General features: G+C 43.4%; 1 protein-coding gene across 1 annotated transcript; it reads right to left on the reverse strand.

Annotated features, from left to right (window-relative positions):
- Positions 1 to 9,713: 9,713 nt before the first annotated feature.
- NTSR1 (neurotensin receptor 1) lies at positions 9,714 to 114,561 on the reverse strand. Its single transcript, XM_063459589.1, has 4 exons — positions 113,229 to 114,561; positions 54,270 to 54,471; positions 19,305 to 19,395; positions 9,714 to 13,018 (listed from the first exon to the last, which is right to left on the reverse strand). Exons 1-4 carry the CDS (start codon positions 113,916 to 113,918, stop codon positions 12,766 to 12,768), a joined length of 1,236 nt encoding a protein of 411 aa, XP_063315659.1. The 5' UTR covers positions 113,919 to 114,561; the 3' UTR covers positions 9,714 to 12,765.
- Positions 114,562 to 144,179: the final 29,618 nt, after the last annotated feature.

Consider the following 144,179-nt stretch of genomic DNA (forward strand, 5'->3'; position numbering starts at 1 on the left):
AGAAAGAATATTCAGCTGGTAAATGTGGATAATGCAACTCAGTACAGAAACACTGTCTGTAGAGCCGTAAAACAAAGGGTGACACTTAGCTACCTTTTATATTAAACTTTCACGGAACCAGGAAAATAATCACAGACAGAGAGATCAGAAGAACACTTATCTCTACTGCAGAAGTGCCCATTTATTACTACTTAAACGAAGTTAACTTGCTGAGAGGAATGGCTAATGGAATTATGACAGATCAGTGCTGCATATTAATAAATATTATATGTAAATTAAATACAGTGTAAATACGCATCTGGGAATAGATCTACCAGGAAAACCGTAAACCTGCTAACTGAGGTCTATTCATTCCAGGGACTGTCTCAGAGGTGAGTGCAGGGAGCGGTAATTCTGGGGGCTGTCTTAGAGGTGAGTGCAGGGAGCGGTAATTCTGGGGGCTGTCTCAGAGGTGAGTGCAGGGAGCGGTAATTCTGGGGGCTATCTCAGAGGTGAGTGCTGGGAGTGGTAATTCTGGGGGCAGTCTCAGAGGTGAGTGCATGGAGCGGTAATTCTGGGGGGTGTCTCAGAGGTGAGTGCTGGGAGCGGTAATTCTGGGGGCAGTCTCAGAGGTGAGTGCTGGGAGCGGTAATTCTGGGGGCAGTCTCAGAGGTGAGTGCAGGGAGCGGTAATTTTGGGGGCTGTCTCAGAGGTGAGTGCTGGGAGCGGTAATTCTGGGGGCTGTCTCAGAGGTGAGTGCCGGGAGCGGTAATTCTGTGGGCAGTCTCAGAGGTGAGTGCCGGGAGCGGTAATTCTGGGGGCTCTCTCAGAGGTGAGTGCTGGGAGCGGTAATTCTGGGGGCTGTCTCAGAGGTGACTGCTGGGAGCGGTAATTCTGGGGGCTGTCTCAGAGGTGAGTGCTGGGAGCGGTAATTCTGGGGGCTGTCTCAGAGGTGAGTGCTGGGAGCGGTAATTCTGGGGCTGTCTCAGAGGTGAGTGCTGGGAGCGGTAATTCTGGGGGCTGTCTCAGAGGTCCGTGCAGGGAGCGGTAATTCTGGGGGCAGTCTCAGAGGTGAGTGCAGGGAGCGGTAATTCTGGGGGCTCTCTCAGAGGTGAGTCCTGGGAGCGGTAATTCTGGGGGCTCTCTCAGAGGTGAGTGCTGGGAGCGGTAATTCTGGGGGCAGTCTCAGAGGTGAGTGCAGGGAGCCGTAATTCTGGGGGCTCTCTCAGAGGTGAGTGTTGGGAGCGGTAATTATGGGGGCAGTCTCAGAGGTGAGTGCTGGGAGCGGTAATTCTAGGGGCAGTCTCAGAGGTGAGTGCTGGGAGCAGTAATTCTGGGGGCAGTCTCAGAGATGAGTGCAGGGAGCGGTAATTCTGGGGGCTGTCTCAGAGGTCAGTTCAGGGAGCAGTAATTCTGGGGGCTGTCTCAGAGGTCAGTGCAGGGAGCAGTAATTCTGGGGGCTGTCTCAGAGGTGAGTGCTGGGAGCGGTAATTCTGGGGGCTCTCTCAGAGGTGAGTGCTGGGAGCGGTAATTCTGGGGGCAGTCTCAGAGGTGAGTGCAGGGAGCCGTAATTCTGGGGGCTCTCTCAGAGGTGAGTGCTGGGAGCGGTAATTCTGGGGGCTGTCTCAGAGGTGAGTGCTGGGAGCGGTAATTCTAGGGGCAGTCTCAGAGGTGAGTGCTGGGAGCAGTAATTCTGGGGTCAGTCTCAGAGATGAGTGCAGGGAGCGGTAATTCTGGGGGCTGTCTCAGAGGTCAGTTCAGGGAGCAGTAATTCTGGAGGCAGTCTCAGAGATGAGTGCAGGGAGCGGTAATTCTGGGGGCTGTCTCAGAGGTCAGTGCAGGGAGCAGTAATTCTGGGGGCTGTCTCAGAGGTGAGTGCTGGGAGCGGTAATTCTGGGGGCTCTCTCAGAGGTGAGTGCTGGGAGCGGTAATTCTGGGGGCAGTCTCAGAGGTGAGTGCAGGGAGCCGTAATTCTGGGGGCTCTCTCAGAGGTGAGTGCTGGGAGCGGTAATTCTGGGGGCAGTCTCAGAGGTGAGTGCTGGGAGCGGTAATTCTAGGGGCAGTCTCAGAGGTGAGTGCTGGGAGCAGTAATTCTGGTGGCAGTCTCAGAGATGAGTGCAGGGAGCGGTAATTCTGGAGGCTGTCTAAGAGGTCAGTTCAGGGAGCGGTAATTCTGGGGGCTCTCTCAGAGGTGAGTGCTGGGAGCGGTAATTCTGGGGGCTCTCTCAGAGGTGAGTGCTGGGAGCGGTAATTCTGGGGGCTGTCTCAGAGGTGAGTGCTGGGAGCGGTAATTCTGGGGGCTCTCTCAGAGGTGAGTGCTGGGAGCGGTAATTCTGGGGGCAGTCTCAGAGGTGAGTGCAGGGAGCCGTAATTCTGGGGGCTCTCTCAGAGGTGAGTGCTGGGAGCGGTAATTCTGGGGGCAGTCTCAGAGGTGAGTGCTGGGAGCGGTAATTCTAGGGGCAGTCTCAGAGGTGAGTGCTGGGAGCAGTAATTCTGGGGTCAGTCTCAGAGATGAGTGCAGGGAGCGGTAATTCTGGGGGCTGTCTCAGAGGTCAGTTCAGGGAGCAGTAATTCTGGAGGCAGTCTCAGAGATGAGTGCAGGGAGCGGTAATTCTGGGGGCTGTCTCAGAGGTCAGTTCAGGGAGCAGTAATTCTGGGGGCTGTCTCAGAGGTCAGTGCAGGGAGCAGTAATTCTGGGGGCTGTCTCAGAGGTGAGTGCTGGGAGCGGTAATTCTGGGGGCTCTCTCAGAGGTGAGTGCTGGGAGCGGTAATTCTGGGGGCAGTCTCAGAGGTCAGTTCAGGGAGCGGTAATTCTGGGGGCTCTCTCAGAGGTGAGTGCTGGGAGCGGTAATTCTGGGGGCAGTCTCAGAGGTGAGTGCTGGGAGCGGTAATTCTAGGGGCAGTCTCAGAGGTGAGTGCTGGGAGCAATAATTCTGGGGGCAGTCTCAGAGATGAGTGCAGGGAGCGGTAATTCTGGGGGCTGTCTCAGAGGTCAGTTCAGGGAGCAGTAATTCTGGGGGCTGTCTCAGAGGTCAGTGCAGGGAGCAGTAATTCTGGGGGCTGTCTCATAGGTGAGTGCTGGGAGCGGTAATTCTGGGGGCTGTCTCAATACTGGGCTGGATTTTAAAGGCTGTACAGAAGGACAGAGCTGTCTTTACACTTACTGTAAAAATTAGAGATTATTAAACTAAGTCACAGGGACAGTGAATGTAAAATGTTGCTGAATCATCGTAAAGGCTGCGAAGTTCCGAAGAGCATTCAGCTCCCATTCCTCTCGGTTTTACACAGCTGGCTTTTTAAGGATGCGTGAATCATTCCAAGTTCTCCATTCTCAGTATTTGTTTCTCGTATCAATCTGTTTGCAGGAGAGTAATTACAAAACCTACATTAAATCCTACATTTAAACCGGCATTAAAGCCTACATTAAATTTGCAAAATAAGAGACGAAGAATGGAAGTGTGTTTCAGCTAGATTACTAGGTAATAATGTCTTTATTGCGGCTTACCTGTCCATCATACTAAACGCAGTGTTTTAGCGTTATAGCGCGCACACTCACAGCAGTCGACAATGTAAAATAATGTCTGCATTGAGCGTAACGCCCACGTATGGTAAATTTAGTTTAGTTTAGTGGAAAAAAAACTTTACATCTATAAATCGTTCATGTATTCAACATTCCCCATTTTGTGGGATATTTGTTCGTGTGGAATTTGCTTTAAACGACTTACCTGACCTGTAAACACGTCGCCCGTCTCTCCGTACCATGTGACTGACGTGAACTAATGACAAGATTAAGATAATGATAGTAATTATGGTTATATCTCCCAGCGCGCCGGGCTTCTCACGCTCATCCTGCCATTTATTGCGAAGATTTAATATTTCTTTATCTCACGTAGTTATGTTTTTACACATCACTGGATTTATTAATTGCCCGTTTCCAGCAGGAAGTGGCCACGCTTGAAATATCGCTTTATTTCTTTGGTGTCAAAATGAAAAGACATAATTTGCAGCATATTATCCTGGGTTAGTGTTTCAGCACCAATTGCTCGCTATCGGAAAGTTCAGAGTTTCTGCAGATCCATCTGATCCCAGGTTTGGAGTTTTTCTGATGTCACATCCTGTTTGGTTGCCATATCCACCTTGATTTCTTGAAACACCATCAATTTTTTTACATGAATAGTGCTGCCTTGCTGTATGTAGAATTAATGTGCTGCAGGATCCCTCAGTTACATGAGCAGCATGCTTACTGTAGCTCCCCACACCTCCTATAACACACTACCTGAGCAGCATACCCGCTCCAGCTCCCCACACCTCCTATAACACACACTACCTGAGCAACACACTCACTGCAGCTCCCCACACCTCCTATAACACACACTACCTGAGCAACACACTCACTGCAGCTCCCCACACCTCCTATAACACACACTACCTGAGCAACACACTCACTGCAGCTCCCCACACCTCCTATAACACACACTACCTGAGCAGCACACTCACTGCAGCTCCCACACCTCCTATAACCCACACTACCTGAGCAACACACTCATTGCAGCTCCCCACACCTCCTATAACCCACACTACCTGAGCAGCACACTCACTGCAGCTCCCCACACCTCATATAACACACACACTACCTGAGCAGCACACTCATTGCAGCTCCCACCACCTCATATAACCCACACTACCTGAGCAGCACCATCACTGCAGCTCCCCACACCTCCTATAACCCACGCTACCTGAGCAGCACACTCACTGCAGATCCCCACACTTACGGCTGTCTTTAACGCGGGGCAAACGGGGGAGCTGCCCCAAGCTCAGTTACTCCAGGAGGGCCCAAAGCAGGGCCCAAAGCAGCCCGCATTAAAAAAAAAAAAAAAAAGATTTCCCTAATGGGCCCGCGTGCTGCTATTGCGGCTGCACCAGGGCCCGCACTCTAAGGGGGCCCACCGGGTGGCCCATACACTTAGGGCCACCCGGTGAACATGTTTCAGCAGGGGTCCGGTCGGCGCTGTGGCCCTTTAACAGTGCTACCGGTCCCCTTGCTTAACGGCTTCTTGGGAGGAAGTGACGTCCGTAAATCACTTCCTCCCACCTCAAAGATAATGAGCCGCGCGGGAAGCTGAGCCAGGATGCAGTGAGGAGGGGGAGCAAGTAGAGCCAGACCCCCAACTCCCAACCACCCCAGCCAGCACACTGGACCCCAGGGAAGGTAGCCTCTTGCAAAGGTAGGAAACTGAAGATTGTCTGTCTGTGTGTGTGTGCCAGTATGTTTGTGTGTGTGTCAGTGTGTATGTCTGTCTGTGTGTCAGTATGTTTGTCTGTGTGTCAGTATGTTTGTGTGTGTCAGTATGTATGTCTGCGTGCGTGTCAGTATGTCTTTGTGTGTGCCAGTCAGTGGGGGGCGCCTGAGGACAAAACTCAGGCGCCCCCCACTTCCCCCCCGCACCCAACCATTCCCCCCACCCTGCCTTCTAAATACACACACATTCACCGACAGATACGCATACATTAGCTAACAGAAACACACACACTAACAGAAACACACACACACACTCACTAACAGACACACACACACACAGTCAGACACACTCACTCACATTAACACTTTTTTTTTTTATTTACCCCCCCTCCCAGCCTCCTTACCTTTGGGAATGCTGGGGGTGTGAGAGGGTTCTCTATCTCCCTGGGGTCTAGTGGGGCTGCCGGTCGGGCAGCTGGCGAGGGAGCATTTCATCTGAGCTGTCTGCTCAGCTCCCTCGCGCGCCGCAGAGTGAGGCTGGGAGCCGGAATATGACGTCATATTCCGGCTCCCAGCCTCACTCTGTGGCGCGCGAGGGAGCTGAGCAGACAGCTCAGAGGAAGTGCTCCCTCGCCAGCCGCTAGCCCAGCATGTCAGTTAGCCGCAAGGCTAACAAGGCATTTGCCGGCGGCTTTTTTTGCCGCCCCCTGGAAAATGCCGCCCATGGCAAAGACCTTGTTTGCCTTGCGGCTAAAACATCCGTGGTGCCAGCATGTCTGTGTGTGTCAGTTTGTATGTCTATGTGTGTCAGTTTGTATGTGTCTGTGTGTGTCAGTTTGTATGTCTGTGTGTGTGTCAGTATGTATGTTAGTATGTCTGTGTGTGTGTCAGTATGTATGTCTGTGTGTGTGTCAGTTTGTATGTCTGTGTGTGTGTCAGTATGTCTGTGTGTGTGTCAGTATGTCTGTGTGTGTGTCAGTATGTATATCTGTGTGTGTGTCAGTATGTCTGTGTGTGTGTCAGTATGTATATCTGTGTGTGTGTCAGTATGTCTGTGTGTGTCAGTATGTATGTGTGTGTGTGTCAGTTTGTCTGTGTGTGTCAGTTTGTATGTGTCTGTGTGTGTGTCAGTTTGTATGTCTGTGTGTGTGTCAGTATGTCTGTGTGTGTGTGTGTGTCAGTTTGTCTGTGTGTGTGTGTGTATGTCAGTATGTCTGTGTGTGTGTATGTCAGTATGTATGCCAGTGTGTGTCAGTATGTCTGCATGTGTGTCAGGTTGTGTGTGTAAATGTGTCTGTATAGCTGCATCAATATGATTATGTATATCTGTGTATCTGCAAGTGTTTCTGTGTGTGTGTGTATCAGTGTGTGTATGTGTATCACAGTGTGTGTGTGTGTTTGTGGCAGTGCATGTGCATACATCTCAGCATTCAAACGCCAATACTACACGCAAATACACACCTGCACTCAAACTTCAACACTACATATAAACACACCTCTTTTTTTAAACAACAAAAGTATATATAAACACACCAGTGCATTCATAAACCAACACTACACATAAATGCGTGCTTGCATTCAAATGCCATCTCCACATACAAACACACCCCTACATTCACACAAACATACTCCATACAAAAACATGCTTTCATTTAAACACACAAATATTGCTCAGTGCTAAATACAACCCTGCATGCACGCTTACAGTGTATGTTAATTATAGGGATTCGTTTAAAGTAACACTATATGTATTCCTGACGCTATAGTGTTAAAAACACCACCAAGCCCCCCTGGCACCCACTTTCCCCCCTAAATACAATTAAATATTATCTTTATTCCAGTCTGCTGCTGCTGGCTCTGCCCCGATCTGCCTCCTTGGCTGATATCAACAGAAGTGTTGCTCAATACCTATCACAATGCTTTCCCATAGGATTGGCTGAGATGGTCAATTCTGATGATTATAGCAAAGGAGGTGAGTCTGGGGACAGGGCCAAATGCCAACCTGGCCAGTTCAGCATCTCCTCGTAGAGATGCATTGAATCAATACATTTCTATGAGGAAAGTTTAGTGTACCCATGCAGAGGGCGGAGACACTGAATGTCAATCACACTGTGCAGCACTGCCCCAGGAAGCACCTCTAGCAGCGATTGGAGGAGTGGCCACTGGAGGTATCCCTAGGCTGTAATGTAAACACTGCCTTTTCTCTGAAAAGACAGTGTTTACTGCAAAAAACCTGAAGAGAATGATTCTACTCACCAGAACAAATACAATAACCTGTAGTTGTTCTGGTGACTATAGTGTCCCTTTAAAGTTCATAACTTCTGTTCCGACAGGTAATAATCCATTAACCAGCCCTGCCTGTCCAAGCTGAATAAGAGATGCATTTTAAACATAACCTCACGAGATACAGGAGGGCCTGTGCTTTGTATTTACCCCCTGTGGTAACATCCTCTTATTTGCCCCTTGACATTTTTGAATTCCTCTTTCTTCCCTCGCTACCTTCCTCTACCTGTCTGTTTTGTGAGTATTATATGCCCGGCTGCTATTTTATTTTCTATTTATATAATTGGCCTTTTCTCTGCTTTCTTTTATATTGCATACCAGTGATTTTTTTTCCCCGCAGCCGGTTGCCAGTGACAACGATTTTATCTGTCGTATCAGAAGTTCAAAACCTTCACCGTATTTATATCTATGTCGTTTGAAGACGTGTTTTAGAAGCATTCCTGGAACAAATATATACATAAATATGCGCATCCTACGCACGCTATGCGGTAAAAATGGAGGGGTTAGTTGCCCAGGCTACTGTTTTTGCGTCTGATTTTTTTTCTATATTTATTTAACACATTAGATGCCAAACATCATTCTCTAGTGGGGTTTTTTCTGAGTGATTGACACAAAATAAGAGTTATTTAATGATACTTTGATAAATAAGGGGATACTATTTTTGCACCCCATTATGAACAGAAGCTGTATTAAAACAAAAAAGTATGCTTTAGCCCAGTACTCACCTTAAAGATTTATATAATTGCATTTGTAGTCTGCAGGCTTACTAACCGTTTTCAGTTTTAAAAACAAAACACTTAGTCTTTATTATATTAGAGGGACACTATAGTCACCAAAACAACTTTAGCTTAATAATTCAATTTTAGTGTATAGCTCATGCCCCTGTAGTCTTAATGCTCAATTCTCTGTCATTTAAGAGTCAAATCACACTGTGACACAGCCTGCATGTAAACAAAACGGTTTCACTTTCAATCAGCTGTAACTTACTTCAGAAGTTTTATCTCACGCAATGTAACTTGAGCTTTAATCACATACAGGAGGCTCCTGCAGGGTCCAGCAAGCTATTAACAGAGTAGGGGATAAGACATTCTAAATTAAATAGAATGTGCAATATAGGAAGTGTAAATGTTAGATGACTCTTTACAGGAAGTATTTATGAAAGATGTGTAAGTCACATGCAGAGAGGTGTTCCTAGGACTGCATCAACAAAGTGATTTAACTCCTAAATGGCATAGAATTGAGCAGTGAGACTGCAGGGGCATGATTTATACCCCAAAACTGCTAAAGTTGTTTTGGTGACTTTAGTGTCCCTTTAAATGCAGTGATGTGCTGGCTCTTTAACCTGTGGGTTCTATTCTATAAGCACTGAATTGTAATATTGATGGTAAAGTAGGCAAGCGGCGACGAGAGTGGAATTAAGGGATTTTCCAAAAATCTGCTATTTGCGTCTAAATTTAATAATTCAGGAGTTTGGTTAATAAACCAGTAATGTGCAGATCTCGGGCAGTAGAACATGTTCGGTAGATGGCACCACTTGCGATAAGTGCAGTGAAGTTAATTAAGTTTTATATACACGGTAGAAAAATGACACTGTTTTAACTGGTTTTACCACCACCGCTGGATGGCTATCCCACCACTATACAACCTTTTCATTAAAATGGTCATTCCACTGAAATTCCACATGCACTATGCAACTAAAAGCCACTGAAAATGTCTAATAATGAGGAGAGGGTCCTATGCTGGAGAGACTGCAGATCGGTGAAAATGGTTGAGGATAAGTTATATTTTGGGTATATAACCAGTCCTTTAGTGACACTCCTAACAGGGCTTAATATTTCAAGTCTTATATTACTAGCCAGGCCTAAAGGTTACTAGCCACTGCAAGCCTGGAATGTCCATGGCGCACTCACCATGGGTAAATATCCACTAGCCAGGGGTAAATTGTCACTCATAAATATCAAGTGGAAGAATCCTGACCATTCTCCCACCTAGATTAAAAATATAACAAGATGTATCCACTACACAGAGAATTGTGGGTAACTAACATGGCAATTCCACGTTTTAAGTGAATACAGCTGGACTGGAACTTAACGTGTGCAATTCTCTCCACAATCTCCTGTTTAGTAAATAGCTTCATGTCATTAATGTCACCAGTGATGTCAGTTTATACGTTGGGGTAATACGTCCCGCCAATCACTGCGCAGACACTGTGCAGGATCAACCCATTTAATTGAAATATTAAGAATTATATACAACAAATACTTTAACAAGAATTTCTGAACAAACATAAATTAATACCACGAAGAGTTAAAGTGCGTATGTTGGATCTTACACATCAAGGAGAAGATAGACCGAACGCAGGGTTTACACGACACAAGACCGCTTCGCACAATATACAGCAGACTATAATATCTCGCTAGAATTCAGTGCTGGCCTTGACAGGGGTGCATGTTTAGATCTGGGGGTGTCAGTGCTTAGTTTTCTAAAAACTTTAACTTTTTTAACTTTAAAATGTACATTTTTGTATTGTTTCATGAGCAGCAGTACCCCAATAAAACTCTGGGGGTTCAGGATCAGTAATTCACCATTAAAGGTGCAAGATTAGTATTATTACCCAATTAAAGGTATTGGAGTCCAAGATTAGTGGTTCCCCTGTAAACGTATTGGGGCTCAGGGTTAGTAGAAAACCCTCGGGGTTCAGGATTAGTTATACCTCATTGAACGTATTGGGGTTCAGGATTAGTAGTACTCTTTCACAAGTATTGGGGTTCCAGTTATGTATTAGTCTGATGTAAGTCTTGGGGTTCAGGAACTGCAGTACTCCCCAATTAATCTTAGGGTCCATGATATATACTTCTCTGTTGAAGTTTAGGGGTTCAGGATCTCCAGAACCCCATTAGAAGTCCAGTAAGTCTATTTTATGGTAAATATGGAAACTGGGGATTTCAAGGTTGGTAGAGGGGCTAACTGCAAAATAATTTCTGGGCACTCCCCCATTTCTCTGCACAGTACACTCACCCAGAGCAGGGACACGGTATTTGCCCATATTTTAATGAGACGTAAAGAGCCAGATTGCAATTAGTGGAGCTGACTGCACAGCAGGTGCTAGTCTGTGGACACCAAATTAGGGATAGTGTATTGGACTAGTCAATAAGTCATGATTGGCTAGTTAAAGTGTAATTAATAATCAGTAATAAAGCATGTTATTTATATTGTGCTTGTCCGTATGATGACAGCGCTGCTGAATTTGTTGCAGCTTTATAAATGCCAGTAATAATTGTAATGGTAAATTCAGATTTACAGAATAATAAAACATTTTTTCAAATTCACTGAAAATAGTTAAATTCTGACTTCTCACCCTTTTACATAACATAGTATAACATCATAAAATATTATCTACATGGTATCAAATGGCAACAAGTATGAATTATTGTCAGTATGGCACAAACTCCTCCCATTACGCCAACTTTTCAATATATGTCTACATAATGCTTCGGGAAGCTGTCCTGCTCCTCTGCTAAACTCCACTGCAGTTTGTGTCCTTCTCCTTCCCTTGTCTGTTGGATTTGATCATCGTTCTCCATGTGGCGCAGAAGGAAATCCAATCTCATGGGATATTTTGTTTCCTGGAGTTTTTTTTAGAGACAGAAGATCTGCTCCGGAGAATCCCTCCATTCTGGCGGTCAGGTTACACACAATGTATCTTACAGGGCACGAATCAGATACAATCTAACCCATCAAGTCGAATTTGGAACCAAAATACTTTGTCGGGTTATTTCCATTAATTTCCTAACTTTTAATCCATTCTATTTGTGCATTAATCAGTGTACATCTCATGCCACAGGCAATGAAGGCAACATTGCACTTAACGCAGATTGGTCCTAACACTGCCTACAAAGGTCGAAATTCCTATCTCACTAAACCAGGAAAAGAGAGAGATAGGGGAGAGATTAAGGCAATGTAATACGTACCAGGTATATATCAAGGCCCATTCTGCAGGTGTACCCCACTGAATATTTTTATTATCCACACCTAGCCCAGTGATGGCTAACACTAACACATCAAAACGGACTGAGCATCCTGGGAAATGTAGTTTAAAAACATCTGGTGTGCCATCTCTGTCGTAGGGCCACTTAGTGGTGGGCACATGAATTAAATCAGATATTAGAACTCTACACACAAGCTAACCTATCCGATGTGCTCTCACTGTTAGAACACTCTCAGTCAGCCCTGTAGAATAGGAATTGCAGTGGCCTCGCCTGGGAGAAGTCTTTGTGAGTGAAATGCTGTATCCATATATCCATATTGATTTTATACAGAGGAGCGAACAAAAACCAAAACACTATACTCAGTCATTAGCTAGCCTTTACATAGGCTTACAGTGTGTGTTAATTATAGGGATTCGTTTAGTGACACTACAGCCACAATGTTACTTATTTATGTAATCAATGATTATACAACAATTGTAAATTACATTTAATGCTGAAGTGATGGTAGTGTCTATTTAAAGGGACCCTGTGGACAAAAACCAACAGCAGTAGCGATTTTCTTTACTGAACGTCAAACTGCTGCAAACTGAAAATTGAATGAGAGGTGAGTTGGAAAAGATTTATAAATTAGAAATGGTTCCCTACATTTTGCCATTTGGATTTCCATTTCTCTATAATTTGGAGTTTGGTGAATGAATCCCTCAGAAGATTTTTAAATCTGTTTTTCCTCCATACTATTTTGACGCCAATTTACTTACACCAAGTGGGACAGTGACTCTGGTATCTTATGGACGAGTTTCACTTCGGATTATATTTGCTCTTTAGAAACTCATGGAGGGACAGAATCATTTGTGGACCATGGATGGAGTTTTGAGGACTTCAGTCAGAATGTTTCAAACTATTATCAACAGTAACTATATTTAATAACATATTTACAGTGCTTTACTACATCTTCGCAATCACTGCTACAATTCCTGCAAAATGTGAAATTTTGCAAAACAAATGTCAGTCTGTTTCTCGATGGGAAAACATGAATTCCCATCTATTTAGGAATTAATTTCACCAAAAAGATGATGTTTTATTTTGTCCTCTTAACCCATAACATCTTGAACATTGAAGACACCTGAAATGTCAGTTTTTATCACTTATGTGCAAATAATTAGGAGCCAAACACGTTTCTTGAAACAGAACGACCAGGAAGGTGTTATATGAACAGACACCAGCGATAGACAGACGATGACAGGACTGAGCGGGTGCTTATCGAGTCCCGGGAACTCAATAAGGAGTCTCCCGTGTGATCTGGGTAGAAAACGTATGGTTGGTACTGGATATGCTGTTTGATTTCCTGGTGAAAGATGGGTGGCTTTTCTTTCTTCTCCATGGTGGGCACAAAACACTCAGCGTGGAGACAAATGTCTGTCGGAAATTAGCAGAAACCAGGTTGTAAAGAATTGGGTTGATGGTGGAGCTAACGTAGAACAGAACATTGGTCAGCATGTAGAAGTAGTGGTAGAAGTCATTCAGGGCGCTGTGGAAACAGAAAATATGATTTGAGGTTCAGGTGGAAGTAAAAGCTGAATACAAACATCTTACCTCTCACACCATCCCACAAATAACACAAAATGAGAGGAAACGCTTCTTATCAACAAGATCTTTGTAGATCCAACTGGCGGAAACCAGGATCTATAAAACAAATGCGATCCCAACAAAGCACACAGGTGATGACGAGGAAAGCATTATCTCATATGGGGATTTTTTTACACTTTTTAGTAAATATGAAACAATGTATGCATTACATATAGTTACACAGTTACATAGCTGAAAAGAGACATGAATCCTGCAAGTTCAATCCAAAAGAAGGGGAAAAAACTGCTTGAAGCTCCTTCCAATTTTGCAACAAACTAGGAAAAAGATCCTTCTTGACCCCAGAATGGCAGTCAGATCTCTCCATGGACCCAGAAGCTATTAACTCACAAATTAAAAATTATATCTCTGAATATGTTTTTGCAAGTATGCATCCAGTTGCTGTTCAAACATTTGTGCAGACTCTGATTAAACCACCTCTCAAGGCAGATAATCCTTATTGTTCTTACTGTAAAAAAGCCCTTTCTGTTGCTTTAGACTAAATCTCCTTCCTTCCAGTCTAAACGTGTGGCCTTGTGTCCTATGTATAGTCCTGTTTATGAACAGATTTTCAGACAAAGGGTATTGGCCCCCAATATATTTGTATAATGCTATCATATTCCCTCTGTGATGTAATTTCTCTATGCTAAAGAGATTTAAATTTGTTAACGTTTCTTTTTTTTTATAAATTCTTTATTTTTCGTTTTCAGTAATGTGTGGGTAGGGGGTACAGAAGAAAAAGAAGGGGATGGGGTGGGTAGGGGTAACATGATGCAACCACAGTTTGTAATCCCTGCGTCTCAGGTTGGGCTAGTCTACTCGGAACCGATGTCGGGTTTGGTCGTGGGTTGGCTGCTACCTGCGCTGACCCTTACCCTACTGCTTGTATGTGTGCCTGGTTCTGGGGTCAATGTGCGGTCAGGTCTTGTTGGTTCCGGTAGGGCCCATTCTCAAGGCTTTGGTTATGTGAAGTACCCCTGGTCTTTGGGAGTGCCTGTTAGCATATTGTCGGGTGACTCCTTTGGTTAGGTAGCCTTGTCTGGTGTTCTTTGTTTGGTTCTAGGGACTAGAACTTTGTTAGATTTGTTGCATTAGTGGTTTAAAGGTCTTGCGTGTTATCTGTTTGGAGCAGGGTGGGTTCGTCTAGGGGTAGTGGGTCGAGGGTTGTGGGGTAAGGCGGATGGTGTTTGGTGTGTTGTGTGGGTCTGGGGACTGTGCCCCCTGTGGGCCTGGTTCATGTCCTGTGTTAACGTTTCTTGATAACTAAAATGTTCCATTCCTTTTATTAATTTTGTAGCCAATCTTTGCACTTTTCTAGTGCCCTAATATCAGTCTTTAGAACAGGTGCCCAACATTGCACTGCATATTCAAGGTATCTTACCATTGGTTTATAAAGAGGCAAAATTATATTTCTTGGATAAATATCATCACACTCCCTCACTTCTGGGTTTATTTAGATATAACTTTCTAACAGACTGGGGAGCTCAGAGAGGAGGGGGCTTATATCACTTGTTAATGTTTTAATTGTTTAATCACCCCACAGCGGCGTACATACCGCGGTTGCAGGGGTCGCAGCTGCGACCGGGCCTGGCACACCAGGGGGCCCGGCCGCCCTGCGGACCCCTGCGACCGGGTACCAGGCCTGCTGCCACATTTTGCGGCCCCGGCCCGTGCTGCAAACCGCCGGGGCCGCATATGGAGGGGTCCATCGGGTGGCCCATGCTGTCAGGGCCACCCGATGGATATGGATTGTGAGGGGGCCCGGTCTACACTGGGCGCTTAAAGAGCGCGACCGAGCCACCTGTGATTACATCAGAGCTGGGAGGAAGTGATTCCCCAGTCACTCCTCTCAGCATACTGAGAGCCCGCGCGGGAGGAAGGAGGAGGAGGGAGTCAGAGTGGAAACTTTGACTCCCATCAGGCTAAGCCACCACTGGACCCCAGGGAAAGTAACAAGGTCTGAAACATTTTGTGTATGTGTGTGTGTCTCTGTATGTGTCTGTGTCTCTGTATGTGTATGTGTCTGTGTCTCTGTATGTGTATGTGTGTGTGTGTTTCTCTGTATGTGTCTGTGTCTCTGTATATGTATGTGTGTGTCTCTATATGTGTGTGTCTGTGTCTCTGTATGTGTGTGTCTGTGTGTGTGTATGTCTCTGTATGTGTGTGTGTCTGTGTCTCTGTATGTGTGTGTATGTGTCTGTGTCTCTGTATGTGTATGTGTCTCTGTATGTGTATGTGTGTGTGTGTCTCTGTATGTGTATGTGTCTCTGTATGTGTATGTGTGTGTCTCTGTATGTGTATGTGTGTGTCTCTGTATGTGTGTGTCTGTGTCTCTGTATGTGTGTGTCTGTGTGTGTGTGTCTCTTTATGTGTGTGTGTCTGTGTCTCTGTATATGTATGTGTGTGTCTCTATATGTGTGTGTCTGTGTCTCTGTATGTGTGTGTCTGTGTGTGTGTATGTCTCTGTATGTGTGTGTGTCTGTGTCTCTGTATGTGTGTGTATGTGTCTGTGTCTCTGTATGTGTATGTGTCTCTGTATGTGTATGTGTGTGTGTGTCTCTGTATGTGTATGTGTCTCTGTATGTGTATGTGTGTGTCTCTGTATGTGTATGTGTGTGTCTCTGTATGTGTGTGTCTGTGTCTCTGTATGTGTGTGTCTGTGTGTGTGTGTCTCTTTATGTGTGTGTGTCTGTGTCTCTGTATGTATGTGTGTGTGTGTCTCTCTGTGTGTGTGTCTGTGTCTCTGTATGTATCTCTGTCTGTGTCTCTGTGTCTTTGTCTCTGTATGTGTGTGTGTCTGTATCTCTGTATGTGTCTCTGTGTCTGTGTCTCTGTATGTGTGTGTGTTTGTGTCTCTGTATGTGTGTCTGTGTGTGTGTGTGTCTGTGTATCTGTATGTGTGTGTGTCTCTATATGTGTGTCTGTGTCTCTGTGTGTGTGTGTCTGTCTCTGTATGTGTGTGTGTCTGTGTCTCTTTATGTGTGTGTGTGTCTCTGTATGTGTGTGTATGTGTGTCTCTCTGTATGTGTGTGTGTCTCTATATGTGTGTGTCTGTGTCTCTGTGTGTGTCTGTCTCTGTATGTGTGTGTGTCTGTGTCTCTTTATGTATGTGTGTGTGTCTCTGTATGTGTGTGTGTCTGTGTCTCTGTATGTGTGTCTCTCTGTATGTGTGTGTGTGTGTGTCTCCGTATGTACGTGTGTGTCTATGTATGCAGTGGCGTACACACAATCCATAGAGCCCCGTATGTATGTGTCTGTGTCTATGTGTGTGTGTGTGTCTCTCTGTCTATGTGTGTGTGTGTGTGTGTATGTTTGTGTGTGTGTCTCTATGTATGTATGTGTCAGGGGGAATGGGGGAGCAAGGATCGGGGGAGAGAGGGGAACACGGATCGGGGGAGAGAGAGGAGGGGGGCCCACGGATCAGTTTCGCACCGGGGCCCCATGGATTGTGTGTACACCACTGTCACCCCAGTTTGTCCGTAGAAAAAGAAAATTACGATAAGTATTTAATCAATGTTCTGCTTTTCATCCTGAGAATGAAGGCCCTTTTTTATACATGACAATACCATTCTGATCTTAGCAACTGAATTTGATTCCTAAAATAGCTTTCATCATGAAACAAAATTACACATTAACAGATCCGTAGCTGGGAACTGACTTCCAAAATACTGATAAAACCAAATAATCTGAAAAAGACGTGAATGTATGTTTAGAAAACCTTTTTACAAGTTGGGTGTTAACTGACTGCTTAGTAAATAGATTCTCAGGTCAATGAAGTGAACACTTCATTTTAATCAGAAAATGGAAATAAAAAGCCATATTTTGGACAGGTTGCAACCACGTCTGTCACAGAAAAGAGTATTTAAATAAACAAAGGACAACTAATAGTCACATCAACCCTACAATAACGGACGACTGAGCATCCTCAAAATAATGAAAACCTTTTAAAAAATGAAAATAAATGACATAAAGCCTACACAAATATGTAGTCATAGTTGGAAAAGCCATTGTTTCCTCTTAGCTAGCTGCAGATGACATTGAATCTGTAATTAACTGTGCTGTTAAACAGACTCAATAAACACCGACAGATAGGGTAATGACTCGCCCCACCTGGGGATTGCTGACCTTGGCAGAGAGTAATAGAAAAGTTACATTCACAGTAAAACATCCAAATAATCGAAATTTAAGGGCCAAAAGGTGCATTTTTAATGTGTGCTCATTTCATGGGCCCTGGCACAGTGATCAAACGAACACAGAGAAGGAAATGCGTTATTTAATAATTCAGCAAACAGCGTATGATTAGTGTTTGCTATATTGCCGATGCATGGGGGGCTTCAATGTCACACCTGAAGATTTAACACATGAAGTTCTCACATTTAGCAAATTACAAAGAAAAAAGCAATATTTGCAGGTTTAGCAGAGTAAATCCTTACATTTTGGGCTTTATATCTATTTTAACAGTTTCACTGACAGCAAAAACAGAAATATGTAATATGCAAATCCTCTACATATAACAAAAGGATGTGAGGGAATGTGGTGACAATCATATATGTTCAGTCTGTCGATGTGAGGGAATGGGGTCATAATCAGGAATAGGTGACAATCTTACATGTTGTGTCTGTCGATGTGAGGGAGTAGGGTGACAATCATACATGCTCAGTGACAGACCACCTGGTCACCTAGGACATGTCTCTCCAACCACCACCCCTCTATTTATAGACTATATTCACTTCCAACTGAACCTCCACCCCGGGCCTCCCAGCCCAGTGCCCCTTCCTAGCAGCTCAAGAGTCTTCATGCACTGGCCAGGGGTCTACTGAGGCATGGCGTGCCTCACTGGGAGCAACCCTAGAATTCTCTGGAACTCTGAACCGGATCGGGGAATTGGCGCAACTTGCTAAAACTTCAACAAGGGGGCGCTCTCCGTCTCAGCACCAGTAATCAGTACGCTTTCTGGAAGGATACTAGAGGGATTGGCGAGGCAGTCAATAACACCAAGGACTTGGGGGAGCTCCATGTACCAACAGAAAGCAATGTCATTTTAGGTGACCAAGCACTCTGGAACTCTGCGCCAGATTGGTGGTTAGTCGCGGACAGCTGAAATGTCATTTTCCAGTTACATCGGGCTAGATCCGAGCACTTTTAGACAGAATGGGTGCTCCAAAGATACCTTTCCGGGGATGGCACTGTTATGAGCATGTGGGCATGAAAACCATGTATTATGACTGTTTTGTTAACCCAGTGCCAAGGTCTATGGTTGCTAATTAAATTACCAGCTCGGGTGCAGACACCAAGGTGCTGGGTATGTTACAATGCCATTGTTCTCCCTGGGGGCCACCTGTTGAGACCCCAGGTTTAAAAGTGTGAACTGAATGCCAATAAAACAGTTCTTATTCACTCTTAACGAAGTCTCGGGTGAGAAATCTCTGCACTCTGCAGGAGAGTTTAATCACGCTGGGGCTATGAGCACAAGGTAAAGGGCAACCTATGTGGTGGCAACCCAACTACTCGTAGGCCTATCGCCACAATCAGTCTGTCAGTGTGAGGGAATGGGGTGACAATCATACATGTTCAGTCTGTCAATGTAAGGGAATGGGGTGACAATCATACATGTTCAGTCTGTCAATGTAAGGGAATGGGGTGACAATCATACTTGTTCAGTCTGTCGAAGTGAGGGAATGGGGTGCAATTATACAAGTTCAGCCTGACAATGTGAGGGAATGAAGTGAGAATCATACATGTTCAGTCTGTTGATGTGAGGGAATGGAGATTTGGGGTGACAATCATACATGTTCAGTCTGTCAATGTAAGGGAATGGGGTGACAATCATACTTGTTCAGTCTGTCGAAGTGAGGGAATGGGGTGCAATTATACATGTTCAGTCTGCCAATGTGAGGGAATGAAGTGAGAATCATACATGTTCAGTCTGTTGATGTGAGGGAATGGAGATTTGGGGTGACAATCATACATGTTCAGTCTTTCGATGTGAGGGAATGGGGTGATAATCATACATGTTCAGTCTGTCAATGTGAGGGAATGGGGTGCAATAATACATGTTCAGTCTGTCGAGGTGAAGGAATGCAGATTTGGGGTGACAATCATACATGTTCAGTCTGTCAATGTAGGGGAATTAAGATTTGGAGTGACAATCTTTTGGTCAGATCTTTGCATAGTTCTAATCTGTTACTTACTCTGTCCACATCTCTGATGGAACGTAACAAAACATCAACCTCCGGACATGGTATGGCAGCCAGCACACGACGAACGCAATAACCACCACTCCTAGGATTGAGAGTTGGAAAAATAAAGAAAGAAAGATCAATGACGAGTAGAGAGAAAGCAAAAAGCATGGGTGGGGACAAGACAGAATGGAGAAGATGAACCTCATGTCAGATAGTTAAAGGATTTATAATGGGAGATGGTAAGAAAGGGGTGGAGGGTGTTAAAGGAGCATTGGGAATAAATAATTAAATTATCGATAATAGAGCCGAACATCAGAAATAATAAAATAATAATAGCAGACTCACAGATACAGAGTTTGTAAAAGCATAACATCCTTTAACTTTGAACTTTAACTTTGATCCTTTAACTTTGAAAGTTTTGGGTATTCTTTTACAGAATAGATAGTGATTTAAAATAATTGTGAGCAGCCAGAAATCGCAGTCTGGAGTCGGATCCCCTGGGTTATCTGTCTAGTTTATCTGTGATGGCTGATACGAACACTGGTTCAATGAATCAGGACTTCACTGACTACATTACTGCACATTTACGTACAGACCGTGCACATTCCCTCACTCGGTCAGCATCACGATCTGCACAGTATTCCACCCGCTCTGACAAAATCTACTTATCTGTTTGTGTTCAAGTTAATTTTTGGAGAATTGTGCTGTAAAACCTGTCTCAGTTGTGGTGAGATTGGTTTCTTAGTGTGAGTTATGGTATCACTTGTACCAAACAGTGCTAACTCTGGGAAGTGGGGATATGTGTAATTGGGGAAAACACTATGGGAGGCACTCCCAGAGTGAGCTGTGTCTAGATTACCAAATGTAACTAGATTAACAAATGATCACCTATACCTGAGGTTTTAACGTTGGTTCTGAAGTTGTTATGGTCAGCAATGTTCCAGCGAGTACCCCTTGTTTCAATGCGATGTGACCAATAATGTAGCCCCATGTAACAAAAAGCACAGCTTACTGGAAAGGGGCCTTGACAGGGCTAGGAGGGGGTCATAGGCTGAAGGTATGTAGGGATTGGTTGGCTAAAAGTTAGGGGCTGAGCTATATAAGTAGACAGCCATATTAGAAAAATCACTTTAACTTGCCTACCTGGCTGAGTGTATCCCTCCCTCCCTCCGTTGGGTAAGTTTGTGTTATGTTGTCCCGTTATGTCTCGAATGATAGGAAAATAGGTTTTTCTTTATGATGGGTTTGGAAATGGTTAATATGGTTCTTGGTAAGTTTGATACATTTCGAACTTGTCGGTGGCGCAGAACCTGGTGGGGTAGGGGTATCCAGGTATACCCCTACCTTGTTTACTTATAACATTGACACTTTAATTTATGTTCATGTTGAAAACATTATTATATGTTTATGTGTTTACATACGGGTCAGTGCCTTTTATATATAACTGTGGAGATGTGGTATGGCAGAGTGGGGGCCGTGATTTTTTCAATGTTAATTTATTACAAATATTATTGATAAAAGGACAATTGTGGACAATTTTTACGCATATACCTTAGTCTCTGTGTCTTGTTGGGTTAGGTATGTGTTTATTTTTTTATATGGCGACTATGCACCTGTCATGTAAATGTTCAGGAGAAAACTCATTGTAGAACAGTTATATTTATGCATTTATTTGTGGCCATTCCACTTTAAATGAAAACATGTCAATTTTACCATGCTGAATATAAAGAATGAATCCCCACTTATCCTGAGCCAGATTAGGGCCTCAATTTAATTTATAGAATAAGCTTTCAAAATAAATGACGGTAATATATTTTTGGTAAACTTTTAAAATTATGTTTTCAACATATTAAAAATATCAAAAATACACCATATATCAAAATATATATATATATATATATATATCAATATATTAACACATATCAGAATATACCCTTTGTGTCACTTTACCCCATTCCCTCTAGCATAGAGCAGGGACCTCAACCCCTCTGTTCCTGTGCGTCCATTTGTCTGGTTACAATTACATGTCTATTAGTCCACCCATTGCACAGCGCTGCGGAATCTGATGGCGCTATATAAATAAATAACTTATTAAGTTTATCCAAACAAATTAAATCATTTTGAAAATTTATCCAACAATATTAAATCGAGGCCAAGTGAACCTCATTTTTAATTAATAATGCGAGTAATGCATTAAAAAAAACTTTACAAAAAAAGACACACTCTTCCCATACCCAGAAAACTCTCCACCAATCAGGAGCCTTTCATTGCGGCCCATGAATGCATATATTCTCTCATAAATCCTTGTAGCTCCAGCCATTATAATCCAATGCTCGTACTGAGCAAGTTGTTATGCTGCCATTTAACTAATAGATCCAGATTTAGGATCATTAAAGGAATACTCCAAGCTCGCTGTAGTGGTTATGGTGCCAGGAGTGCTATGTTGGCCCCTACCCCAATGTAAGTAGTCAAACCATTTGGTAAGGGTTTGACTTCTCACCTGGTATTCGCTAGTTGACGCTCCCTGCTTGTTTCAGAGCCTGACTCTCTCTGCCTTTGCTAAGCCCGCCGAGCAGTACTTAGCGCACTGACTGAGAATACCTTACACCCAACTGACACTCTCAGCCAATGAGTTAGCCCTAAAGTGCCAGAGAGCTAACACAAGCTTGTAACAGGCGCTTCCCACCTCCTAGACCCTGCAGAGCATCGGGGAGCAACGTCTGCCAAATCTCAGATAAGTATCAACTGTCACCAAACAGTTTACCTACTAAGTACTTACTAGCACACTGTAGTGGTTATGGTTTTTGTAAATATACGTTAATGGCGTAGTTTAGATGGGTTGGTGTTTTTTTAAGGCTGGTTATTGTACATATCTAAGAATATTTTTGCTTGGCTACGTTGGCTATAGTTTTATGAAATAAACATATTTAGGTATATTTTCATCATCATGCCCTTAAATTCCATGGAGTTATTTATTTTTCAGTTTTTTTTGTTATCTGCTTATATTACCACAACAAAGCGAACGCTGCAAATGTCATTCATGAATAATGTGGAAAGGATGCCAACTGCATGACTTTTCATAAAAGACTTTCTCCCCAAATATGCAAATATTTATCCACCGTGTCTTTTCACAGCGGCGAGTATTTCACGCTTAATAAATCATATTAACACTTAGAATGCAAATTACAGCTTTCTCTTCTGGCCATCAGTGTGTAACCATGACTTGCCGAATTTGTAAGAGAGAAATTTAGATTATTTTAGCCGTATTCACACCTCTATTAGGCTAACGTTTGGCTAGCGGTTTCAACCATCGGAATCTCTCGACGCACCTGCTAATTTGCGTATTCACAAATGTTAGGTTCACAAGTCAATCCTTTGAATTAGTAAATCGCTGCGGAATTTGTTGGCGCTATATAAATAATAACATAATAATAAGAATAATTTAAACACCTTGGTACATATCAGGGGGAATTGTACCTGTAAAGTTATGCCCCACTAAACCGAAGTCCTCCTAATGCTACCGCAATTCTAATCTTTTCACATAAATTTCAGATCTCTAGGGCGGCATGTGAGGCAGTTAGATGGTGTCTAATATTCGATGCGAAGCAGCTGGGACTATATCAGGTTATGCTGGATTTAAATCAAATTATTGGAATATGACATTTGCTCATAGACTAGTTCATGGGAAAATTGAATTCTCAGTTACTCTGCGCGACATAAAAACAGTTCAATCCCGAGCACAGGTGGTCTGGAACGATAAGATCTTCCCATCTAAATATATTGACTGGAACACAGTCACAGACTGACTACTATAAAGGTCTGCTAACAGCGAGACAGGTCACTGCCCAAACAAAGCGCATCAGAATATCATGCTTGTTACAGTAAAAAACGATTGAAGTGATGAATTGCTTTTAGCTGCATGCGTCCCTAGAAGCCTTTAAGAAGGGATGGTCCGTAAAATGAAAACGTCCCACTGTGTCTATTTAAATATCAGGGCAGGTAACTATAGATGGCAGTGAAAATATTGCAGGGATGGGGATCAGAGAAAGAGTTAAGGGGTTTTATTGAAATAAGCCATTTATACCTGCATTAAAATCAGGAAATAAACTCTGTTCCGAGACTAAGAAAATGAGATGTCTAAATTAGAATTGATTATGGAAATGACAGCAGTAAACCCTCACACGGAAAATCACCATAAAATATTAAAAAGAAAAAAGGGCGAAGTTTAAATCTGACAATCGAGTAAATGGATAAAAGGTAGAAAAGATGGAGGTGTCAGATTGTGCGGTATTGTTCAATCTGTGTTAAATTGGGAACTAGATACATCAGTAAATTAAGGAATGATTGCCATTTAAATCCCATCAACCTTCTCGTCGCTTACAGATTAAATCTCCTTTAAATATTATAAACTAGAATTGGACACTACATTAATGGGAGGTTATACATAATGCACTTTACCGGTAATGGAGTGAGTGAGGCTTTCTCCCTAATAATGAGTGTGTGTCCTAGTGAGTGAGTGAGGATGTCTCCCTATGAATGAGTGTGTCTCCTAGTGAGTGAGTGAGGCTTTCTCCCTATGAATGAGTGTCTCCTAGTGAGTGAGTGAGGCTTTCTCCCTATGAATGAGTGTGTCTCCTAGTGAGTGAGTGAGTCTTTCTCCCTATGAATGAGTGTGTCTCCTAGTGAGTGAGTGAGTCTTTCTCCCTATGAATGAGTGTGTCTCCTAGTGAGTGAGTGAGGCTTTCTCCCTATGAATGAGTGTGTCTCCTAGTGAGTGATTGAGGCTGTCTCCCTATGAATGAGTGTGTGTCCTAGTGAGTGAGGCTGTCCCCCTGTTAAAGAGTGTGTCTCCTAGTGAGTGAGGCTCTCTCCCTATTAATGAGTGTGTGTCCTAGTGAGTGAGTGAGGCTTTCTCCCTATGAATGAGTGTGTGTCCTAGTGAGTGAGTGAGGCTGTCCCTCTGTTAAAGCGTGTGTCTCCTAGTGAGTGAGTGAGGTTCTCTCCCTATTAATGAGTGTGTGTCCTAGTGAGTGATTGAGGCTGTCTCCCTATGAATGAGTGTGTGTCCTAGTGAGTGAGTGAGGCTTTCTCCCTATGAATGAGTGTGTCTCCTAGTGAGTGAGTGAGTATTTCTCCCTATGAATGAGTGTGTCTCCTAGTGAGTGAGTGAGTCTTTCTCCCTATGAATGAGTGTGTCTCCTAGTGAGTGAGTGAGGCTTTCTCCCTATGAATGAGTGTGTGTCCTAGTGAGTGAGGCTGTCCCCCTGTTAAAGAGTGTGTCTCCTAGTGAGTGAGGCTCTCTCCCTATTAATGAGTGTGTGTCCTAGTGAGTGAGTAAGGCTTTCTCCCTATGAATGAGTGTGTGTCCTAGTGAGTGAGTGAGGCTGTCCCCCTGTTAAAGCGTGTGTCTCCTAGTGAGTGAGTTTTGGTTCTCTCCCTATTAATTAGTGTGTGTCCTAGTGAGTGAGTGAGGCTGTCTCCCTATGAATGAGTGTGTCTCCTAGTGAGTGAGTGAGGCTTTCTCCCTATGAATGAGCGTGTCTCCTAGTGAGTGAGTGAGGCTTTCTCCCTATGAATGAGTGTTTCTCCTAGTGAATGAGTGAGGCTTTTTCCCTATTAATGAGTGTGTGTCCTAGTAAGTGAGTGAGGCTGTCTCCCTATTAATGAGTGTGTCTCCTAGTGAGTGAGTGAGCCTGTCTCCCTATTAATGAGTGTGTGTCCTAGTGAGTGAGTGAGGCTGTCTCCCTATTAATGAGTGTGTGTCCTAGTGAGTGAGTGAGGCTGCCTCCCTATTAATGAGTGTCTCTCCTAGTGCGTGAGTGAGGCTGTCTCCCTTTTAATGAGTGTGTCCTAGTGCGTGAGTGAGGCTGCCTCCCTATTAATGAGTGTGTGTCCTAGTGCGTGAGTGAGGCTGTTTCCCTTTTAATGAGTGTGTGTCCTAGTGCGTGAGTGAGGCTGTCTCCCTATTAATGAGTGTGTGTCCTAGTGAGTGAGTGAGGCTGCCTACCTATTAATGCGTGTGTGTCCTAGTGAGTGAGTGAGGCTGTCTCCCTATTAACGAGTGTGTGTCCTAGTGAGTGAGTGAGGCTGCCTCCCTATTAATGCATGTATCTCCTAGTGAGTGAGTGAGGCTGTCTCCCTATTAATGAGTGTGTGTCCTAGTGAGTGAGTGAGGCTGCCTCCCTATTAATGCATGTATCTCCTAGTGAGTGAGTGAGGCTGTCTCCCTATTAAAGAGTGTGTGTCCTAGTGAGTGAGTGAGGCTTTCTCCCTATTAATGAGTGTCTCCTAGTGAGTGAGTGAGGCTGTCTCCCTATTAATGAGTGTGTGTCTTAGTGAGTGAGTGAGGCTGCCTCTGTAGCGGAGAGCTGATTTCTCGCAGCTATTCTCCACTTTAGATCCAAGGAAGGCTCAGGAACAAGTCATTAGTAAATCCACAGCAGAGTTTCCAGCAGGTAAAACGGTACAGCAATATCCCCACAGCACTCCCAATAACTGGACGACACACAGTTTCAGGAGTAGAACTAACAATCGTTTATTCCAGGGTTTCTTATAAAGCCTGCTCCCATGCAAGGGAGGGAACTACAACAATTATGATAGTAACCAATAACATTCTTGTTACCTCCCACACATCTCCTCCCCTCAGAGTGGGTCATAATCCCCTTAAGTTGTACAGTAGTTTACCCCAAACTTGGATGTACCTCTAAAATATCATATAGCTTTAATATCAGGGTACCGCTGGGTAGCCCTGATCTGGGTGAATATAATATCCAAAATTCACCCAGATCGGACCAGGGGTTCGGCAGTTACCGGCAAGTGAAGTTTGACCGACCGCACACGAGTTGGTATCCGAAAAGGGTTCCATGAGAATGGGCCCTGCGGTCGGTCTCCGTTCAGTAGTTAAAATAGACATTTACAATTGCCATCCACATTTATATTCGCCTAGATAGTGATTCCCTCATTCGGTACTTTATTACTACCGAATGGGGATTCGTTATGTCTCTCCGTTCGGCAGTTACGGAGCTCTGGAGGTCTCAGCGGTGTTTGGTTGTCTGAGTGTCCGATTTGAGTTCCAGGCACTCGACGACCAAACACCGCTGGGATTTTCATGCGTAAGATGGCCGCCGCCACGTGTACGCATGCCGAATGGCGGCCACCCAGACACAAGGTTAATGCCGGTTAACTTGTGGTTTGGGAAAGAATGTGAGCCTTAATTGCTGGCACACTTCTCTCCGGGGTGGCCCCTCCGTTCGGTAGTTTCCATAAGTATGTAGTACGGATGGAAACTACCGAATAACATATAATTCACATAATAAACAGACGAACAGCAATTTTAACATAGGGAAAAATTATACGGACACAGTCACACAGGCATTTTGCAGGACAGGCTTACTGCATTCCGCTACACTGCTCCCCCTTGCCCACAAGCCGGCATACACAGTCTGATCCACCACGGATCGGCTTGGGGATGACCGGGGTGCTCACGGATCATTTCTCCAGATCAGTTTGTCGCGACAACCCGTCGGCGTTTCCATTTTGCTTACCCGGGCGGTATTGAATGTTAAAGTCAAAAGGCTGTAGCGCCAAACTCCAGCGCAGCAGCCTGGCATTGTCCCCCGCCACCCGGTTCAGCCAGACTAACGGGTTGTGATCCGTGAGCAGCGAAAAAGCCTGTCCATACAAATAGGGTTGCAATTTCTTCAAGGCCCACACCACAGCCAGGCATTCCTTCTCGATGGCGGCGTAGCTTACTTCCCGGGGTAAAAGTTTGCGACTGATGTAAGCCACGGGATGTTCTCCGCCATCGGCCCCGACTTGGCTTAATACTGCCCCCAATCCAAACATAGAAGCGTCTGTGTGGACAAGAAAACGTTTAGTTGGATTGGGAGCGGCCAAGACAGGGGCATTAACAAGTGCATCTTTCAAGTTTTGGAATGCCTGCTCACACTCCGGGGTCCAGGTTACTTGGCGGGGAAGGTTTTTACGGGTCAGGTCAGTGAGGGGCTTGGCCAGGGCACTATAATTGGGGACAAACTTCCGATAATACCCTGCTGTCCCTAAGAAGGCTAACACCTGGGTTTTAGTCGTCGGGGTAGGCCACTGGGATACCGCCTCTACTTTGGCGGGTTCCGGCTTCTGCTTACCACAGCCCACTCGGTGGCCCAGGTACTGTACCTCGGCCATCCCGATACTACACTTAGCTGGCTTTAGGGTCAAACCAGCCTCCCTGATCCTGTCTAGGACCGCTCCTATATGGGCCAAGTGTTCCTGCCAGGTATCGCTAAATATGGCAATATCATCGAGATATGCGCAGGTATAGTCTTGGAACCCATCTAGGAGACGGTCCACCATCCGCTGGAAGGTAGCTGGCGCGTTTTTCATCCCAAACGGCATGACCTTAAATTGGTACAGGCCGAATGGGGTGACAAAGGCGGACTTGGGGATGGCGTCCGGGGCCAGGGGAATCTGCCAATACCCTTTGCACAGATCAATCGTGGTAAGGTATTGCCCCCTGGCCATCCGGTCTAGTAACTCATCGATCCTAGGCATCGGGTATGCGTCGGATACGGTCTTCTCATTCAGTCTCCTGTAGTCCACGCAAAAGCGGGTCGTGCCGTCCCGCTTTGGTACGAGGACCACTGGAGATGCCCAGGGACTATCTGAGGGCTCAATCACTCCTAACTGTATCATCTCCTCAATTTCTTTGCGCATATTCTCCCGGACCGCTTCAGGGATGCGGTACGGGGTCTGGCGCATGGGGAGTTGACCTGGGGTGTCTACTCGGTGGGTAGCCAGAGGGGTGTATCCAGGTACATTAGAAAAGGTTTCCTGCTTTTCCTGCAGTAGCTGCTGTACCTCGATACGCTCCTGTGGGCTCAACCGATCCCCCAATACAACTGCTCCTAAATCCCCAGCCAGCTGTCCGTCTTCTAACAGATCGGGGAGGGGTAGGCTGTCGCTCTCTTCAGAGGTGGGGGCGCAGATCGCTGTCACCTCCTCTGAACGTTCCTGGTAAGGTTTCAGCATGTTCACATGGATCATGCGTCGCCCCCCATTCCCTGCGCAGTGGCCAATTATATACGTGGTGTCACATCGTTGTTCTACCACTCTATAAGGACCTTGCCAGGCGGCCTGTAGCTTATCGTGTCGGACAGGTTTTAAAATTAAAACTTTCTGTCCGACCTGAAAGCTGCGGTCCCTGGCGCCTCTATCGTACCAGGTGCGCTGCCGCGTCTGAGCTGCCTGTAGGTTTTCCTTTACCGTCTTGGTGAGTGCTTCCAGGCGATCTCGGAGGGCCAACACATATGGTACAATAGGGGTACCGTCCACGCTACGGTCTCCCTCCCAGTGCTCTCTAATCAAGTCTAGGGGTCCCCTTACTCTCCTCCCGAATAGCAGCTCAAAAGGGGAAAATCCCGTAGATTCCTGCGGCACTTCCCTGTAAGCAAACAGTAAGTGCGGCAGGAATTTTTCCCAGTCTCGGTGAGTCTCTGCGAAGGTTCGGAGCATTTGCTTTAAGGTGCCATTGAACCGTTCGCAGAGCCCATTAGTCTGGGGGTGGTACGGAGCACTAATTATAGGCTTAATTTTACAGAACTTCCAGAGTTGTTGGGTAACCTCTGCCGTGAACTGAGTGCCCTGATCCGAGATGATCTCCCTGGGTAGCCCCATCCGGGAGAAAACCTGCATCAGCGCCTCAGCCACCGTCTCTGCATGTATATTAGTTAAAGCTACCGCCTCGGGGTAGCGCGTGGCATAGTCCACTACAGTCAGGATGTACCGTTTGCCCGAGGGGCTAGGTTTCCGGAAGGGACCTACAATATCTACGGCAACCCTATGAAAGGGTTCCTCAATTATGGGTAGGGGGTGCAGCTTCGCCTTATGCTTATCCCCCCTCTTTCCCACCTTCTGGCACGTGTCGCAGGTATTACAGTACCTGCGTACCTCCTGGCTAATCCCTGGCCAAAAGAAACTCTGGGTCAATCGATATCTGGTACGGCTGACCCCCAAATGTCCGGATAGCGGAATATCGTGCGCTATCCGGAGTAATTCGGTTCGGTACCTCTGAGGTACCACCAGCTGTCTTGTGGTAATGGGGTCTGACCCGTCTATTTGTTTACTTGATTCCCGGTATAATAACTGTCGGTCCCATACAAATCTTTCCCCCTCCGCCCCCGGTTGGATAGAGGTGACCTTGTCTCGGTATACCTGTAAAGTGGGGTCAGTGACTACCTCGGCTACAAACTCGTCAGGAGGGGCCCAAGGGATACAGTCTAGGGAAGGGGAGGAATCTCTTACCTGGACCTCCGGCAGTGCGTTATTTTGTTGGGTGCGGGCCTGTTGCCTGGTGACTACTGGGTGTGCTTCTTCAGTAGGTTGTGGTTCAAATGCGGAGGTGAGTTTGCCCAGGTCATTCCCCAGGACCACCTCAGCAGGTAGTTGCGGCATTAGTCCCACTTCCACATTCCCGTACCCCGCACCCCAATGCAAATGTACCCTGGCTGTGTCTAGCCGATACACGGCTCCCCCTGCAACCCTGACAGCCACAGTCTTATTCAGTTTAGCCTTATCTGGAACCAAATGGCTTTGCACCAGGGTGATGGTGGCTCCTGAGTCTCTGAGCCCCTGCATAGGCTTCCCTTCCAGATATACGGTTTGCCTATGGTGCTGGCGGTTATCCGCCTGTGCCTGTAAGGGGTTGGCCTCATGCAGCACTTCCCACTGTTCCACAGTCGTGACTGGAACGGCAGAGCTGTAGGGAAGTGGTACCTCGTCCTGGTAATGATGCGCTGCTGCTCTCGGTGGTGGTGGTGGGGGCCCTGGTCGGATCCAGGTGTTGCGTTCCCTGGACCGCGGACAATCTCGTTGGTAATGTCCCCACCTCTGGCATCGGTGGCATTGCACAGAAGCAGGTGTGCGGTATCTCGGCTGCGCTGCGGCTGGTGCTGGTGGAGGAAGGGATCTTGGTGGGGGTTGAGGGTTAGGAGAAAATGAATTTACCCCCAGTGGCCGCATGGCCGGTTTGTTACCCACTGTCTTGGTTTGTCTGCGAGCATCCATAAAGTCATCTGCCTTTTTGGCAGCCTCGGTGAGGGTGGTGGGGTTACGGTCCCTCACCCACTCCTGCAGTTCTGAGGATATCCCCTCATAAAACTGCTCCAACAGCAGCATTTGTAATAAGTCCTCCATGGACCTCGCTTTACTCGACTGCATCCACCCAAGGGCTGCCCTTTCTAGTCGGCAAGCCCACTCCGCATGTGAATCTTTGTCCACCTTTTTCAGTTCCCTGAAACGTCTCCGGTATGCCTCTGCTGTTATTGCATACCGGGCCAAGATAATCTCTTTCACCCGGTTATAGTTCCTAATTTCCACATCTGGTACAGTGCGGTAGGCTTCCGCTGCCCTTCCTGACAGCCGTCCCGCTAATATGGGTACCCACTCTTCCCTTGGTATGTTATGCAGTGTACATAGTCTCTCAAAGTCCTGTAGGAAGGCATCTATATCCTCCTCTGCTTCCACATACGTTTTAAAAGCTTGGTAGGGAATTTTGGGCTTACCCTCTTGTGCTATAGCTCCTGCGGTACCTCTTTCTGGTGTTTGTGGTCTCCTGTTTCTCTTTACAAATTCCTGCACCTCTGTCATGGTTTTAGAGATGATTTCTGTGGGTGGGTTTTCCCCATAGAAGGCCAGTCTGTATTGTAATTGCCTTTGGAACTCCTCCTGTTCTGTTTCAGGTCTTTGTTCCGTGGCCTGGACCTCCTCTGCTCTGTATTCTGCCATTACTTCGGTGATAAGCGTTGCTTTGGATTTGCTGCTGGCAGAAACACCTTTTGCTTCCAGAAGATCTTTCAAGGTGGTTCTTTTTAGCGTAGAAAGGTCAATCTCCATTAATCCTTGTTCCTCTGTGAGTCTGGATCCCAGCGCTGCCAACCAATGTAGCGGAGAGCTGATTTCTCGCAGCTATTCTCCACTTTAGATCCAAGGAAGGCTCAGGAACAAGTCATTAGTAAATCCACAGCAGAGTTTCCAGCAGGTAAAACGGTACAGCAATATCCCCACAGCACTCCCAATAACTGGACGACACACAGTTTCAGGAGTAGAACTAACAATCGTTTATTCCAGGGTTTCTTATAAAGCCTGCTCCCATGCAAGGGAGGGAACTACAACAATTATGATAGTAACCAATAACATTCTTGTTACCTCCCACACATCTCCTCCCCTCAGAGTGGGTCATAATCCCCTTAAGTTGTACAGTAGTTTACCCCAAACTTGGATGTACCTCTAAAATATCATATAGCTTTAATATCAGGGTACCGCTGGGTAGCCCTGATCTGGGTGAATATAATATCCAAAATTCACCCAGATCGGACCAGGGGTTCGGCAGTTACCGGCAAGTGAAGTTTGACCGACCGCACACGAGTTGGTATCCGAAAAGGGTTCCATGAGAATGGGCCCTGCGGTCGGTCTCCGTTCAGTAGTTAAAATAGACATTTACAATTGCCATCCACATTTATATTCGCCTAGATAGTGATTCCCTCATTCGGTACTTTATTACTACCGAATGGGGATTCGTTATGTCTCTCCGTTCGGCAGTTACGGAGCTCTGGAGGTCTCAGCGGTGTTTGGTTGTCTGAGTGTCCGATTTGAGTTCCAGGCACTCGACGACCAAACACCGCTGGGATTTTCATGCGTAAGATGGCCGCCGCCACGTGTACGCATGCCGAATGGCGGCCACCCAGACACAAGGTTAATGCCGGTTAACTTGTGGTTTGGGAAAGAATGTGAGCCTTAATTGCTGGCACACTTCTCTCCGGGGTGGCCCCTCCGTTCGGTAGTTTCCATAAGTATGTAGTACGGATGGAAACTACCGAATAACATATAATTCACATAATAAACAGACGAACAGCAATTTTAACATAGGGAAAAATTATACGGACACAGTCACACAGGCATTTTGCAGGACAGGCTTACTGCATTCCGCTACAGCCTCCCTATTAATGCGTGTATCTCCTAGTGAGTGAGTGAGGTTGTCGCCCTATTAATGAGTGTGTCTCCTAGTGAGTGAGTGAGGCTGTCTCCCTATTAATGAGTGTGTCTCCTAATGAATGAGTGAGGCTGTCTCCCTATTAATGAGTTAGTTAGTAAGTCAGTCTAGTTAGTTAGTAAGTCAGTCTAGTTAGTTAGTTAGTTAGTCAGTCAGTCAGTCAGTTAGTTAGTAAGTCAGTCTAGTTAGATAGTCAGTCAGTCAGTTAGTAAGTCAGTCTAGTTAGATAGTTAGTAAGTCAGTCTAGTTAGTTAGTTAGTTAGTTAGTAAGTCAGTCTGTTAGTTAGTTAGTTAGTTAGTTAGTTAGTTAGTTAGTTTGAGACTGAACACAGTTTGAGACTGAATGACTTGAGATGTATAAAGCAAGGTCAAGCTCCTCACAGACTGAGCCTGCTACTCATCACATGCTCCTTCTAGGAAAGGGACATCAAGCTACTTCCCTTTCATTAAGTAATTGATTTGCCTACTGCAGCATATGATTTCTGTATACCACAGGGCAGGCCTTGTCATGTACCCAGCAGCATGAAGAATAGATCTGGTTTCAGGAAAATATGTCGGCCTGTACTAAACTCCCAGCAAGCCAGGGAGGGCTGAGCGCCATCAGAATGCCATCAGTGGGCCCATAAACCAGAGATAACCCACCACAACCACCCCGGAGACAGGAGAGGAAAGGTCGAGTCTCCTGGTACTCTGCATTATAAATATCTTCAGATCCACACCCTATAATATAAATGTAACATTGTATCTCATACGTTTCACAGACTGAATTGAAGTTAGTCCTTTCTCATTGAAACAATATATCAAAGTCTGTGACTGCTGGGTCTATAACAGCGGGTGATATTCAGTCATCCTTTAATAATCTCAATCATTAACCTTGATCTGGATCTCAGTTAATGTTTATTAAAGTAAAATGCCCATATTACATATAACCCAGTCCTTGGAGTCCAGTCCAAGCCCTTTACCTCACAGCTTGATCCAACTGCACTTGGGGAAGTGACAATTATCCCAGATTAGTTGAAAACTTGCACAGAGACTATGTCTCACTAATGACCAAAAAAAAGAAACGGGTGCTTCCCTAAAGAGGCCAAACAACAAATATCGATAAAGGCTGGTTTATGCCCTTGTTTTTTTTGCCCCCGAGCACGCCCTTGGCAGCAATGCAGAGTAAACCTATATCATCACTAAAACATAGAATACAGAAACATTACAGATTGCAATTTGTTAGCTTGACATGACTGTAATGTCTGTTGTATATAAAATGGGTCACATTTGCACTAGTTTTGTGACCATGCACCATATTCATCTGTATGAAACTGGTGCTCTGGGAAATAAAAGTTAATTAATGTATTTAGCGATGTAATATTACATCACCCTAATATTATAAATCCCTGTTTGTATTCCCAATGTCAGCGTGTTGCTTTAAGGCGACGCACATTGTTCAGGTATATGTAGTAGTAATAACTCTCTCTGCAATGACGGCTTACTGAGTCTCCATCCTCCCTCCAGCAGACAGCGAGAGCTCGTTGTTTGATAATGTGATTAATCACAGAATTAAACTACAGACACTCTAGAACAGAAACACCTTCAGGTGACATTAAAACGGCGTAGCGGGCTGATCTGTCCCCGGGCGCTACTGGGATATTATTTGGCATGTATGGGGCACCTCCAAATCTGTGTTTGCAGTATAGCTCGTTGCACCATGTGAGATGCCATTAAAATCTACAGTAACACAAACTAAATCTGGTGTTTGTCCCAAGTCAGACTGTGACAGAAACAACAGAAAAACACACAAAACAGACAGAAAGGTGTGAGTACAGCGGCCGTGTGTCAGTAAACATTTAATGAAGTAATGTGTCTTTTTAACCATGGCTGAACCACCGTTCACATTCTCTGATGGAGGACCATCTTGGCTAGGACACTATAAATTAAATGGAATAATGAAGGGACAAGGTGGGGCTTTGCCTTAAAGAGCGTCATACACAGACAAGATCTCAAACTGCGCTGTAAGCGTCCCAGACACAGTGCTGTTTAACTCTCATCTACCAAAGCAGAGCAGTGTCACAATATCAGACCATCATCTCACAGGGAGAAAAAGCAAACAAACGCTAAATAATTACATGATTTTGCCATTACATGACGAAAAGTCATGATTTTATTAAAGACACAGAGTATTACATATCCCTTTCTTTACTGTTCACCAATAGCAGCAAAGAATACAAAACAGTAAGAAAAAATGGCATACATAGTGATAAGCAACTCCCATACCAAGTCCCAGTATAATAATCAGCACCTCCCTACACATTTCCTCTTTCTTTGGAGATGTGACAACAATAAACAAACATCAAACAGGAACCGAGGGATCAGTCCAACCGCACAATAACAACTGCCTTTAAATGCAGTCGGAGTCCAACCAGGTAACCATCCAATGAACCGGGACAAATCCATCATAGGAAACAAGAAACCGCCAACGTAAATTATTCCATTATACGATAATCATTTGGAATCCATCAAACCAGTCCACATTAGGCTGTGAAAACATAGATAGACAGGAGCCACACAGTTATTTCAGTCCTTGCAACTTAGTGCAATCATAAGGGAGAAATGGACCCTTTTATCAGATAAGCATGACACCCAAGAACAAACCCAAATTCAAAATATATACCGACCATAAAGGTTATAGCAATAATATCCCCACTTACCGTAATACAACCCTCATGCAAACATAAACATACCAGAGAGGGAAGAGGTAAACCAAGACAGAAGTGTATCTAGGGTGGGACAATACTCCAACCGTGCTCCCGAGGTCATCATCGACGAGGTTGAAGCACCACAGACAGAATGGGCTCCAAACACCGAAGTGTCAACACCTGTCTGTTGCAACACCCATTTCAACCAACGAGCCATGGTATTACTCATCACCGGGGAAAATGAAGGCCGAAAGGATAGAAAAAGATGAGGCCTAGATGGCGACCAATGCGGCTCAGTGTGAATCTCATATTCCCATAAACAAGCCACCGGGCACAATGCTGGAGCCGAAGGGAAGGCCGGAAAAGAAACCGATTGAAATGAGGTCTTTGTGTGTCTGGATATTTTAAAAGTCACCCCATCGGGAGTGAAGGAGCGAGCGTCGAAATCCAAGGCACGAACATCCGAAACCCTCTTAGGCAAAGCAGTGTGACCAATTTCGCCGATAATTGGCGCAAGGAGAGGTCCGCATTAGATGGCCACGAGGCAAACAGTGATAGCACCAAGGAGACATCCCATGTAGAGGAGTATCGTGGTCTAGGTGGGCAAGATAGGCGGGAGCCACGCAAAAGCCGACATAGTTAACTCAATAGGAATGCTGTCACCCAAACTAGCACACCAGGAGGAACAGAAGGGAGCTCACCAGGGCCCAGACCAGCAGCAAGAGACACGAGGCAGAAGGAGCAGGGTACCAGCAGAAAACAGGAAGAAAAGCCGTGAAAATTGCGAGATTGCAGTGAAAAATCCGCGATTTCGGGAGGAGAAAAATGCCCAAACGGGAAAATTCGGAACGCGACCAAGGCGAGTTCGCAAGTCGAATGTGACTATGAGACAATCCGCGAAAGCAGCTGAACGAACGAATGGAACGAAGGAGCCCACGAACAAACAACATTCGTGGCCCAAATAACAATGAGCATAAAAGGCTAACGGGTTTTTGCATGCAAACTCCCGAACGTCAGATACCAAAATGGTATGAATAGTGCAGAATGGAGGCAAGAAACAATACAAACAGGGCGCCAAAAAGGCCCCGGGACCCCGTACAGTGGGCAGGGGAGACAGAAACGGCAAGACCCAAGCACAGCCGCCAGCAAAGTCATAGACCAGGAAGTAGAAAGGAATAAAAAAGTGGGGAAAACCCCCAAAGTGAGAGGAGGAAGAGAAACCCCCAGCTGGTCTGAGACCCTGAGCACAGAACCAAGTTAATACACAATAAACAGGTTCACAAACAGCGTTTACAATGTAAACCCAAAGTATTAAGTTAATACTAAAATCCCCAGACAAATAATCACAAGTACACAAAATTAGTACAACCAAATCTCAAGAGACAAAATAAATGGTTCTTAACTGACTGTGGAGCAGCAAAGAAAGAGGACATGTGTAGGGAGGTGCTGACTATTATACTGGGACTTGGTATGGGAGTTGCTTATCGTCAGGCCATTTTTAACAATTACATTTGTTAAATGTCAGCTTAAAAGTAAAACCTGTTGCAGATAATCAAAGAAATAACCTTTTAACCTTTGGCTACAGAAATACATGTTGTGTTACTTTTGCTGTAACTTCTGTCTATAAATATGTTTGCCTGACCCTTAATACACTGGTAGTAGCCCAATTTGAAACACGTTGTCTGTGTATCACTGAAAGGCTCTCCCCGAACGTTCGGTCCAAAAGTGAGGTGCATGGAAGGCTTTGCCCGGCAGTGTAAAATGATCCCAACAAAAGGGATATGCAATATGAGCCTCCGTGTATTGTTATAAAATCAACTATTAAATGTTCCAGTTTGAAGACAGAGCATTAACCGATGTTCATGATGAAATTCTAGTTTTGGAGACGCAGATTGCTGAAGGCTCTCAGGATCCGTTCTAATAGACCGTTACTAAGTTTGTGCAGATTTACAGAATAATAAAATTGTTACTTACGATAACTGTGCAGCGAGGAATCAGCCGATGGCCACATCACATATTAGACCGTGGCCAGAATGAAGAAATAAAATTGCGTTTTCTAATTCTCGCTGATGCCGTTACACGTTAATAAAGGCAGATGTCAGACGTCATTAAACACACAGCTTTTTAGTATGTAAACGAGACTTGCAAGGCAATGAGACACTTGGATAATAGGGTTGCATGCTTATGGTAGACAGCACGCATTGTGAGCTACGTCTGCAGGACAATATTGCATTTTACTGCTCCAGTCATTGTTCCAGAAATAAAACCTCTTTATTTTACTGGCACAGGAGCCATGGATCGCATTGAAAAACAGAGACGTGCCACAGGGGCAATAATGCACATGGGGAGGCAAAAACAAGCTATCGCACTGACTATATAACCAAATCTTGCAGGAGAAATAAAGTGTATTATGGCGCAGTGCCGGGGTATTTAATGGTATGATTTGTGGTGACAGCAATTAGAAGCCACTTGGAGGTTTTCTATGACACAAAGATATTTCATGCCCAGGGTTTGTGGTGCCAAGGCTAATGGTGTTAATATAAATACATGTAGCAGGTATGAGACCTGGACTCCCGTTAATGTAAACCCCCTTCACAGGCAAACTCCCCCCTCCAGATATTGTCATGCCCCATCGGAGAGTGGATATTCAGTCTGGTGACTATGGAAACAAAATGGCATTCTTTAATTGTGCTAACATACAGCAACCTTAAATAAATGACAGTCACAGGGGTCTCTTTACATTTAGCCATGTCCTCCAGAATAGCTCAATTTTCAATCTTTATATGAATAGCCTATTGCATTGCTAGAAATCATCCGTTAAAAGATAACTTAATAAAAATATTGCACAAATCGGGGAATGTTACATCTGAGATCAAAATCGCTGAAACGTAAAAAACAATCTTCATCGCTGCTCAGTTACTGGGGCCTCAAATGTGAGATTCCTTGTAAATGATCAGTTTAGTGAATTAATTCAGAGTTTGTATTAAGGCTAATTAGGGAGCCACGAGCACCGCATCTCGTGAATTAAGGCATATCAATATAAAGCATTGCTTGCCTCCTCACTCTTTATTCACAATCACGTGTCGCACGAGACGTTTGCACACTTCAAAGAAACAATTCAGACAGGAGAGTACGAGCAGACATGGCGTGTTAGTGGCTGTAAGTGGGTAAACGGAATAAGTAAATTAATTATCTGCTTCTCAGCGCGATTTAACCACACAGTGGAGGCTTAATATTTATATCGCGTCCCAACATTGGAACAGTAAGGGCTAAATATTAAAGCATTTCATCCTGGCACGGATTTCACGTTTCAGCTCCCCCAGGACATTTGTTCCTAGCCTGCAATAGTTCAAGGTGATGGATCTCTCTAATAAATTAATGTTCGCTATTTCATAGACAGCAAAATCAATAAACTTTTACCCACATCGCTTATCCGAAAAAAACGACTTCTGTTAACCTGATTACTGCCAGGGGCAGTGAGTGCAAATTCTCAATAAGTGTTCAAAGCCAGCCTCAAGAGCTTGCAATCACTTCAATGAACTAGAAACTGTAAATATTGAAAGCTGAAACAATGTCCTTACTAATTCCTAGTGGATTTCCCCCATTTCAGGACAAAATAACTATTAATAGACAGCACAGAATGGGATTCATTTCATCAACATACAAACAAATACCACACTTGGCCATTTAAAAGAAAACTGTCATAATGTTATAAATAATAAATAATATAACCTCTGTTAATTCATAAATAAACACATCCCAGAGAATCTCCTGGCAGTGGCTACGTCTTCACTGGAAACACTGCTTATCAGACCATGTCCTGGCTACGTCTTCACTGGAAACAGTGCTTATCAGACCATGTCCTGGCTACGTCTTCACTGGAAACACTGCTTATCAGACCAAGTCCTGGCCACGTCTTCACTGGAAACACTGCTTATCAGACCATGTCCTGGCTACGTCTTCACTGGAAACACTGCTTATCAGACCATGTCCTGGCTACGTCTTCACTGGAAACACTGCTTATCAGACCAAGTCCTGGCCACGTCTTCACTGGAAACACTGCTTATCAGACCATGTCCAGGCTACGTCTTCACTGGAGACACTGCTTATCAGACCAAGTCCTGGCTACGTCTTCACTGGAAACACTGCTTATCAGACCAAGTCCTGGCCACGACTTCACTGGAAACACTGCTTATCAGACCATGTCCTGGCTACGTCTTCACTGGAAACACTGCTTATCAGACCAAGTCCTGGCCACGTCTTCACTGGAAACACTGCTTATCAGACCAAGTCCTGGCCACGACTTCATTGGAAACACTGCTTATCAGACCATGTCCTGGGTACGTCTTCACTGGAAACACTGCTTATCAGACCATGTCCTGGCTACGTCTTCACTGGAAACACTGCTTATCAGACCATGTCCAGGCTACGTCTTCACTGGAAACACTGCTTATCAGACCATGTCCTGGCTACGTCTTCACTGGAAACACTGCTTATCAGACCAAGTCCTGGCTACGTCTTCACTGGAAACACTGCTTATCAGACCAAGTCCTGGCCACGACTTCACTGGAAACACTGCTTATCAGACCAAGTCCTGGCCACGACTTCACTGGAAACACTGCTTATCAGATCAAGTCCTGGCTACGTCTTCACTGGAAACACTGCTTATCAGACCATGTCCAGGCTACGTCTTCACTGGAAACACTGCTTATCAGACCATGTCCTGGCTATGTCTTCACTGGAAACACTGCTTATCAGACCAAGTCCTGGCCATGTCTTCACTGGAAACACTGCTTATCAGACCAAGTCCTGGCCACGACTTCACTGGAAACACTGCTTATCAGACCAAGTCCTGGCCACGACTTCACTGGAAACACTGCTTATCAGACCATGTCCTGGCTACGACTTCACTGGAAACACTGCTTATCAGACCATGTCCAGGCTACGTCTTCACTGGAAACACTGCTTATCAGACCATGTCCTGGCTACGTCTTCACTGGAAACACTGCTTATCAGACCATGTCCAGGCTATGTCTTCACTGGAAACACTGCTTATCAGACCATGTCCTGGCTACGTCTTCACTGGAAACACTGCTTATCAGACCAAGTCCTGGCTACGTCTTCACTGGAAACACTGCTTATCAGACCAAGTCCTGGCCATGTCTTCACTGGAAACACTGCTTATCAGACCAAGTCCTGGCCACGACTTCACTGGAAACACTGCTTATCAGACCAAGTCCTGGCCACGACTTCACTGGAAACACTGCTTATCAGACCAAGTCCTGGCTACGTCTTCACTGGAAACACTGCTTATCAGACCATGTCCTGGCTAAGTCTTCACTGGAAACACTGCTTATCAGACCATGTCCTGGCTACGTCTTCACTGGAAACACTGCTTATCAGACCAAGTCCTGGCCATGTCTTCACTGGAAACACTGCTTATCAGACCAAGTCCTGGCCACGACTTCACTGGAAACACTGCTTATCAGACCATGTCCTGGCTACGTCTTCACTGGAAACACTGCTTATCAGACCATGTCCAGGCTACGTCTTCACTGGAAACACTGCTTATCAGACCATGTCCAGGCTACGTCTTCACTGGAAACACTGCTTATCAGACCAAGTCCTGGCTACGTCTTCACTGGAAACACTGCTTATCAGACCATGTCCTGGCTACGTCTTCACTGGAAACACTGCTTATCAGACCATGTCCAGGCTACGTCTTCACTGGAAACACTGCTTATCAGACCATGTCCTGGCTACGTCTTCACTGGAAACACTGCTTATCAGACCATGTCCTGGCTACGTCTTCACTGGAAACACTGCTTATCAGACCAAGTCCTGGCTACATCTTCACTGGAAACACTGCTTATCAGACCAAGTCCTGGCCACGACTTCACTGGAAACACTGCTTATAAGACCAAGTCCTGGCCACGACTTCACTGGAAACACTGCTTATCAGACCAAGTCCTGGCTACGTCTTCACTGGAAACACTGCTTATCAGACCATGTCCAGGCTACGTCTTCACTGGAAACACTGCTTATCAGACCATGTCCTGGCTAAGTCTTCACTGGAAACACTGCTTATCAGACCATGTCCTGGCTACGTCTTCACTGGAAACACTGCTTATCAGACCAAGTCCTGGCCATGTCTTCACTGGAAACACTGCTTATCAGACCAAGTCGTGGCCACGACTTCACTGGAAACACTGCTTATCAGACCAAGTCCTGGCCATGTCTTCAATGGAAACACTGCTTATCAGACCAAGTCCTGGCCACGTCTTCACTGGAAACACTGCTCATCAGTCCATGTCCTGGCTATCTCTTCACTGGAAACACTGCTTATCAGACCATGTCCAGGCTACGTCTTCACTGGAAACACTGCTTATCAGACCAAGTCCTGGCCATGTCTTCAATGGAAACACTGCTTATCAGACCAAGTCCTGGCCACGTCTTCGCTGGAAACACTGCTCATCAGTCCATGTCCTGGCTATCTCTTCACTGGAAACACTGCTTATCAGACCATGTCCAGGCTACGTCTTCACTGGAAACACTGCTTATCAGACCATGTCCTGGCTACGTCTTCACTGGAAACACTGCTTATCAGACCAAGTCCTGGCTACGTCTTCACTGGAAACACTGCTTATCAGACCAAGTCCTGGCCACGACTTCACTGGAAACACTGCTTATCAGACCAAGTCCTGGCCACGACTTCACTGGAAACACTGCTTATCAGATCAAGTCCTGGCTACGTCTTCACTGGAAACACTGCTTATCAGACCATGTCCAGGCTACGTCTTCACTGGAAACACTGCTTATCAGACCATGTCCTGGCTATGTCTTCACTGGAAACACTGCTTATCAGACCAAGTCCTGGCCATGTCTTCACTGGAAACACTGCTTATCAGACCAAGTCCTGGCCACGACTTCACTGGAAACACTGCTTATCAGACCAAGTCCTGGCCACGTCTTCACTGGAAACACTGCTTATCAGACCAAGTCCTGGCTACGTCTTCACTGGAAACACTGCTTATCAGACCAAGTCCTGGCCACGACTTCACTGGAAACACTGCTTATCAGACCAAGTCCTGGCCACGACTTCACTGGAAACACTGCTTATCAGACCAAGTCCTGGCTATGTCTTCACTGGAAACACTGCTTATCAGACCAGGTCCTGGCTACGTCTTCACTGGAAACACTGCTTATCAGACCATGTCCAGGCTACGTCTTCACTGGAAACACTGCTTATCAGACCATGTCCTGGCTAAGTCTTCACTGGAAACACTGCTTATCAGACCATGTCCTGGCTACGTCTTCACTGGAAACACTGCTTATCAGACCAAGTCCTGGCCATGTCTTCACTGGAAACACTGCTTATCAGACCAAGTCCTGGCCACGACTTCACTGGAAACACTGCTTATCAGACCATGTCCTGGCTACGTCTTCACTGGAAACACTGCTTATCAGACCATGTCCAGGCTACGTCTTCACTGGAAACACTGCTTATCAGACCATGTCCAGGCTACGTCTTCACTGGAAACACTGCTTATCAGACCAAGTCCTGGCTACGTCTTCACTGGAAACACTGCTTATCAGACCATGTCCTGGCTACGTCTTCACTGGAAACACTGCTTATCAGACCATGTCCAGGCTACGTCTTCACTGGAAACACTGCTTATCAGACCATGTCCTGGCTACGTCTTCACTGGAAACACTGCTTATCAGACCATGTCCTAGCTACGTCTTCACTGGAAACACTGCTTATCAGACCAAGTCCTGGCTACATCTTCACTGGAAACACTGCTTATCAGACCAAGTCCTGGCCACGACTTCACTGGAAACACTGCTTATAAGACCAAGTCCTGGCCACGACTTCACTGGAAACACTGCTTATCAGACCAAGTCCTGGCTACGTCTTCACTGGAAACACTGCTTATCAGACCATGTCCAGGCTACGTCTTCACTGGAAACACTGCTTATCAGACCATGTCCTGGCTAAGTCTTCACTGGAAACACTGCTTATCAGACCATGTCCTGGCTACGTCTTCACTGGAAACACTGCTTATCAGACCAAGTCCTGGCCATGTCTTCACTGGAAACACTGCTTATCAGACCAAGTCGTGGCCACGACTTCACTGGAAACACTGCTTATCAGACCAAGTCCTGGCCATGTCTTCAATGGAAACACTGCTTATCAGACCAAGTCCTGGCCACGTCTTCGCTGGAAACACTGCTCATCAGTCCATGTCCTGGCTATCTCTTCACTGGAAACACTGCTTATCAGACCAAGTCCTGGCCACGTCTTCAATGGAAACACTGCTTATCAGACCAAGTCCTGGCTAAGTCTTCAATGGAAATACTGCTTATCAGACCAAGTCCTGCCCAGGTCTTCACTGAAAACACTGCTTATCAGACCAAGTCGTGGCCACGTCTTCACTGGAAACGCTGCTTATCAGACCAAGTCCTGGCACGTCTTCAATGGAAACACTGCTTATCAGACCAAGTCCTGGCTAAGTCTTCACTGGAAACACTGCTTATCAGACCAAGTCCTGGCCACGTCTTCACTGGAAACACTGCTTATCAGACCATGTCCTGGCCACTTGTTCACTGGAAACACTGCTTATAAGACCAAGACCTGGCCACGTCTTTACTGGAAACACTGATTATCAGACCAAGTCCTGGCCACATCTTCACTGGAAACACTGCTTATCAGACCAAGTCCTGGCCACGTCTTCACTGGAAACACTGCTTATCAGACCATGTCCTGGCTACGACTTCACTGGAAACGCGTCTTATCAGACCAAGTCCTGGCTACGTCTTCAATGGAAATACTGCTTATCAGACCAAGTCCTGCCCAGGTCTTCACTGAAAACACTGCTTATCAGACCAAGTCGTGGCTACGACTTCACTGGAAACACTGCTTATTAGACCAAGTCCTGGCCACGTCTTCAATGGAAACACTGCTTATCAGACCATGTCCTGGCCACTTGTTCACTGGAAACACTGCTTATAAGACCAAGACCTGGCCACGTCTTTACTGGAAACACTGATTATCAGACCAAGTCCTGGCCACATCTTCACTGGAAACACTGCTTATCAGACCAAGTCCTGGCCACGTCTTCAATGGAAACACTGCTTATCAGACCAAGTCCTGGCCATGTCTTCACTGGAAACACTGCTTATCAGACCAAGTCCTGGCCACGTCTTCATTGGAAACACTGCTTATCAGACCAAGTCCTGGCCACGTCTTCATTGGAAACACTGCTTATAAGACCAAGTCCTGGCCATGTCATCACTGGAAACACTGCTTATAAGACCAAGACCTGGCCACGTCTTTACTGGAAACACTGATTATCAGTCTAAGTCTACACACGGTAGAACACTTATAGATGGCTGCACCATAGTGCAAAGATAAGCTAAAAGATTCATTGGAGAGCCATTTTCATTAATATACACAGAATAATAAACAAAGAGACTTTAATACATTTATTATATCTTCACTTCTACATAGACATGACACCCCCCCACCACATCCCCCGGGATCCACTGGGTACAAACTGGGGGGGGATGTGTAGAATATCAGTTAATTTTAATATATTTTATTTAAGAAGAAAAATAACTTTTATCACTTATTTATCATTTGCAGCAGTGGTTCTCAAACCAGTCCTCATGGCCCACCAACAATCCAGGATTTATGTATTTCCCTGTTTATTCTAATAGAGACATTGACAAAACCTGGACTGTTGGATGACTGATTTGGGAAACACTGATCTACGGCCTATAATTGAGACATCTACAAAGACAGGGAGCTTTCACAATAACATTTATTTATCATGATTTCATACTTTATCCAAAAAAATGCACCTTCTGATCTCTTTAAACTTTTATATTTTTTGGTTATAATATTTAATCATCAGAAGTTGGTTTGATAGGACCTACTCTGAAATTTTTAGGATACATTGCCAGTGACTTTTTTCCTGCCTATGTAAGTAATGCACAGAAATGTCTGCAAATCTTATAAGTAAGCTATCGCGTCAGATGGCACAGGGGGAGTGCTAGCGATTGTTACCACGTCAGATGGCATGGGGTGTCAGCTAGGGCTTGTTTAGCGCGCCAAGCCCATAGGTTAACCTCCCCATTTTCCAGTACTGGTAACTAATGTGTTAATCAGTGGAACCATTTACATATCATACACGGAAACCTTAATCTCATTTACCCACGCAGCGTTGGGATGCGTAAGTCCTTCCTGACCTAATAAACGGATAACGCTGTTGAGAATTTTTTGCACTGTTTCACAAGATGTTACTACTCGCAACATAATCTTACTTACATGTAAAAAAGGCGAGATGCGCACTCAGAAAGCAGAAGGACTATTGTGAGAAATAAATAGAAAAGCAATGATAAATTTTCCCTCTCTCACAGATGGCTAAGTGGCTTGTCTTAATATATAGAAGGATTCCTATCTGTAAACCCCTAGGATGGGATTAAAGGAATCTTGAAACATAAAAAGTGAAATTGGGGCTCAGCGTTTGGCTTAATTTCCGACTGAAGCTGCGCGGATTGCGCAGAATGTAATCTTAATGAGCAAGCGCCTTTGTTGAGCAGTAGCAAGCTAATCTCCATTTTCAACTTGTTCCACGTCCATCAGACTTGTTACCATTAAAGCCGTGTAACCCTTTCCTGCCTGCAACATACATTAACACAATGTATTACAAGATAATGTGCGGCGTGGGACCCTTACAACACTGTGATCAGGGAAGACGCGGGTTAAAAAGTGGGATAGAAACCGTTACAGGAATACTGCCCTACATTGTGACCATCAAACACTTGCAGGCTGTTTACTAACGTGAGAATTAAAAGTGGATTTAAGACCAAAGTAGCCGAACTGGGATGATGATTCCAGCTATGCTTCTAATTCTGCTACTTTGGACTGAGCTTTGAAATTCACTTTGGGTTCACACTGTAGTGAATAACCTGTTTGGATTTATTCTCTAAACTGTGACATCTGGACAATTTACAGGAAGAAGAAGAAAAAATCAACTCTAGACGAAAACAACAGAGATTTGAAACTCCTCCATTTAGTTATTTATTCCAGCTGCTAATTCACTCATGAAAAGATGCGTACCTGTCCTTTTTATACTGTCACAGCAAGGTTACAGAACAGCGGTAGACTAATGCTTTTATACGTAAACTACAATTCATTTCACATAATGCATTGAGGAATTGTAGCCTAACTCATCTTTCTTATTTACTGGACAAAAATGAAATAAACTCTCCTTCCCTCAGACTGGCAAAGCATCATGGGAGATGTAGTTATATACAGCCGGAGACAACTTCCTTTGGCCAGCCCTGTATTAAAATAATATAGCAGATTACTCAGGGGGATTCCATGGAGTACCCCTTCATTTGTTGCCCTGTCTTGTTTTGGCTGTGATGAAGTGCAAGCTCCTGTGACTATGTTTCTAAGCATAAAAAATGATTTAATGATTCACTCCAGAACCCTGTAGGGTACAGAGGAGACCACGGACCTTGACATTACATTGCAGGAAGGAAACTGTATTAATACCAATAGGAGGACACGCATAACGCGGATAAAAGCTACAAATTCTCATTTTTTGTTGTTGAGGTTTTGTCACGTTATTCCCAAGGACCAGAGACGTTGTAAAATAAAGTTAATTAATGTGTTGGCGGCCCAAGGTGATATTGGAAACAGTGAAAGGCCAGCAGACACAGAGAAACATTGAGATTCTATAACCTGACTGCGATGAGAGACTGCTAGCCGCTAACTTAATTGGAAATCTGTGAGTTCGAACTGGCGGGTTATATCTGCACATTCAGCAATGGAATTTACTGCTTCACGCGGTTTAACCCCAGAGGTGCCAGACACGCATTAACACACGCAATATGTTGATATATTTTCCCCCTAACTCCCCACTGGTCTGATGGTTCCTGATGGATGCTTGGCATAACCCAAAATGGACCACTGCGCTACGGACACACAGCATCTAGAGCAAACAACAAATATCCTGCAGAAGCCACTAATCTTCACATCCAAGATGGTTGGTAACCACATATCATCCACGTGCGCAGTCAGCCTTGCACCATTACACCGAACACCAGCATCAACAGAATATTGCACCATTATAAAGTAAAGAAAAAGAGCATTGTACCATTACACCGAACACCAGCATCAACAGAATATTGCACCGTTATATAGTAAATAAACAGAGCATTGCACCATTACACCGAACACCAGCATCAACAGAATATTGCACCGTTATATAGTAAATAAACAGAGCATTGCACCATTACACCGAACACCAGCATCAACAGAATATTGCACCGTTATAAAGTAAAGAAACAGAGCATTGCACCATTACACAGAACACCAGCATCTAGGCATTGTCATAGCTCTTTCCCTGTGTAATGTCAAAGTGCTGCCCCCGGGTATTGTCATAGCTCTTCCCCTGGATATTGTGAAGGTGCTGCCCCCGGGTATTGTCATAACTCTGCCCCAGGGTATTGTCATAGCTCTTCCCCTGGGTATTATTATATCACTACCCCCGGTTATTGGCATAACTCTGCCCCATGGTATTGTCATAGTGCTGTCCTGGGGTATTATCAAAGTGCTGCCCCTGGGCATTGTCATAACTTTTCCCCTGGGTATTGTTATAGTGATGGCCCTGGGTATTGTCATAGTGCTGCCCTGGATATTGTCATAACTCTGCCCCTGGGTATTGTCATAGTGATGGCCCTGGGTATTGTTATAGTGATGCCCCTGGGTATTGTCATAGTGCTGCCCTGGGTATTGTCATAACTCTGCCCCTGGGTATTGTTATAGTGATGCCCCTGGGTATTGCCATAGCTCTTCCTCTGGGTATTGTCATATTGCTGCCACCGGGTATTGTCACATTGCTGCCCCAGGGTTTTGTCATAGCTCTTACCCTGGGTATTGTCATAGTGCTGCCCCTGGGCATTGTCATAACTCTGCCCCTGGGTATTGTTATAGTGATGCCCCAGGGTATTGTCATAGCTCTTCCCCTGGGTATTGTCATATTGCTGCCCCGGGGTATTGTCATAGCTCTTCCCCTGGGTATTGTCATATTGCTGCCCCGGGGTATTGTCATAGCTCTTCCCCTGGGTATTGTTATATCACTACCCCCGTTTATTGTCATAACTCTGCCCTTGGGTATTGTCATAGTGCTGCCCCTGGGTATTGTCATAACTCTGCCCCTGGGTATTGTTATATCGCTACACCCGTTTATTGTCATAACTATGCCCTCAGGTATTGTCATATTGCTGCCCCAGGGTATTGTCCTAACTCTGCCCCTGGGTATTGTCATTGTACTGCCCTGGGTATTGTCATAGCTCTTCCCCTGGGTATTGTTATATCGCTACCCCCGGTTATTGTCATAACTCTACCCCCGGGTATTCTCAAAACACTGCCCCCAGGTATTGCCTTAGCACTGTCCCTGCATAGTTGGAGATATGGCTATGTAAAATGTCTCCGGAAATAAAATAGCATGGGCGTTAAAGATGCAAAAAAGAACACAAATTAAGGGTTTTAAATATGGTATCTTGCAGATCAATTCCCACATCACATGAACTGGCTCCTGTCCCAGACTTTTTTCTCACATTGTTCAATGGTTTCCATAAACACAGTATAAGTCCTCCGCTCCTGTTTATTTAAACACATGACTCTAATCAAAACACTGAGAGAGAGCAGAAGCTTCCTCACGGCATACGTAGGACCTCTGCGGTTTAATGAGAGAGAAAATGTCATAGTGACCTGCGTAGTCTTAATACACCGAATCACCTCAACACGGCCAAATCAGAATATATCCCTGACCAAAGACATAGACAATGAATCACCTCAACACGGCCAAAGCAGAATACATCCCTGACCAAATACACAGAGACAATGAATCACCTCAACACGGCAAAAGCAGAATATATCCCTGACCAAAAACACAGAGAATGAATCATCTAAACATGGCCAAAGCAGAATATATCTCTGACCAAAGACATAGACAATGAATCATCTAAACACGACCAAAGCAGAATATATCCTTGACTAAAGACATAGACAATTAATCACCTCAACACGGCCAAAGCAGAATATATCCCTGACCAAAGACATAGACAATGAATCACCTCAACACGGCAAAAGCAGAATATACCCCATACCAAATACACAGAGACGATGAATCACCTCAACACGGCAAAAGCAGAATATATCCCTGAACAAATACACAGAGAATGAATCATCTAAACATGGCCAGAGCAGAATATATCCCTGACCAAAGACATAGACAATGAATCATCTAAACACGACCAAAGCAGAATATATCCCTGACCAAAGACGTAGACAATGAATTATTTAAACACGTCCAAAGCAGAATATATCCCTGACGAAAGACCCAGAGAATTAATCATCTAAACATGGCCAAAGCAGAATATATCCCTGACCAAAGACATGGACAATAAATCATCTAAACATGGCCAGAGCAGAATATATCCCTGACCAAAGACCCAGAGAATTAATCATCTGAACACGGCCAAAGCAGAATATATCCCTGACCAAAGACGTAGACAATGAGTCATCTAAACACGACCAAAGCAGAATATATCCCTGACCAAAGACGTAGACAGTGAATCATTTAAACATGGCCAAAGTAGAATATATCCCTGACCAAAGAAGTAAACTATGAATCATCTAAACATGGCCAGAGCAGAATATATCCCTGACCAGAGACGCAGATAATGAATCATCTAAACACGGCCAAAGCATAAAATATCCCTGACCAAAGACATGGACAATGAATAACCTCAACACGGCCAAAGCAGAATATATCCCTGACCAAAGACCCAGAGAATGAATCATCTAAACATGGCCAGAGCAGAATATATCCATGACCAAAGACATAGACAATGAATCATCTAAACATGGCCAAAGCAGAATATATGTCTGACCAAAGACCCAGAGAATGAATCATCTGAACACGGCCAAAGCAGAATATATCCCTGACCAAAGAAGTAAACTATGAATCATCTAAACATGGCCAGAGCAGAATATATCCCTGACCAGAGACGCAGATAATGAATCATCTAAACATGGCCAAAGCATAATATATCCCTGACCAAAGACATGGACAATGAATAACCTCAACATGGCCAAAGCAGAATATATCCCTGACCAAAGACATAGACAATGAATAACCTCAACATGGCCAAAGCAGAATACATCCCTGACCAAAGACATAGACAATGAATAACCTCAACACTGCCAAAGCAGAATACATCCCTGACCAAAGACGTAGCCAATGAATAATCTAAACATGGTCAAAGCAGAATATATCCCTGACCAAAGATCCAGACAATGAATCGTCCAGACTCGACCAAAGCTGTATATAAGCAGTAAGTAAGACAAAATAAAGTTTACAGGGTTTAGATATTTTCATATTTGTTAGCCTGGATTTTGCCATTCAGCAGTTCAGTGAATAGGAACCACGGAATAGGACTTATTTGCATTTTTTCCATCTGGTTTACCGACCAGGCTCATGAAGAAATTATCTAATGCCGTTCTAATGCCGGTATAGATGCATGAAGAATGAAACAGAACAAATGAAATGACCTAAATTCCAAGCAAAACTTCCTAAAAAGGCCGGTCTGGCTAATCACACATTTTAAAGGCACATTCCAAGCGCGATAGTTACTTCTTATGTAGGTTATAGTGGAACAAAGTCTCCTATCCCTAGGTCCCTTTTATTCATATTTTATAATTGTTGTGATTTGCAAGAGAAGATTTTAACCCACACATCAGTATCAGTCATCCATTAATCGAAAAATACACATTTTGTAACATTGTTTTTAAAATCGTAAAATGCCAGAAATTCTGTGGAGTCCAGTTGAGAAACGTCTCGCTTTTCCCCTCTTTAATGCTGATTAATAATTTATTTATTTTGTAAACTCCCTCAAATATTTATGTGTATAGGCACATGTCTTGCTGCGTACACAATTTGCACATAAACAATGTGTGAGCTTCCCTCGTTAAGATTCCCTGTGTCCCCCGTTCATGTGAGGATAGAGACATGAACAGAAGTGAGCTGGAGAATTGAAACTGGGCCAGTCGAATTCAGTATGATACCAGCCAGAACGCCTTGGGTGAATATAATAACTGCTCCCTGCATATTATAACAAACACAGCCAAATGGTAATCTCCGCACCTAAGGAACTCTGTTATTAAGGCACTTAATAATAAATCATTATTATTGGGTTTTACTGGATCACATAGATGGGACATGGGCTAATAGGGGATTTGATTGTACTTGGTCACATGATACATGGGCTAATAAGGGATTGGGTGTTACCGGGTTACACGGTACATGGGCTAATAAGGATTGGGTGTTACCGGGTCACACAGTACATGGGCTAATAGGGGATTGGGTGTTACTGCGTTACATGGTCCCTGGGCCTATAGGGGATTGTATGTTACCGGGTCACATGATACATGGGCTAATAGGGCATTGAGTGTTACTGGGTCACATGGTAAATAGGCTAAGAGGGGATTGGGTGTTACTGGGTCACATGGTACATGGGCTAGTAGAGGATTGTATGTTACTGGGTTACATGATACTTGGGCTAATAGGGGATTGGTTGTTACTGGGTCACACAGTACATGGGCTAATAGGGCATTGAGTGTTACTGGTTCACACAGTAAATGGGCTAAAAGGGAATTGGGTGTTTCTGGGTCACATGGTTCATGGGCTAATAGGGGACTGGGTGTTACTAGGTGTGTTGGCCTGCCTGGCACCCTGACTGGGTACCTCCACCAATCATACTTTCTAGTGCTTACCGAGTACCAGAAGCACCTCACTGGACAATATAACCACTGTAGCTCCCTTAGCCGGCGCAGCTTGGCTGGGGTCTCGCCGTCCCTTCCCACCCTGGACCAAACAGCTTGATCCAGCTCCCAGTGAGAAGACCTCTCCTCCAAGAGAGTATCGCTGTATAGCCAGTAAAAGAGCAAGGGATATAGCAATATAGCTGTTCCCCCCACACATGAGCTTAATGCTGGGAGTCATCTCTTTATTAGAGGCCATGCAAGGGGTTTCCTACACAATATAACAGGGTTACTCCCCTGTGTCTGAGACATAATTGAGTAAGGAACTGTACAAACTCAATTATCTCCAGGCACAGAAAACACGTTTCTCAAACACCCCAAAAGTACCCCCACAAAAGTCACATCCCCTGATAGATGTAACTACCAAACAGAGACCACCCCCCTGGCTCGTTAACTTCAAAGCATGCCTCAATTGAACCCTCTACCTGTGCGGCCGTTGTTGGTATTGCCAAACGCCACGTGGCTGAGAAAACAGCGGCCATCTTTTTCTGTGCGAACAAAGGCAGCGGGACTTGGTCGTCGAGTGTCTGGAACTAAAATTGGACACTCGACTTCCTGAACACCGGTCCCAACATACGAACGCTGGATCTTTATTTCCTGAACAGCTAGAAGAGCGCTGTTTGGTCCTTTTGTTCATTCGTATAAGGGGAAAAATCGCTGCTAAGAGCCAGGGGGAACCGTTCGTGAAATTATTCGGTTTTTGCAACTTCACGAAATGGACCGTCAAAACTACCCAAACTCGTGGAACTGTTTTGGGTAGCAACATCGCGGTTAGCCGGTCACGAAAGACTTCCATACTTTTTGAGAACCCCTGAACCAATCTGGGTGAAATTTGAATATGTTGGTCACCCAGATCGGGGCTCTCAGGGGACATATTATTTGTGGGGATACCATATGTATAAAGGGGTGTTATAAATATTGGGTAAAACTGTACTTTTTCTGCCTGGAGATAATTTAGTTTTTACTTTATCAGACTTGATAATCTCCAGGTCAAAGGGAGGGAATTGTATGTTTGTGCTGGGAGTGTTTTATATTTTCCTTGTTAATGATTGGATGTACCATGTCCCTCCCTGTGGGATGTCCCCTTGCACGGGGACTTGCATAAAAGCCAGTGTGTCATAATTAAAAGCCAGTTCTGTTGCACCTTTCTTCTAGACTCCGGCTGATGTTTGGGTATTCGTATGCTTTACTAAGGGAATCGTCTGCTAAAGCTATTGCATTCGTATGGGAATCGTTTATTTTATCTGCCGAATGGAGAGTTATAATCACTGATGCTCTGGCCGTTTGGAAGGAAACTACCGAATGATTATTGGATATACTAGGTTTCCTTACAACTAGTTTTCATGTTTTGTAATGAACTGTAAACTAAATTACAAAGTTTAGGCAAAATAGCTGATTTGGAACATACTGCTTTTCAGAGATAGTCGCAGCTTGAATATATTAGCTGGAACTGTAGAAGTCCATTTACATTTCACCACTATCAGCTATGAATATTGCACGTCCGGATGTAGAGATCCAATAACTAAGATCCCAGGAAAGTTTTACACTAAGATTGGATTGGGGTATGATGACAACCAAACTCAAAAATGTTGAAAAAGACGGAAATTCAAGTTTGGTTGTTGGTACAAGTTTGGTGTACATCTTGAGCCAAATTATGTTCACCACAACTCACTGTTTAGTGAAAAGTGCTCTTAGTAAACTGTTTATTTTGTTGCTGTGTAGATTAAATCTTAAAGCTTACATACCATGGTTGACACGGTTCCATTAAAACACCCAATGAATGTGAAATGCTCATTGTTCATTTAAATGGGTACTGAATCTTACACCTGTAGGGAACGAGTCATAGGTCAGCAGCCAGCACTTTGCCTGCTAGGAAAATATGTGATCAGAAGGCTCTAGAATATACATTATAAAGAAGATTTGCTGCACCATACTCCCTTAACGTGCTCGAGCACTTATCTAATGTATATCCGCTTAGCCTGGTGACATTGAATAAATTGGCAATCGTTAATATTGCACAGATCTAAGAGGTCCGCGGAGTGATGTATAAATGATGAGGAATAGTGCTGGAGTGCTTACCCGCAGCTGATAAATGATATTGTATCATATCACTTTATTGAAATTTATTGCAGTTTAGATTACTGAAATAATGCACTGTTTGCTTAGAAATTAGCATTCTCTGTCCCTGGCAGAGGGATGATTTATACACGATGATGTCCTTAGTGCAATTCTTTATATAAAACTAAATTATTAATGATGGATTATGTGGCAGCAGAACTTTTCCTTAGACTATGTTCCATGTTACCCTACTGGATACAAATTTACAGATCTTTACGTACGTAGAACTCGGACGCCATGCTTTAAGGACTGGATTCGACTGGGCTCCATAGGCATGTTCAGGACGGTCTGCTGTCCTCCGATGGTGCACACTTGGTTCTCCTGTTGAGATTGCTTCACCATAATGATAAGCTGGTTGGCGATGATTGTGTTCAGCACCGAGATCACTACCATCGGGAACACAAAGGACAGGAAAGCGTTGACCTAGGGGACAGAAAGGGTTAAATATCAGACATGGAGCTGACAGCAAACTACAGAAACTTTCTCACTCAATGAATCGAGAAGCTATTCATCACAGGCATGGTGGGAGATGTCCTATGGCAGGACAGCTAGCGTTGGTTACATACAGGGTCATTTACTAAGGTGAGAACGATCAGTTAAGCAAAGTGAATTCCAAATTTAAGGCCAATATAGCTGCTGGAGATATTTTCCAAGTCAGCTATGGCTCCTGTGTGTCTACTTTGGTCTAAAATGTGGAATTCACTTTAGATTCCTAACAATTTTCAATTTAGTAAATTACCCTGATAGTATTCTAGCAACAGCTGGAGTGCTGCCTTTTTATTCATCTCTCTAAGACATGAGAATTTTCAAGGTGTCAGAACATCTGTCCAGGGAGGGAAAACCATGTTTATGGGTCTTTATATTATTCTGTACAATAGAAAAGGTCCACACAAAGCATGGCGGGAGTTTAGCTCTCTAACCACTTTGGTGCGTAATACATTCCCTGTCCTAACGAGGGAGCCAGAGAGCTTTGTCTCACCGTAGTGTAGGCTCTCCAAACTCTAATCTTAGTACATAGCTACCAGAGTGAGCTGCTGTGCACAGTACAGGGGATAATGAGACATTAATAAGAATTACTAATGGAGATTCATTGTAAATGTTTCTTTGAGAATCCACTCTGTTTAATTAATTGTAAAAATAGCATGCAAATTATTATTTGAAATCGGTGTGTCCCAAATTTATTTCCCCACAGTCATTAGCAGACGTGACACGTATAGTAATACTCCACGCTAAGCCCCACTTTAATACTAATTGTATATGGGTTAATTGCTGAAATAAATGATAATTAAATATGACAGAAACTTGGCTTCCACTTGGCCTCGCTCTCCAGAAAAGAACACGGAAATCCTAGCTTCAACGAGAGTTCCTGCGTCTTTTTACAGCAATAGTCTGCATGTTATCTGGTTCACGATAAATCCAAATTTCCAGCCATTAACCTTCGAATGTTGACTAATGACAGGAGCTCAAAGACAGAACCCAAAAATTGGTATAGTCTTCCCAGAGTCTACAGCCATGTGCTCAATCGTTCTACCAACTAGTGCAGAACCCCAACATCCACACCTAGGGGCTCACAAAACGGACCCCCATTTGACAAGCTACAAGTCGCACTTGTACATAGGCTGCTGAATGCATGGAAGGGTTGACCGAAAAAAGTCAATCTTTGGTAATCGCTATTGTTTTGCTATCTGGCTGCTACGTTCTATCACATAATGATAAAATTGGGGAGCAATATTATATTCACAATGAAGCGAGTTTAGTTACAGAACCAAAACATGGGGAGAAACTGGACTTGTGCAAAGCAAAAAATATATATACAGTGTTTATTTCGGCAGAACCACAAAAAAATCAAAATAGACACTTTTCAGCCATATCGCAGGTTTGGCTCGTCAGAATTTTGGTTAATGTAAAATGATTTGGGAAAACTAATCAGACGAACCAAAATATATAAAAATTGACACTGCAAAATATAATATAAATATTATGTAAATTTGTGTATATAATGTAAATATGTTGCAGTACTTTGACAGGAGCATTTTTGTGTCCTTTTGGTATAAATATATAATATATGAATGTAGTTTCCTTTTCCCCCTCTATTGGTCACTTCTCACTTGATTTGCAAATAAAATCAACATTTAGTGACTGTCCCCCAACCATCAGTCACCATTTTTTCCATGAATCATCTCTTTTTTGATTAATTTTGTTCGTGGTTTGGCTACATTTCTCTCAAACAAACATAGACTGTGCCCGTCCAACACTCCATGCCTTTTCCCCAACTACTGAACAACTGCTCTTCTCCTTTCCACTCATCCCACCACTTGTCCACTTGATACCGTCCCATCCTACCTTATCAGAATTCTCCCCTTGTCGTGTGTCTTCCTTAACGCATATCTTTTACTGCTCTATAGCTTCTGGCATTGTCCCGGATCACCATACCTATCCTAAAAAAGTCATCCAGTCTACCTACCATCCCATATCTCTCTAACCTCAAATCTTCCCGAATGACTTGTCTTTACACACCTGGCTTGCTTTCTCTGATGTCTCTCTTCCATCCCTGATTGGATGCCCTCCCACTTTCTAAAACTCAATCTCTCTAAAACTGAGCTTCTAATCTTTCCTCCTCATAATACTGATTCTCCTCTTTCTCTCTCCCTGTAAATTGATGATACGTGAGTCAGCCCATACTTGCAAGCTCGCTGTCTTGGTGTAATCTTTGATCCTGACTTCACCTTTGCACCTCAAATCCAGTCTGATGTCAAAACCTGCCAATTCTACCTAAAAACATTACCTGTGTCCTCCCCTTTCTTACATTAGATTCTACGAAAAAGCTTGTTAATGTTTCTCTCCTGCCGCTCCTCTCACACCTCACCCCTCTGTCAATCCTTACACTGGCTTCCTGTATCCTATAGGTGTCAATTCAATATACTAACCCTTACCTATAAAGCTCTAAACAGCTCTAGCCTCTTACATTTCTTCCCTGATCCACAGATATGCCCCTGCTCGGTGTCTCCGCTCTGCCAGTTACCTTCTCCTGTCCGCTGCTCACACACTTACTGCTAACTCGCGCTTGCAGGACTTCTTGCGGGTGGCTCCCTTCCTTTGGAACAGCCTGTCTACCCCATCAGACTCTCCCCTAGTTTTCAATTGTTTAAGAAGTCCCTCAACAAAACATCTGTTCAGAATTGCTTATGGACTCCCAGAATAACGTCTTTTTCACAAACATGTCTCTTCCTCTCATTTAAAGGGCCACGCTCCACTGTCACCTTGTGATTCTGCTACTTTCCCACCCTTTCGTTTGGTGGTTACCCCCAACACTACTCTTCCTTTTGTGTTTTATAAGCCACCTCGTTAGGAGTGTAAGCTTTTTTGAGCAGGGTCCTTATCAACCTATTGTTCCTGTAACATTTTGTATTGTTACATTTTCTCTTATAATATTATAAAGCACTGCGGAATATGTTGGTGTTATATAGATAATGATAATAAAAATTAATAATATAATTCTAGATAGATAATGGTTGGATAGATGGATGACAGATCATGGATGGATAGACAGACAGACCCATTGATAATGGATAGACAGATAGATAGAGAGAGAGATAAATAGATAGATTGATCATGGATGGATAGACAGACAGACCCATTGATAATGGATAGACAGATAGAGAGAGAGAGAGAGAGATAAATAGATAGATCGATCATGGATGGATAGATAACTAGATAGATCGATCATGGATGGATAGATAGACAGATAGATAAATAGATCGATCATGGATGGATAGACAGATAGATAAATAGATCGATAATGGATGGATAGATATACAGATAGATAAATAGATAGATCGATCATGGATGGATAGATAGACAGATAGATAAATAGATCGATCATGGATGGATAGATAGACAGATAGATAAATAGATCGATAATTGATGGATAGATAGACAGTTAGATAAATAGATAGATCGATCATGGATGGATAGATAGACAGATATTTACGCGGACAGTTTGCATGCACACTCAGTGAGTCCATTGTATCAGATTGAGTTAAGTTTGGGTATGAGATGCTGGCCCATTCCATTGCTGTGAGAAGTTCCTGAGGCTGCGTATTTCGGAATCATTCCAGAACGTGGCGTTATATCGTAATTATTCCAGAAACATGGCGATTTCATTGAACAAATGCACAGATTAAGCACAATGTTTACTGATCTGTGATGGCCAACTTTGCATTGGAAAATGGACTAAAATTCCCATGATTCCCAGGATATAAATCCTAATAAAATAACATAACTATGAAATAAACATCTTCCAGAAGTCAGTGCTATGATTACTATGTAGTGATATTTCCCATTAACCTGTTAGGTACTGGGGTATGATGTTAGGGGGAGGGCAGGGGCTATAATTATGCGCCCTGGTAAGGTGAACTCCGCATTGCCAGCCTGGTGGAGTGCAGTGTTTGTGTTGCCGACAGCGGTGCTGTGTATGTACAGATGTCTTGGGTTTATTTATAGCTGCCTGCCATATGTCTGCCGCCCTTTCAGGAAGACGTTAGTACATTCTGGGGATGATAATTCTGGGAATATATGAAACGGATCATTTAATGCTGACGGCGGCAATAATGATCAGATGTTCTATTACCTCATACGATCATTTGCCATCAAAACACTGCACCGGTCACAGAGCCAGAAGGAGTAACATGCAACTCTCAGACCCTCAGCCGACCCGCCGCGTTGGTAGATTTAGGCCAAAATAGAAGTGTTGTGAAATGGTCTCTAGTTGTTTGTTAATTTGTCGTTGCTGGGTGTTTTGTCAAAGGATCTCTGACTCTCTCATGTAAGAAAATGAAGACAATGAGCTTTGAATTCTGTTCCTTATTTATAGGGTTTGTCACAATAAATGATCACACCCCCATCGATGCGAATCCCTGATACATGACACTCGCTGACTACACAGCTCGGAATATATTGTTTGTGTGCGGGATTCACAAATCAAGCCCAGAATATTACTGATAATGAAAATAATATTTAAATCCTGTGAATTTTTTTTCAGGAAAACACTGTACTGTAGAAATTAAACTTTGCATTTGAATAGAGCAACATTGTACGAGAAATGTTATTACATCCATTATGGCTGGATTATTAGTTTATATAGAGAGTGCTAAAAGGGCTTTAACACAAGATATAGACTTGTTGCTTTAATGGGTTAAATAATAGTGAAAGTTTGTCCAAAACCAGTCCGTACCAAAAAATGCCTGATTTGCTTAGAAACAAAAATTTACAGCAAAGAATTATTACTTAGTGTCAACAATCTGCATTTTTTTAAATGGGTGCAGTCACTTCCCAGGCATTTTAATATTATATTTAATTATACCTATATTTAACAAATATGTTAATAATTAAAATAATATAACATAGAAATCCACCTGTTACCTCTATCCCGCAATTGGGTGCCTCCATCTTAGCTCCCTGTCAATCATTGTTATAAGCTCCACCCTTTATGCTGGGCAGTAAACATTGAGAAAAAGGGAAACCCAGAAACATTGTTTCTATTTCTCCTCATTTGCAATGTGTGCCTTGGCTGTGCCAGGACTGAACTGGATTATGAAGTAATTTGATAAATCTTTAATAGAATCATAAAAGAAAATGGTGCATCTCATGAAAAGTGGCTAACACGATCACTAGGTGATTTTCTGCGTTTTATTCACTGGTGTAATTTCCCCTTTTATATTCACCATAAAATATTAAATGATGAATGAGAGCGTTATTAATGTGAAGAATGCTAATTTAATCCATTTCAGTGATAATGATTGGATTTCTCTGTGTTAATTACCCGCTAGTCTGGCGGAAACGCGACATACTTGGTGCTGTAAATCCACCATAAACCCCTTGTTTGCTCCTCGGGCAGATGACCAGGTGACAGGTCAGATAGGTCCAAGTGGCAAACCACGGGTTAAATGGCTCATGCCATTCATGGTATGACTGACAACACTGTCCTACACAGCTGTCACTGTCTGTGGCTGAACACAAAACGCAGCCTGACACGTTACCGACACGCAGCCTGTGTCACCGACACAAAGCGCAGCCTGACACGTTAAAGTGGCCGCACTATCCTGGCAGTGGGTTTATTTTGAGCCACTTGCTAATGTCATTGTCACTGGCAGAGCGCTGCCTCTAAAGGCTTAACACAGGTGACTGGTTGTTTATGTGAAAATCAAACATGACAAGATCCTACATTAACTTGTCGCCTGGCGCAGTGTGTGTCATTGTGACATGTCACCTTAGTCACAGAATCCTGAAAGAGGCTAAAAGCACTGCAAATACTGCTCTGTGTTATATAAAGGACAAACAACAACTGATGAACTACAGCTTTACTTTCTGATATTCAATGCCATGTTTCTTATTCCCTTCACTATAACAGGAATGTGATAAGATTTTGCCCTCAGATTTTGGAGGCACCAGGAGACAATCATCCGGTACCACGCGGCTGGCAACTCCAACTCCCAGGACGTGCAGCCAGGAGTTCAGAGATCGACAGTGCCCTATAAATGAAATCTAAATAAAAGCCGGCAGATTGCGCCTGTTTATCTCCTGTGCTGCAGAAGCAGAGCACTTTGCCTGTTGATTGAAAGTGAGCGGAGAAATTTCTTGTTGTAGATTGAGGGCAATAAATCCCCGGGACGTTTCACTTTGCTTCGAGAGGCTGGAGCTGTCTGTTTTTACAGCCCAGATCTTATTTACTGCTGGGGATATCTGCTAGAGATTTAATAAATGAACGCACCGTGTACTGCACCTTGCACACAGCACACAGAGCTTCTAACCCGATCCATAACCCTGGGAGACTGCGGAATAAATATACTGCAACAGCTCGCAGTACTCACACCGGAGAGCTCCATTTATCTGCAAGGATAGTGGATGAAAGGGAAGAACAGGTGTTTAGATGTGCTCAGTCCAGTCCTTTGATGTTTCCTTATTTAGAATTATTTTCGGGGTGGGGGGCCCCTGCCGTGTCTTTGATGTGAAGCAGCTCCGCACTTTTTGTTTTCTGAATAATAAAATCAAATATCAAAGCCTGGCATGGCGTTATTATGTTTATTTCAAAATTGGGCCAATTTTAACCTGTTGCGTAGGAATTAGTTTAAAATCATGGGCTTCATTTCCTGGTTGTAATATCAGCATGTGAATCAGCTGTCACTCCTGGATTGATAGCTTGGGTCGCCCCAAAAATTAAACTGTACTAGCAAGGATATTCTCTAAGGCAGGGATGCCCAAAAGGTCGATTCTGAAATGTTTAAAAACTGCGGCTTTCATAATCCTTTGTCATTCTAAAGGCATGCAACGCATCATGGGAGTTGAGGTTCTACAACCTCTAGGGATCTACCTACTGGGCACCCCTGCTTTAAGGTCGGCTCTATTCAGTAAAATGTGGTCGTGAAGGGGATAAATAAAGCTCTCTTTATCTACTTTGAGGAATTTTCTTTGTTTGACTGGGCGCTGCTTTTTGCACGCTCTGTAGACTTTTCACAAAATGGCGCAGATTACTCAGAAAACGCGCGGATCACTCCACGCCGTTACAATGCGTCCTGCTGCTGATCCTTCTCAAATTAAAGACTTAAGCAATGAGAGCGCCCCTCGCTGGGAGAAGCTAACCTGTGATATCCCGGAATTGTATTTATTACCTCAATAATACGGAAAACATAACGTAAATCAGGAACACAGTGCACTAACGTGAATTCAACCCTTTCTGTGCTGCGGTGTAAGGATTGATTGACTCTGTGTGACAGTTCTGTAATTTTAGCTTCGCCGCCGCCGAGGGATTCCATTTAACGCAATTTACAAGTTTAGTCGCTTTCAATGCTTTTGTAAAAGTATTGTGTTCCGCTGCCGGAGACTACGGGTCGCGGCTATTGATTGACACTGTGATAATTACACAGAATATTCTGTGTTGCATTTTAACAAGTTAATTGCGCAGCGAGTTTTGCCATTATTCTCAGAGTATTAATTGCATCTGTTCACAAAGGTCAGATGTCGCAGAAATGTGACATTATTTGCTGGATTCAGTTCACTTTTCTTGGATTATTATTGTTTTGTCATTATACTTGATTACATTAATTATGGTAATTGTGAGGCTGTGACTTCTTTATTAGCGCAAAATGCATGGATGGTGTTACTTAAACTAGCAATCAATACATACACAGGCCTGTACACATATACAGAACGTATACACAGATATATTCTATGTACACACACAGGCCTGTACACATATACAGAACGTATACACAGATATATTCTATGTACACACACAGGCCTGTACACATATACAGAATGTATACACAGATATATTCTATGTACACACACAGGCCTGTACACATATACAGAATGTATACACAGATATATTCTGTATACACAATGTGACAAAATGCCTTTTGTCACTGGGTTTATTGGTGACAAGCTGCCCTTTACCCCTGGCTGTTGGAGGAGCCTGATTGCCAGCCTCTTACCTGTTGACTATGGTCCCTGGGAGATTTGGCCCTTCAGGTGCAACATTTGGGCATATTGGATTTGTATGGTGCTGCTGGCCCTTTAAAAACCATCCGTGGACATATTATGACTTTTAGGAACAATGTCCCTTTAAGACTGTGTAGCAGATTGCAATCAGGCTGTCTTCAATATTATGTATGCTATTATGTGTTAGGTAAATTGTAAATGTGTAGGTTCTATGTGATAAATGTAACAGTATGTATTTTTACGTCTTTTATTGTCCTTTGTCTGCCATGTGGCTAATGGAGTTTTACCTCTGTCCTTGGAGATAATTGGATTACTTCCCAATTATTTCCAGGATAGAGACTCTGTGGAACTTGTTTTGGGAAGAAAAGCCATGCTTCATTTGGTAACAAAGGACTTTCCCTTAACTTTTGAACCACTGGTCTGATTCGTGCCATTTTTTAATATGTTGTTCCCCTGAATGGATTGATTGTGAATATATATTTTATAGAGATTGGATGTATGGTTGTAGAGTTATGAAAGTTGGGTAAAAAGTATGTTTTTAACTGTATGTATAATTGAGTTTCCTCTCAGGATAAGGGGAGGGGATATGTGGGATGTAACTGTGATATGATTGGTTGTTTTATCCCTACCTGTGGGCGGTCCTGTATTTGCAACAACTGTAATAAAAGCCAGACTGGGTGTGCTAGCACCTCAGATCATCTTGTACCTTCATGAAGTTTCGGCTCATGTTTGGGGGATTGGAGAACTACACTCTGGGGATTGCTATAATCACTATACTCCCCAGGGTATAATCGCTGAGCTCTGCTAAGAGCTTGTTCCTGCTCTCTGGAATTCGGAGAGAGGTCCACCTACTGGAAGCTGGACCCTGTTCTTGGGTCCAGAGTGGGTGGAGTAGGCGAGACCCCAACCAAGCTGCGGCGGTTCGTGGGGTCTGCAGTGGTTATGGTGTCAGGCAGAGTGCTTGGAGACCTCGGAAAGCACTAGGAGCATCCGTCAGCGGAGGGTACCCGGTACCTCCCAGCCTCGGATGCTGCCAGCGTCTTCCTCTCCGTCCCCCAGCGGCAGCATGCATGACGCTGCACGCTGGGAGACCGCCCAGTTTTATAAGCGCGGGGGTCAGCCACCTGACCCGGCGTTAAAGGCACAGTGCCTCAATCACAGTAGGAGGTATAGATATCTCCCACGTGTGATTGTTAATTCTGATTGGAAATTATCCAATCAGAATTAATCTAGGGGTTTAAATACTTACCTTTCCTGTCTCTCTCTGCCCTGTTGTGGTCTTTGCTTTCTAGTATTGCTGTTCTACTTGTGGTTCTCTCTGGTTACGTACCCTCTGGCTTGTTTATCTGACCTTGTGACTTTCTCCTACCCTTTGACCTCGGCTTGTCTCTCGATATTCTGTCTTCTGGTTCCCCTTACTCGGCTTGTCTCCTGACTATTCTTTGTGTGCTTAGCCCGGCCACTCTAAGGTCCGGTACTGCACCTTTTCTGTGTGTGTGTGTGTGTTAGCGTGTTTTGGTTCCCAGAATCGTGACAGGATTGGCCCTTCAGTTGGTTCATTAAGTACCCAATTTTAGCTCTACCTGTGGGGAAGGACCCAGTTGAGGCTTCAAAGTGGCACTCAATCTGATTAAGAAATCCCCAACATTTGTGAGTATAACCTTCATAATGTGGGGGTGGATATAGTGAGATAGTAGGTGCCTTATACACTATAAGTGTAGGTACAGTAGGCGGGGTAAATGCCTGAGGAACTTCAGGCTGCAAATGAGCCGTACATATTAGGAGCGTATTGAAAGCTTTGGCACATTGATCCATACGATGATCATTTTCCTCTAGCTTTCCTCGCAAGCTGCTATGTGCTGACACAAATCTGCAGGATCTATGGCCATGTCGTAATGTCAAGATTATAGTTGATCCAGCACGCAGAATAGTGTCACACCTAGGACTAAGGATAACGTTTAATCGGACCTTAGAATGGCCGGACTTAACGTCTCCAAAAATAGTCAAAATACTTGCCGAGGTCAGCAACACAGAATGAGACACAACGATGAGAAAAGCCAGAAGTCAAGAATACCAGAAATTAGGGTAGTCAAAACAAAGCCAAAGTAAAATACCAGAAAAAACACGATCAGGAACACACTCTCGGATAACCAGCTAGATGAAACCACGACAGGGCACTAAGCAAAAGGTAATTTGGGTCGCACGCACGTTGTCGCCTGACACTACCTTTGGATACCCCTCATCTGTACTGCGCTTTGGGTTTTGCCTCCGTGTGCCATCTCCTGCACCTGGGCTCCAACTCCTGGTAAGCCAGGACACGTAATCATGGAAAAACTGCCTCTCACGGTTAGCTGGGCATTAGAGTGCACCGCAGGCACCCCGGTACACACTGCGTGGGACCAACAATACCTGTCCATGCTCAACTTCTCTCACAGTGTGCAGGTCACCGTACATAGCGGACGCAAAGAGGGCGACAAAGGGAAGAGACATATCACAAATACACACACTTTATTAGTAACAAGTCCAGTTCTAGAAAAATCTACTTTTATGTGCTGAACTGCAGTGTGGCTTGATCATAAGGCATTGCTGAGATAACACAGTAAAGGAATTGAAGAATGCTCGGGATGTGTATAAGGCTAACACAGTATAGGAATTGAAGAATGCTCAGGATGTGTATAAGGCTAACACAGTAAAGGAATTGAAGAATGGTCAGGATGTGTATAAGGCTAACACAGTAAAGGAATTGAAGAATGCTGGGGATGTGTATAAGGCTAACACAGTAAAGGAATTGAAGAATGCTGGGGATGTGTATAAGACTAACACAGTAAAGTAATTGAAGAATGCTCAGGATGTGTATAAGGATAACACAGTAAAGGAATTGAAGAATGCTCGGGATGTGTATAAGGCTAACACAGTATAGGAATTGAAGAATGTTCGGGATGTGTATAAGACTAACACAGTAAAGGAATTGGAGAATGCTCAGGATGTGTATAAGGCTAACACAGTAAAGGCATTGAAGAATGATAATGCTCAGGATGTGTATAAGGCTAACACAGTAAAGGCATTGAAGAATGATAATGCTCAGGATGTGTATAAGGCTAACACAGTAAAGGAATTGAAGAATGTTCGGGATGTGTTTAACAAGATGAGGTTAACAAGATTACCCCATTTTCTCTCCTAATGTCCCTCTTTTCATATCGTTGGTGTGTCTCAGTGTATAACAGAGGCCTACGGCAATAATACTCCCAGTAATGTGTCTGAGTGTATAATAGAGCTCCACAGCAATAATACTCCCAATAATGTGTCTGAGTGTATAACAGAGCTCCACAGTGATAATACTCCCAGTAATGTGTCTGAGTGTATTACAGAGCTCCACAGCAATAATACTCCCAGTATTGTGTCTGAGTGTATAACAGAGCTCCACAGTAATAATACTCCCAGTAATGTGTCTGAGTGTATAACAGAGCTCCACAGCAATAATACTCCCAGTATTGTATCTGAGTGTATAACAGAGCCCCACAGTAATAATACTCCCAGTAATGTGTCTGAGTGTATAACAGAGCTCCACAGCAATAATACGCCCAGTAATGTGTCTGAGTGTATAACAGAGCTCCACAGCAATAATACTCCCAGTAATGTGTCTGAGTGTATAACAGAGCTCCACAGCAATAATACTCCCAGTAATGTGCCTGAGTGTATAACAGAGCTCCACAGCAATAATACTCCCAGTAATGTGTCTGAGTGTATAACAGAGCTCCACAGCAATAATACTCCCAGTATTGTGTCTGAGTGTATAACAGAGCTCCACAGCAATAATACTCCCAGTAATGTGTCTGAGTGTATAACGGAGCTCCACAGCAATAATACTCCCAGTAATGTGTCTGAGTGTATAACAGAGCTCCACAGCAATAATACTCCCAGTAATGTGTCTGAGTGTATAACAGAGCTCCACAGCAATAATACTCCCAGTAATGTGTCTGAGTGTATAACAGAGCTCCACAGCAATAATACTCCCAGTAATGTCTCTGAGTGTATAACAGAGCCCCACAGCAATAATATTCCCAGTAATGTGTCTGAGTGTATAACAGAGCTCCACAGCAATAATACTCCCAGTATTGTGTCTGAGTGTATAACAGAGCTCCACAGCAATAATACTCCCAGTAATGTGTCTGAGTATATAACAGAGCTCCACAGCAATAATACTCCCAGTAATGTGTCTGAGTATATAACAGAGCTCCACAGTAATAATACTCCCAGTAATGTGTCTGAGTATATAACAGAGCTCCACAGCAATAATACTCCCAGTAATGTGTCTGAGTGTATAACAGAGCTCCACAGCAATAATACTCCCAGTATTGTGTATGAGTGTATAACGGAGCTCCACAGCAATAATACTCCCAGTAATGTGTCTGAGTGTATAACGGAGCTCCACAGCAATAATACTCCCAGTAATGTGTCTGAGTGTATAACAGAGCTCCACAGCAATAATACTCCCAGTAATGTGTCTGAGTGTATAACAGAGCTCCACAGCAATAATACTCCCAGTAATGTGTCTGAGTGTATAACAGAGCTCCACAGCAATAATACTCCCAGTAATGTGTCTGAGTGTATAACAGAGCCCCACAGCAATAATACTCCCAGTAATGTGTCTGAGTGTATAACAGAGCTCCACAGCAATAATACTCCCAGTAATGTGTCTGAGTGTATAACAGAGCCCCAGAGCAATAATACTCCCAGTAATGTGTCTTAGTGTTTTACAGAGCCCCACAGCAATAATACTCCCAGTAATGTGTCTGAGTGTATAACAGAGCTCCACAGCAATAATACTCCCAGTAATGTGTCTTTAAACTTCACAAAATGTGTTTAGAATCAATATGTGTGAATAAGATACATTGGTCTTGTTTTAAATGACTTTTCAGTTCTATAAATTATTATTAGTAAGTAATGTAAAATTTCTCAGAACACCCCCACCCTAAAATTAAAGTGTCCCCCTGTGTCCATGTGAAATGTTGTGGGACAGTACATATAACGGTTATTTTTGGTATACTGTCCCTTTAATGCCGGTCTGTAGCGTTCGATATTGTTTTGTTTGCGGATGGGGAAATCCTGTTTACATGCTGTATATTTCCTGTTTTCCTTACCATATAATCTGTGAATTTACACAATAAACAGCCAATAAACCCTGGGCAGTAAAACACAGAGCTTAAACGCTTCCTTTCATCGCAAAACAAGGAGCAATAAGTGGATATATTGCCGTGATCCAACATGTGCCGTCTTTCTGTATGAAAGTCAATCCTTTATTCCCAGCGTGTACAAGGCCAGCGTTGGCAGAGAGCAGATTCACATTTCTTTGGTGACAATAAAGGAACAAACTGCACTCACACAAGTCAAAGCGTTCTTTTCATGACACAATAAACCCAACAAAATCAGCAGAAGCCATTAGCTTGTCTATTGAAAGCCCCCCTTCTCCTCCCACGCGTTGTCAGGATGAAATCCACCTGTAAGCTAGCAGCTTGGAACAATCGCAGGTCCTACAGCCATCTTAACATGGGGCCCGGGGGCCAATCTCAGCCTTTTATTTTTAAACATTCTCTCCTTTGGCTGTTAGAAGTAATCAACCGGCAATTTAGCAGCTCTTTATTATAAGGCAGATTATTGGCGTGAGGCGTGCCTTTGTTAGTTTATTAATCACATGTTATCATTATTTCAAAGTCACCAACAGGTACTGCAGCGTTGCACAATGTTTAAATTATTCACAGAGTTAACTGTGACAAAACAAGTTCATCATACGGGAGGTGACAAACAAGCTTACACTCTACAGGACTTATACGTGTTATAAGTAACACGCTACATGTGTCTAGTTTCCCAATTCGTATAAAGCTGAACTGTAATTTCTCTGTATCTGTATACACTGTATTCCCACCCCAGTAAACACTGCAGTATGGTTATTAAGGTAAGTCATGCAGCACGGGTAAGTGTGCACTTGTTACTGATAAATCAGCTCAATGAAAACCTCCCTCCCCCCCAATACCATGCAAATTACTAATATATACTGTGTATTCTTTAAAAAAAAAACGCCCTTTTCCACATACTAGTAGGTACGACTATGAGACTGTAGAGGTATCTAGCCCAGCTAGCCCCAAAGAAGAAACTGACAGCAAAGGAGCAATAATTCGCCCCCGTATTATCTCAGCAAGCTGGGAAGGTCGCTACTGATAGATCTGTCACTCTGGTCGCCTGCAGCGCCTCCTAGTGGTGGTGCAGTACCATGCAGCAATTACCCACTCCTGCCCCTGCGGTAAAAATCAATTGCTATCATTGGCCTACAGGCTTGGTGATCTCCCGGCAAGCTGCGTATAGGCAGGACCAGCGCCATAATTACACAGCGGACACTTTGTGATCTGTGTAACGAGGTTAGCGTCACCTTGCCCAGACATAAACGCCCGGCAGGTTCAAATAAATCAAGAAAACGCAACCTTACACAGAGCAGGATGAGCGCTCTCCAGCAATAAACCCGGTTTTCCAGCTTAATAATATCACATGTTAAATTCTGTACAGAGTTTCAAAATGGATGCTAGAAAAGTAAAAGGCCCCATCTTAAATTTGTATTTGATGACGTATTAATTATACAATAATAAGCACGGTCTATTAAAGAACTTTACTTTGTTAAATATTCGTATTTGTGATGTCCTTTCAGAGAAAGATCAGGATTGACTCTGAGTGCAAGAATAAACTCTGAGAGTTTATTGGGATCTAAAGGGTTTCCTACGCTTCCTGGCATCCGCCGTTAAAAGGCCAGATTCACTAACAGCTTTCGTTCTTGTTTGTTTTGGGTAAAAGGAATTCTTTACGCGATTGATCAAATTAGCAGGACTAGCGTTTAATAAATAAAACATTACTCTTGCTAATGAGTCCGGGTCACAAACCTCACTTGTCAAACGCACCGGAGTAAATTCAGAGACCGCGGTAATGTCCTCTTAATTATACAGTCTGTAAGAGAAGGGGGTAGAGGGCAAACTGACTGGAAATATCAGAATCTCTGTGTAGACTCGAGAAGACCTTAATAAAGCGATAACCATTTATCATCGAGTGTAAAGATAAAAACAATGCTGTAATAGTGTGTGCTGCTAAATAGAAGTCCCGTTCCCGTGAAAGTCCGTATCTTTTCCAAAAATTCAGGAAGCTATTCTGTGGCCTTAGCTTATAGCTGCGCACACGGCTTGATCCATCCTTTCCTGGCAGACACATGATTTCCCCAGATGGTTTTCAGTAACCAAAAGAGACAGTTTATTCTTCTCAAAAGCCCAAAGGGATATAACGATACACTGACTGCGAGCTCCCGGGATCAATATATTATCTAAACAGGACTAGTTTATCAGATCATTATTTTATGTCAAAGCATATAAAACTGTAATTATTCCCCAGCTGCCGTTTAGACGTGTGAAAAGTAACCGTTTCCAATACAGAAACCTACCGTCATTTCAAATAGCATTAAACAACATACATTACTGTGTTTTATGGCTGTGGAGCTCTGTGATACATTCTTACAGACTGCACATTACTGTGAGTTTTATTGCTATGGACCTCTGTGAAACACTCATATACAACATACACTACTGTGTTTTATGGCTGTGGAGCTCTGCGATACATTCATACACACTGTACATTACTGTGAGTTTTATTGTTGTGGAGCTCTGTGAAATACTCATACACACTGTACATTACTGTGAGTTTTATTGCTGTGGAACACTCATACACAACATACATTACTGTGAGTTTTATTGCTGTGGAACTCAGTGAAACACTCATACACAACATACATTACTGTGTTTTATGGCTGTGGAGCTCTGTGATACATTCATACAAAGTGCACATTACTGTGAGTTTTATTGATGTGGAACTCTGTGATGCACTCATACATAACATGTATTACTGTGAGTTTTATTGCTGTCAAGCTCTTTGATATGCTCATCCACGCCACACTTTACTGTGTTTTATTGCTGCGGAGCTCTGTGATACGGTAATACAGATCACACATGACTGTGAATTTTATTGCTGTGGAGCTCTGTGATACACTCATACACAGTGCACATTACTGTAATTTTATTGCTGTGAAGCTCTGTGATATGCTCATACACACCACATATTACTGTGAGTTTTATTGCTGTGGAGTTCTGTGATGCACTCATACACAACGTACATTACTGTGAGTTTTATTGCTGTGGATCTCTGTGATGCACTCATACGCAACATGTATTACTGTGAGTTTTTTTGCTGTGAAGCTCTGTGATATGCTCATACACACCACATATTACTGTGAGTTTTATTGCTGTGGAGCTCTGTGATGCACTTATACACGACGTACATTACTGTGAGTTCTATTGCTGTGGATCTCTGTGATGCACTCATACGCAACATGTATTACTGTGAGTTTTTTTGCTGTGAAGCTCTGTGATATGCTCATACACACCACATATTACTGTGAGTTTTATTGCTGTGGAGCTCTGTGATGCACTTATACACGACGTATATTACTGTGAGTTCTATTGCTGTGGAGCTCTGTGACACACTGCATACCAATCTTTTTTTAGCCCTTAGAATAGAAGAATGCCAGGATAGATAAGAGAGACAGGGATGGTATACTCTTACTTCTACAGAAACATATTAACACACATGGGTTCATTATAGATATATTATATGGGTTAAATAATTATATGACATGTGGGTTAATTAATAATTTAGCACATGGGCTAACTAATATACTATGGTATATGGGTTTATTGAGTATATGGTATATGGGTTAATTAATAGTATGGTATATGGGTTAGTTAATAATATGGTATATGACTTAATTAGAAATATGATATACATGTTAATTAAGGATATGATATATGGGTTAATCAATAATATGGTATATGGGTTAATTAAGGATATGATATATGGGTTAAGCAATAATATGGTTTATGGCTTAATTAAGGATATGGTATACATGTTAATTAAGGATATGGTATACATGTTAATTAAGGATATGGTATACATGTTAATTAAGGTATATGGTATAGTATGTAAGTTGGTGGAAGTGATCTAGTGTCCAGTATTAATTGATTTCCGATCCTGTTGATTGAGGATCATAGCTACACTCAGTAATGGGATTAATGCACGCTGTCAGGTTTCATTCAGCTTTTACTGATTATCTGGATATCTGATTCAAGAGAGTGATTGCTGGGGAAATGAAATGCATACTTCCCAACTATCCAGGTCCGGATATGGCAAGACAGTCCTGATTCTGACCCATTGCTTGCCTTTCCCTATGTTTCACTTCTCTGGGAGAAACTGACTAACGCTGTAAATAAAATAAATTAATGTGTTTATGTTCAGATTCAGAACAGATAAAATTAATCGGTGCTCAGACTTTACCTACCCGCCATCACAGATAGCCTGCCAGGAATACGGAGCCAGGATAGAGAGCGTATTACCATTATATTGAACGGATAGATTGTGGCTGTGAAGGCTAACTTCTGAGGATTATATGGCGATGAGGGGTACAACATGGGATTGGTTGTAGCGCAATTTATCACAGCCAGTAACTCCCTGAGACAGGGTCTCTCCCAGCAGATTTACCGTGAATTTGTAGCGCCCTGACTGATCCACATTAATGGCTGCGCTACATTAATGCGAATTTTCTAGCCAATCGGGAGAATAAACAGTCACAGCCAGAATAATATCTCAGGAATATTGAAATGACAAACTCGAATCCACTTCATCCCCTTGTCAATTTGCACTTTATATCAGAGGTTTCTGATCTGCTCCGGTCCATACTCTGTCTCCTTTTCTTGCTTTGCCTCTCACTAAAATTCTCATTCTCTCCCTCTACTCTGGCATATTTCCATAACCCTTCAAACATGCAACTGTAACCCCGATTCTAAAAAAAGCCAACCTTGAACCTAACTCCCAGTCCAACTACCGCCCTATCTCGCTACTGCCTTTTGCGTCCAAGATCCTGTATGTGAGATTGACAGACTTCCTCCAGTCCAATTCTCTGCTCGACCCACTTCATGATGGTTTCTGCGCTAAGCATTCTGTGGAAATGGCTCTGACCAAACTATCAAACGATCTACTCGCTGCAACATCCTAATTCTCCTTGACCTTTCTGCTTCTTTTGATACTGTTAATCGTCAACAGCTTCTTCTCATCCTCCGTAATCTCGGAATCTCGGTCTACAAGATATTGCTCTCTCCTGGTGCTGTTCCTACCTCACCCAGCGCTCTTTTAGCATTTATTTCTCTGTCTCTCTCACAACTACCTCAAAACTTCTCTCTGTTGGTGTCCCCCAAGGTTCAGTCCTTGGTCCCCTACTGTTCTCGGTCTATACTGCCTCCCTTGGTAAATTCATCAGGTCCTTTGGCTTCCAAAATCACTTCTATGCAGATGACTCGCAAATCTACCTGTCCTCTCCTGATCGCTCCCTGTGCCTCTTGACTAGTGTCTCTGACTGCCTCTCTGCTGTTTCTAACTGGGTGGTTGCCCACTTCCTTAAACTAAACTTGACCAAAACTGAAATTCTAGTCTTTCCTCCATCAAGTGTTGTTACTCCTGTGTCTGTCTCCCTCCAAGTGAATGTTACTACCATCAGCTCCACCACACAGGCTCGCTGCCTAGGTGTTCTTTTTGACTCCGACCTCTCCTTCACGCCTCATGTTCAGTCTATCGCCAAATCCTGTAGTTACCATCTCAAAAACATTGCACGCATCCGACCTACTTAACGCCAGATGCGACTAAGGTGCTGGTCCATTCCACTGTCCTTTCTTGTCTTGACTACTGTCCCTAATACACAGTATGCTCTGTCTAGGCCCCTACGCTCTGCCGAAGACCTGCGTCTATCCTCTATCCGTACTCCCACCTATGATGATCGCATTCAAGACTTCTCTAGGGCTGGACCGTTCCTGTGGAACTCCTTCCCTTCTCCGTTATCATTACAAACTGACTTTTTCACAAAAGCATATCATCTAAACTGTCAATGGCTCAAAAAAAACATCCTTAAAACTTCCCTTACCTTTTGTGTCACTATACCCCACTCCCTCTAACATGTAAGCTCATTGAGCAGGGCCCTTAACCCCTCTGTTTCTGTGTCAAACTTGTCTGGTTACAATTACATGTTTGTTAGTCCACCCATTGTAAAGTGCTACGGAATCTGTTGGCGCTTTATAATAATAATAATAATAATAATAAAAATAATAATAATAATAATAATAATATCATTTAATAAGCTTTTTATAAAATCCAATGTAAGATTCTGCCCCATGATCCTACAGATAAACAGAGGTGTGTTATGGCGCAATGCTCTCATTAATAGATACTGTATTTATAAACGGACAGAGCATATAACTCTTATATGTCAGCGAGACTTAATTACTTTTAATGATGTCGAATATTAAAAGAGGTTTTTTTATTGGGCGATAGGAGGAGGAACAGGGTGTAATAGGGGGGTCAGATAATACCCCGGGGCCAAGTTTAGTACATACTGAGAGCTTCACTCTTCTAAATGAGTTTGACTTGGAAACAGAAATAATAAAAACTGAGATTTTGTTTATACACTGCAGTAAAATGATACCTAAAAATCTCAATTGTGTACATTTTATAAATGTATTTATTTTTTATTAATCTGGTCATAAACTACTGAAATACGCTGCTTCTGGATACCCTCTAATATTTCCCACTCCTTAACATATCAACAGAAAGAATATTAGTATAAGATTTCACAATATTCAGAAGAAAGATTTTATCATGTGTTCGGTGAGTCTTAATGCTCCTTTCCTCCATCCCAGACAGCTAAAATGCAAACATAAAGTTTGTACTACAAAAGTGTCAGTGACGGGGGCACCATCTACAATCCCTTTGCAGTAATGCAGAGGGACACAATGACACACTGACTAAGAAGCCAAAGGAAGGTAAATGGGGAATTCTGGGCTATATTTAATATTCCAAAGCTCTGCAAAGTCAACGCTTGTGTGTGGATAAACACTTTTAGGAGCAGAGAATGTTACAAATTAAACAAATGCAGTGCGTAATTTCCAGCAGTCAAAGGGTAGACTCTAGTAAGTCACTGATTTGTTTCAGAAAAAATACTTTAGTCTTTGGTTGCACATTGATCTTTCAGGAAATATATATATTTTTTCTTTTAAAAAAAAAAAAAAGATTTTTCCAAAGAAAGAAATAATAAAATGTGATTATAGACAGGAGAACAGTCTGACAGTGTCTATAAAACACAGCTATCTCTATGAAGCGACTAAAGCGGTTTCTTCTAAACTGAGGATTTATAGCGGATACAACCTGTGACATGCCTTCATCATGGATACCTGACCTCTGACCCCCGAATTGCACAGATCATATGCTTACTATTAGACCGCTGACACTACCCAGGATAGTGAGACAGGATATTATCGGTGTGGAGAATTGATAAAGAAAGTACAAATTTTAGTCCAGAATGGAAACAAAAGTGACAATCTTTTAACAGCTTTACTGTCATGGCCTGAAATTTGCACATCTTCTCCGTTTCTAGGTTGGTGAATAGCTCATATCGCTTCCTGGTGGTTCGGACAGCTCGAAATGTGATAGAATCCATGTAAAACACATTAGAATTTTGGTATCTGCTCAGCCTGACATTGGACAAATGCAGACACTCAAAATGAGAGCAAATATTGCTCCAGTAACGCGTGAGTGCCTTCCCTGCCGTACATCAGATGTTGAAGCAATGCGGAGTATAATTTTCCCTTTCTGCTATTGGGAGGTTTGACTAGGCGTCTAATGGGCAATCCTCTGGTCCCGCTTGGAGCAGGATGCCAAATAAAACGCTGGCAATTTAGCTACAAAGATTCCTTCCCAGTGGGGATTCGTTCCTGGCACTGAATCCGTCCTCGCAGAGCCTAGGATGTTGGTAGCTGAGAAATTATGGTAATTGCTCAAAATGTACAGTAAATATTTATCCTCCGTGTTCAAACGTCTTCAATAAATACAACTAATGGGAACCAACAAAAGCCACAGGTTTTCACAACTCGCAAAACTGAATAAATCAGATTCCAAATCCTCAGCCCGTCACCTGGGAGCTGTGAAAACAGGTAATAAGTCATGGCATCCCTGCAACCTGCTGCCGAACCGCAACTCCCATCATCCTGCTAAGAGGATTATTCAAAATGAAAGAGCGATACAGGATGGAGCCTCCCCCACCCTCAATGCCTTGGGCTGATTACGGGGAGAAAGAGTAAATAAATTGTATCACCTATATTTATGGACATGGCAGCTATTTCCAGCTGTTAGGCTCGTTTAAAGGAACACTATAGTCACCTAAATTACTTTAGCTAAATAAAGCAGTTTTAGTGTATAGATCATTCCCCTGCAATTTCACTGCTCAATTCACTGTCATTTAGGAGTTAAATCACTTTGTTTCTGTTTATGCAGCCCTAGCCACACCTCCCCTGGCTATGATTGACAGAGCCTGCATGAAAAAAAAACTGGTTTCACTTTCAAACAGATGTAATTTACCTTAAATAATTGTATCTCAATCTCTAAATTGAACTTTAATCACATACAGGAGGCTCTTGCAGGGTCTAGCAAGCTATTAACATAGCAGGGGATAAGAGAATCTTAATTAAACAGAACTTGCAATAAAGAAAGCCTAAATAGGGCTCTCTTTACAGGAAGTGTTTGTGGAAGGCTGTGCAAGTCACATGCAGGGAGGTGTGACTAGGGTTCATAAACAAAGGGATTTAACTCCTAAATGGCAGAGGATTGAGCAGTGAGGCTGCAGGGGCATGTTCTATACACCAAAACTGCTTCATTAAGCTAAAGTTGTTCAGGTGACTATAGTGTCCCTTTAAGCACCCTCTGCTTCTATCTATCTATGGATTCAAACTGTGCAGAGCACCCTCTGCTTCTATCTATCTATGGATTTATACTGTGCAGAGCACCCTCTGCTTCTATCTATCTATGGATTTATACTGTGCAGAGCACCCTCTGCTTCTATCTATCGATGGATTTATACTGTGCAGAGCACCCTCTGCTTCTATCTATCTATGGATTTATACTGTGCATAGCACCCTCTGCTTCTATCTATCTATGGATTTATACTGTGCAGAGCACCCTCTGCTTCTATCTATCTATGGATATATACTGTGCAGAGCACCCTCTGCTTCTATCTATCTATGGATTTGTACTGTGCAGAGCACGCTCTGCTTCTATCTATCTATGGATTTATACTGTGCAGAGCACCATCTGCTTCTATCTATCTATGGATTTATTCTGTGCAGAGCACGCTCTGCTTCTATCTATGGATTCATATTGTGCAGAGCACCCTCTGCTTCTATCTATCTATGGATTCAAACTGTGCAGAGCACCCTCTGCTTCTATCTATCGATGGATTTATACTGTGCAGAGCACCCTCTGCTTCTATCTATCTATGGATTCAAACTGTGCAGAGCACCCTCTGCTTCTATCTATCTATGGATTTATACTGTGCAGAGCACCCTCTGCTTCTATCTATCGATGGATTTATACTGTGCAGAGCACCCTCTGCTTCTATCTATCTATGTATATATACTGTGCAGAGTATGCTCTGCTTCTATCTATCTATGGATTTATACTGTACAGAGCACCCTCCTCTTCTCTCCATCTATGTATATATACCGTGCAGAGCACCCTCTGCTTCTATCTATCTATGGATTCATATTGTGCAGAGCACGCTCCACTTCTATTTGTCTATAGATTCATACTGTGCATAGTAGCATGGCACTGAGTACAGAGTATATTGGCAGGGCACAGAGTATATTGGCATGGCACAGAGTGCAGTAGAACACATGGATAATGTGATGGAGCAGGGAGGGATGTAGTATTCTGTCTATGGATTTATTTTACACTTTATAATGAACATGCCGATTCCATTGGATTTCCATGGGAGACACTCAGAGACACAGGTCACTCACAGCTGCTGCTACTGATCACTGGATTATCAATTGCCGGCTTTTAGTGCGTCCCCAATGAAAGGAATAATAATGTTTCCACGTACATGATGTCCTCTCTGTATTATCCCTCAAACATTACACCGAGACGTTAATGGGAAGCTCACTGTCACTTCATTAAACCGCAATTTAATTTAACGCCCATTCAGTCAGGACAGAAAATCAATGACCTTTCACCTCTTGTGAGGAGAGGTCCTACAAACAGAGGGTAGCAGTGTGCTGATCACGTTACAAATCACTGACAGAGGCCATCACGACAAAATCCGCAGCAAGTGGGCGTGTTAATGATGTATACAATGAATGATTAAATGCATATTGTATCGCTGTCTCTTCACACACAGTCACATACACACAGTGTCACATTTACACACACCGTCACATACACACAGTGTCACATATACAAACACTGTCCCATACACACAGTGTCAAATACACACAAAATCACATACACACACAGTGTCACATGCACACACAGTCACATAACTATACATAATCATATACACACACCCATATACATACATACACACAGTGTCACATACACACACAGTGTCACATACACACACACAGTGTCACATACACACACAGTCACATAACTATACATAATCACACACACACACACAAGCACATACAAGCACACAGTCACATACATGTACATGATCACATACACACACACACAATAACATACATACACACAATCACACACACCTACAGTCACATAACTATATATAATTACATATACACAATCACACACAGGCCCACAGAAACACTTTATTTTGTAGAAATATAACTATTAACTCCTTTCACCCACATTTTTTATTACGTGTTTAATTGGATAACAATAACAGCACTTGTTCTGTTTGGTATAATACAAGCGGACAGACAGACAAACAGGTGGATGGATAGACAGATCAATTATTTAAAATGGAATTGTCACTTTTCTGAAATTTACCATTGGATAAAACACTGAAAATCACCTAGAACCAAGTGTGGTGTATTCCCAAACTATATAAATATGTCACTACACCAAGGAGCCCAGGAGCTAAGATGGAGGCTCCCAGTTACACAATACAGAGGTGTGGATTTTTAGATCTAATTGTATTTTTCACACCTCACAAACACGTAATTTGTTTAATATAGAGATAAGTAAATATGATATTAAACTCCTTGGAAGTGACAGGTCCTGATTAAACACGGCACCCCATACTAAATAGGAAGATCCTGATGATTGAGGCAGGGGTAATTGGACTGGAATGGCTCAGCAGTGGTTGGAATGGGACAGAACAACTAATCTGACAATGGCATCATATTAAATAAGCAATAACTCTGTGCAGAGCAGAGCCAATAACTCAGGGCATTTTACAGTGATTGTGTAACGGGGAATGCCTGCGCGGCTATGTAAGAGATGGCTTCACTGTTATAGCATCTTAGGGGGGCTTCAGAATAGGGGGGTGGGGGGGTCCTGACAAACACCAACTATAGGACATTGGAATCTCGGCAGACTTGCGGGATTTAGTTCTGGGCTATCATTAACTGTCTAAGAGTAAGATACTGTCAGGAAGAGGTTAACCCTTTATTATATTAAGATATAATTTGATACAGACTCTCTACTTGTCGTCGTACCCCTGAGAGCGTCCTGTTATTACAGACACTGGGACACTCTCTGTATTAGCCTCAGGTCTATAAAATCACATGGATAGTTTAATAAGCCATTCCCTGGCGGCATGATGTAATAAAGCCCTCTCCTTACACATAGTAAAACAAACTACCAATTACAGGTGACACCTTACCTTTCGGCTGTAGGAGAACTGGGCTTAAAGCGGCACTGTCATGGCCGAATACCGTTTTTTTTAACCCCCCTCCCGCCTCCACTGCATCCAATTGACCCCCTAGTCACCCCCAAATGCCCCTAAGCCCCCCAGATGACCTATTTTTAATCTTTATTTTCTGCCCTGATCTATATTCAGGGCGCCGCCATCTTTGTGTGGGTAGGTGAAGTCCCTGTGGGACACGTCATCTTCCCACACTAGATAGCGCTGTGAGATTCCCGCACATGCCCAGTGAAACACCTGGACATGCGAACGGGAATTTCATCTATTCATTCATTCATCAGACAGATGAATGAATGAATAGAAAAATCAGACGAACAAACTAACACTGTGTATCAGTGTTCGTTTGTTCATTCGGTTTATTACAAGGAGGGAGCTACCGGCTTGCAGCTCCCTCCTTGTAATATGTACAGATAGAAGCGGCAGGGAGCAGTGCTCCCCGCCACTTCATAAGCCCCCCAGGTCCCCCTCTCACTCTATGGGGGTCAATATGACCCCCATAATAGCACAAGGGAGATTAAAATCTCCCCAATGGGGGCGGGGCCTGACCATCATGGCGGAGAGACGCATTCTCCACGAGCTCCAGCACAATCTCGGCAAATCAGGCGAAATTCGGCCCAAAAAGGTCACACAGCCATCAGTTCCGAACACTCACTGGCCACCCAATACCAGGGGCCCACAGCGGAACGACTCGCTACCTGACTGGGACCAGATGGAACCAAGAACGGCATTGCGGCCTAGTGCCCGCCGGGCGGGGGAGGCGGACGCTCCCCTGAGCTGGGGGCGCCCTGGAGCCACAAGCCACGCAAGCAAGCCCTGCTACCCCCCCCTGGACCGGTGGGGGTGATCCCGGTCCACCCAAGGAGGACTACCTCGGACAGGCTGAGAAGCGGCAAATCGCCCACACAAACAAGCGGAGGCCCACCTAAAATGGCGGGCGAGACATATGCCGTTGAATCGACAGACACCAAACCAGATATACTCACGCGACTCGACCATCACTTCGAGGAATTCTGGAGGAAGCTGGAGAGTAGGCTAAACCGATCTGCCCTATCTTGGTCCCCTGGTTCCTCGAAGCATGCACTGCCTAGCGAACCCCCTCAAGCATCCCGGCGTCCGCGCCAACACGTAACACCCAGGACCGTCCAAGCAGGACGACAACACAATCGAGCCCTCCCAACCAGACGACTACCCGGCAAGGACCGACCTCACTTACCCAAAGCACCCGGAAGACAGGGTCAAGAACCACAACGCTGCTCACAGGCACAAAGCAGCCGCAAAGGACCTGCTCTGGCCTGCAGACCGGGAAGTGGGCCCAGCCAAAACCGCACACTACCACCCCTAACTCCGACCTCCACAACTCCACAAGAAGGCGGGCCGGCCGGCGGAGACACCATGGGGCGCTCGGATGCAGCACAAACTCCCACTCCTACCAACGGGGCAAGCCGACAGGACTTACCGACGGTGCTGCGGAGAACCCCAGAGGAGACTCCTACCTGCCGATCCACCACAGGATGGGCCAGCCTGCTGTATGCCACATGGCCACGGGACTCTGTGCACCATCAGGCGGGCATTGGCTAAGCAGTCCCCACTACGATGACCCCAGGGACACCCACTATATCCAAGGGACTTAGCATGTAACTATGCAGCAAGGAACGTTATCCTACCTATACCCAATCGTTAATTCTTATTGTTTATATGTTGCAGTTACACAATTTTCCTTTTGCCCGTATTTTGGAGACCCAGGCCCTCCTTATCTAAAAAGTTGTTCAATTGTAAAATATGAGTAAACTACCTAAGATTAGCCAGGATTTAAGCTACCTATATATCTAAAGAAAATTTAGCTTTGCGCCATGTTTATAAGCAGCTGCTTAGCGGATAGGCCCTAGGCGAAATATATTCTCCCATACCCACACATCTTGCTGGAGCTCCATACGATCAGCTAGGTAGGAGCCCTACCATATACCTCAGCTAACGTCTGATCCGGCTTAATATTTACTTATACACACAAGATCAGCCCAAAATTTTGCCAATGTTATACTTTAGATGGCTTTGTTTTGCGCAATATCTTTACGCTACTGCTTAGTACATAGGCCCCGAGCGATACATAAGCACCGACACCCACAACTACTGCCAAAATGCAATAGTGTATACGGCACATAAGGCGTACACCAACATGCCACTTAGCCACTTACACACCTTTGCTCACACGTGTTGACCTGTACGCCGCTTAAGATTGTCTTTTCTGTTCGCTAAATAGCAAAAACGTACTAAGCTAACTTATGCCATGAAAATGCTTTAATATGTTCCACAAGAATACGTCTGTTACGGCTGTTATAGCTACACGGACACAGTTGACCACGTTTCGTCCTACATCTTGCTATCCATCACATAAAAAAAATGTGCAATTTCTCTGCCACTGCATAACTACTGTAACCTTGCAATACGCTGTTGTGGCGCTGTTAATTATCTGTAACCACCTGCACAACCAAAATAAAGAATTAATAAAATCTTCCCAATGCCCCTACTTGCTATGACGCGAGTAGGGGCATGTCCACTAAACAGTGAGCAGCCTGTGGCTTGAGCGGTGGGTGGGGCCCCTAAAGATGAGAGGGGAGAACCTACTGTCCTCCCCCCCGGCCCCCACCCCTGTGCGGTCGGTGGGGGCCATAAATCACAATGGGGAGAAACCTACTGTCCTCTCCCCCCGCCCCCACCTGTGAGCGTTGGGTGGGGGCCATAAAAATAATGAGAGGGGGGGAGACCTACTGTCCTCCCCCCCGGCCCCCACCCCTGCGCAGTGGGTGGGGGCCATAAATTACAATGGGAGGGGGACCTACTGTCCTCCCCCCCGCCCCCACCCGTGAGCGTTGGGTGGGGGCCATAAAAATAATGAGGGGGGGGACCTACTGTCCTCCCCCCCGCCCCCACCCATGAGCATTGGGTGGGGGCCATAAAAATAATGAGAGGGGGGGACCTACTGTCCTCCCCCCCTCGCCCCCACCCTGCGCGTTGGGTGGGGGCCATAAATCACAATGGGGGGGGACCTACTGTCCTCCCCTCCACCCCCACCCATGGGCGTTGGGTGGGGGCCATAAAAATAATGAGAGGGGGACCTACTGTCCTCCCCCTGCCCCCACCCCTGGGCGGCAGGTGGGGGCCCTAAAACAAACCCCCCCCAATCAAAGGTGACTAGGGGTCCCCAAGCCCCTAGTCACCCACCCCCCACCCCAAAAAATGGTAATGGTCAATGTGTCTGGTCTCCCATTAATGTCTGATCCCACACGCTTGGCTCGCAAACCATTTTTTTGTGGAGTGACCCCCCACACCTCTCATAGCAATTACTTGGATATAACAGGGCTGGCTGTAAGTGACTGCCTTAAAAATTGAATTATTTACGGAGGTTTCATTAATTATATTGTTCTTGTCCTGCAACGATTGCAATGGTATAGAAATCTCTCCAGGTTTGGAGAAAACAGTTACAGACTTCGAACACTTCTAGACACCAAAATACGAGACAGGTTGGAAAGAAATGAACGGCAAAGCTTCCCCCACGAGGGGCTGCCGGTAACCGCTACCCACTTCCGGCATATTTCAAAGACAGATGGAGAGGCATGGCTATCAAATAAGGGGGGAAAAGGTGCAAATAAAACTATATATATAGAGAGAGAGAGAAAGAGAGAGAGAGAAAATCAATAAATAAAGCATTTTCTACTTCATGGAAACCAGTCACACATTCCATTGTCGCACAATGAGTTAATATTACTAGCAGTGAGATTTATTATTTGTATTCTCCAGCCATTCTTTAAATCTGGTAGTGTCGCGCTTTGCAGCAGCTACTTGGCGCAGTGGGTGTGGTCAGCTCTTTGCTTTTGGGGAATACCTCATTCCGTATCCTGCGTGTCCCTCATGGTGTCGATGACTGCTACAGAACGTAACAACGGAGACACATTTATATGTTATTAACAAAAAAAAAAAAACATTTGCTGCATAAATCACGACTCCAAATGTAAAAAAACGAATTTCATTAAAAAACTAAAGAAAAAAAATCTTTCTTTCTGTGACATATAACTATATAAATATATATAGAACACTCATTGTTTGGAGATTTATATAGTAGTGTGATTTTCTGTCTACAATGGATTTTCCTTAGTAATAAAGTGTTAGAGGGTCAGCTCTCTCGCTCTGTGTCTGCCTCACAATGTTGTAGCGATTGAGAAGGAATGGATAAAGTTAACGCTTGGTGGCTCCCTCGTGAATTAAAAACACAGATTACTTTAATGTCACGGACAAAACAAGACCTTTGGAAGATAAATTGATTTTCAGAGCTTGGAATTGCTGTCGCAGCAACTACTCTAAATATAACAATGTAACAGCCGCGTGTCACTGCGCATTCCGTGTAACCCCTTCAAGGCTGGCCGACACCAACGATAGAATGATTGAGTGATGTTTCATAAAATGCTTTCTCCGATAAAACCTCAGATCCTAATACAATCCTCTATGTTGGGTCCCTATGTTTACACAGCCTGCATTAATATTCATTCCACTATGATATAGCTGTATTATGGATTGAAGGCATTGCGTCCACTTGTTTTCCAGAATAATGAGGAGAAAAATTAAAATTTCTATTTATTACTTGGCATAGCAAACACACAATGCACCTTTGTGACTCCTGCCAATACCATACCATGAGCTAATTCCCACTGCAGAACACGTTGCAGAGGGAGAGGGGGTCAAAAGAAGCCTATATTTCTTTGTTGTATGAAGGAACCCCCGAACGAACCGATACAAAGTCTTGAATTCCATGTCTGGAGCCCATTATGGGAATTCCAAGGAGTGTAGTGTGTTGTTTCTTTGGTATCCATGGTGTAATCAAACTAACGCAAGGTATGTGCCCATGAGCTTACAATCTATACATATACAGTACATGCCAGAATCCTGAAAAGGCATAGGATTTGTAAATGTAATAGTCAGAAACTGTAAGGCGTTACTGAGTGCCAATTCTTCTTGACCTCTCTGCTGCCTTTGACACTGTTGACCATGTTCTCCTTCTTCAAACTCTTTAATCACTCGGTCTCTGTGACTCTGTCCTCTGTTCCAACACTCATTCAGTGTCTCCTTATTCCCTCCTCCCCTCGTCTTGTCTCTGTTGGAGCCCCCCAAGGCTCTGTCCTTGGTCCCCTTCTATTTTCTCTTTATACTGCCTCACTTGGCAAACTTATTACCTCTTTTGGTTTCCAATACCACCTGTACGCTGATGACACCCAGATATATCTCTTCTCCACGGACCTCTCCCCTGCCGTCCTGCAAAGTGTCACTGCTTGCCTTTCTTCCATCTCTGACAGGATGTCCTCCTGCTTTCTGAAACTAAATCTCTCTAAAACTGAACTCCTTGTCTTTCCTCCTCCTAATACTGATTCTCCTCTTTCGCTCTCCCTTCAAGTTATTGGTATCCACATCAGTCCATCCTTGCAAGCGCGCTGTCTTGGCGTCATACTTGATTCTGGCCTCACCTCTGAGCCTCACATCCAGTATGTTACCAAGTCCTGTAGATTCCATCTTAAAAACATTGCCCGCATCCGCCCCTTTCTTACGCAAGATGCTTTCTTACGCAAGAGCTTGTCCATGCTCTAGTAATTTCCCGCATTGGTTATTGTAACCCTCTCGTAATCTTCCAAAAATCCAAATTACCCTGCTACAGTCTGTAATGAATGCTGCCGCCAGACTGATTTTCCTCTCTAGTCGGTCCTCTCACACCTCACCCCTCTGTCAGTCCTTACATTGGCTTCCTGTATCCTATAGAAGTCAATTCAAAGTGCTAACCCATACCTATAAAACATTGACCAATTCCAGCCCCACTTATATCTCTTCACATATCCATAGGTATGCCCCTTCTCTGTCTCTCTGCTCTGTAGGTGACCTTCTCCTGTCCGCTGCTCGCACTGTACGGCCAACTTACGCTGCAAGACTTTTCACGGACAACTCCCTTTCTATGGAACAGCCTGCCTACCGCCATCAGATTCTCATATAGTCTTCAAACATTTAAAAAGTGCCTTAAAACCCATCTCTTTAGGAAAGCGTATGGCCTCCCAGAGTAACCTCTACCTCACATACCTGTCTCTTGCTCTCTCCTAAAGGACAGCACTCTACTCTCTCCTTCAGCTCTGCTTCACTCCCAACCTGTCTGATCGCTATTTCCTGTCCTACTGTGTTTTACACCCCACCTCCTATAGACTGTAAGCTCATTTCAGCAGGATCCTCTTCAATCTATCGTTCCTGTAAGTTTTCTTGTAATTGTCCTATTTATAGTTAAATCCCCCCCCCCCCCTTATAATAATGTAAAGCACTATGGAATCTGTTGGCGCTATATAAATTAAAATAATAATAATATTCTGCTCATTGGACTCATTGGATAATTAAACATTTTCCTCTACTGTACATTGCTACAGAATCTGTTGCCACTATACTGACAGAAGAGGCATGTAGCTGCAGATTTAGAAAGCATCCCTCCATCACGCTGAATGTTCCTGCAAACAAACATTGGATAACTTTACTGAATCTCGTCTCTGCGTTTATCCTTCAGTGTCAGCCACGTGAAACATCTCAGCTATAAAATAAACCCTGGGGCGAAGAAAGGACACATTATCTGCTTTGAGACTCTGCAACACCCAACGTGTCTGGCGACCTTTGATGGCGCAATGGCAAATGGCACAATGGCAAATTTGGTAATTTCGGACGTATTTGCTCTTTGGCTAGTTCAAGCCATTCGGAGAATAATACAGACCACAGGAATTACATTGGTAACTGTAAGACCCCAATCCTACATCACCCTACTGTCCCCTCCAACTCCCTCCAGACCTTACAGACATACTACAACTCTGACTCCCTGGCACATCTTCTTGTACTTATAGCAGGAACATTGGGATACAATTTGGTAGCAGTTCAGCTGTAGCTATATTCAAACAGGTCCCTGCAATGATATCTATTTTAAAATTCCGAAGACCCCATCGACTCCATGGCATTTTAGTTCGGTTGATAGTGAATAAAGTGAAAAAAATTATCAGCCAAACTGAGAGAGAATTGAGCCGAATAAAAGTGACCATGTTTTCTGTAACAGATTTGGCTTCTAGTTAATTCTAGTTTCTTGTTTTGGGTGCTGCTCTGTGATTGCCATCACACCCCGTACTCCTGGCATACAATCCTACAGCAAATGCTAAAATGTAATCACCGAAAGAAAGCTGTACTCAGATCTGCTGGCACACTGTAAATATTGAGCACTTTATTGAGCTGTTAAAGCTAAATATACCTTTAAACTTGCTAGACACTGAGCTTATCCGTAAACATCTATCCCAGTGCATGCCTAGTCCTGCCCTTAACCCACAAAACCCATCACCATTTCCATGCCCAGTCTTTAACCCCAACACCCACCACTAACCCCTTCCATGCCTAGTCCTTAACCACCAACATCTATCACTGACCCTTCCATGCCTAGTCCTGCCCTTAACTCCCAAAATCTATCGCTGATCCTTCCATGCCCAGTCCTGCCTCTAACCCCTAACATCCATCACTGACCCTTTCCATGCCCAGTCTTTAACCCCCACCACCCACCACTGACCCCTTCCATGCCTAGTCTTTAACCGCCAACACCCACCACTGATCCTTTCCATGCCCAGTCCTTAACCACCAACACCCACCACTAACCCCTTCCATGCCCAGTCCTTAACTCCCAACATCTATCACTGACCCTTCCATGCCCAGTCCTGCCCTTAACTCCCAACATCTATCACTGACCTTTTGCATGCCCTGTCTTTAACCCCCAACACCCATCACTGACCCCTTCCATGCCCAGTCCTTAACCCCCAACACCCAACACTGACCAATTCCATGCCCAGTCCTTAACCACCAACACCCATTACTGACCACTTCCATGCCCAGTCCTTAACCCCCAACACCCACCACTGACCACTTCCATCCCCAGTCCTTAACCCTCAACACCCACCACTGACCCTTTGCATGCCCAGTCCTTAACCCCCAAACCCACCACTCACTCGTTCCATACCCAGTCCTTAACCCCCAACAACCACCACTAACCCCTTCCATGCCCAGTTCTTAACTCCCAACATCTATCACTGAACCCTTCCATGCCCAGTCCTTAACCCCCAACAACCACCACTGACCCAAGAGGTGCAATTTCAGTGCTTGCCATAGGTGCTATTTTCGGTACGCCTCTAGACATATGTCCATGCATTCAGAGTACCTAGGTTTGATGATAGCATTTGTAATGTATATATTAATACAACATTTATTGGAGGCAAGTTCTAGTCAATACATTTCCATTGGAGCACATACATTTCTTTATACCGCATGTATGGCTGTATCAATACAAACAAAATCCTATGTTACGTTCCATATTATTTTGAGATGAATATATTTTTTGTTAAAAAAAACAAAACATTTAAAGGTTCCTTATCAAATACTCATTATGGACCCTAATCTGCCCATGAATAAGGACCCGACAATGTGATTTTATTTGATTATTGCTAAACTTACTTCTTTATGTTTTCAATCATTAAACTCATTCCCTCGTCCCAGTGATCAATGTTCCTTCTGCCAAGTTTGATCTTATCTTTGCAAAAATAATGTTTGCCGTTGACAAATAAACAGTTTCTATGGAGTCCAGTTCTGAGCATCTTATCGTAAGTAAAATGCCCGTATCCCTCCTGCACACACTGTTATCTTAACGTTTGTCTTTTTCCATTCTGGATTCCTTGTGGAGATTGATCCTCTTTACAAATTTCATTACTAACTCACATTACACCAAAGCGAAACACATTTCTTTAAATTGGAGCCGGCTGATAAGGTTGATTTTTTTTACCAATCTTTAAACACTTGCCTTGTTTGAGGGATTAATCCTATAAAAGCAGACATTGGATCTCAATTTCAAAAGCAAAAAAATGAAAAACCAAAAAGTTTTTTTTTTCTCATTTTAATGTTCACAAGTGAATGTATTTATATCTATAGTACTCAGTAAAGCATTGTGCCATTTGGTAAAAGTTAAAAAAGAAATGTAAACCCATAAAATAAACAACAGGAAGAGAGGAAGTCTTGACAGCACAGCTTGCAATCTAATGATGATTTTTTTTTTTTAGACAGAAATCGACAAAAAAAGGTGATTGAGTGTATTTGTACAGGACTTTCAAATACAAACACAAACCAGTTTATTCATTAAAGTCTGAATTGTAGCAATCTGAAAACAAAAACAGGTTTCCTATGGATAATTTATTTTGCACGTTTTAAGTACATTTAGACATTTGCATTTATATACATTGTACATATACGGTATATCAGCAGTAAATCCACTAGGGTAAGTAAAAGGTGCGTATCTTGCTTTGTGCAGGCCCGATGTGCCTTCACGGTGTGCCTGCATCTGTCTGTGTGTGATACAGCTCACCTTTGGCGTAGTTGCTGCGATACACTGAGGTTGGGCAGGGGGTCATGGTGACTGACAGAACAGTCTATTTGGATGTCTGGTATAATTACGCTCTAAACGTGCAGACACTTTGGGCTAATATAAAGGTGTCAGCAGATTATGGCGAACATTTACTGACTCTCTGCTGACAATTCAACGGACATCAAATGGTTCCACTGTACAAGTGCACATGATTAATGACGAGAGACGCAAAATACATTTAAAGGTTTATCTCCTAGACAGTGAGTGGAGGTCAATTGTAAAATGAACTCAGAAAGGAAAACAATTTTGAAAAAAATTATCTCCAACTTTTCCTAAACGTCCAATATGGTAATTTACCGTATAATTACTTGTTTAATGAAATACAAAATATCTAAACTGGAAAAACTAGACTCTTTTGATGTAAAATGTACATTTCCTTTGCCTGTTCTCCAATTTTCGTGAATAAATCCTATACTGTTGTAATGCTTCTGTTGTCTTCTCTACAGAACTGGAAGGGTTAAGCCCTGCAAACTGTAGCACAATTGTTGTAGAAAACGTGCGTAGAATCTTAAAATATCAATAACGTTTACAAATGACTAATTATTCCAGGATAATATATCCCTTATTAACATAATGCACTTTCCAAATTAGTCTTCATCCATTTCCTTCCTTGAATATATGTGAAAGCCATAGCAGACCCTTGCATTGCCGTGGCTTACTAACCACTATATCCTGCCATTGAGAGTTTTTATGCGAGATCCAATGCGAGATAAGCTCTTGCTGTCACAGCTTCAAAAACTGGATTTATATAAAACTAATTTGAAAATCATTTTCACGAATAACAAACAGATAAACTGCTGCCATACTGCTGTCAGTGAGGAACAGGGTGTACTGGCGTTGCTACAAAAACGGAAATTGGATTTGGATTGAGATTAAAGGGAGATTATACCTAAAACAAATTCTTGGGTTTAGTTAAACTCCTTAAAACATATGTTATCTATTGCCGCCAGCCTTTTTGATATGTTTAGTTTAATTCTTCTGAATAATCTCTATATAATCAGCATAGAATGTTACTGGGGACTATAAAAGATACACCTATTGAATCTATTTAAGACTAGTTAGGTCCCAGCAGGGGACAGAAAGCAACCTTTGGGTCTGGGGGGCAAGTACAAAAGAATGACCTTTTTTATGCAAACAGAACACACACATTTCAGAGTGGACGGACCACACTGGTCTCAGGTTCCGTGCTATATGTATAGATTTAACAAATGATAGATGTTGGATTTGGTTATGCTCCACCATATACCCCTGCATGTGCGGTTTGAAGGAGCATTCACAGAGATTGAAAGAAGCAGATTCTGCCCCTACTGAATCCTCTGCCACCAATGACAACCACTTCGTAATGAATCGTCACTGCCTCGTCTCCTCCTGCAGTTGCTTGTAAAACCCTGCTCCGCCCCAGATACCGCACTCCACCAGGAAATATCCCAGCGGTCAGTCCAGGGCTGAGAATTGAGAACAAAGTCACCAGTCCATATATACACCCACCCAGTTCTGGCTAGTAAGGGCACTTTAAAATTCCTGCCTCGCTCCTGCAGTACCGGGCCAACAGCCTTGCCAACGCACCACCCACTATTCAGGCCAACAGCCATGCTAATGCACCACCCGCTATTCAGGCCAACAGCCATGCTAATGCACCACCCGTTATTTAGGTCAACAGCCTTGCCAATGCTACACCCACTATTCAGGCCAACAGCCTTGCCAATGCACTCCCCGCTATTCAGGCCAACAGCCTTGCCAACGCACCACCCGCTATTTTAATTTCAGAAGAATGGTGTACGGTTGCAGCCCACAAATCTCTTGCCATTCCTGCAAGAGGTTGGCAAGACAACAAGACGGCCATTTTCTTTTGAATGACGATTAGGAAGATTGCATTTTTATAGTTAACAATTCATATTTATTGCAGCTTAAAGCTACACAAGCAAATAAAACATTAAATGTAAATAGAAGGAAAATGCTACATTGATTATTTTATTAAGTATTCTTTTATTACTGACTCCCTCTGTATTACACACTAGCACCGGCTGTGATGTTATAACGAGTGTCCTTACTTATTGCCACAGGGCATCCATGGAGGGGACCATGAAAGAGACAATTAGAGCAGAAGTCGTTTTATTCATACATACACTGATGGGCAGTACATGAAAAGTGCTCCCCTTGCAGTATGCACAGTCCGTGCCACGGGAGGGAAATCAAATCAATAATAAAGGAACTGCTTTGATTTGTTAATTTCCTGACTGCAGCATCTGAATGCTACATACTGCAGACAGCACCTTTCATACCCTGCCCATCGGGATTACAAGTCATTTGAATCAGGAAAGAAGGTGGATGTGATAACTGTAGGCACAAGGCTTGTTCTCTCTATCAGGCTCACAGAGACCGGACCCCCAGACTCGTCTCCAGTGCTGCAAACAGGGTAGGAAAATAACTGCACACGTGCTGCGTCTGCCTCTTCACCCAGGTTAGCTTACTCTGTCTGGGTTATTCACTGAAGTGAATTCAATGTAAATAAAAAATATTTGGCTAAAGTAGACAAGTAAAAACCAAAGAAAAGAAAAATGTTACCTGCGCTTTCTCCTTAATCCCTATGTATATTTAGACAAATGGAGGTCATTTAGTTGCTCCAATGGCCATTGGAGGGAATGCCCGCCTGCCAACGTCAAGGCAGACCCCCCTAAGCGGGTCCTAACACTGACCCTTTAGCCTGCTTCCTTGAGCTTCTGGCAAAGATATCTCTAATGAGACAGAAAGGGGTATTTTTTATATACACCCGTATACTTATTAACCCTTAATAGGGAACACATGGGATGGGCAGCAGCATTGTAACCAGGCTGTGTGATACAAAGTAAATACAAATACAAAAAGAGAAGTCCTGCGCTTAGTCCCATTACTGCTGGGCCAGCAGCAACGACTACAATACACATCAGCCCCAATATATAGTAAAAACCAAAGAAAAGAAAAATGTTACCTGCGCTTTCTCCTTAATCCCTATGTATATTTAGACAAAAGTAGACAAGTAGACAAGCATAGCCGAGTTAGAGAATTTTTACATTTTGTGTATTTTTACCTTAAATTTGTATTGCACATTGAATTCTCACTTTAGCAAGTATCCCTGTGTGTGTTAGAGGAGGAAAGGAGCATCAGCCGTTAATGCTGTACACACACATCATGCACACAGCAAATTAACACGCCCGAGCGTACACGCTCGTAGTACCATAAATACATTGGTTTACCATGCCCCAGGGTACGCAGAGAGCCACCATCTCCCTACACATGGGACTCGCGGTTTTACAAAACAAATGCAGCAATTAGGGTTGATGCTCAGTCCTGCTGTACATCGCAGGATGGTGGCTGAGCCGGTGTGAATCAGATATATTAACCATTTCTGTACCAGCAGAGAGACTGAGATGGCTGTAGCTGTATAACGAGAGTTGGAAACCGTTATGGTAATGAGTGATACAGAGATCAGGGGGCGCTAAGACTTCATGCGGTTTATGTGCCTTTAGCTTCATTATTCGTGCAAACCAGCGGCGTGTTTTACAGTGATTACCAGGGCCCATATTGCAATCAGGCCAGCTTTACGCCCACTGCGGCGGCTATGCTTTAACATATTGTAATTCATTGTTGGATGTGCTTCAAAGGAAACTGGGTGCTCTACGCCTGTGGCATGATTAAAAAGAGATATACAGACAAGGACTTGAAATGGAAGTGCAAAATAATGCAAACGTGGATTAGTGCTAAGAGATATGAGCTCTTGGGATACTGGGGGTAAAATAATTCACAATGAGTCCTTACTGCTGCTGTGAAAGAGCCCTTGCAGTGAGTATCCCAGACTATACAGCTCTGTGCAGGGCAGCGTGCGCAAATTGTGACGTCATTATTCTCTGCACTGAAACAAGACCAATAAAGGAATTGGGAAGGAACAGCTACAGTGCGGAACCCTCCAAATGAGAGTGCGGCACAAACGTACCAAAAAACAGTCACCGTGCAGTCACTTTGAAACCTATTATTGCCTTCGGTGTAAGGAAGTGCAACTAAAATACTGACAGAAACATAAACATACAGTCACCAATGCTACTGATCAATTCACAATAATAAACAAGATATAAGCAACAGAAACAAGGTATTCACAAACAGTTAATAAAATAGAAAAGCTAAGCCGAGATGTAATAATACAACGAGCTGTAATGATACAATGAAATGTAATGATACAATAAGCTGCAATAATATATGAGTTGTAATAATACAACAAGCTGTAATGATACAATGAGATTGAATTAAATAATAAGCTGCAATAATATATGAGTTGTAATAATACAATGAGCTGTAATGATACAATGAGCTGTAATAATACATTGAGCTGTAATGATACAATACATTGCAATAATATAATGAGCTGTGATAATACACTAAGTTGTAATAACACAATACACTGTAAAGATACAGTAAGTGGCAATAATATAATGAGCTGTAATAATACAATGAGCTGTAATAGGTTGTAATAATATAATGAGCTGTAAAAATACATTAAGCTGAAGACCCTTTAAGGATTGCAGCACAAAGTGTGCACCAAGGAGCTTGCGATCTATTTTAGGAAAACGAAGATACAATGTAAGCTCTTCCTTCTTTTCCTGGGTTGTGATGGCAACTAAGGCCCTTTATTAATACTGGCTATATTTGGCCAGCTCCGCCACTTGCCTTCTGTAAAAGATCTGGCTAGAGGTACATAGCTCAGTGTACAGTGAGTGAAGATATGTTAGTTTGTTGACAAAATGACAGGGTGGACTGATCACTGTCTAGAGGGGTACCATTGTTAGCCTTCACTGGGGTGGGCACACACTGTGATACTCATATTCTGATCAAGATACTGCTGTGTAGAAACATTGTTAGGATTTCTGTTGGACGCTGGCTGCACATGTCCCGGAGCTCGGTTACGAGGTAGGTTTTTGGGTATTTAGAGCAGAGTAATGAGTTCTTTAATACTGCATTTAGTTGCACGCAGCATGCCGACTGCCGCATTAAGAGTAAAGATTCTTTGCCCTGGGCAGACGACGAGAACGATAATCTCTGCAGATGTTGGGCAGATGCCATCGAGGAGAAAAACATCAAACAAAAAACACTGAAAGGGAAACAGAGCGTCGACTCGTGAGAGATGTAAAAAGAATGTGAAAGTCAGGTAGGACTCGTCTTCTCGACACAGAAATTAAATTAACTGCACAACTTTAATTTGCTCCTCTCCCTGCTGTCTACTTAGCCTAGGTTTGTAAATCAGATTTCTTCCAAATGACATTGAGAGACAAATATTTGAATAATCTCTGCTCAGGTTTTATTGCAAAGAAAACTCAATTACGTTATGGGGCGCGCCAGCTAGGTCGCGTTCCCCAATCAGTCTCTCGTGGTACAGACGTATATTTCTCACATAACGAGGGAAGCGGATATAATTCATTTTCACAATCAAATGCGAATCATTCAGTGGCGCATGGCGGCCCCCTCCGGACCCCTGCCCATGAGTAAACAACACTTGTTGTTTCCATCACAGTGCTTCTAGAGCAATCGAAAGCATTCTCAAAATGTTCCTTTATCATATATAATGCATTGCCTGGGTAGTGCAGTTTGGATTTCCCCGACACAAAGTCATTTTCCAACTGTTTAGTTCTTATATAAATTTTTCAAGTGTCTTTGTATGCCCGTCTTATCTTTCCAGCCCTCCCACACGGCTCTATGAATGTTTTCTATTATGCTGGAGTAGACTAGGAAGGTCATAGCAGTCGCTAATGTGTTGTGTAACTCTCTCCATTTATGGGTCTCGAGGATTCTCAAAGTGACGTACAGAGAGGTATAAGACGATCAAAACAATTATTGTCTATCTGGGCCAAACAGATTAACCACCTAACTTTTATTTAGGAATTTTATTGCAGGCGATGTTTAAAAATAAGTGTAAACCTTTATCATTTTATTGCAGTACAAATCTCGTCTCTCCTATTTCTGGTGTTATATTAACTTGTCTTTTCGTATTCTCAAAGCCGGAAAAGGAATCTTTATACGGATCGCATGAGAAAAAGGCAAACATATGACCAAATGCATTGCGATAGAGCTAGAGCTCACACAATTATTTATAGAGGAACCCCAACACAACTTACTATATAATTCCCTGCTGGACACAAATAATAAGCGTGATTATAGCTCCTCAGACGACTTGGATATTGGAGCCCATTCCCTTTCCAAAAAAACTGAAAGTAAATAATTTGGTGAATTATCAAAAGCCATGTGTTTAGAACAGACAAAACAAAACCCATTCGTCATATACAACAATGAGCCTGAATCTACATGTAAATACCCTCTGATCTTGGCGTACCCCAATAAATGTATTAAATACTGTAATATGCGGAGCTGTACACTACAAACTGCACTTCCGCCATTGAACTGCCCACAATCAGGATACGGAGAGCTGCTGACAGAGTCTATATGAAACGCGTCTCTGTGCGCTCGGGAATGGGACAGTAATTAAATAAACAAGAACTAAATACAAAACCCATCATCATTACGGATGCCATATCCTGACAGTAATTAGCCGTCCGACTTATAAAAGCTACTGTTTACATGAACATTATTATATATTTAAAACAAGCCCCTTGTAATAAATTATTGGTGGAACCCGAACCTTCCAATTCCACTGGAATTCACTTGCAAACTGACTGACATTTCTGGCCCAACTAAGTATCTTCCCCAGAAATCCATAATTTGTTTACAGTATTGGCCCTACCACCCCTGCTGAAAGGCCGTTCCATGTTTCACAAGCCTTATTTACTAAAGTGCGAAGTGAAGCGAAATGACAAGATAATAGCTGTGTTGGACAATTTTTCCACTTTGGCTACTTTGATTTAAAATTGTCGGTGCTCTTGTAAATTTTTCCCAAATTCCAATTTCATGAATAAACTGAAATCTATTCACTAAAATGAGAATATTCATTTTGAATTCCCAACAATTCTCCCTTTATTGAATATGTTGGATAGGGTTTGGGATACAGTATCAGGTCAGATAACTCACTCCGATAATAAGCAGACAGTTAAGAGGTCTATTAATCAGAGCACTACAGTCCGAGCATCTCAAACACAGAACATTCAGTAACGGAACGCACAGACGCCAAGGGCAGAAGTCAATCTTTATTCCATACACGCACTTTAACCCTTTTATTCACACACAAATGGAAGGATCCTCCGGGATTTCCTGCAGCCTAAAGACAGCTCAGAGAAGGACGTGTGTCTGAAACGACCAAAGTATGTGAGCAGATTAGAGAGCAAGCACACAAAGCGCTCTCAGCTCTCAGATAGAAAGCATCAAAGTGTCAGCCCAATCTCACTGGGTCGAGCAGGAGACTTTCAAGAAGAGTCTGCAGATAAGTTTCTTCAAATCTAAATGGATCTGGAATTCTCAAAGAAAAAAAAACACTCTCAGCAGATTTCAGCTTTGACAGGTCTAAATCAGCAGACAAAATGTACCCAAAGCAAAGTCAGACATATATGATAGAGCAAGAGCAAGCGAGTGGCCACTTTATTAAGAAAGTCTCTAATACTGGCCCAGTGGCATGCAACCTTCGGCACTCCACATGTTGTGGACTACACTACATTTCCCCTAATTCGTTGCCAGCATTATGGCTGATGTAGTCCACAACATCTGGATTGCCAAAGGTTGCCGGTCGCTGGACCCTCTTCTCTATAGGACCTTATTTAGCCTGAATTGTTCACAAGATAGACTTACATGGTGCTCAGAGTTGTCAGAGTTAGAGTTCAAGCATGCAGAGGGCTATTGGGTTCAAAGCTGTACCTCACATGACAATAATCCTCACCTCAATGACACTTCTGAGGAAGCCCAGCCGAGTGAAACGCGTAAAGTGTTGGTACTGGAAGAATTTCCCAATATACTCTCTCTCTCTCTCTCTCTCTCTCTCTCTATATATATATATATATATATATATATATATATTATTGATAATAAAGTATTTATATTTTTAAAGGTATATTTCCATTTTATTTCATTTTACTTTATTTAATTTTTTACCATCATATTCCTGTCGTCAACTCCTGGTGTATCTTGCATATCCACCAAAGCTCTTCATACCAGAACAGGCCATTGCTCTGCATATTGTAAGTAGGATACCGTTTTTTATCCTTTACTTTGTGTATATACATACTATACCATGAGACCTCTCTATTGTGTTTTCTCATATATACTGGATGGGAAGAACTACCAAGCATAGCTACATATATCCATAGACGGGGATTGTACCATCAAGGTGCATTACAGCAGAGCTCTTAGCAGCTCTATTTATTGTGAGTCGACACTCTATATTTCTACCTCAAATTGTTTAAATAACTGTTACATATTGCACTATTTTTGTCCATTTCTGTTTCCTCCAAGGTTACAGAAACCATCCTACCTCAGCGTATGTAGACTGAACAAACTGATGTAATTATATCTTTTGTTATATATTTATGCTATATTTCATTGTTTTTGGGGCACAGTCTATCACCTTGCTTATTGTTATCACTAGAATTGTGCATTCAGTTTCAAATGAATCACACGCCTTTTTATCGGTGAGCAGTCCGAATTGCAATCTGCACGAATCGTGAATCAAAAGAACAAAGAGTTAACGACACATTTTGTATGTTTCATAATTCGGAATTCCATCTGTAGCCCCAATAAAAGAGATGATGGATGGAAAAAAAAGGTGATTGGTGAATTAGGGGAGTGTGACTAACTACTGATTTTATTCACAGATCAAGTGAAACATGACCAACAGAGGGAATAAGGGGGAGCAGTAAAACAAAATCTATATTTATATTATATAATTAACAAAATGGCAAGAAAATACTCCAATCGGTGTGCTGCAAAATACATACAACATATATATAATACATAATATGCCGTGCACTGATTGGCAGTTCCCTACTATTTTGGTTCATCCAAATCGTTTTTCCTGAAATGATCTTATTGGACAAAATTTATCTGAACTGAAATGCTGCATGATTGAAATTGGAATCGCCAATCCCCACCATTATATATAAAATATAATCCCCACCATTATATATAAAATATAATCCCCACCATTATATATGAAATATAATTCCCATTATTATATACAAAATGTTATCCCCACCGTCATATCCGTACTATAATCCCCAGTCCCCATCATTATATATGAAATATAATCCCCACATTATATACGAAATAGAATCCCTATTATTATATACGAAATATAATCCCCACCATTATATACGAAATAGAATCCCCATTATTATATACGAAATATAATCCCCCCCATTATATACGAAATATAATCCCCAATATTATATACGGAATATAATCCCACCGTAATATATAAAAATATAATCCCCAATATTATATACAAAATGTAATCCCCACCATCATATCTGGATTATAATCCCACCATTATATATGAAATATAATTCCCATTATTATATACAAAATGTTTTCCCCACCATCATATCCGTACTATAATCCCCAGTCCCCACCATTATATACGAAATATAATCCCCACCATTATATATGAAATATAATCTCCGTTATTATATACGAAATATAATCCCCACCATTAGATCTGTACTAAAATCCCCACCATTATATACAAAATATAATCCCCATTATTATATATAAATTATAATCCCCACCATTATATATGAAATATAATCCCCACCGTAATATATGAAATATAATCCCAAACATTATATATATAAATATAATCTCTATTATATACAAAATATAATCCCCACCATTATATATGAAATATAATTCCCACCGTAATATATGAAATATAATCCCAAACATTATATATATGAAATATAATCCCTATTATATACAAAATATAATCCCCATTATTATATATGAAATATAATCCCCACAGTTATATATGAAAATATAATCAACATTATTATAAGAGTGAGTGAGAGTAAAAGGGGCACATATGAACTGGATCACAGCTGACCTCATCCAAATGTACCAGTTTCGGGATTCATTGTGGTCAAAGTTCAAGCGTACTGGCTCTATGAACGACCCCGTGCATATAGACATTGGCGAAACATATGCACAAAACAAACAAAATTGGCCAAGGCCCAATATTTCTGTGAAAATCTGAACAATAACCTATCAAACCCTAGAAACTTTTGAAGAGTCATAAATAAATCACAAACTCCCCCATTCCAATCCCAACCATCCACTGTCAAAGTGGATAACCAAACCCTGCAACTTCCCTTAGATGTAGCAAATGCCTTTAACAATTATTTTGTCTAATGCTCCACTGCCCTGATTGCCAAGCTAATAAATGAAAATGAAATAAAACTACAAATGTGGATCAGACCCCACTAAATTTGAAAAGACCCAATATAGACAAGTTCATTTGTAGACCTGTACCTGTTAGTGTCATTAAGAAAGGCCTTAACAATCTAAAAATTAAAAGCCAATCTGGACCTGATCAAATCCCAGCAATGCTGTTGAAGCTTAGTGCGCCGGCAATTGCTAAACCTGTCACAGCTCTAATTAACAAATCCTTGGTGTCGGGATACATACCCAAACTTTGGAATACTACGAGTGTAGTGCCTATCCATAAAAGTGGTGACACTATTTTGGTTTCTAACTATAGCCCAATATCATTGCTCCCAGTATTGTATAAAATCTTAGAAAAATGCGTCCATTCGCAACTATGTGAGTATCTAACTATCTGAGCCCTTATCAATCGGGTTTTCGCACGAATCACTCCACTACAACTGCCCTCTTAAAAGTTTGCAATGACATCCAAACTGACATAGAACAATGAGACCTAACTTGGTGATTGTCCGCTAACCTGGTTTCGATCATATGTATGAGATCGCTCACAATATGTGTCCATTTCTGACAGTGACTTCATCCCTCTACCAGTCACGTGTGGTGTTCCCCAAGGTTCTATTCTTGGCCCCCTTCTATTCACATTATTTATAAATGATCTGCCTAATGTCTGCAAATCCTCAAATGTACACATGTACGCAGACGACACAGTAATCTATACAAGCAAATCCAATCTACCGCAGCTTGAGGCTGTGCTCCAAGACCAGTTTACAGAGGTAGAAAAGTGAATCGCAAAAAACAAACTCTTCCTAAACACTGACAAAACTGTCACAATGATCTTTGGAACAGTACCTAAATTACACAATTCCCACCAATAAATCAAAACAAAATAGTACACTGACCGCAGTCCACTCTTTCAAATACTTGGGTATGTTATTAGACCCCAATCTATCTTTTGGCCTCCACATAGAAAACATAGACTTGCATCTCAACTTTATCCAAAACTAGGTACCTGTACAGAAACAAATCCTGCCTAAGCCCTGCAGTAAAGGAAAAAATTGTACACCAAATGCTGATGCCAATCATTGATTATGGGGATGTAGTAAATGCACCTGCACCGCAAATCGACCTTAATAAACTAAATTCATTGTATAACTGTTTCTGCCGATTTGTGCTAGAATGTAATTACAGAACCCACCATTGTGACATGCTAAAAGAACTAAACTGGCTGTCGTTGGAATCCAGACGCACCCTTCATCTTTCCAGCCTTGTGTTTAAGAGCTTTTTTGGGAAGCTCCCACCCTACCTAAGCAGAATGCTCTCCCCAGCTGTTCCCACCTCCTATAACCTCCGATTCAGTACCAGCACTTTATTTACTCTACCTCAATATAAAAAGAAAGCGGCCCGATCCTCCTTCTCCTACAGAGCGCCACAATTATGGAACGACCTCCCGCACACTTTCAAACCTCCCCAAGCCTAAAGTCCTTTAAGAGATCCCTCTCTACATAGCTCAAAACAGAATGCATGTGTCATGGTTGATTATATATTTCCTACCTGTTCTATGTTAAATTTAGTATATATTGTTTATTAATATTGGTTTTTGTATCTTATTGTACCCTAATGTAACAATGCAATGTTTTGTGGACCCAGGACATACTTGAAAATGAGAGAAATCTCAATGTATCTTTCTTGGTAAAATACTTTATAAATAAATAAATAGTATACGAAATGTAATCAACATTATTATATACTAAATATAATCCCCATTATTATATACGAAATATAATCTCCACCTTTATATACGAAATATAATCCCCATTATTATATACTAAATATAATCCCCATTATTATATACGAAATATAATCCCCATTATTATATACTAAATATAATCCCCATTATTATATACTAAATATAATCCCCATTATTATATACGAAATATAATCCCCATTATTATATACTAAATATAATCCCCATTATTATATACGAAATATATTAAGGGGCATAGCAATCGTTGGACACTTTCGCAAGCGATCTAACATATCTGACACACAATCTCCCTCCATAGCCTCAAAGAGTTCAGTCTCACGAGTCACGACGATACTGATACCCATACTCTGCAACCCGACTCCGCCACACATAGATGACATTCAAACCCCTAGCCCTTATACTGCTACCCAACTCTACACACACCACATAGCCGAAAAGGGAAAGGGAGCTTACCAGCGTAATCCCTGTACCAGAACCATACCACCTTTGGTGCAATGTACCACAATAACAGCGATCACAAACCTCTATGTCACGGGCAACCAACTCGATACAACTAGCCAGCCCCATATAAATAAAATGTGCACTGATCACCCTTGCTCCAAATGCTCAGACTACTGCTATATCTTATGCAATTGCTGTTGTGGCAATCCCATACAATGTCTGTTACCTTAAATTTGCACTGAAAAATAAAGATTTTAAAAAAAAAAAATGTTGTGGTGTATGACTATGTGTTTCTGTACTCACCTGTTCGTCATAATAAAGAATTTACAACAAAAAAAAAAAAAAATGTTTCAAAGTAGAATAACACTGATGACGTTTTCACTTCCCTTTCTTCACATATCCCTAATTCTGATACAGATCAGAGAGCTACCAACCTCTCCTTCCAACCTGGCCATCGCGCACCTGATATATCTGCTTTAATTCAGAGAATCCTGCCAAGATATTGCCAGCCTTCATCCTTCCTTATCATAAAACTGTCTCTATTTCTCCACAACGCTGACTGTTGGCAGCATTAATCACAAGGTCTCAGCACTGCGAAGCCAATCCACTAGTACGCAGAAATCTCTTGCAGTTAATTAGTTCTGTGGCGGCTAAATCAGGATGTAAATCTGTCCGTTTAATTGTGGATTTAGGATACAGAAAGCAATTAATGCTGATATCTCTATTAGATAGAGCGCCAATGCTAAGCCAAGCAACATGATGCCAGAGAAGGATGTAATAAAACTATAGCAGGCTTTAAGTCTTGTGGTTACACTCATGGTTACGGGGCTAATAGTTCCATTATTAAATTCTGGTAGACTGTATGTCATATATATTTTGTTAGAATTAAATGTGTTGGCACTATATAAAAAATTTAATTCTAATTGTAAATGGGTCAGAGGGCTGTATGGTGCATTCTTTAATTCCTTTACTATTAGCCTTATACAAATCCCGAGCTTTCTTCAATTCCTTTACTGTGTTAGCCTTATACACATCCTGAGCATTCTTCAATTCCTTTACTGTGTTAGCCTTATACACATCCTAAGTATTCTTCAATTCCTTTACTGAGTTAGCCTTATACACATCCTGAGCATTCTTCAATTCCTTTACTGTGTTAGCCTCAGGGGCGTATTAGCCGCGAGGCAAACAAGGCATTTGCCTTGGGCGGCATTTTCCAGGGGGCGGCAAAAAACGCCGCCCCCAAATGCCCAGGGCAAATGCCTTGTTAGCCTCGCGGCTAACTGACATGCTGGGCGGTCGGGCGGCGAGGGAGCACTTCCAGAGGTGTGTTTCCCTGGTGGTCCAGTGGCTGCTGGGCGGCGCGGCCGGCGAGGGAGCACTTCCTCTGAGCTCTCTGCTCAGCTCCCTCGCGCGCCGCCCGCAGAGTGAGGCTGGAAGGCGGAGCCGGAATATGACGTCATATTCCGGCTCCCAGCCTCACTCTGCGGGCGGCGCGCGAGGGAGCTGAGCAGAGAGCTCAGAGGAAGTGCTCCCTCGCCGGCCGCGCCGCCCAGCAGCCACTGGACCACCAGGGAAACACACCTCTGCAGAGACACCCCCCCCCCCAGCATTCCCAAAGGTAAGGAGGCTGGGGGGGGTGTTTAAATAAATTTAAAAAATTTTTTAATGTGGGTGAGTGTGTGAGTGTGAGAGTGAGTCTGTGAGTCTGAGTGTGAGAGTGAGTGTGAGAGTGAGTCTGTGAGTGTGAGAGTGAGTCTGTGAGTGTGAGAGTGAGAGTGAGTCTGTGAGAGTGAGTCTGTGAGTGTGAGAGTGAGTCTGTGAGAGTGAGTCTGTGAGAGTGAGTCTGTGAGAGTGAGTGTGAGAGTGAGTCTGTGAGTGTCTGTGTGAGTGTCTGTGAGAGTGTGACTGTGACTGAGAGTGTCTGTGAGAGTGTCTCTGTGAGAGTGTCTGTGTATGTGAGAGTGTCTGTGTCTGTCAGAGTGTCTGTGACTGTGAGAGTGTCTGTGAGAGTGTCTGTTAGTCTGTGTGTGTGTCTGACTGTGTGTGTGTTTGCCTGTGAGTGTGTGTGTCTGCTAGTGAGTGAGTGTGTGTCTGTTAGTGTGTCTGTTACTGAGTGTGTCTGTTAGTGTGTGTGTATCTGTCAGTGAATGTGTGTGTGTGTATTTAGAATGCGGGGCGGGGGGAAGGGTTGGGTGGGGTGGCGCGGGGGGTGGGAGGGGGGCGCCTGATTTTGTCCTGCCTAGGGCAGCACAAAACCAGAATACACCACTGGTTAGCCTTAAACACATCCTGAGCATTCTTCAATTTCTTTACTATTAGCCTTATACACATCCCGAGCTTTCTTCAATTCCTTTACTGTGTTAGCCTTATACACATTCTGAGCATTCTTCAATTCCTTTACTGTGTTAGCCTTATACACATCCTGAGCATTCTTCAATTCCTTTACTGTGTTAGCCTTATACACATCCTGAGCATTCTTCAATTCATTTACTGTGTTAGCCTTATACACATCCCGAGCTTTCTTCAATTCCTTTACTGTGTTAGCCTTATACACATCCTGAGCATTCTTCAATTCCTTTACTATTAGCCTTATACACATCATGAGCTTTCTTCAATTCCTTTACTGTGTTAGCCTTATACACATCCTGAGCATTCTTCAATTCCTTTACTATTAGCCTTATACACATCCCGAGCTTTCTTAAATTCCTTTACTGTGTTAGCCTTATACACATCCTGAGCATTCTTCAATTCCTTTACTTTTTTAGCATTATACACATCCTGAGCATTCTTCAAGTCCTTTACTGTGTTAGCCTTATACACATCCTGAGCATTCTTCAATTCATTTACTGAGTTAGCCTTATACACATCCTGAGCATTCTTCAATTCAGTTACTGTTAGCCTTATACACATCCTGGGCATTCTTCAAGTCATTTACTGTGTTAGCCTTATACACATCCTGATCATTCTTCAATTCCTTTACTGTGTTATCCTTATACACATCCCGAGCTTTCTTCAATTCCTTTACTGTGTTAGCCTTATACACATCCTGAGCATTCTTCAATTCATTTACTGAGTTAGCCTTATACACATCCTGAGCATTCTTCAATTCCTTTACTGTGTTAGCCTTATACACATCCTGAGCATTCTTCAATTCATTTACTGAGTTAGCCTTATACACATCCTGAGCATTCTTCAATTCAGTTACTGTTAGCCTTATACACATCCTGAGCATTCTTCAATTCCTTTACTTTTTTAGCCTTATACACATCCTGAGCATTCTTCAATTCCTTTACTGTGTTAGCCTTAAACACATCCTGAGCATTCTTCAATTCCTTTACTATTAGCCTTATACACATCCCGAGCTTTCTTCAATTCCTTTACTGTGTTAGCCTTATACACATTCTGAGCATTCTTCAATTCCTTTACTGTGTTAGACTTATACACATCCTGAGCATTCTTCAATTCCTTTACTGTGTTAGCCTTATACACATCCTGAGCATTCTTCAATTCCTTTACTATTAGCCTTATACACATCCCGAGCTTTCTTCAATTCCTTTACTGTGTTAGCCTTATACACATCCTGAGCATTCTTCAATTCCTTTACTATTAGCCTTATACACATCCCGAGCTTTCTTCAATTCCTTTACTGTGTTAGCCTTATACACATCCTGAGCATTCTTCAATTCATTTACTGTGTTAGCCTTATACACATCCCGAGCTTTCTTCAATTCCTTTACTGTGTTAGCCTTATACACATCCTGAGCATTCTTCAATTCCTTTACTATTAGCCTTATACACATCATGAGCTTTCTTCAATTCCTTTACTGTGTTAGCCTTATACACATCCTGAGCATTCTTCAATTCCTTTACTATTAGCCTTATACACATCCCGAGCTTTCTTCAATTCCTTTACTGTGTTAGCCTTATACACATCCTGAGCATTCTTCAATTCCTTTACTTTTTTAGCCTTATACACATCCTGAGCATTCTTCAATTCCTTTACTGTGTTAGCCTTATACACATCCTGAGCATTCTTCAATTCATTTACTGAGTTAGCCTTATACACATCCTGAGCATTCTTCAATTCAGTTACTGTTAGCCTTATACACATCCTGGGCATTCTTCAAGTCATTTACTGTGTTAGCCTTATACACATCCTGATCATTCTTCAATTCCTTTACTGTGTTATCCTTATACACATCCCGAGCTTTCTTCAATTCCTTTACTGTGTTAGCCTTATACACATCCTGAGCATTCTTCAATTCCTTTACTTTTTTAGCCTTATACACATCCTGAGCATTCTTCAATTCCTTTACTGTGTTAGCCTTATACACATCCCGAGCTTTCTTCAATTCCTTTACTGTGTTAGCCTTATACACATCCTGAGCATTCTTCAATTCCTTTACTATTAGCCTTATACACATCCCGAGCTTTCTTCAATTCCTTTACTGTGTTAGCCTTATACACATCCTGAGCATTCTTCCATTCCTTTACTGTGTTAGCCTTATACACATCCTAAGTATTCTTCAATTCCTTTACTGAGTTAGCCTTATACACATCCTGAGCATTCTTCAATTCCTTTACTGTGTTAGCCTTAAACACATCCTGAGCATTCTTCAATTCCTTTACTATTAGCCTTATACACATCCCGAGCTTTCTTCAATTCCTTTACTGTGTTAGCCTTATACACATTCTGAGCATTCTTCAATTCCTTTACTGTGTTAGCCTTATACACATCCTGAGCATTCTTCAATTCCTTTACTGTGTTAGCCTTATACACATCCTGCGCATTCTTCAATTCCTTTACTATTAGCCTTATACACATCCCGAGCTTTCTTCAATTCCTTTACTGTGTTAGCCTTATACACATCCTGAGCATTCTTCAATTCCTTTACTATTAGCCTTATACACATCCCGAGCTTTCTTCAATTCCTTTACTGTGTTAGCCTTATACACATCCTGAGCATTCTTCAATTAATTTACTGTGTTAGCCTTATACACATCCCGAGCTTTCTTCAATTCCTTTACTGTGTTAGCCTTATACACATCCTGAGCATTCTTCAATTCCTTTACTATTAGCCTTATACACATCCCGAGCTTTCTTCAATTCCTTTACTGTGTTAGCCTTATACACATCCTGAGCATTCTTCAATTCCTTTACTTTTTTAGCCTTATACACATCCTGAGCATTCTTCAATTCCTTTACTGTGTTAGCCTTATACACATCCTGAGCATTCTTCAATTCATTTACTGAGTTAGCCTTATACACATCCAGAGCATTCTTCAATTCAGTTACTGTTAGCCTTATACACATCCTGGGCATTCTTCAAGTCATTTACTGTGTTAGCCTTATACACATCCTGATCATTCTTCAATTCCTTTACTGTGTTATCCTTATACACATCCCGAGCTTTCTTCAATTCCTTTACTGTGTTAGCCTTATACACATCCTGAGCATTCTTCAATTCCTTTACTTTTTTAGCCTTATACACATCCTGAGCATTCTTCAATTCCTTTACTGTGTTAGCCTTATACACATCCCGAGCTTTCTTCAATTCCTTTACTGTGTTAGCCTTATACACATCCTGAGCATTCTTCAATTCCTTTACTATTAGCCTTATACACATCCCGAGCTTTCTTCAATTCCTTTACTGTGTTAGCCTTATACACATCCTGAGCATTGTTCCATTCCTTTACTGTGTTAGCCTTATACACATCCTGAGCATTCTTCAATTCCTTTACTGTGTTAGCCTTATACACATCCTGATCATTCTTCAATTCCTTTACTGAGTTAGCCTTATACACATCCTGAGCATTCTTCAATTTCTTTACTGTGTTAGCCTTATACACATCCTGAGCATTCTTCAATTCCTTTACCGTGTTAGCCTTATACACATCCTGAGCATTCTTCAATTCCTTTACTATTAGCCTTATACACATCCCGAGCTTTCTTAAATTCCTTTACTGTGTTAGCCTTATACACATCCTGAGCATTCTTCAATTCCTTTACTGAGTTAGCCTTATACACATCCTGAGCATTCTTCAATTCGGTTATTGTTGGCTGTATACACATCCTGGGCATTCTTCAAGTCATTTACTGTGTTAGCCTTATACACATCCTGATCATTCTTCAATTCCTTTACTGTGTTAGCCTTATACACATCCTGAGCATTCTTCAATTCCTTTACTGAATTAGCCTTATACACATCCTGAGCATTCTTCAATTTTGTTACTGTTAGCCTTATACACATCCTGTCGGGATCCCGCGGGCGGCTGCGAGGGGAGGCTGCACTCCGCTCGCAGTACTCACCCTCCAGCCGTCCGCGGTCCTCTCCTCCACGTGGGCTCGGCGATTGGCATCCTTCCAGCCTCGGATGCCGCCCGCATCTTCCTCCACGTCCCCCAGCGGCAGCATGCATGACGCTACACACTGGGAGACCACCCAATATATTACATGCCGGGGTCAGTCACCTGACCTGGCATTAAAGGCACAGTGCCTCAATCACAGTGGGAGGTTTAGATATCTCCCACGTGTGATTGTTAATTCTGATTGGAAATTATCCAATCAGAATTAACCTTATGGTTTAAATACTTACCTTTCCTGTTCCTCCCTGCCCTGTTGTGGTCTTTGCTTACTAGTATTGCTACTGAACTTGTGTTTCTGGTTATGTACTCTCTGGCTTGTTAATCTGACTTTGTGACTTTCTCCTACCCTTTGACCTCGGCTTGTTTCTCGTTATTCTGTCTTCTGGTTCCCCTTACTCGGCTTGTCTCCTGACTATTCTTTGTGTGCTTAGCCCGGCCACTCTAAGGTCCGGTACTGCACCTTTTCTGTGTGTGTGTGTGTGTTAGAGTGTTGGGTTCCCCGAATCGTGACACATCCTGGGCATTCTTCAAGTCATTTACTGTGTTAGCCTTATACACATCCTGATCATTCTTCCATTCCTTTACTGTGTTGGCCTTATACACATCCTGAGCATTCTGCAATTCCTTTACTGTGTTAGCCTTATACACATACTGAGCATTCTTCAATTCCTTTACTGTGTTAGCCTTATACACATCCTGAGCATTCTTCAATTCCGTTACTGTTAGCCTTATAAACATCCTGAGTATTCTTCAATTCCTTTACTGCGTTAGTCTTATACACATCCTGAGCATTCTTCAATTCCTTTACTGCGTTAGCCTTATACAAATCCTGAGCATTCTTCAATTCCTTTACTGTGTTGACCTTATACACATCCTGATCATTCTTCAATTCCTTTACTGCGTTAGCCTTATACACATCCTGAGCATTCTTCAATTCCTTTACTGCGTTAGCCTTATACACATCCTGAGCATTCTTCAATTCCTTTATTGTGTTAGCCTTATACACATCCTGAGCATTCTTCAATTCCTTTACTGTGTTAGCCTTATACACATCCTGAGCATTCTTCAATTCCTTTACTGTGTTAGCCTTATACACATCCTGAGCATTCTTCAATTCCTTTACTGTGTTAGCCTTATACACATCCTGAGCATTTTTTCAGTTAGAGATTGGGCAGATGGGACAGTGCCTGTCAGTCCAGTGGGTAAAGGGAATACATTACCCTGAAAAATTACTGTAGACGTCTCTGGTGGCAGAGACTAGACATTGGCTGATGTAGCGGAACTGGACTGGATCCCACGCTGGGGACCATTCACCCCTGTTTCTGTTGCATATATTACCCTCTCCAACTCTGTCGGTAAAAGTATGATGGGAATTAAAGGTCACAGAGATCTACACCAGACTTTCCTACCCAGTATATAGGAGCCTAATGAGAGTTGCAATTCACACAGAACTATACCAGCCCTTTCTTGGCCACACTGTAACTATAACACCGAATATCAATCTATGGCTCATCATTCCAAGTCGAGTGATTTCTGAATCTGACACTGAATTTTCTAATGTCAACCCACGTTAACATTGAAAGACGGACGTGGTGAACGTTACAGACACAGCTTATCACAGGTCCCCTCGACATGCTGTGATCTCAGATTTACCAACTGGTACAAACGGATTATCACAGAGACCAACGGAAACACGAGAATGGACAGAGAGCGTGACAGCTGTAAATGGCAGATTAGAGAGGTTTACACACACAGCCATTAATATTAATAGAAATATCTAACTCTGGGACTATATCCCTTCCACCCACTGCATGCAGTCTAGACACAAGCTCCACAGAGCAACATAGGATGTGGGACAGCCTGATCACTGGAGTGGAATCTCTCAAACACTCTTTAGTACATTCCTCTGGAGCTGTTTATAAGCCTCTGGCACACAAAGGGTGCTTGACTGATGCTCCACTAACGCATTCATAGGTCAATTTGCTCTTTTACAGACGAAAATATAATAAAGTATTTGCTGGAATCTGAAGGGCTAAGGCAGTATAATCGTGACATGTACTGGCAAATATCTTGGGGTTTATTCGCTAAACAGTGATCTGAAGTGAAATCTGAACCTTTAACATTGCAGCCAAAGTAGCAATGGGTGATAGAAAACATGGGTGCTGGAAGCGGATGGCTTGCTGTGTGATGTATCTGTTTTCCAACATTCTGACCGTTTTATTGCTAACTTGGCTTCAACTTCATCACAATTCACAGTTTAGTGAACACACCCCTCATAAAAATGAATCCTTACTGGAGGTATTATCAACAGAGTTAATAATTCCAGAAAAGCGACTAAACCGTATTATGTAAACAGTGAGCTTGGCGTATGGTGGTGCCTTGACAATTCCAGAAACGAATTCCCGGTACAACCTTCTCCAGTCTTTAGAACCTATTCAGTAAAGTGCAAACTGTAACAAATTAAAATCCCAACGATCGGGAAATGCTCTCTAACTCAGCTAAAGTCATAGCTTGACTTTTGCCTTTCAGGGTTTATTTTTCTAACATTCAGAGTTTAGTGAAGAGCCCGTTCTGTGATGCTTCATACAGAATTGGATGAGTTTGAAAGGTATCAGGTATCAATCCATGCATTTACTATTTTCCAGGTATATTCACAAAGTTCCAACATATAATGTAGCATGGTACAGGGGTAAAGGAACGGAAAAATGTTAAAGAGAATTCTCCCGCAGAATTTATGCTTTTTCCAGAATTTCTTGATCTTGTTTAAATATATCATGTTTGCCACTGACAGGGAAGGAGCGCGGATTTACCAAAACCTCAGCGATATCAATCTTATTGTGATATTTACCTCAACTCTGGGAGCTTGTTCCGAATATGGAATAATAATAATATTTTAACAATTGCAAATAATAAAACAAATACAATTATTTGGGTTTGGTTTTATGGTGTGACTGTTTTCTGGGCATCTTTGAGACATTTATGCGTGTGAGCTCGGCATTGCCAGAACAGCCAGTTTAAAATGGACCGGTTAACCCATTCTCTGCCATAGGCAAGCACGGACGCTGTCTGCAGCCTGGATACATTAAAGGCTAAATCTGTGACAAGGGTTTGGTTGCCATGGGGAATAACTGAGATAATATAATCACAGCCGTGAATGTGTGAAGGAGCAGGAGCTTGGCGATTACGCAAGATTGTCACACTGTGAATGGACAGGAAGGTATTAAATGGACGCTCACATTGGGGTGTCTCACCCCGATTCACACATCTGTCCACAGCTGGTAAACACGTTCACGGGGGCAAAGTTTACAGCGCTGCATGTAATGCGGCCATCTGGAACATTCTTCTGCAAACTGGGTGATGTTTCGGGGAGTTTGCCATCAAACACCCAGGAACACAGTCTGACCATAACACGGGGTAAATAAGGGTATACTTCCCGTTAAATTGTAAATAACCAAGGCCAGACTAGCCGAACTCAAAGCACAGCTGACATAGAGCACTTTTCGGATTGACTATTTTGGCCTTTAATTTGAAATTCACTTTGAATTCTCACTGTAGTAAATAACCCTGTTAGTTACAAGCAGGTAAGTGCCCAGGGAAGCCTGTAAGTGATTCATATGACAGGTTATGGGTGTCAGGCTTCCTACCCACATCAGATTTTAAGGGGACAAGCAAAGAGCATTTCTTCCCACTACTGCCAGCCAGCTCTGCAGATGGACTTTAATTCCTGCCAAGTGTTAGCTGAGCATCATGGGAAATGTAGAAGCTTTCTGCTGATAACCCCTATGGCTAAATCAACAACATGCCAACTCCTATAATACCCAGCCAGCATACGGTGTGAGGCAGTCTGTTGGTTCAATGAAACTTTAGCTGATATTCGTATTGGAGTGCAGAGTACAACGTGAGGACAAACTAAGCACCCATGCTCAGCTGGCTCGGTCTGATAGGAGTTGGAGTGGCAAGTTATTTATTTATAAGATATTTACCAGGAAAGACACAATGCGATTTCTCTCATTTTTATTTATATCCCAGACAATGGGCCTTTCCTGGAAGACATGATCAGATTTTGGACAAATTCTGAATTTCAATCCAGTTATTGAGCTGTGGATTGAACCTGCATGCAGTTACTTCAGTGAATAATAGTAATAATGAGATGATTCATTTGGAAAGCATGTGTTTTTCCATTGAATAAAAGGCAGGGAGAATATCATGGAGATGGATTGCGCACTGTGGCGTTAGACTCTGTCACCTGGAATAAAATCTTTATTATGGCGTTTAGTCACTAAAAAGTCACTTCTAAGGAATTACTGGCAAAATTTAAGTCAAAAAAGATAATAAAAAATAAATAAATACAGCCCAACTGAATTGACCATTTATTTGCATTTTTTTTTTTTTTAAATCTACCAGCTTATTTTGGTGTAAATTTTGTAAGCACAATGCACTGTTTAGCAGTTAAAACACTTGTAATACAATGTAATTCTCACAATAAAGGGGCTATATTAGCTGAGGGTAGATTATTATACTTACTGCATATAATAAACTCATCTCTGATAGATTGACCCCACTAGCCCACACATCCTTTACACCTCACATTCTGGCTGATGGGCAGTGATGGGAGTAGTAGTTCACAGACTGTGCTCTCAGTATGGTAGACTGATTTACAGATTTCACTTTATATTCCAAATTATTCAATCATAGCATCCCCAGGGGCAAGTGCTCTAACCCTTCAAGTCAGGTAGACAGTGTACTTTAAATGGCTCTTTACAATATCTGCATATCTTTAAATATCTACAGAAGGCATCTGACTCCTGAATGCTTAATCTTATTAAAATTTAATAATTGTTCTAAGATTGACAATCTCTTTTATTTATATGGAGACATCTCATGTGATCCAATTTACTACAGTTACACTGAACCTGTACATGCACTGTATCAATCTAATGACACACAGACACAAACTGAAAGACAGACACAGATACCTACTGATTGACAGACAGACAGATACCGACTGACAGACACGGACAGAAACAGATAGACAGACAGAGGCCGACAAAATAGATTCAGACAGACTGAGAGACAGATTGACAGACAGAGACTGACAAAAAAATACAGGCAGACAGAGAGATACAAAGTCATAGATAGATACAAACTGACAGATATAGACACGGATATAGACTAACAGATACAGACAGACAGAGAAAGATGCAGACAGACACAGTATCCTGACAGAGGCAGTGTATACAATACGTCTTTATGAGCATTTGATGGTAAATACGGATTGACTCGATTCAGCAGTAGTATTTAATACCGGGATATCTCTCGGTCGAATGCAGCATTTAATATATTTAATACCCGATTATGTCTCAGAGTACTGTTAGTACCTATTGACAGACACGATTAGATTGCAAGCTCCTGGGCCCACCCACCTGTATGACGGTCTTGAAGGTGGCCATGTCTGCGGTCCGGGTGCAGATGAGGTGGTCGGGGTCCTCCTTGCCCAGGCCGTAGATCTGCCCCATAGTAAATATCATAGGGGTGGCGAGGAGCCCCGATGCCAGCCAGATGAGGGCGATGAGTTTCTTGGTCCGGCTCCGGGACATAATGGACTTGGCTTTGAAGGGGTGACACATGGCCATGTACCTCTCCACGCTCAGGCTGGCGATATTGAGGGCGGTGGCATAGGTGCAGGTGTCCCGCAGGTAGTAGTAGCCCCGGCAGACCGGGTCCCCGAACGCCCAGGGGTGGTGGACCCAGATGAAGTTGTAGGTCTCGATGGGCATGCTGAGCAGCAATATGAGCAGGTCTGAGAGGGCCAGGCTGGACAGGTGGTAGTGGACCGTGCTCTGCAGGTGTTGGAGGGACCTCCTACCCAGCAAGGTGTATGCAGTCACCGCGTTACCTGTACAGCCCAGCACGAACAGCGCCAGGTAGATGATGGTCACCAGAACCTTGGAGAACAAGTGGGTGTTCACGTCCAGGTCGTCCTCAGACACTATGTGCCCGGTGGCCAGGTCGGACAGGTTGGATAGGTTGGTGGCCAGCAGGTAGTCCTGGACCTCTTGCAGGAGGAGGGAGCTCTCCAGGAGAGGGACATACAGTGACGAGTTGGAGGTCATGATGGGGCAGAAAGTGGAGCTCTTAGGATGTGGGGAACCGAAGAGTGGCGTTCCCCTAATGTGGGGTTCTGGGTCGGGAGGTCCTCTAATACGGGGTCCTTTATCTGGAGTCCCCTAATGTTTGGTCCTGGGTTGGGAGGTCCTCTAATATGGGGTCCTTTATCTGGAGTCCCCTAATGTGGGGTGCTGGGGCAGGAGGTCCTCTAATATGGGGTCCTTGGTATGAAACTCTAATGTGTTTTTTGTGTGTGTCTGGAGTCCCTCTTATGTGGGGTCTTGGGTCCGGAGCTCCTCTAATGTTGGGTCCTGGGTCTGGAGTCCCTCTTATGTGGGGTCCTGGGTCTGGAGTCCCTCTTATGTGGGGTCTTGGGTCCGGAGCTCCTCTAATTTGGGGTCCAGGTTCTGCAGCTCCTCTAATGTTGTGTCCTGGGTCTGGAGCTCCAGTGAAGTGAGGAGCTCAGGGCGACCAGCTATCAATGAGCACACTGCTGGCATGGATAACGCATCTCCTCCTCTTCCCACAAAATGAGTATACTGACAGCATGCATCAGCTCTGGGTGTGTACTTAGCGGACCCTCCGTCAGCTCTGTGTTTTCATGCAAAGATCCTGCATCCTGTACCCCTCTCATCCTGCCTCCTGTACCCCTCTCATCCTGCCTCCTGTACCCCTCTGATCCTGCCTCCTCTACCACCCCGATTCTGCCTCCAGCAGCCCCGATCTTGTCTCTTGTATCCCCCTGATCTTGCCTCTTGTACCCCCTACACAGCCCTACTGTACCCCCCTGATCTTGTCTCCTGTACCCCCCCCCCCCCATCCTGCCTCCTGTACAAACTCTCAACCCCATCCTGATCCCTGTACCCCTTAACAATCCCCCCTAATTCTGCCTCCTCTACCCTCTAACTACCCCCCCCCTCCCCCTATTCTGCCTCCTGTAATGTAAATGCCAGTGTGAAATAGGTTATTTTAAATATCAGTGTATTAACCCAGGTTGTGCCAGATTGTAAGAAGGAATAAGGGGTTACTGTATTTTACTGTATGTGTTCTGGTGACAGATGACTCCTGATAAAGCCCAGTGTGTATAATAAAGCTCAGTGAGTAGAAGAAAGCCCAGTGTGTAGCATAAAGCCCAGTGTGTATAATAAAGCCCATTGTGTAGAATAAAGCTCAGTGTATATAATAAAGCTCAGTATGTAGAAAAAAAAGCCCAGTGTGTAGAGTAAAGCTCAGTGTGTAGAATTATACACACTGGGCATTATTATACACACTGGGCATTATTCTACACACTGAGCTTTATTCTACACAATTGGCCTTATTCTACCCACTGGGCTTTATTCTACACACTGAGCTTTATTCTACACAATTGGCTTTATTCTACACAATTGGCTTTATTCTTCCCACTGGGCTTTATTCTACACACTGGGCATTATTAGGCACACTGAGCTTTATTCTACACACTGGGCTTTATTCTACATGCTGGGCTTTATTCTACACACTGAGCTTTATTCTACACGCTGGGCTTTATTCTACCCGCTGGGCTTTATTCTACACACTGGGCTTTATTCTACACACTGGGCATTATTAGGCACACTGAGCTTTATTCTACACACTTGGCTTTATTCTACATGCTGGGCTTTATTTTACACACTGGGCTTTATTCTACACACTGGGCTTTATTCTACACACTTGGCTTTATTCTACATGCTGGGCTTTATTTTACACGCTGGGCTTTATTCTACACACTGGGCTTTATTGTACACACTGGGCTTTATTGTACACACTGGGCTTCATTAGATACACTGGGCTTTATTAGACACACTGGGCTTTAGTATACATACTGGGCATTATTAGACACACTGGGCATTTTTAGACACACTGAGCTTTAGTATACACACTGGGCTTTATTAGACATACTGGGCGTTTTTTATACACACTAGGCTTTATTATACACACTGGGCTTACTTCTACATACTGAACTTTATTATACAAACTGGGCTTTATTAGACACATTGTGTAGATGTAGAATAAAGCTTAGTGTGTAAAATAAAGCTCAGTGTGTCTAATAATGCCCAGTGTGTATAATAAAGCTCAGTATGTAGAATAAAGCCCAGTGTGTATAATAAAGCTCAGTGTGTCTAATAATGCCCAGTGGGTATAATAAAACCTAGTGTATAGAATAAAGCCCAGTGTGCAGAACAAAGCCCAGTGTGTAGAATGAAGCTCAGTGTGTAGAATGAAGCCAAGTGTGTAGAATGAAGCCCAGTGTGTAGAATAAAGCTCAGTGTGTAGAATAACGCCCAGTGTGTAGAATAACGCCCAGTGTGTAGAATAACGCCCAGTTTGGAGAATAATGCCCAGTGTGTAGAATAAAGCTCAGTGTGTAGAATAAAGCTCAGTGTGTTTACTAATGCTCCGTGTGTAGAATAACACCCAGTGTGCAGAATAAAGCTCAGTGTGTAGAATGAAGCTCAGTGTGTAAAATGAAGCCAAGTGTGTAGAATGAAGCCCAGTGTGTAGAATAAAGCTCAGTGTGTAGAATAACGCCCAGTGTGTATAATAAAGCCTAGTGTGTAGAATAACGCCCAGTTTTTAGAATAATGCCCAGTGTGTAGAATAAAGCCCAGGGTGTATAATAAAGCCCAGTAAGTACAATAAAGCCCAGTGTGTCTAATAAAGCTCAGTGTGTAGAATAAAGCCCAGTGTGGAATAAAGCTCAGTGTGTAGAATAAAGCCCAGTGTGTAGAATAAAGCCAAGTATGTATAACAAAGCTCAGTGTGTATAATAAAGCCCTGTATGTAGTAGTTCTGATGATGAATAAAAGGTAATTTGTGCACTCATCATTTCATTCACTCACTCAGCATGTGATACATACAGTAATCTAACACATTCTACACTCAGCATTGCATTCACTTGCTTAATATTTCATTCACTCACTCAGCATGTCATGTATTCAATAATCCACACATCCTGCACTCAGTATTTCACTCACTTCTCAGCTCTAATCCATTTCACTCAGTATGTAATTCATTCATTGTCAGTGTTTCATGCTTTCACCTATCCAGTACCCATTGTACACACAATTCCCTAAAGTGGACATTATCAGGAATTCACCAGGGTATTGCAGTTTTGAATTGTGTGTAGGATGCATTGGATTACTGTATGCGTGACATGCTGAGTGAGTGAATAAAATACTGAGTGCAGTTATGTGTTGGATTAATGTATGCATGACATGGTCAGTGAGTGAGTGAGTGAGTGAATGGGATGTTGGATGAGTGAATGAAATGCTGAGTGTGGGAGGCCTTGGATCACTGTATACACAATGCAGAAAATGTGTGGAATACAGCACAGTTCAAGTATTATATTATAGTGACCAAAGCAAGCCATTAACTTATCCCCCTATCCATCTGTCCCTCTATCCATCCGTCCGGCCATCCGCTATGTGTCCATCAACAATCCATCACTCCTATTGTCCATCCATCTGTCCATCCCCATATGTGTCTGTCCATCCATCACTGCCTCTGTCCGTCCATCCACTTCTCTGTATCCGACTATCCATCACTTTATTTGTGTTTCCGTCCTTCCTTCTATGTATCCATCCGTCCATCCTTCTATCTATCTATCTATCTATCTATCTATCTATCTATCTATCTATCTATCTATCTATCTATCTATCTAACTGTCTGTCTGTCTCTGTCTGTCTGTCTGTCTGTCTGTCTGTCCAGTCGTTTAAACAACATGAATAATATGTTTTTATTGTAGCAGAAGAGATGAAACTCTATCCATAACAAGGATTGATGGAGTAACAAGCAGCGAGTGAATTTGGATGGAGAACAGTGCTATGACCCCCTCTCCTGGTCACTCATTGTATTACAATACCTGGTACTAATCTACATCTACATATATAAATATATATACAGTATGCAGCTAAAGGATGGCTGAGTGTCATGGGAAAGGCAGTCCACAGAGATGAGGGATGTCAATGACAGCCATCACAGGAATGTATGAGCCCCGTTTCTTCCAGGTCATCCTGACACCCGCTGCATCCCCAGCAATACATTAAACAGATTGTCTCCTGATTGACCTGGTGGGAAACGCAGATCGTTTACAAAGAGAACACCGTGTTTTGCCAGCAAGGACGAATCTAAATGAAAGAGAAATATCGATATTAGGGGGAAAATGTAAAACTCATTAAGGAAGCCAGACGTTGCATTCTGCGTTCATCTCAAAGCATTTCATTTGGACAGATACCCTGAGGCGTTATCGTTCTCGCTTCCGATTTCTCCTGCACCCCCGTTCTGACTGTCACACACCCTGTAAGAACATATTCCAGACATTAAACACCAGGTCACGTATTCATCGTGCAGACACAGGACAGGTCAGTCATCAAACCGTGCCAAATTCAACACACAATTTCAAATATTCAGCCAAATCTACAAGCTGAAAAAAGCTGAATTTCAGAATATTTACAAAACTATATATTTTAGCACAATCTACGGTTTAGTGAATAAGCCCATGATATCACCCGTCACTAACATTGGTAGCAGTGGGTTTGTACGCTGCTTGTCCTAAGCTACATCTCAAATAAGTGGGGGTTAAACGGACAAAGGGGGACAGTTTAATGTTATTGGTGTGAGTGGGGGGTGTTCTTGCTAATAACAATTTATACAACTAAAATTTAATTTATAACAAGAACAATGTATCTTATTTACACAGACTGATTTCTAAACACATTTATTGTAGTTTAACCCCTTAAGGACACATGACATGTGTGACATGTCATGATTCCTTTTTATTCCAGAAGTTTGGTCCTTAAGGGGTTAAAGACACATTACTGGGAGTATTATTGCTGTGGAGTTCTGTTATACACTCAGACACATTAATATCGAGCTCCTAGAAAAGACGGGCATTAGGATAGAAAAGAGGGACAGAGGGATTTGGGCCCATAATAGGGACTGTCCTTCCTAAATAGTGACACTTGGGAGGTATGTGTATAAATGACTTTAAACTACAGGTTCTCGGTATATACCTGCCTTACCCCATAATCACACAGTATACAGAGCTCCCTCTGCAGCCAGGGATTCTGGGTAATAACCCACCTTACACCATAATCACACAGTATACAGAGCTCCCCCTGCACCCAGGGATTCTGGGTAATAAACCACCTTACCCCATAATCACACAGTATACAGAGCTCCCCCTGCACCCAGGGATTCTGGGTAATAACCTGCCTTACCCCATAATCACACAGTATACAGAGCTCCCCCTGCAGCCAGGGATTCTGGGTAATAAACCACCTTACCCCATAATCACACAGTATACAGAGCTCCCCCTGCAGCCAGGGATTCTGGGTAATAACCTGCCTTACCCCATAATAACACAGTATACAGAGCACCCCCTGCAGCCAGGGATTCTGGGTAATAACTTGCCTTACCCCATTATCACACAGTATACAGAGCGCCCCCTGCAGCCAGGGATTCTGGGTAATAACCCACCTTACCCCATAATCACACAGTATACAGAGCGCCCCCTGCAGTCAGGGATCCTGGGTAATAACCCGCCTTACCCCATAATCACAGTATACAGAGCTCCCCCTGCAGCCAGGGATTCTGGGTAATAACCTGCCTTACCCCATAATCACACGGTATACAGAGCGCCCCCTGTAGCCAGGGATTCAGGGTAATAACCCGCCTTACCCTATAATCACACAGTATACAGAGCGCCCCCTGCAGCCAGGGATTCTGGGTAATAACCCGCCTTACCCCATAATCACACAGTATACAGAGCTCCCCCTGCAGCCAGGGATTCTGGGTAATAACCCACCTTACCCCATAATCACACAGTATACAGAGCTCCCCCTGCAGCCAGGGATTCTGGGTAATAACCCGCCTTACCCCATAATCACACAGTATACAGAGCTCCCCCTGCAGCCAGGGATTCTGGGTAATAACCCGCCTTACCCCATAATCACAGTATACAGAGCTCCCCCTGCAGCCAGGGATTCTGGGTAATAACCTGCCTTACCCCATAATCACACGGTATACAGAGCGCCCCCTGTAGCCAGGGATTCAGGGTAATAACCCGCCTTACCCTATAATCACACAGTATACAGAGCGCCCCCTGCAGCCAGGGATTCTGGGTAATAACCCGCCTTACCCCATAATCACACAGTATACAGAGCTCCCCCTGCAGCCAGGGATTCTGGGTAATAACCCACCTTACCCCATAATCACACAGTATACAGAGCTCCCCCTGCAGCCAGGGATTCTGGGTAATAACCCGCCTTACCCCATAATCACACAGTATACAGAGCTCCCCCTGCAGCCAGGGATTCTGGGTAATAACCCGCCTTACCCCATAATAACACAGTATACAGAGCACCCCCTGCAGCCAGGGATTCTGGGTAATAACCTGCCTTACCCCATAATCACAGTATACAGAGCTCCCCCTGCAGCCAGGGATTCTGGGTAATAACCCGCCTTACCCCATAATAACACAGTATACAGAGCGCCCCCTGCAGCCAGGGATTCTGGGTAATAACCCGCCTTACCCCATAATAACACAGTATACAGAGCGCCCCCTGCGGCCAGGGATTCTGGGTAATAATGTTTCTTAGCCCAAATAATACATAACTGCCATCAAAGAACGAAACATGAATTTGCCCTTATTAATAAATGATATAGTAATGTAGCTGACAGGTAATCAGATTAACACTAACGCAGTTTCATTGATCAGTACAAATTACTCACACGCCTGTTTAATACGACCGCCAGCATGTTAACGCCTGATGGTTGGCGGGTGGGTTCTGTCTCTCTCGTTCGTGTAGTGGCTCACATGCTGAGGCTGTTTCATAGTGTGTGTTACCTGTATAGTGACCATATATTGTAATTCATCTTCACAGCTGTCTGCTGTCTCCCGCATTAGGGCTTATCACTAAACACAGAATTGTAACAAATTAAATCTAAATGGCAGAATTTAAGCACACATAGCTGGTCTGAACAACACTTCCAACTCATCTATTTTAGTCTAAACCTCGCCATTCAGATTCCAGTTCGCCTCAGTTCGGCGTTTAGTGAATACGTCCCCAAAGTGCTGGATCGGAACCAAAGATCACAATTTTATAGTTATATTGTGTTTATAATCAGGAAAATGAATCCTGTAATGTCTGTATCACAGAAATCCTGTGCATGGTTAGCAGCATAGACAGTAAATAGTTAAACAAGTCCAGTTAACCAATGCCTCGGTGAGTGGTGATGCTACTACGGTAATCTCTGGCCTCCCAGGGGTCCTGCGGACCTCAGCTGGAGTCCTTCTTGGGGATCAGAAAAATCGAGTGTTTGAATCAGGTTCAATACTTAACATCTTTAGAGCCTCCAAGTAATTCAGTGATTTAACCCCAGCAATACTGCTGCTATAAACGCTATGTTCTTAGCTCAGAGAATTGTATGTGCGATCATAGGTATTTTTATTGCATTTTTCATACAGGAATAAGGCAGTTCCCCTAGCTGCTGTGATAAGAGAAATCCACTGCAGGAAAAACTATCCACATGGTAATTTATCTGCGACCATTGACATGATAAAGGCAATCGTGAACTGAGTTTAGAATCTACCTGTCATTAAATGAACTGCGACATTTAATATATTACATACAGTGTGACCCTGTCTGTGGGCCCATAGCTCATCATTAGAAACCAAGGGGCAAAGATTTAAAGAGACAGAACAGGTAGTACATAGTTACATAGGCTGGAAAGAGACCTGCGTCCATTAAGTTCAGCCTTTCTCACATCTGTTTTTTTTTAAAATTCTTTATTTTTGTAGTGCTTAGAGTGACAGACATGCTTATATCGCCACGACAGCAGATACAAGTCGATGGTATAACAAAGAATAAACTGTTTCATGGCGAACATTGACAGCACAATTTTTAAAAAGAGTCAGGCTAGATACAAATGTCTACAACATTAGTTTCGATCAGGCTGATAGTTACTAAAAGGTAGGATAGACATTTTAGTTAACGTCAGGAGCTTATAAGGTTTAACAGCTTTAAACAGAATTTCACGGTAGAGGCAGTCTAAGTTATGCTGATAAAACACGTTAATTCTATGTAGTATGAGGAACAAGCTAAATTACAACTGTACACCAGTGAGCTGTGAGACCACTGGGCATACACGCAATTAAAAGTGAGACATTTCTTATCATGAAATTACGTTGTGGTTGAAACATGCGAGAGTGTAAGCTAGAGTAAGTATGTGATTGTCAAATAATAATAGCAGAATCAAGCTGGGTGCAAGCAGGTTAGCAATAGTGAATATGTCAGTCGTTTAGTTACAGTAGCTTAAGTTTAATAGATGTGTTGAATGCCATCGTTTTAACCTCGGGCACTACTTAACTGTGCTCTAGTATGGCGTGTATGTTCCACGTGGCAGTGAGCAATGACAGGCGGTCTGACCATTCTAGTCTTAAAGTAAAGAAAAGAAACAGGCTGGTCATGTGTTGATTACTGTGTCAGTCTCTAGTTAAGTCGCGTTTCCTAGATCAATCAAGTGCATTTGTCATTTATCAGGTTGAACAGCGTTTAAACATGCTTTTGTGATTGCAATTAGTGACAGACATTTAGAGGCAAGCCAGCGAGATCGACAAGCTGGGTGTTAATTATGGCGTGATCCATAGGCAGGCTAAGTGATGGGGTATAGCACCAAGCATCATATCTCAGGCCTTGATGGTACAGAGTTCCTGAGGGAGAGGTGGCGAAAGGTAAGTCTTTCAGTTATCACAAGTCCTTCTTCGGACGGTCAGGATATGTCTCCCCTCCGCAGCCGCTGGTGTGTGGTATCAGGGCGCACAGGCTGTAATGCTGGGCGAGACCTGCGCTGGCTGTGCCCGATCTGCTTGTGAAGAGCTTTCTGACAACGGCAATGTGGAGTGTCAAGTTCAGCCTCATATGCAGGAGTGCTTGCAAGCGTGCGATTTCGGCAAGGACATGTGCCTGTTAGGTGCTGCCGCTGTGGATGAGCAGCTTGGGAAGGTACACAGGACTCCATCCCACGTGGCCTCTGCCATCTTGGTGTCTGTGACTGGGCGCTGGCTGTAATGGCCCTGCTGTTTCGCTGGTTGTACCTGTCAGTGGTCTGGTCCCGAGGGTGTAGACCGGGATCACCCCCCCCCGGTCCATAGGGGGAGGGTACGGGGCCGGTGTCCCCGTGGGTCTGACTTTGAGTGCTGGACGGTGTGCGGCAGGGCAGCGGCCGTCCGCCCCGCTCGCCTCCGGGATAGGCCGCAATGAAGTCAGATCGGCTTTTCCTTCCAGGGGACTGAAGCCTATCAGGCCAGCCTCGCCCTGGTCCCAGGGTACTCCGCCCGGTGGGGGCCGCCGTTGCCGGTCTGTTTCGAGGCAAAAATCGTGAGGTTTGTAGATAATTCCCTCTTAGGTTGCAGGAGCTGGTCCTGCGTGCGACCAGCCAGCTCGGCAGTCCGGCCCCGCCCCCCCTCACATCTGTTTTTTGATGTTGACCCAAAAGACGGCAAAAAACTTAGTTTGAAGCACTTCCAATTTTCAACAAACAAGGAAAAAAAAATCCTTCTTGACCCCTGAATGGCAGCAGATTTATTTTTGGATCAAGAAGTGATGACCCTACAATTGTAAAGTATATCCTTAAATATTTAGTTTTTACAAGTATACATTATAAAAATTTCTTAAATTGCAAAAAATTAAATGTTAAAAGGGCACAGAGACCAGGGCTAACCATGGCGGACAGCATGAGTATTGATTGTATGATTATACAGGATTATTTATTAAACTGAGAATTCAAGAATTCAAGGCGAATTGAAAGGAAATTTCAAACTTAAGGCCGAAGTAGTCAAACTGTAAACAATCACCCAGTCAGCTATGCTTCCAATTCAGCTACTTTGTCCTTAAATGTGAAATTCAGTTTCTCAGTTTAATAAATATCAGCCACTGCGAGACTTGTTTAAACCATAATCTGTGCGTGAAGTGTAGGTCTTATCATGAGTAGAGTGTCTGTATAATATGGGGAACGATGGCTGAGGATGGCCCACATCTGTATTGAATCCTGGCTGCAGAACTCAAAAAAGTTTGTAAATTCGGCCACATTGTAAAGGAGGTCCTAAGAGATTAAACGCCCGTCTGCTGTATCTGAACCCGACTTAGTAAATATATTCCCAATTTTTATACGTCCCTTACATAGCAAACAGAACAGGCCCCATCGCTTTGCGATGTCCCCGTCTCCTTGAAGTAATTAAGCGTATATTAAAATCACAATAGCAGGTTCTATCCATCTGCAGTATTTAAGGATGTAGTAATTATACCTCAGTTATTATCAGGCATAATCCTTGGAACGAAGCCCAATCATTCTTCCGCAGGCAGCGCCGAATTCTCAGAGCGTGCAAACAGATCCTCCATGTATTTTCCTTGCAGCTTTTCATCCGGCTTCTGATCAAAGGTTTTTAAACCTTCAAGGATGGATTACGAGTGGATGATATGTGTTTGAAAGTGAGAGCGGGGGAATCTCAAAGCTTTGTTAAACTTTTCGTTTTTATTCTTATGCTAAAAGAGCTGATTCGGTTCTGTTTGCCCTTATTCTGCTCAACGCTCTTTGTGTGGCGTAAGGTATAGTATGAATATACCAAAACATCACCTGCACTCCAGCCAAACCCCTATATATACTTTTAAAGCGACTCTTATCTCCGGTCATTTCATAATAAGAAAATTTCCCTGAAAATCTCATGTTGACTGAATTGACATTCGAAATACCAGCGTAAACAAAAGATCCCATTGCATATGGTGGGGATGACTCTGTTTATGGGCAAAGTCCTGGTTGAGAAACGTTGACAAAAAGCAGAGCACCCAGTGTCAACCATCGTCAACTCCTTACACATCTTAAGAGTTAGTCTACGAAGGATCTCACAACCTTGCTGAACAAGGCCAGATTTACATGTCAGGTACCTGTAAAGACACATTCCATGCTTTATAGGCGTATACCTACCTGTACTGACACAGTACCTGCTATAAAGGCATATACCTACCTGTACTGACACAGTACCTGCTATAAAGGCATATACCTACCTGTACTGACACAGTACCTGCTATATAGAGGTATACCTACCTGTACTGACACAGTGCCTGCTATATAGGCATATACCTACCTGTACTGACACAGTACCTGCTATAAAGGCATATAACTACCTGTACTGACACAGTACCTGCTATAAAGGCATATACCTACCTGTACTGACACAGTACCTGCTATATAGAGGTATACCTACCTGTACTGACACAGTGCCTGCTATATAGAGGTATACCTACCTGTACTGACACAGTACCTGCTATATAGAGGTATACCTACCTGTACTGACACAGTGCCTGCTATATAGGCATATACCTACCTGTACTGACACAGTGCCTGCTATATAGGCATATACCTACCTGTACTGACACAGTACCTGCTATATAGGTGTATACCTACCTGTACTGACACAGTACCTGCTATATAGGCATATACCTACCTGTACTGACACAGTACCTGCTATAAAGGCATATACCTACCTGTACTGACACAGTGCCTGCTATATAGGCATATACCTACCTGTACTGACACAGTACCTGCTATATAGAGGTATACCTACCTGTACTGACACAGTGCCTGCTATATAGGCATATACCTACCTGTACTGACACAGTGCCTGCTATATAGGCATATACCTACCTGTACTGACACAGTGCCTGCTATATAGGCATATACCTACCTGTACTGACACAGTACCTGCTATATAGGCATATACCTACCTGTACTGACACAGTACCTGCTATATAGGCATATACCTACCTGTACTGACACAGTGCCTGCTATATAGGCATATACCTACCTGTACTGACACAGTACCTGCTATAAAGGCATATACCTACCTGTACTGACACAGTACCTGCTATAAAGGCATATACCTACCTGTACTGACACAGTACCTGCTATAAAGGCATATACCTACCTGTACTGACACAGTGCCTGCTATATAGGCATATACCTACCTGTATTGACACAGTACCTGCTATAAAGGCATATACCTACCTGTACTGACACAGTACCTGCTATAAAGGCATATACCTACCTGTACTGACACAGTACCTGCTATAAAGGCATATACCTACCTGTACTGACACAGTACCTGCTATAAAGGCATATACCTACCTGTACTGACACAGTACCTGCTATAAAGGCATATACCTACCTGTACTGACACAGTACCTGCTATAAAGGCATATACCTACCTGTACTGACACAGTGCCTGCTATATAGGCATATACCTACCTGTATTGACACAGTACCTGCTATATAGGTGTATACCTACCTGTACTGACACAGTACCTGCTATATAGGCATATACCTACCTGTACTGACACAGTACCTGCTATAAAGGCATATACCTACCTGTACTGACACAGTGCCTGCTATATAGGCATATACCTACCTGTACTGACACAGTGCCTGCTATATAGGCATATACCTACCTGTACTGACACAGTACCTGCTATATAGGTGTATACCTACCTGTACTGACACAGTACCTGCTATATAGGCATATACCTACCTGTACTGACACAGTACCTGCTATAAAGGCATATACCTACCTGTACTGACACAGTGCCTGCTATATAGGCATATACCTACCTGTACTGACACAGTACCTGCTATATAGAGGTATACCTACCTGTACTGACACAGTGCCTGCTATATAGGCATATACCTACCTGTACTGACACAGTGCCTGCTATATAGGCATATACCTACCTGTACTGACACAGTGCCTGCTATATAGGCATATACCTACCTGTACTGACACAGTACCTGCTATATAGGCATATACCTACCTGTACTGACACAGTACCTGCTATATAGAGGTATACCTACCTGTACTGACACAGTACCTGCTATATAGAGGTATACCTACCTGTACTGACACAGTGCCTGCTATATAGGCATATACCTACCTGTACTGACACAGTGCCTGCTATATAGGCATATACCTACCTGTACTGACACAGTACCTGCTATAAAGGCATATACCTACCTGTACTGACACAGTACCTGCTATAAAGGCATATACCTACCTGTACTGACACAGTACCTGCTATAAAGGCATATACCTACCTGTACTGACACAGTGCCTGCTATATAGGCATATACCTACCTGTATTGACACAGTACCTGCTATAAAGGCATATACCTACCTGTACTGACACAGTACCTGCTATAAAGGCATATACCTACCTGTACTGACACAGTACCTGCTATAAAGGCATATACCTACCTGTACTGACACAGTACCTGCTATAAAGGCATATACCTACCTGTACTGACACAGTACCTGCTATAAAGGCATATACCTATCTGTACTGACACAGTACCTGCTATAAAGGCATATACCTACCTGTACTGACACAGTGCCTGCTATATAGGCATATACCTACCTGTATTGACACAGTACCTGCTATAAAGGCATATACCTACCTGTATTGACACAGTACCTGCTATAAAGGCATATACCTACCTGTACTGACACAGTACCTGCTATATAGAGGTATACCTACCTGTACTGACACAGTACCTGCTATAAAGGCATATACCTACCTGTACTGACACAGTGCCTGCTATATAGGCATATACCTACCTGTACTGACACAGTGCCTGCTATATAGGCATATACCTACCTGTACTGACACAGTGCCTGCTATATAGGCATATACCTACCTGTACTGACACAGTGCCTGCTATAAAGGCATATACCTACCTGTACTGACACAGTACCTGCTATATAGAGGTATACCTACCTGTACTGACACAGTACCTGCTATAAAGGCATATAACTACCTGTACTGACACAGTACCTGCTATAAAGGCATATACCTACCTGTACTGACACAGTACCTGCTATATAGAGGTATACCTACCTGTACTGACACAGTGCCTGCTATATAGAGGTATACCTACCTGTACTGACACAGTACCTGCTATATAGAGGTATACCTACCTGTACTGACACAGTGCCTGCTATATAGGCATATACCTACCTGTACTGACACAGTGCCTGCTATATAGGCATATACCTACCTGTACTGACACAGTACCTGCTATATAGGTGTATACCTACCTGTACTGACACAGTACCTGCTATATAGGCATATACCTACCTGTACTGACACAGTACCTGCTATAAAGGCATATACCTACCTGTACTGACACAGTGCCTGCTATATAGGCATATACCTACCTGTACTGACACAGTACCTGCTATATAGAGGTATACCTACCTGTACTGACACAGTGCCTGCTATATAGGCATATACCTACCTGTACTGACACAGTGCCTGCTATATAGGCATATACCTACCTGTACTGACACAGTGCCTGCTATATAGGCATATACCTACCTGTACTGACACAGTACCTGCTATATAGGCATATACCTACCTGTACTGACACAGTACCTGCTATATAGGCATATACCTACCTGTACTGACACAGTGCCTGCTATATAGGCATATACCTACCTGTACTGACACAGTACCTGCTATAAAGGCATATACCTACCTGTACTGACACAGTACCTGCTATAAAGGCATATACCTACCTGTACTGACACAGTACCTGCTATAAAGGCATATACCTACCTGTACTGACACAGTGCCTGCTATATAGGCATATACCTACCTGTATTGACACAGTACCTGCTATAAAGGCATATACCTACCTGTACTGACACAGTACCTGCTATAAAGGCATATACCTACCTGTACTGACACAGTACCTGCTATAAAGGCATATACCTACCTGTACTGACACAGTACCTGCTATAAAGGCATATACCTACCTGTACTGACACAGTACCTGCTATAAAGGCATATACCTACCTGTACTGACACAGTACCTGCTATAAAGGCATATACCTACCTGTACTGACACAGTGCCTGCTATATAGGCATATACCTACCTGTATTGACACAGTACCTGCTATATAGGTGTATACCTACCTGTACTGACACAGTACCTGCTATATAGGCATATACCTACCTGTACTGACACAGTACCTGCTATAAAGGCATATACCTACCTGTACTGACACAGTGCCTGCTATATAGGCATATACCTACCTGTACTGACACAGTGCCTGCTATATAGGCATATACCTACCTGTACTGACACAGTACCTGCTATATAGGTGTATACCTACCTGTACTGACACAGTACCTGCTATATAGGCATATACCTACCTGTACTGACACAGTACCTGCTATAAAGGCATATACCTACCTGTACTGACACAGTGCCTGCTATATAGGCATATACCTACCTTTACTGACACAGTACCTGCTATATAGAGGTATACCTACCTGTACTGACACAGTGCCTGCTATATAGGCATATACCTACCTGTACTGACACAGTGCCTGCTATATAGGCATATACCTACCTGTACTGACACAGTGCCTGCTATATAGGCATATACCTACCTGTACTGACACAGTACCTGCTATATAGGCATATACCTACCTGTACTGACACAGTACCTGCTATATAGAGGTATACCTACCTGTACTGACACAGTACCTGCTATATAGAGGTATACCTACCTGTACTGACACAGTGCCTGCTATATAGGCATATACCTACCTGTACTGACACAGTGCCTGCTATATAGGCATATACCTACCTGTACTGACACAGTACCTGCTATAAAGGCATATACCTACCTGTACTGACACAGTACCTGCTATAAAGGCATATACCTACCTGTACTGACACAGTACCTGCTATAAAGGCATATACCTACCTGTACTGACACAGTGCCTGCTATATAGGCATATACCTACCTGTATTGACACAGTACCTGCTATAAAGGCATATACCTACCTGTACTGACACAGTACCTGCTATAAAGGCATATACCTACCTGTACTGACACAGTACCTGCTATAAAGGCATATACCTACCTGTACTGACACAGTACCTGCTATAAAGGCATATACCTACCTGTACTGACACAGTACCTGCTATAAAGGCATATACCTATCTGTACTGACACAGTACCTGCTATAAAGGCATATACCTACCTGTACTGACACAGTGCCTGCTATATAGGCATATACCTACCTGTATTGACACAGTACCTGCTATAAAGGCATATACCTACCTGTATTGACACAGTACCTGCTATAAAGGCATATACCTACCTGTACTGACACAGTACCTGCTATATAGAGGTATACCTACCTGTACTGACACAGTACCTGCTATAAAGGCATATACCTACCTGTACTGACACAGTGCCTGCTATATAGGCATATACCTACCTGTACTGACACAGTGCCTGCTATATAGGCATATACCTACCTGTACTGACACAGTGCCTGCTATATAGGCATATACCTACCTGTACTGACACAGTGCCTGCTATAAAGGCATATACCTACCTGTACTGACACAGTACCTGCTATATAGAGGTATACCTACCTGTACTGACACAGTACCTGCTATATAGGCATATACCTACCTGTACTGACACAGTACCTGCTATATAGGCATATACCTACCTGTACTGACACAGTACCTGCTATAAAGGCATATACCTACCTGTACTGACACAGTGCCTGCTATATAGGCATATACCTACCTGTACTGACACAGTACCTGCTATATAGGCATATACCTACCTGTACTGACACAGTACCTGCTATAAAGGCATATACCTACCTGTACTGACACAGTACCTGCTATAAAGGCATATACCTACCTGTACTGACACAGTACCTGCTATATAGAGGTATACCTACCTGTACTGACACAGTACCTGCTATATAGGTGTAACGGACCGTTTCAGCATACAAGGGGAAAAATGCGTTTAGGCGATAATCCCCTTTTCCATAGACAGGCACAGCTACTGCAGAACATCAGAACTCACGAGCTGGATACGAAATAACACTCCGAACTGGAACAGCTGAACAAGAAAAGCATACAATCGGCTTACACTCTTGGCAGTCAGCTTACAATCCAATCCCCCCCAAGAACGAGACGACACTTCATTTTGAGGGTTAAACAGGAACTCAAGACTGGGACACTCAGTCTGGCTTTTATTACCAACAAGTACATACAGGACACTCCCAGGGGGAGGATGAAATTAACCAATCACATGGATGTACCTCCCACACATTTCCTCCCCTTAGATTAACACTTAACACAATTATACTGTACACCTTTTTCCCCAATTCCTGGATGTACCCCAAATACATATGCTACACCTCCAAAACAGGTATCCCCTGATAGCCCTTATTCAGGGGGACAACATATGCAAGAATCAGCCCATTCGGATAAATGGTTCAGGAGTTATGGAACTTTAAAGTATTGACCGACCGCATGGGTAAAGTATCCGAAATCAGTTCCATGCATTTTGGCCCTGCGGTCGGTCACAAACAAGGGAATGAAAACAGGCGAATTGCCTGTGTTATAGAGCCTGGAGAGGGTTAGAATGAATTCCCTTGTTTGTGGGGTTCTTTCTACCGAACGGCGGGTCATTCGGTAGTTTCCATACGAATTTCTGGAAGTATGGAGGTCTCAGCGGTGTTTGCCTAGTCAAGTGTCCGATTTTAGTTCCAGACACTCGACGGCAAAACACCGCTGTTCGGTAGTTTAAGATGGCCGCCGCCACGTGGTTGTTTCCTGAATGGCGGCCACCCAGAGGACACAGAACACATTACATGATTGCCAATTACCCGTTTGCAACATTGTTGCAAACGGTAATTGGAGGCACACTTAGTCCTGGGTGGTCTGGTTGTTCGGTAGTTTCCTCAATACAATGAATGGAGTGATTCTACCGAACAATCAGATGAATGCTGTACATATATATAACCCAGGTAACTGCATACAAAAATACATACATGACATGAAAGTATTAAAGGCAGGATTACTGTACTACGCTCCACAGTCTTAAAGGGACAGTAGTCCCAAAATGTCCATTGCTGATTTTAAAGGGCCAGTAGCAGCAATACAAATTAGTACATGCCCAAATATAGTCTTTAAAGTGCAATATGTCCAGGGGCCATAGTCAGCGGGCAGGAGGCTAGCAGCCAGGCCTCTCCAGTTCACAGTGGCGAAGCTGGTTTCGCCACATTTCTCCCCTTTGTCAATTAGACTAACAGGGTACCTGACTTTCTGCCGGTCAGTGCCCTGGTTAGTCCAGCAACCCACCCACGAAACAGAAATAACAGAGCAGCCCACCCACACTAACCGGTTACTACATCTGGGTGAGGAAGGATTTTGTCCAAGTTCTGGTGTTTCACCACTGCTGGGTGGGAGACGGGTAGGCTGCCTTGGTGGGTTGCTGAGGGGGCAGAGACCAGCGGTACTCTGTCCTGTTGCCAGCCCTACCACGGGAGTAGTCTGGTGGGCGCCTGGTTGCTGGAGACTGGCTGTCTCCCCTTTAGGTGCACAGCTCGACTGCCGGAGGGGGAGACCGACTGTCTCCCCTTTGGATCCATCACACTGAGGCTGGGGAACAGGACCGACCGTCCCTATCCCTTGTGCTGTAAGTGCAGAGACTACGGTCCCATCTGCACAGTTGTGGGGCTTAACATCTCCCCTTGGTGGATTAGGTTGCCGTGGGAGAGAGGGTGTAACAAGTTCCTCTCTCTGGATGGCAAACTGCCGCTGGGGAGAAAGGATGGCACCTTCTGCTCCCTGAGGTACACACTGCCGCTGGGGAGGAAGGACGCTGCTCTCCTCTCCCTTCACCTCACACTGCCTTCCTGGCACATCACTTTGTTGCTGGGGGGCAGGAACAACAACCTCTGCCCCCTGTAACTCAGCCTGCCGCTGGGGAGGATGGACGGCACCTTCAGCTCCCTGAGGTACAATCTGCCGCTGGGGAGGAAGGACGACACCTTCACCTCCCTGGGGTACACACTGCCGCTGGGGAGGAAGGACGACACCTTCATCTCCCTGGGGTTGCTCACAGGACCAGTCTATGAGGACCCCTACTTCGGGTTCTTCCTGCCGCCTCAGGGGGGGCGGCTAACCTCCTCGGATGCAGCCTCTACTCTGCTGCTGTACCACTCTTCCTGCTCATCATACTCTTCGTCCATCTTTGAGTTTTGCTCAGCCATGACCTGGTTCCAGATCCCCTGGAATGTGTCCATGGATATATAACCCCCATACTGGGCCACTTGCTGCCTCACCTTGGCCATAAAATCATCTTCAGCGTCAGAGCCTTCCATACTTGTCTGCTCCAAGTCGCTGGATACCTCTGCTACCTCGGGTACTGCTGGTTGCTGTTGGGCGGGAGGACCGGTTGTCTCTTCCCAGGCCTCATTGATGAGTCGCAGGTAATCCCCCTCCAGGTTCCATTCCTGGTTAACCAAATATCGTAGGTCTGCCTCGAGGTCAATAGCGCCAAAGAGACCCAGCATGTTCTCTCGGATGCCGTACAGGTCCCAAAAACGATAGTCGGTATCTTCCCCAAAGTCCTCGTCACCACTATTATTCCAAAATCGACCGGGGCCAGTGTAATCTCCGCCTTCTGGGAACTCATACTCTGCCATCCTGGGGACACACTGAGCCGCGTACCACTGTAGCGCCTGGTATGCGTCGTCGAGCACCAGTTCTGCGTATACTAGAATCTCGAGTCTAGTCACCCACTTTTCTGTGGTCTGTTTTCTCAGGAGGGGCATCCGCTCTGCCATTCTAGCCAGAATTCGCTGCCTTCTGCTGCGGCGCTGATCCCCTCGTGAATACTGTACTTCCTCTAGGGCTTCGTCCCACAATTTGGCTCTGACAGTCTCTCTGTACATCAACATGTTCTCCTCTGAGACTGCTCCAGACTCCAGGACGTAATCGTCCAATCTAACTTGAAACTTCTCCTCCATTTTCTGAGTTCCTTTGTAGATAGGGTCGCTGTACGGATACTAGCGTTGCCCTCAATTTGTAATCCAAAAAATGGTGTTGTCTGTAGCTGTCCCTCTGGTTGTAGGAACGATCCCGCCGCTGCCACCAATTGTAACGGACCGTTTCAGCATACAAGGGGAAAAATGCGTTTAGGCGATAATCCCCTTTTCCATAGACAGGCACAGCTACTGCAGAACATCAGAACTCACGAGCTGGATACGAAATAACACTCCGAACTGGAACAGCTGAACAAGAAAAGCATACAATCGGCTTACACTCTTGGCAGTCAGCTTACAATCCAATCCCCCCCAAGAACGAGACGACACTTCATTTTGAGGGTTAAACAGGAACTCAAGACTGGGACACTCAGTCTGGCTTTTATTACCAACAAGTACATACAGGACACTCCCAGGGGGAGGATGAAATTAACCAATCACATGGATGTACCTCCCACACATTTCCTCCCCTTAGATTAACACTTAACACAATTATACTGTACACCTTTTTCCCCAATTCCTGGATGTACCCCAAATACATATGCTACACCTCCAAAACAGGTATCCCCTGATAGCCCTTATTCAGGGGGACAACATATGCAAGAATCAGCCCATTCGGATAAATGGTTCAGGAGTTATGGAACTTTAAAGTATTGACCGACCGCATGGGTAAAGTATCCGAAATCAGTTCCATGCATTTTGGCCCTGCGGTCGGTCACAAACAAGGGAATGAAAACAGGCGAATTGCCTGTGTTATAGAGCCTGGAGAGGGTTAGAATGAATTCCCTTGTTTGTGGGGTTCTTTCTACCGAACGGCGGGTCATTCGGTAGTTTCCATACGAATTTCTGGAAGTATGGAGGTCTCAGCGGTGTTTGCCTAGTCAAGTGTCCGATTTTAGTTCCAGACACTCGACGGCAAAACACCGCTGTTCGGTAGTTTAAGATGGCCGCCGCCACGTGGTTGTTTCCTGAATGGCGGCCACCCAGAGGACACAGAACACATTACATGATTGCCAATTACCCGTTTGCAACATTGTTGCAAACGGTAATTGGAGGCACACTTAGTCCTGGGTGGTCTGGTTGTTCGGTAGTTTCCTCAATACAATGAATGGAGTGATTCTACCGAACAATCAGATGAATGCTGTACATATATATAACCCAGGTAACTGCATACAAAAATACATACATGACATGAAAGTATTAAAGGCAGGATTACTGTACTACGCTCCACAGTCTTAAAGGGACAGTAGTCCCAAAATGTCCATTGCTGATTTTAAAGGGCCAGTAGCAGCAATACAAATTAGTACATGCCCAAATATAGTCTTTAAAGTGCAATATGTCCAGGGGCCATAGTCAGCGGGCAGGAGGCTAGCAGCCAGGCCTCTCCAGTTCACAGTGGCGAAGCTGGTTTCGCCACAATAGGTGTATACTGTAACGGATCACCTGGCACCCCAACTGGGTACCTCCGTTGAAGGATGCTCCTAGCGCTTCCTGAGGTCTCCAAGCACTGCAGCAGACACCACAACCACCAAACCGGAGAAGCATACAAATGCTCTCAAGCATATGAATGCTGTTAACATCTGAACAGGAAAAGCATTCAATCAGCTTACACTCCTGGCAATCAGCATACAATCCAATTCCCCCATTAACGAGACAACACTTTTTTTTTTTTTTTTAATTCTTTATTTTCTTTGTGCATAGTGGTAACAACCGTTTGCACTGCCATAACAGCTGGTGCAAGCAGATACATAAACATCATAAAACATTAGTATGGCATCAAAGACAGTGCACATTTTTAAATTTTTTGAGAGTCAAGACATACGGGTTACAAGCACTATAATTAAGTGTGCGCATGCGAAGTTACATAGATCATTCTTTAAACTGTTAAACTAATGAGACATACATTTCTATCTTAGCTAGAACATACAACTTTAACTGGTATTGATCTAGCTATTATAACACATCCCCTCTGTACGACACGCTGAAAGTGCTAGCGATACTTAAAGGCTATAGGTCGGAGTAGAGTAATCTGTGTTGCCGTGGTGTGTTCAATATAGGTGCTATTCAGTTTAGAGGGAGAGGCTGTGTTACCCAGTTGATGGTGAGTCTTATCTAGGCAGTTATGTTCTTAGATTTTAGGTATAGGGAGGAAGGGAGGAAGGGAGGAGGGGAAGGGGGGGAGGGCTGTCTGTTTGTGGTCTAGTTGGTATGCTAAGGTGCTCGCGAGCGGACCTGTGAGGTTCTAATGTCTAATAGCTACCCCCAGTTCCCTAGAGTAGGTTCAGAGATAGGCTATTTAAAGGCCAAATATAAAGCTGCTATATTCAGGAGATTAATCAGGCAGCCTGTGGGCTTTTCCCAGAAATGGGGGTTAGCAGGCCTATGGGCCGTCGTCTAAGTGCTAGCGAGCCTGTTGGTGAAGCGAACGTTGCTTTCAATAATTTGGCGTATAGCACGCTTGTAACACATCTTAATACGTTGTAACCTTAAAAACAATAATATAGACATCTAGAGAGCAGTCAAATCAAAAGAAAGGGAAAAAAAAGGGAAAAAATCTTGAGAAAGTTCTTGAGAAAGTTCTTCCGGGAGGCAGGGGTGACTCTCAGCTGGTCATATTGCCCCGCTGCCGAAGCTGAGTGGCATACAGTCCCGGTTAATGTGGGTTGTGTGGGATGGGTCTCTCGAGCCCCCTCAAGCTCCGGTATCCTCAGAGGGAGCCTGCCTAGGTCTTCGTGGCACAAATGTCTTGGTGCGCTCGGGGTCCCATCTGAGTGGCTGGGTCGGGTGCTCCCGGGGTGTCGGTCCAAGTATGGTCTCTCGGGGTATTCCTAGGACGTGCTGTAAGTCTTTTGCGTTCTGGAGCGAGTGGACCACAAACTTGTCTTCGTCCTTTAGGACAATGAGCGATCTGTCAAGGCGCCATCTATATTTAATGTCCTTTTGCCTGAGGAGGGCAGTGAAGGGTTTCAGCGATCCCCGCCATGCTAGCGTGCCGCCTGTGAGGTCAGCAAAGAAGGTTAGAGAGTGGCCTTCGAAATCGACCTGGGGTCTGTTTTTGAGTGCTGCTTGGAGTGCTGCCTTATCTTTGCGGTGGGTGAAGCGGACTATAAGGTCACGAGTGGCGGTGGTCGGGGCTTTAGCCGGTTTTGGGACCCTGAACACAGACTCGATGGGGATAGCCTTGGCCTGTTTCGGCGTGAGTAGCTCCGTCAGGAGTCTGCGGACATAATGCGGCAGCTCCTCCGCCGGTACATCTTCCGGCAGCCCCCGTACCTTTATATTCGTGGCTCTGCGCTCTTCTTCGGCAGCGATGGATCGCCGGTCTTGTTCTTCGGTTTTGCGCTGTAAGGCGGTGATCTCTGCCTGCATAGCAGTGATGTGCGCGTCTCGTGCCGCAGAGGCGTCCTCCAGGGTTCCCAGCCTCCCAGTTATGCCCTGTAGCTCGGTGCGTAGGGCGGCCATATCCGCCTGTAAGGTGGTCTGGAGGCCTGCTAGCAGAGTTTTAAGCACGGAGGTGGTCACCGGAGCGTTGTCCGGGTCCAGAGGCTTGGTCACCGGATTAGGTAAGCGTGCAGTAGTCGGCATGTCTTCTTCTAGGTAGAAGTCGTCAGAATAGTCGGAGTATGTGTCCGCGTTGTCGGCCATTGTGGGCCTTGCTGCCTCCCGAGCTTGTCTCCACAGGGCCCCAATGTCTTGGCCCTGTCTCGGTTGGTCAGGCTTCACTTTCTTTGTTTTGCGCCCCATATCGGTTTCGCCCTCTTTTCCCGTATCTTTTGATATTTTGGGGGTGATATAAAGGGCTGGAAACGCCAAATATTCGCTTTTTTCGCAGGAGCTTCAGCTGCATGCGACCTCTCCCGACAACACTTTGTTTTGAGGTCAAAGCAGAACTGACTGTACTGGCACATGCAGCCTCTTTTATTCACAATCCACAAACATAGTACTGCCCACAGGGTTTTGAAATACAACCAATCAATCCAGACAATACACACAGACACTCCCACACAAAATCCTCCCCTCTGCCTATGATATTATTACTGAACACAATGGGTGATATAATTATCACAGGCAGAGAAATACAGTTTTTACAAAATATTAATAACTTCCAAAATATACATGCCATTCACATAAAACATACATTTTCAAAATCAGCATGCTTGAAATATACACATACTCAAAAATCAGGGCAATCGGTTCAGGGGTTAAAAAGTTAAGGGAAAGTCCTATTTGACCAAATGAAGCATGTTTTTTCTGCCCAAAACCAGTTCCACAGAGTCTTCTATCCTGGATATAATTGGGAAGTAATCCAATTATCTCCAAGGACAGAGGCAAAACTCCATTAGCCACATGGTAGCAAAATACAATAAAATACATAAAAATATATACAATATAGAGTAGGGGATTATCTGCTAAACACAGATAAAATGGAAAAACATAGCGTTTAACTGTGTGAGAGTAAATGAGGATATATGCATATGATATAGGAATGTATCTGCTTTAATGTACATACCTGTTTTATTGTATTTAATTTTATTTTGGGATCACACATATATATATGACTTATGTATATGACTTATGTATAGTTCATGGTTTACATAGTAGATATATATTCAATTATTATTGATACATTTATTTTGAGTAGTTTAGAGTAAGATAATAAGAGCAACATATTGTAGAGCGATCCAGAGTTTTTTAATGTCTTTCCCCCTCATGTGCTCTTATTCACTTTCATGCCTCCGAGAAAACACTGCATAATTGACGATCGCTACCCACTTCCGGGTATGTGGAACGCACGCCTGGAACGCAGAAGACGTGCGTGATGATAACATCCCGTCAAAACCGGAAGTGCCGCCTGAATAGTGAAGCAACACCGGCCGAGAATGATTGAATGATGAATGCCCGGAGGGGATATATAAGAACTTGGGGGGGGGGGGGAATGTTTTATATATTTGTCTTTTTGCTGTCATTGATGCACCAAGTCCCTGAGGAAGTCCTATTTTAGGACGAAACGCGTAGGACGCCCAGTGGTGATATGCTGATTGTTTTAAATATACATGTAAGTTATTAAATCTTTTTTTACTACACTCTGGAATTGCACCTTATTTTTCCATATATATTTTCTCTTTTGAGCAAATATCTCTAAACTACTGATGGGAGTGTGAGGATGAACATAGAAAACTTGGAAGAAAAAGATTACACTCAAGGCTTTTTTACATCTGAAAATTTGTGAGTGGCCAATTGTTAACTATATATCCTCATTTACTCTCACACAGTTAAACGCTATGTTTTTCCATTTTATCTGTGTTTAGCAAATAATCTCCTACTCTATATTGTATGTATGCTGAAGACAAGAGGAAGTCTTTGGGGATCTTTTCCGGATACTTCACCTTATACAGGGAAGCTCCATTTTTTGTATACTATCACTGTTTTCACTGGGGTTGTGTTCACATATGTTGTTTGCATATATTTTCTGACATAAAAATATATAACTGTGCAGCCATTGAATTAAACAGGTACATTCAACATATCCCTAGATAGCTTAGATCTGAGCGCAAATTATTACTGAATGGCGCTCAGATCACATACATACAGTTCAATTGCCATGGAGCCAAAGTCTTTCACATAGTCTTTCGTTATACGAATGGGCTCCATGGCATAGATATCTGGGGTAACACTGCTCACATAGGGAAAGTACCGAATGACCTGGCTTTCGGGTCTTTGCAGGGGAAAATCCAGCATTTCAACATTGGGCCATAGTCACAGGGCAGGAGGCTGGCAATCAGTCTTCTCCAATGCCCAGTGGCGAGGCTGGTTCCGCCACATATACCTACACGTACTGACACAGTACCTGCTATATAGGTGTATACATAGTTACATAGCTAAAAAAAAGAGACTTGCGTCCATCAAGTCCAGCCTTCCTCTCATTTGTTTTTTGCTGTTGATCCAAAAGAAGGCAAAAAAACCCAGTTTGAAGCACAATTTTGCAACAAGCTAGGAAAAAAATTCCTTCTTGACCCCAGAATGGCAATCAGATTTATCCTTGGATCAAGCAGTTATTACCCTACATTGAAAGATTATATCCTTGAATATTCTGTTTTTGCAAGTATGCATCTAGTAGCTGTTTGAACCTCTGTTCGGACTCTATTAAAACCACTTCTTCAGGAAGAGAATTCCACATCCTGATTGTTCTTACAGTAAAAAATCCTTTCCTTTGCCTTAGATGAAATCTTCTTTCTTCCAGTCTAAACGCATGGCCTCGTGTCCTATGTAAAGTCCGGTTTGTGAATAGATTTCCACTCAATGGTTTGTATTGGCCCCGAATATATTTGTATAATGTTATCATATCCCCTCTCAGGCGACGTTTTTCTAAACTAAATAGGTTTAAATACCTACCTGTACTGACACAGTACCTGCTATATAGGTGTAAACCTACCCGTACTGACACAGTACCTGCTATATAGGCATATACCTACCTGTACTGACACAGTGCCTGCTATATAGGTGTATACCTACCTGCACTGACACAGTGCCTGCTATATAGGTGTATACCTACCTGCACTGACACAGTACCTGCTATATAGGTGTATACCTACCTGTACTGACACAGTACCTGCTATATAGGTGTATACCTACCTGTACTGACACAGTACCTGCTTTATAGGTGTATACCTACCTATCTTCAGTTCGCTGCTGTATGATTTTACACAATCTTTAGGGGTTGAGGGCCCTGCTTATTGAGCTTAGAATGAGTCCCTTGCTAGAGGGATGGGGTAAAGTGACACAAAAGGTAAGGGCATGTTGTAGCGGAGTAGTAGGTTAATCCACGATATCTCCGCTGGTAGTCAGGATACAGCATACAAAATACAGGTAGCGTAGTAATAATCCCTTATTCCCAAGAACTAGACAACACATAGTTTGGGAGTCAACTGAGCTTTTATTCCAAGGTCATGCAAGGGGTTTCCTTACTGGCATTGCTGGGGTTTTACTCGAGTGGACTTTGTGGGAAACTTAACTTTCCAGACTATTTCCCATCATACATTGCTGTACTGGAGAGATGATGATGCAAGGATACCATGTTAATTACATTATCTCTCCGTACAGCAAAATATACCATTTAACATTTAATTCTTTAAGTCATGTAATTTTACTCAGAATTAGCCGAATAACCCCTCATTGAATGGCTGGGATCTGAGCGCACCATCTGGCGAAATACCACTCAGATCCATTCTCTAGAATAAACAGTGGAAAATGGGCTGGTGAAACAGAAGCATTTGTGAGTTTTAGAGTTTGTCGAACGTTGTCGTATTTGCACGTCTGAACAATTTAACCGAATGAACAATTTAAACGAAAGACATGGAAGTCAGCGGTGTTCGTGCAGTCGAGTAGCCGATTTTAGTTCCAGGCACTCGACGACCAAACACCGCTGGCCTTTCGTGAGCAAAGATGGCCGTCGCCACGTGTTCAGTTATACGAACGGCGGCCACCTGCAAAACCATTAATTATCTACAGTTACAATGTTGCTATTTTGTTAATGGGAGACACACGCCTCCCTTGTGTGGTCTCCCATTCGGTAGTTTTGTTTGTTTTACCAACAGTGGATTCTAATACTGTTCATGAAACTACTATAAGAATGCTTGCGGTTTTCGTGCCGCTAGCATACGAATGCTTTTTACTTCAAACAAAAGAAAAGATAATAGCAAAATACGTATTCACCCAGTCTTTAGTGTCCCGAAGTGGCTAGGTTTGCCACACATGTCATCAACATAGAAATTATATTGGAAGCAAAATTAGCTAATGAGTCTGCCAAGGGAGGCAGTATAGATAAGCAGGGGACCAAGAACAGAACTTTGGGGGACACCAACAGAGAGGGATTTCGGAGAAGAGGCAGAGCCAAAACATGAAACACTGAAAGAGCGCTGGGAGAGTGGGGATAAGCACCAGGAAAGAGCAATATCTCGTAGACCAAGATTACGCAGAATGAGAAGAAGCTGTTGATGATCAACAGTGTCAAAAGCAGCAGAAAGGTCAAGAAGAATAAAGATAGAATGAAGATTTTGCAGTGATAAGATCAACTTGGGACACAGTACTTGGATATAGAGATATATCCAGGGGCGGACTTACAGGTCGAGCAGTTCGGTCATGGACCGAGGGCCCGAGTCAGTCAGGGGGCCTGGCAGCACATTCATGCTTCTGCTGTGGAGATCAAAGATCTCCACAGCAAAAGTAAGTTATGCAAAAAAAAGTGCTGTAAGAAGGTTGCAGGGGCCCATAATGACTCCAAGGGCCCCTGCTACCCATCAACCCCCCCCCCCCCACTCCACTATAGTTATTTCCATACCTGCACTGATGCAGTACCTGGCTATATAGGTGTTTCCATACCTGCACTGATGCAGTACCTGGTTAAAGAGGTGTATTCCTACCTGCACTGACGCGGTACCTGGTTATAGAGTTGTATTCCTACCTGCACTGACACAGTACCTGGCTATATAGGTGTTTCCATACCTGCACTAATGCAGTACCTGGATATAGAGTTGTATTCCTACCTGCACTTACACAGTACCTGGCTATACAGGTGTTTTCATACCTGCATTGATGCATTACCTGGTTATAGAGTTGTATTCCTCCCTGCACTGATGCAGTACCTGGATATATAGGTGTTTCCATACCTGCACTGACGCAGTACCTGGATATAGAGGTGTTTCCATACCTGCACTGACACAGTACCTGCATATAGAGTTGTATTCCTACCTGCACTGACGCAGTACCCGGATATAGAGGTGTATTCCTACCTGCACTGACACAGAACCTGCATATAGAATTGTATTCCTACCTGCACTGACGCAGTACCCGGATATAGAGGTGTATTCCTCCCTGCACTGACCCAGTACCTGGCTATATAGGTGTTTCCATACCTGCACTGACGCAGTACCCGGATATAGAGGTGTATTCCTACCTGCACTGACGCAGTACCTGGATATAGAGTTGTATTCCTACCTGCACTGACGCAGTACCCGGATATAGAGGTGTATTCCTCCCTGCACTGACGCAGTACCTGGCTATAGAGGTATTTCCATACCTGCACTGACACAGTACCTGGCTAAAGAGGTGTTTCCCTACCTGCACTGATGCAGTACCCAGATATATAGGTGTATTCCTACCTGCACTGACACAGTACTTGGATATAAAGGTGTTTCCATACCTGCACTGATGCAGTACCTGGATATAGAGGTGTATTCCTTCCTGCACTGACACAGTACCTGGCTATAGAGTTGTATTCCTCCCTGCACTGACACAGTACCTGGCTACATAGGTGTTTCCATACCTGCACTGACACAGTACCTGGCTATATAGGCGTTTCCATACCTGCACTGACACAGTACCTGGCTATATAGGTGTTTCCATACCTGCACTGACACAGTACCTGGCTATATAGGTGTTTCCATACCTGCACTGACACAGTACCTGGCTATATAGGTGTTTCCATACCTGCACTGACACAGTACCTGGCTATATAGGTGTTTCCATACCTGCACTGATGCAGTACCTGGATATAGAGGTGTATTCCTACCTGCACTGACAGGTAGGTAACTAATGTGTAAATTAGTTTATGTCTCTCAAGGCTCACATGGAAAATCAGTGAAGCTGAGGCATGGACCCTGTTCCTCAAACACAACTGTGAGCCTGAAATCTAAATAAATAATGTTTATACATTTAAATAATTTATTGTTAAATCGTATCCCGAGCAACCCTCGTATTTAATCCCTTCTTCCCCAGGCTGTTAGCAGTGACACACTTACTGGCTTATGGCAAGACGCTCAGTATAGAAAGATACAGACACTCAGCGATAAATGACAGTAATAAAATGGACAGAGACAAGAAATCATTTGTAGGAACCAGGCCTCACACTGTATATTGACTGAATATGAACTGTATACACTGTATATGAACTCGATACACAATCATTTGCATAACTACTTGGATGGCAAGACTAGTTAATTTGCATATTCAGGTAGATTTGCATATTATGGTTTATGCAAACAGGGGACATATTTCTTGTTAGTTTTTGTCTTCCCCACCCCTTTATAAATATATAATGGTGTTCTTATGAGTGCCTATGGTTACCCATATGATTTTGTTCTGTGTATTGGATTGAGTGTGTCACCATAAGTGTAATGTAATGCGGATAGGGCCTAATCCTAAGTGTAAACAAAGTATTGAGTGTTAGTTCCATTGGAAACTGTGTGTCCTCCCTGTTTTGTACAGATATCGCAGTAACAGAGTTTACAGAACTGTTGGCTGGGTGCACTGGTGCCTGATCTTAGGGAT

Source organism: Pelobates fuscus, chromosome 6, assembly GCF_036172605.1.
Source record: "Pelobates fuscus isolate aPelFus1 chromosome 6, aPelFus1.pri, whole genome shotgun sequence".
NCBI lineage: Eukaryota > Metazoa > Chordata > Amphibia > Anura > Pelobatidae > Pelobates > Pelobates fuscus.

What these genes read in the sequence shown, in the direction of transcription:
- NTSR1 (XM_063459589.1), bottom strand. Translation starts at nt 113,918, where the DNA reads ATGACCTCCAACTCGTCACTGTATGTCCCTCTCCTGGAGAGCTCCCTC. An exon ending in CCTTCAAGACCGTCATACAG is followed by an intron (nt 54,472 to 113,228) that starts GTGGGTGGGCCC and finishes TCTGTCCCCTAG; the next exon opens with GTCAACGCTTTCCTGTCCTT. An exon ending in CCATCAGAGATGTGGACAGA is followed by an intron (nt 13,019 to 19,304) that starts GTAAGTAACAGA and finishes CTGTTTCCACAG; the next exon opens with CGCCCTGAATGACTTCTACC.